The sequence below is a fragment of the Puntigrus tetrazona genome, chromosome 17, assembly GCF_018831695.1.
Source record: "Puntigrus tetrazona isolate hp1 chromosome 17, ASM1883169v1, whole genome shotgun sequence".
In the NCBI taxonomy this organism is placed as follows: domain Eukaryota; kingdom Metazoa; phylum Chordata; class Actinopteri; order Cypriniformes; family Cyprinidae; genus Puntigrus; species Puntigrus tetrazona.
The window spans coordinates 5,719,665-5,863,843 of NC_056715.1; the positions used below are offsets into that span (position 1 = coordinate 5,719,665).

At 38.2% G+C, this 144,179-nt stretch overlaps 1 protein-coding gene across 2 annotated transcripts; it reads left to right on the forward strand.

Annotated features, from left to right (window-relative positions):
• Positions 1-19,999: 19,999 nt before the first annotated feature.
• On the forward strand, positions 20,000-67,375 carry bcl11ba (BAF chromatin remodeling complex subunit BCL11B a). Of its 2 annotated transcripts, XM_043263237.1 has the most exons (4): positions 20,009-21,949; positions 33,526-33,915; positions 62,600-64,459; positions 66,443-67,375. In XM_043263237.1, the coding sequence occupies exons 1-4, from the start codon at positions 21,892-21,894 to the stop codon at positions 66,463-66,465; spliced, it is 2,331 nt and encodes a 776-aa protein (XP_043119172.1). In that variant the 5' UTR covers positions 20,009-21,891; the 3' UTR covers positions 66,466-67,375. The 2 variants fall into 2 exon arrangements, with proteins under 2 accessions (XP_043119171.1, XP_043119172.1); XM_043263236.1 differs by having other exon boundaries at positions 20,000-21,949; positions 62,600-67,375.
• The last annotated feature ends 76,804 nt before the right edge of the window (positions 67,376-144,179 follow it).

A 144,179-nucleotide genomic window follows, 5' to 3' on the forward strand; every position in this document is an offset into this window, starting at 1 on the left:
TTTGTATTTCAAGTGTTCAGGCTCCAAAGGCTGTCTACTTTTGAAGTCATTTCAGAGACTGGTGACAAGCAATTGGAAGTCAACATGGAACTGTTGGCTTGTAAAATTGGAAAAAGAACTGTCTATTGGGAATTGAAGCAACTTTTTACATTGATTAAAAAAAAGAGCAAGCTCACTAATAATAGTTCACAGTTAGAATAGAATATATTAGTCATTAAAGTAGTATTTTGAATGAAAGTGTGCAGTGTTTATTATAATGTATTATTATTAATAATAGGCTTACTTTTCCTCTCCCTGAAATGGAAAAAATAAATCCTGCCCTACATTTTATTTTCTTGTTCAACAAGCTGTTCCACTCTAATAAACATCACAATAGGAAAGAAAAGATAACAGCATCTTCTGTTTTCTGCTGACATTATTACAACAGATAGTAGGTTTTGACTGTTGACTATACAGCTGAAATATTAAATTCATTTTTATTTTACTGTCTCTGTTTTAGTGCAAGTAGAAATATTTACATAGTAAATAATTTTTTTGCATATGTAAAAAAAAAATTTAAATAATAATCTATTAATTTGAACTCCCCCTATTTTTTTTTATTCGCTTGGGTTTTATTTTGGGTCTTCGTAACGAGTTTTTGCCGTAAAGATGCTATCATGGGGATGAAAATGACTACTCTAGAGCCACTGAATGAAATGGCAAAAACAGTTATAACTGCTTTCAAACTGATTATACTAAATAATACCAATTAAACCATTTTTCTCTGTTTATTTATAGTTATCTGCACACATTGCTTGCTCGATAACTGACCTTTAACATTAGTATTTGAAAAACGGGGAGAATTCTATATAAAAACACTTGAGTCTAAGATGACTGCCAAAGTGTTTTTTTTTTTTTCTCTCTTTGAGCAAGTGTGCCCTTAAAGCAGATGTGGCGCTCGTAATGGAAGTAGCTATTCATAATTGATGAGGAAGGACTGAAGGTCTGGGGATGAGCCATCAAGACTGACCTTACATGACCATCCCACACCATTTTCGACCTCTGCTCTTTATGGAACTGACATGTGGATGAGGAGCGCTTGAGTTCTTGAAGAAAAGTGTAAAGAACATTTGGTATGGTGTGGTGTTTTTTTTTTTTTCTCTCTTTAAGCGAGGTAGTTTCAACATGCTGTAGCTTCCACATGCTCTAGCTCCGAATATGCTGTTTAAGATTTTAATGGCTGAACTGATACCAATATTAGCGTCTTTTTTCTTCTGAGTTAACATATGCAATGGTACCCTGTGGTCACACTGAAACTCGGCTATGAGTTGAGTTATGAGCCAGCGCCTGGTTCACCATCTGTTAGGGCTGCTTTAAATCAAACTTTTAAAAGCACTTGTTTGTGAGATGCTTGGGTAAATATTTGCTAGACCAAAAACAGCTAATTAAAAGTCTTTCCTTTTTGCCGTCACGCGGACAACACGCGCAGGCGGCTCGCCCAAAAACAGGCCCTTTGCTCTGCACTGGCCCCGAACGTCCTGCTTGAAAGTAGCAGAAGTTCAAGCTGATTTTATATTCCTTTTCAGCAAGCAATATTTAATTTTTAATCCTATTTAAGCCAACTGGAAATAGTATTTTGCAACAGTGAAACCGCGGCATGTATAATTGATGTCTTGTCTTAGCTAATGCAGTGGGAATGTTTAGCAGCTGAAGGAGGGAGAGAGTGATGCATTGAGGAGCCCCTGGGCACCGGTGGAGGCCGCTCTGCTATCCAGACGGAGAAAATGGGCCCCTGTTCTGCAGATCTCCTCGCAAATGCAAATGGCATGCTGATAAGAAGCCATAAATCCATTGTGTGTGACGTTACCGCGTTCCTGGAGCGCTCGTCTGTGACACAAATACGGGAACTGACCTCTCGTCGCCGGGAACAGAGCAGGGGCCCCTTTAGACACGACGGTTATATATTTGGATAGGTGGATGACATGACATGCAATTTTACTGTCCTCAATGAAAAAGACTTTTTTTTTTTTAATTCACTTAGACAGTGAATAACTTTGATTTGGTCTATAGTTATAAAATTATCTAGTAAAGTGTGCAAATGTTTAAAAAAAAAAATGCACCGCGAGTGAAGGAAATCCAGAAATGTACCGAAATGAGAAATGCGCGCCCAACAAATATCATTTAAAAATGATTTAATTGCTATAATTAGAATTAAAATTTAAAATGAATTAAAAACTACTTAATTGCTTTTAATTTACTACTCGGCTATGCAAATGACTGGTCATTAATTCACACATTCATAAAAAAAAAAGAGCTTTAGTGAGATTTAATAAGCATTAAACAAGTTTTTTTTTTTTTTCTTCTCATGTGGGGGTTGTTCATGCTGCGCAACAAGATAAAACCAAAAGTGGATGTATTTTAACTTGTAACAGCATATTAAAAACATGCCCCTTGTAATACAGGAAGCTACAAAAAAAATGGTAAGACACACAGAAAGTTTAAATAGGTCCATCTAGCGCAGTGAATTTATTTGAGTACCCTATATTTCAAACAATCCTCACCGGACCCCTGAACAAAATCTCTTTATGACTAATTCACTACTAAATGTAGCCGATTTGTTCAATATGCCGTTTTTTTTTAGTTATATTGGCTATATAAATTATGGAAACATGTCATATGTCAAAATATGCATACTTTTATGGCATATTTTATGCTGCTGCTCTGACATTACATCAAGCATCACTATAGGGGTCCAAGTCCTTTGGCTGAGAAATGCTGATCTAGCGCATGTTTACAAGTAAAAGCAATTAAACAGATGGACACCACAACACGTATTGCGTGAACAGCTCCTTAAGGTTCATGCCCACTAAGAATGATAAATATATATTTGTTCATTCCAACAGACGATAACATATACTGTATAAGAGATCGATAGTTTGTAGCATGTCATCTGCCACTTTAAATACATTTGTTAATGTTTTAATTATTAAAAAAAAACTTCTGAAAATAATTCCAATTACATTGTTCCTCTGTGACATAAGAATAAGAACAATTGTTAAACATTTGTTATAGCCTTTAGTGTGGGAGAAAAAGCTGAATTCAGAATAGTATACTATTTTACACATAAAAATGGATTTTCCACCATCGGGCAGAACGGCTCTCTTTTGAAGAACCGTTCCAGGTATAGTTTAGTTTTCCACCGCCGGGCTGATAACGGATTCAATTCGAAGGCGTCGGTCGTGTCGCAATGTTTACGTATGACATTATGTGTTAATAACACCGAGTACGATAAGAAATGCCTTTAGATTTTCTTACTAATTTGCGTTTGCTCAAAATAGCGCGCTCAGCAAGCTACGGAGAAACTAGCTGCCAGGCAACAGACAAGTGAGAGATCCTGAGTGACGACGCTTCTTTGAGGAATTTAAACTTTATTTTATTTTATTTACTATTTACTACTAATCTATAGAACCCTCTTCCAGAGCATTCTGTGTGATAGAAAAGTTTTGCCATTAAGAGTAGTATGAGTTCTGAGTTCTAAATTGTTATATAGAGTTCAAAAGTGAAAAGCTTTTTTTTAGTGAGCTACGGTTACTGTTAAATTTTCTCTTATACAGATATACAAAGTACGACCTAAAATCTTGATGGTTATTTTATTCATTTGTCTATACAGATATATCTTGACTATCTGCAACTTGCGGCCGATGGAAGGTCTCCACCTATCTTATCTGTCTCGTTTCTTCCTGCGGCTAGTGAATCTTCGCCTGCCTCCGGTAATAGGGTACTGTAGGACCGTGCCCCAGAAACGCAAAGAGGGGGTGAGGGGAGAGCCTGACCGACCGTACCACGGCTCGGCCATCCCCACAGAGTTGTTAATTCTCCTCGCCCTGCACCGGCACGAATGAGGGAAACATCATTCTCTATTCTCCCAGGTCAGAGTGGGAACAATTAAGTGTAGAGGGCGCGGGGAGTGCGCGGCGAGCCGGCCGACAGTTGATGAATGTGTGGGCAGGCTGCAAGTGACAATATGCAGACAAGCGAGATCATTTGCAAATGGATGCAGGGAGACACAGTGAGGGAGCGAGAGAGACGCAGTGGCACGGGGCAGAACAGGGGGGAGGGTTTAACCCTTTGCGGGTGTCTCTCTCAAGGAGAAAGGAGGCAAAACGGGACCAGGCCAGAAAATATCAATACTCTGGTCCGGCAATTTATCGAGGGTGTGAAATTCAATATGCACACGTAGACTTGTGATCTATCTCTTAAGGTGCAGAGAGCAAGTAAAATAAATGAGGTGGTCATGGACTGGTCAGGTTATTGGGCGCTTTTTTTTTTTTCATACCACAACGTGGGTCATGTTCAGTTTGCACCTTTTGTGATCTCTACAGTAACAGTGGTAAACTGTGTTAATATAAAACATTACTGTGTTTAAAGAATATCTATTTAAACTATTCTATTATAATCGTAATTTAAAAAAAAAAAAAAAAAAAGGTTTTTGCATTTTTGATGTAGCCTATGAGTGGTGCTCGACTCTATAAAGATCTGACCGATTTAGCATCTAGTGAGCAAATTGTGGTTTCTAGACTGTTCAGGGCGGTTGCTAGGACGTTCAGTTCACAAACTAGATTTTTACATTCACTGGGACAGGTGCTACTCACATTTTTATGGGAAAAAGTGGTACTTTGCGAGAGTAAACGTTAAGATGTTTTGATTGGTTAGCATGCTGCGATGTGGTTGTTAATTTGTTTTGGGAGGAATGCTACAGTAGGAGGTTGCTAAAATGTTCAGTAGGCCTAATCACAAACCACACTATTTACATGTTCAGCATAAAACGTGAGTCACCGCTATGATGCTAGAGCGTTATGAGCGGTAGCTAAGATGTTCTGAGTGGTTAGCATGTTGTCATGTGGTGGTTAATGTTTTTGGTGGTAACTGAGTATGCTAGATGGATGTTAGGATGTTAAGCACTCATACATTAGTTTTTCACTCATCTGAAGAATGTATTACTTGTCTGCAAAAAAATGGTGATGTGATTCTATAGTTGAGAGTCGTTCATTTTGAGTGGTTCCTAAGGTACAGTTTGCTCACATACTGGATTTTTACATTTGTACGGTCAAATGCTAGTTACATTATCTTTACAAAAAGTAATCAACATGATTCTGTAGTGCTAAATCTATTTTTTTATTTTTTGAAGATAACAAGCCTTGTCCATTTTAAATCTATTGACATGATCCTGCAATGGTCAGGGTGCTGTTATATTGTTAAAGTGTGTTTAGTACGCTATTTTTTATATTTTGAAGATAATTTAAGTACCACTTTCACATTCTTGTGATTCTGCTATATTGTTTTTAATGTGTTCAAGCGAGTACTGGAGTATACTAGTTGGCTGCTAGAATGTTACTCACCAACTGGATTTTTACATTTGCACAGGCAATTACTGCTGAAAAAGTTGTCAACGTGATTCAGCAATGTTTGATGTGATGCTGTGTTGTTGCTGATAGAGTGCTCAAGGTGTTTGCTAGTTGGGTGTTTATATATGACTTGAGTCTATCCTTATATGTAAGCTCATGAGAATGTTTATGTCTTTTCACCTGCAGGTCAAAACCGTAGGAAGATTGCTTGGAAAGGTAATGGCACTTCCACAAAACAATTGTAGCACACACAGTGGTGCATATTTTTGAGTTTTTAAAGGGCAACAAATGTCAATCTAGACCCATGGCAAGCAAGAGAAGTTTACGTAAGTTTAGTCTCAAACTTGCATATATTATTTGTACGTGCGGTCAAAGCAGTCAAGCGATGTCCCGTCTTTCTCTTAAGTGCGCCTGCTTATGTTGATGGGCAAAGGATGATTTGAATCAAATCAAAGTCCATTACTCCAACAGTGATGGAAAAAGCAGCGGCGCTATCCAGTGTAATCTCACATTAATCATGCTCTCTCCTGATATGTTAATCCGACTGCATCTATATTTAATGCCGGGAAGACGTTCCCCTTGATACATCACTGAAGAGCTGTGGTAAATAGAGTGCTGTAGGGGTGTCAGAATATCCACACGGTTGACTCCTCGTGTGCTCCGAGCTCGGCTAATGAAAAAGAAAAGCCCCGCGCGTTACAGGGAAATGAGGCAGTACTGAATGACAACAGACAGTCTTCAGCCCAGTCAAAGATGAAGCTCTACCCTTTATTCATCTATCTTTTCATCCACCACCCCCTCCTTTTGTTTCTCTGTATACCTTCATAGAAACGACACTTTGTCTGTGATGACAGAACCCTTCCCCCATGCAGTGACATTGAGCAATCAAACCAGGCTAGGTTTGTGTATGTATATTCATCGTGTTACGATCTCCATGTTAGGGTCTATGCACTGTCCTAGCGGTTTCCTCACCTCTCTGTGTCTTAATTGACCTCCAGGTGGAAAATGAGCTGTGGACAGCTGACTCCGTGCCTTCACTTACCGATCTGACATGTAGATCAATCACGGTGTTGATCCTAATACCCTTAACAAGGTGTGTCTGGGACTCAAAGGACATGTCAGCTCACTATAGTCTCTCAGTTGTACTCTTTGTGTCCTTTTACTGCAGTGCAGGTCCACGTTCACCTCATTATCTGCTTTGGATAGTGCTAATGTAAGTCAGTGTAAGTCATCCACCATGGACAAATAACCAGACCAGGTCTTGTATGCAGACACGCGAGCAATGTCAAATATTTAAAAGGAAGTAAGTCAGCTTTGAGGTTGCAAAACAGGCAAACAGAAGGAGTATTACAAGCTAAAATAAATTGTCCGTGCAAGCGTCCTCCGGTGCTTTATGCTGATCTGAAGGTGATGATTCAAACTTCATTTCATCCATACATACCTTGTGGGCACCTCTTGTTCCTGACTGCTGGTAACTAAGTTAAGAAATATTACAAATCAGCACTGAATTTATTATGTGATGTTCCCAGAAAACCAAGTATCCTTTTAAACCTTATATAGAAGTACACTGTTTAAACACTATTATACTATTTATTTATTTATTTATTTATTTATTTAGTTGTTTGGGGTCTTAAACAGTTACTCTACTACTGTTGCCACCACATAATTAAATTACTTTTTAAAATATTGAAAATTGAAAACATTTATTTTAGTATTTATTGTAGTAGTATTTCACAATGTTCATGATTTTACTGTATTCATCATCAAATATATGCATCCAAATATTTGAAAGTCAGTGTAAGTTTTATACAAGAAACAAGTAAGTGCAGGCAAATGATATCGCTAACCAAGCAACAAAGCACAAAGTGTAACTCTAAGCAAGTGCTGTAATTTTATTTATTTTTTTTGTTGATATGGCAATTGATATATATTTAATGTTAGATTTATTTGGTTCTTTGTTTGTTTGTAGCATCCTTATTAAATTAATTCAGCTGGATAACAAGAATGAAATCCAAGCTAACATTAGCAAGGCTGCTAGTTTCTGACTGAGGTAAGTAACTGAATGAGCTGAGAGTGGAGCCAAATACATCAAATATCAAAGCGTCAAATTAACTGAAACATAACATTTTCACCTAGTTGTTTCATATTCAATGAAATGTTTTGTAGCCAAGAACCACTGAAACACCTTTTTAGGAGCGTATCAATCCATTAAAATGTAGTTCATGTTTTTTTTCTATCACTTTAATCAGATGCAACAACAGACATAATCTTTGAACATCAGTGATTGGCTCCAGAGTTTTAATTACTGTCATTGTTCGGAATTCCTCGTCTGTATATTTAAACAAATGTGTCTTTATTAGAGAAAATGATGTGAGGAGAGCACCACATTTGTCCCACTGAATCCTGTCGAAGCGGAAAAAATTCATCAACGTGAAATCAAATTAGAGCGGGACAAACTAATATGACATTTCATTTTTATGAATAATTACTGCTTCAAAAAGTCCCCCGAGGCCTCCCCTGAAGGAGATCAAACTTTTAATGCTCTTAAAATTGTCTGCCATAATTTATTTATGGCATTTTATATACTTTGTTGCCTCAAGATCCCTTGAAAATACTTCATTGTATCTGGTGCAGCTTTCCCATAATAGAATTGTGGTTCGTGTCGCACCGAAAGTGATAGAGAGCGTGTTGTGTTGTTTTCGCTGGGTACATTTCTGTAATAAAAGAATTACATTTCTTTGCTGGGGAAAACGAATTTTGTCTTTTGTGAGATCAATATGTGAGTGCACGAAGAAACATAATGAGAAGAGAAAGAGAAAATGGATGTCTTGGTACTAGTATGTGTCTTTGAGGACCTTGACTTGTCTTCAAACTCAGTTTTTTTTTTCCTCTGGAGAGAATATACACTTTAAAAGTCATGCTCTCTTTCAGGTGGACACTAGAACCACTAGACCAGCATGCCCTCTGAGACCTAACAACATGCAACCTGGTGAAAGAAGACCTCAAGAGACCGGCGTCACCAATGCCAATCTCTCTGCCTCTGTAGGAACTGTTCAGACAGAGAGGTGAGATGTTGTGTTACACCATTCACACTTTGTAAAACAGTCCTGTCATCAGTGTTTATAACTTTATTTACATATTTGACCCTGAAGAATGTATCGTACGACAAAATGGGCTTAGAATGAGTGTCATGAAATACATTTTAGTCATGTTAGGATCTTTGCTGTTAGAGCTAGGATAGATTCAGCCTGAGATGAAATCCTGAGGGGCTAATCTAAATTGTTAGCATGCAAACAATTTACAGTTTCAGAGATCATACAAGGCTATTGCAAGCAGTGCTTCAGAGGAAGAAATAACATATTTTTTGAGGTACATGGCATTGATTTTTTTTGACGTTTATAGTACTTTTACTGCTTTCCGGACAACTGAGATGTCTACCTACTTAGAAATAAGCACCATAACTGCTTGAGGTCATATGACCCCTAACTCCAGGGAGAAGTGTCATGTGGTGTCAGATAAATGTTCATCCATCCTTTTTATGTGTTTTCACATTTTTTTACTTCATAAGAAATGCTGCATTACAAATATAAACCACTTTTTACTTTTTTTGTAAAAATTCTCATTTTTTTAAAAGCCATGAAAACTGTATGTATGTATACTGTTATGTTATATTGTTTAGTTTTTTGAATTTCTAATTTTGTTGTCTGACTTTTTTTCATTTCTTTCCTTTATTTTTATATTTAGCTTATTTCATTTTGGTACTTCAGCTCTTTAGTACTTGATGTTTTCGTCTTATTTTTACATTTCATTTAAATTACAGAAACGATTTTAATAGACAAAAACAATAATACGGTAAAAGTTAAGAATAACTAGTTACATTTTTATTGAACACATTTGAATTTGTAGCACATCCAATCAGGACAGTCGTTTTTTTGTTTTAAATCTAATTTTTGATTGAACCACTCCTACACTTTTACAACCAGTTTACGACGGGTTACTTTAAATGTTTAACTAGACAATTTGGGGGCTAGAATACATTTTTATGTGGACCAGGCTTTATGCTGATGGCCAAAAGTCTTGGTAGGCTACAGCTGCAGTATCAGACTCTCCTTCACCTTTCCCTGACCCCCTGTAGTCGAACACTCTGACCCTGCAGAGGAGCGCCAGTCCCTGAGGTGTGACTTCAGCTCCACTGGCCTCTCGTCATCAGGTCTGCCTTTACACTGAACTCTCTCCCCTCTACCTCTGCATTCCTCTTCCACAGACATTCGTCCCGACAGTGGGACGAGTTGGCCAGCTGGAAAGCCAGCGTGCCACAAGCCATCTCGTCTTCCTCTCCTTGGTACGTCCACCTGAGCGGCCAGCTCATGTCAGCCGGGGCCCCTCGCCCCCTTCACCGGTCAGCCGGCTCACCAGGTCCTCCGTTTCTAGGTCAGGGTGGCGGGAAAGTGGCTGTGATGCAGATATGGTCAGACACTAAAGCATCTCCTGTTTTCCGCGAGCGGACTGTGAAAAGTGCAGTTCACCGGTGCAGTGTGAAAAATCATAGTTGATCAAAGGTGAATGTGGCATCACCTCGTCTCTCTTCCTCTCTGTCTCTTCTAGCTCAAGGAGAAGAAGTGGGGCAGGACACAAGATCTTTCTTAATGGATTTTCACAGGAAGACCAGAGACTGACCGACTGGGCTGCAGAGTGTCACGCATCGAAAAGCTCTCAGTACTTTACATTTTTATTTTATGCCAGGAATTAAGGAAGAGTTCACCAAAAATGTGCACTTCTGTTTTCATTAACTTTCATTTACATTTATTTCTTCGGAGGAACATAAAAGATGGTTTGCAGAATGTCTTGGCCGTATAACAAAAGTGTGTGGTAAGTTACATTGTAGAGCCCCACAAATGACAGAAAGCAGACAAAGATATAATATTAAATATGAAACTAATGTCTAAAGCCATACGATGTATGAATCCACTACATTGTATAACAACAGGCCAGCAATGGTTTACATGTTATGCCTGATAACCTGTATTACAGATCTATACTACTATGTCCTAATGTATTAAAAATAAAACACATAAAAACTAAAAATCTAGAAACGTAATTGTTACAAGTAAGTGTGGTCATTACAACATTATAATGTATAGTGTGTAAAAAGGTTGTTCAAGATTTTATAAATATAAAAATAAGTGAAATGATAATCAATTAATTAAAAAAACAATAAAAATTATATATATATATGTATATATGTGTGTGTGTATATATATAGATATATAGATATATATAGGTGTATGTATATATATATATATATATATATATATATATATATATATATATATATATATATATATATATATATATATATATAAAATATACTATCGTTCAAAAAACCTGAAAAATGTATCACAGTTTCCACAAAAATATTAAGCAGAACAATTGATAATTAGAAATTTTTCTTAAGCACCAAATCAGCATATTAGAATGATTTCTAAAGAATTATGTGGCACAGAAGACTGCAGTAATGATGCAGAAAATTCTGATTTTTCACCATAGGAAAGTAAGTAAATTGGAAATGGTAAATAAAATGGTTATTGGTAATAATATTTCACAATATTGCTTTTACAGTATTTTGTATTACAGTATCACAGTCGGGTATTGCCAATACACAATGCATCCCTAATACAATAACTCTGTGTTGAGACAATGTTGCTTAATTAAGAAAATACCACAAGCTATTTTACATTACTAGTTTTTATGAAAAGTTACATCAACTTCTATCTGACTGAGACTCGCTCTGCAAAGCGCACTCAAGTCACAGGGACTGCTTTAATGGGAGTGCTACTTTCTTTTCTCTTTTGGGGGGGTGAAACTATTATAATACTGGGTGAAACGATAGCCGACAGGTCAATCTGCAATCAGCAATCTGCAAACACCGAAGCCTTGGAGACCAGCAGTTTGCTTGGTCTCTGAACTTGAATATAGTCGTCGCCGCAAAGTACCACACAGCAGGAACGAACCTCTAGAGAATAATCACAATAGAATTGTGCGTGTCTGCTGTTTACAGAATCAATTTCTGCGAGCGCTTGTTATAATGAGTTGAATTGTTATTAGTAAAGCATAATTACATTAAAATTGATACAGGCTCTCGGCAGCATGAGCCTTCGATGGTAATTCTCTCTATTCTTTGCTGATAGGGCACAACGCCTGTTGACATAGCAGTGCTCATTACTGCTTGATTAAAGACTTGTACTTTAACAGGAATTAGGCTCCTGAACTGTACACAGATACTCTTCATCTATTATTCAGTAGGCAATTAATATTTAATTGTGCTTTCATATTGGTGGAATGGCAACCTTTTAAATGTGACTGTGCTACCTCGACTGTTGTTAATTAAAGTGAGTGGTGCTAAGCACACACACCAGCAGGAGTTATGAACAGAACTGGCATTAGACGGGCTGGAGCAATCATACAGTGGGGTTGTTAGGGCTCTGTACAGGACTGATTGCTTGTTGCTTTTGCAAATCGCTCTATAATGCCTAAATGATACAAGGCGGGAGTGCATATTTGAGTTAAAAGATGATTATTTCTCTTCGACTTCTTATTTGTCTCTCGTGCAACAGAGCACAGTGGCCTGTCATTTTCACCATTATGAAGCATTCAACCAGAGGAGGGCAGTAGTGGGTAGTTAATGAGACAAATCCTGTAATTAATGAAGGCGTCCGGCTCAATTCTGTTCTAAAGACTGAAAAAGTTGAAAAAAGTATTCATGAATTTTGAACATGCAGAAATCAAGTCACTTACCAACTGGTTTGTAAATCCAACCGGAAACTTTAATATTTATGAATATTGTTCATGCTGTTACTGTTTATACTGTTTATGCTTATCTATCTGTCTGTCTGTCTTTTTCTTTCCTTCTTGTTTAATTTAATTTATTTATTTTCCTATTAATTTACTCCCCACCAATTTATGAAACCATTTCTTTTGCTGAAAACTGTTTTGCAGCATTTTCCACCTTTTTATTCGTTTTTATGTTTATTTTTAGGTTTTGTGGCGTATTTGCTATGGTAAATCTTCAAATAAATAAATAAATAGACAATAAAAGAGTACTCTTTACATTTAGCAAAACCAAAAAAAAAAAAAAAAAAAATAAATAAATAAATAAATAAATATATATATATATATATATATATATATATATATATATATATATATATATATATATATATATATATAGATGATGATGATGATGATGACATTTACATCAGCAATAAATAAATAAAAATTGGAAGCATAAGTGACATAACCATCAACCGGCCGGACACATTCTTGTTCTAGAAAGCGTACCCCCAGACCAACAAATCATTATTTTATTGCTCCCCACTACTTTTTAAAACAAAGTGACATCCATTTAACCGATTACATTAATATTAACAAGGAAAATCTATTTGGCATAAAAAGTGTGTGAACTGGAGTGTAAAAAGCTATCACACAGTTGTTGCTGTGAGTGCTGTGCACTGTATTGTGTATTCCACCTTTTGGACTAGTGTAGCATGTAGTGTGCTGATGAGCCATCGATTTTAATTCCAGATAGAGGCAGATTGAACTGATAATCACAATTCTGTCCAAACTAATTTATCAGTCACCTCTGCATAATTAAGGGCAAGCACTGTATTGATAAGGGATTAAAGCGTACTCGAATACAAGGCAGTACATTTCCTCTAACGAACGCATCAGACCCTCTGTGGTCACAATCAAACATTATTAGGCTAAAAAGTTCCATTTATCCATTCCCGGGAAGATCTTTTCCCGCTTTTCTGTGTTTATAGTTACAAACTTTGTGTTTGTAGCTATATGGCTGGAACATTTTATTGAACAGTCAGCATCCAGCATCCATAAATATCCATTTGCCTTTTATTCAGGATCTACTTGTATGACTCTTTTTTTTCTCGTTCTTCCCAGTGCAGTGTTTCACACTCTGGCTCTTGGCTGAAGAGGCTGACATTGAGATGGCAGATAACGCTCAATGACGGAGAGGCCGTTTGCTGCTGATCCTGGGGTGATGAATCGCACGACCGGAAAGAGATGAGCTCGGAGCACCGAGGAGAGAAATGTGAAACAAGAAGATAGTCGGCGAGAGGCCAAAATTAAGGCCCTGTCGAGACGGCGACGCAGGGCTGGCAGAGGGGGACATGGCCGGCCTGCGAGGACCCCGTGTCGAGCCTGCAGGAGGGAGCGAAGTGTGATAAGGGAAGGTAGGACTTAATCTTCTAAAGTGCTGATGGTGCTGGATGGAGAAGACTAGGGCTGGAAGTGCCGCTTTCAAAAAAGAACGCCATTATTCACCATCAGAGTGCAGGGCCTGCGAAGATTGTGCGTCTGTGTGTGCGTCTAAGAGATAGTGTGTGCGCAAAGACCTATTTGTGTAAAGTATGTATAGTGTCCCTCGAAATGCTGATTCCCGATAACAAGTCACGGTGACAAACAAATACAGCAGGTTCAGCCTGTGGGGTCACCGTGTGTGTGTGACATGTTGATTAACTCTGTCCATCGCTTACAGGCATGGTGTGAAAGAATCTGCATCGCTGTTATTAACATTATGAGCGGACCAAAAACTGATTTTTCAATAACATGATTTGCATTATAAAAGTTATATTTTGATTGGATGTGCCATGTTAAATGTGGTTTGATATACGCACATCCTGTGATGCAGATTAATCGATATATATATATATATATATAATATAAATATAAAGGGTTAAAATATATATATATATATATATATATATATATATATATATATATATATATATATATATATATATATATATATAAACGGTTTTAAAACTGGACCTTGCAAGCGGTAATTTAATTTGACAGTCAGAAAATAATTAGAGGTAAAGGAAAAAGCTTGTACATAAATATATTTTTAGGGCCGTTTAAAGTTGTATATGTTAAATATCTTTAATGTGTAAACACATCTATATTTGCTGTGATTTGGAATTATGTGATTATATGAATTTCAATTTTGTTAGTAAAATTTAATTTTATAAGTAGACAAAAAGTAATTTCTGTTTATTTATTTTTAACGCATTCACACGTATTTTAAATTAACTTTAATTATTGTAATAGTTTTTTATTTGCATATTATTTATAAATTAATATTATTTGTTAATTTCCACATAAATACATGTAATTTACTATTAATGAATGATTAAAAAATAAAATACAATTTATATATATATATATATATATATATATATATATATATATATATATATATACACACATTCTGAAATTGCTTTCAAAATTACGATTTTTTTTTTCAGAATATATTTATTTTTTTGAAAATGATTTATCAAAGTATTTATTTATTATTTTTTACATGAATACATACATATTTTATTACTCAAACAGTGTGTATACTGCCAGCATACAAAGTAAATATTCTCCAAATAATATTTTAAACATTTCAGCATAGTGACAATATAAAACAATTATTTTATTTTAGATTTTGGATTTAAATTATTATTTTTTTATTTAGTTTTGCACTAATAACACAAATTAGACATCATTGTTTTATTGAATGTTGGTATCTTTATTTATATTGCTGCTGATTTCATTTTCTGAAAGAAATTGACTAGTTACGGACAGGGTTAAGCTTTATGCTGTGCCTAACTTTGGTCAAATCATGTAATGCATGACCCCTTGTGCCCTACTGCTTTATTAATTCACCACGCAGGTATGTGGCAAAGCAGTTTCTTAGTCATTCCTGCACGCATGATAGCAGGGCGACCGGATTGCCATCGTTCTCTTGTACCCTGACACTTCAAAAATGGCAGCGTGAGCCTTGCTTATGATTGCATCATTGCAACATGCCCACAAGAAAACAATGAGAACTAATTTGTGTCATCATTTTTGTATTTTGCAGCAGTAGCGCCCGGTCTTCTTGTTGAAAGCGTGTCAGGCCTTTTGATATGGTACAGCCCCGAACCATCCCGCAAGCTCTCGGTGGGAGGACAAGCGCGTACGCAATCCCACACACACATTTGTCATCGCTTGATGTAAATGAGCCCCGTATTTACAGCCAGAGCGGCGTTATCGGTGTGAACCGGGAGTGACTTCTATGTAAGGACGGCAGGAGATGGCGACTGTACTATTCATCACTGCAAAGACGCACACCTCACGGTCACCTGACCAGCACTCGCTAGAGACGGTATAGAGACGATATGGGCCATTAAAACATAGCAGATTTGATGATGGACAGCTTTATGCCACAAATACCTCAGTGATGAAATGTGCTGCCAGGGGGGAAAGCACAGGAAAAGGGACGCTGAGCAAAACTCTGTAGTCAGCCATGAAGCTGAAGGATAAAAACGAGATCTTCTTCGCATTTCTTCCGTTTAATCCCTGTGGTCCCCTCAAACGCCAGCACTTCCTCCCTGTGGTGGTTTTAAAGGAATAGTTCACCCAAAAATGAATTTCTGTCATCATTTACTCACCCTCGAGCAGAACTGCATGAATTTCATTGTTCTGGCGAACACAGAAGAAAGTTTGTAACCGGGCTGTTTGGGGTCACCATTGACTTCCATAGTAAGTCAATGGTGACCCAAAGCAGCCCGCTTTCAAACTTTCTTCAAAATATCTCCCTTTGTGTTCGGCAGAACAAAGAAATTCAGGTTTGGAACTACTCGAGGGTGAGTAAATTGATGACAGAACGCCAGCACTTTACCACCTCTGCTGAAAGTTTTTTTTTTGGCAACTTTTCGATCGGCCTGTTTGCGAGGCTTACGAAGTTGCATTAAGAGGTCGGGTACGTCCCTGTTTATCTACTTAGACTCCTCGATGGGCCGCCACTGCAGATTTAGAGAAGCGCCAGCCGGCAACCGTAAACGATGTCAGCCCAGAGTGAAAGAGAGCCGTTCTTCTAAACAAAAGCAGGCGATTAGATAACCACCTAGGGGATGGATAACCAGGGGGCTGGGACTGAAAAGGTAGCTAATTGTTGTGAATGTGCGCCTTTGGCAACGTTCAACTTTCCGATCTGATGCCAGGATTTGCGGGCCCCGCGTTCTCTCTCGGGAGCGGTGGAATCAAGCCTTTGTCCGGCTGCCAAGCAAACCGATTTAGTCACACTCTGTTGCCATTTTTCTTTTCAAACAGTCGTGTTTTACCCCCTGGACTCACTCGCCGGGTCCCGGAAAAAGTGCAGGGGATGCGTTGTCCCAACAGGGGTTGGTGATAGGAGACGTCCTGGAAGCCCCTGGGCAGAAACAAACCTGCTTTGGATTCATTTGCAGGCCTGAGGTTAAAACCGCCCACAAGATGGCCACCAGGCTTTGAGCTGAGTGATGACAGGAGGCTGAGATGTGATTTATCAGACAGTCTTATCGCTCACATCTTTTATTGCTTGACAAAGCCATGTCTTTCCATTTTATCTCTTTTCCCCCAATGAACAGCAATTAAGGCTGACATTCCTTCAGATTCAGTAGATTAATGTTTCTCTCTTACTGGTGACATAGCAGGGGTGAGAGAGAGTTGGGGACAGATGAAATAAGATGAATCTTCATAGACTGGTCCTAATGAGCTCTATGATGAGGATATGCTAGTTGTGTTCATATCCATTGTGATTTTTAGGGAATATTTAGAAAAAATGATTCGAAAGATTTTGTCCCTCTTGTTTCTTTGTATATATTTATATATATATATATATATATATATATATATATATATATATATATATATATATATATATAATATAAAAGACAAAGCTTTGTCAAACATGTTGAGAAATTCTAATTTAATTTTTTTTTCTTTTTATGAAGGCCAATAATGCACATCATGTTGTTTTTACAGTGTACCAGTATATTTAATATAATTCATGACAACAAGCACATTTGTAAATCTGTCAGTTTTCATCAACACATTTTTGTTATAATAACTTTTCAATTTGTTACATTACTATCTGGAAGCAAACGCATCTTTCAACCACTGTTTGACAGACGACAAGTCGTAAAGCAAGACCACGAAGGTGGCTAAATGCTTATTATCATCTTAAAATAAAATACCCAACCGTGAATCTAGGGTTCAAACTAGATTGCATCATTCAACTAGCTGAAGAGACAACATATTTTTCAAATAATGAAACTAAATTGTAATTCAAGTAACTTGTCAGACCGCTCAGCTAACGGTTTTAATTATTTATTTTATATTCTACGATCTTGTAATTTAAATTCATTGTAGATGAAGGGCAAACAAGAGCTCTGTACAAATGGGGTCGTTTTGTATTTTCAGAAAAACATATGTAGATAACTAATTCCAACACGGTACATGTTAGCGATTCCAAATGAGGTTGTTTGTTTTATTTTGGCATGAATTAGGTTTTTAAAAAATTATGAAGTGTGAAATTGAAGGCGATGAGTGTTGGGGATCCACGCTTGTGAATCTTTGTGGCAGTAACTGGCCAATAGAGGGTACTGTTGCATTGCAAGTTCAGCACATAGGAGCGATGGATTGCAAATAAATATATCTTGTCAAGTGTGGTGGACACACTTACTCCTTATAACTGAAACAAAAAAAGAGAATTTAATGTCTTGGACTTTACATAACGCATGAAGATATTACTTGCAGGAGCATTGCAATATTAAAATATGGAGTATTGTTTCTAAATTCTGGAGTGAACTAAATTTAGAGTTTGTGCTTCTGGTATTTGATTTGTGATTCACCTAAGCAAGGCACTTGTGCTGAGAAAAACAATGATGTCTGGGTTTAATTCTCTCTCTCTCTCTCTGTCTCTCTCGCTCTCTCTGTTTTTTAAGAACCACATTTAATTGAGATGCTTAAAATTTAATTGAGATGCATAAAATGAGTTTTATGTCATTTCTGTGTTTCTCCTCTTCTATAGTCTCATATATGGAAGTCGGCTTTTATGGATCTTGCCGTAAATGAAGATCACTGTGTGCGCAAATGACCCATAAGCACCTGAGAGAAAAAAAATACAGGTAGCTAAATGTTTTAACATAAAATCAAAAGTATGCAAAATTGCAATCAACAGCAGAAATGGTGCATGCGTTTATTCCATGTGTTTTATATCGTTTGTAAATAATAATTTTAAAACATGTGCACACGTTTACTGAGTTTAACAAGAACAAAAGACTATTTATACACACCGAACTGTAATACATCGAGGAGAAAGTTTGCGCTCAAGAGTTTTTTTTGCCTGCAGTTTGAGCTAAAACTATTGTTATAGAGACAAATTCATCGGCGTAAGGGAAAAAATATTCAATGCAAAACAGGAACGAGCAAAGTACAGGATGTGTCCAATGAATTCATGCAATAAAATAGGATTTTGAGCTGTAGGCAACCACTGCTTTTCAGAGAACATTTCACGCTTTTTTTATAGGGAGAATAATCCAGCAGTAACAGAGCCCGTATCGGCAACAACCTCCTCCAATCTTGATTTCCAAGAAGATGATTGTGAATCATAAAATGTCATTTTTTGGCAACACCTGGTATTTCTAATGTAAATCACTCAGCTATTCTTGCCACATTTGCCATCTAGCTATCTGTTAACTAAAAGAATTGACATGAAAGTTGGGGTGTTGTTTAACAGAGTTCAGGGGCGGAGGATGTATCGGAGACAGCGGCAGGATATATGGCATTGTTGGCGAGGCTGTGCCACCCAGCGTCACATCCCATGATGGATCACGAGCAGATGGATAGACGCAGACACGCTCTCATCTGGGCGCTCCGCCTGAAATCTACCTGCCTCTGAACTGGCACAAGCCGGACCCTCTGTGCGCCTTTGGTAGCGCCGTGACTCTATTACGCACCAAGTTAATCAACAGTTGCAGGTAGATACAGTCTCCACGAATTAAATCGGTAATAACTTGTTCTGTTCCCCTCAATCTCTTACCATTAGCTTACTTTTCCACAGCATGTCTATCTAATTGGTTTCAATTTACACTAAACATGTTCACATATTACATGTTACTATAATTAAGTGCTATGGCAATAACAAAAAGAATGCCTAATTACACAGAGTTCCAGAAAATAATTACATATTTAGTACATGTAGTTCATTAGCTTTTCTCAGTGTTAACACATGTATGAACACTAAAGTGTGACCTCTAAATTTTTAATTGAAATGTCATTTCGAAAAAACTTGCTGGATGTTTACAGAGAACCTCAGTTTAACCCTAATACTACAAAGCAAGGGTGATTATGGAGCGCTTCCTACCCTCTTTGCATTTGCAAAATGGATTACCCAGAAAGCATGAATCATAGGAATTTGTTTTAATTTAAAAGTCATGTCACAGAGGAACATTTATCACCGTATTTAGTCAGTTTGACTTCAGTAAAACACGTTTTTTTTTAATAAAAATAAACATTTTAATTAGAATCAAAAAGGTTTGCAGTCTGATAAAGTAAATTAAATAAAATGATTACATTGTTTAAAACATTGTGTTAAAAAAAAATCGAGAAATGCATCCACTGACCTGAAGAAACTGTCCAAAAAATCCTATAAAGGCAAAAAAATATTTTTGAAAAGGCACAAAATAACCTTTTCTTTTAATCTGTGTATTTACTTATATCCCACATATATAGTTTTTTGTCTGTTACAGTATACGAAACTCAATAAGAAATTATCCAAAAAATCTGAGCCACATGACCAGCTTTCATATTACTGTTGTACGCTGAGTGTAAAACAGATGCAAAGGAACATCGCTTGCATTTCACCCACTAAACTCAAATCATGCAAGTATTTGCACACCACACCTTCCTATTTTCATTTCCTCTAGAATTCAGTCTTGCATTTCCACTCGTGCAACAGTTTAGCGTAGTGTTCATTCATTTGTTCAAACTGATTGGATCAAATTATTAAACCTCTGTTATATGTGGATTTAAATGGCTAAAAATATACGTTAGACTGCCTAACAAAAAGATTCAGAAACACACATTGACATTTCTTCCTTCTGATGTTCTTTTCCTCTCCAAATGTGGATTTAATTTAATAATGTCATTTCTGTAGGACATAAAACACATAAAGAAGAAATGTGATGTGTGAGTATATCAGCGCCTGTCTTGTCTCATGTAATTTATTGCTTATGAGGTAAACAGCACACTTATGTCTCACTGAAGTGTATTCTTTGTGCATCCGTCCGTGCTTTAATCTTTTCCATCAAATGAGTTGAAATTTTCTGATTTGAATATTTACTGTTAATGCGTGACTATAACTGTCGCGTTTATTTCTGTCAATTTATTTATTTGCATATATATATAAAAGATGTAAATGTAATGCGCGTTCACATACGAACGGGAAAACTATTTTACAAAAATATTTTTTTAAAGCTATTCGCAACCTTTTCCCCTTTAAATGCATCGCAAACGTTGTAGCGCAAGCAATATTGCATTGTTTTATTTGCGCTAAAGCGGATACAGACAAGCAGTGCGCCGGTCTATCAGGTGCTGTGTGTTTGTGCGCGCGCGGGTGTGTGTGTGTGCGTGCGTGTGTGTGTGTGTGTGTGTGTGTGTGTGTGTGTAAGACAGCGGCTCGCGATGTCCACGCTCTCCACCACTGTTCTGGTGATCCGATAGTTGTGAAAAGCCACCACTAGTCGCCCCCAGTGCTCTTGCAGTCTCCAATTTTCTTTCCCACTGTAGACTTAACGTCACGTCCGCACTTGAACTTGAATTTTATCCCATTGTACGGAGGCAGCCCTCGCCACAGAGACACAGAGAGCTCCCGGAGAAGCAGGACTCCGCCATCTTCATAGAGGCAGAAAAGGGAGAAAAAAAAGCTTCATTCATTTGGAAAGGAGGTGGCAAGTCCATGTCCCTGGTCTCCAGTGCGCAAAGCCGAATAGGGGAGCAAGTGCAAAGAGTTGGAGAGAGTGCAAAGTAACCGGGCATCGCATGCACTTAGAGCCCAGGAGAGAAGAAGAACTGTCCAGTGCTTGGCACACTCAAGTGCCAACTCAAGGAGAAATTGGATTCGTTTCATCCAATCTAATAAGTAATGAGCATTTTTCTTTTTTAGAATTATTTTGACTCCGAGAGAAAAAAATCGAATTGCCTTTGACAAACCCACAAGGCGCAGACCGGACGAAGAGAAAGCCACCAGAGGGTCCGACCTACCCAAACGCACCGGGCATCACGTTCTGAGACATTTCCAGTGGTTTCTTCACAACTGTCACTCGTCAAGGATATTTTCGACCTCGGACAGATCGCGCTCGGCACGCTGCTGAAGTGCATGCGTGTGTCGCTGAGGTACTGAGCGTCTGCGCGTCTCTGGTCATCTGGAGAGAGCCGGAGCGCAAAGACACTTTCGCTTCTCTCACGTTCGCGGGACACCTATCTGTATCCGCGGCCCGGAGCTGTGGCAGTTCTTTGGAAGTCCCGGGAAAAGTTAGTTACCGAGGGGAAAAACCCACGCCACGGACACGGAGGACAGAAGGCGCGAGCCGACTATTCCTTGTGCGGGTCTCTGGGCGATGCCAGTGTAAATGCCAGGGCAATGTCCCGTCGCAAGCAGGGAAACCCTCAGCATTTGTCGCAAAGAGAAATTATAACACGTAAGTGCATCTTTTATTTTACTTATTTGTGTTTAAGAAGTTGGTCGGTCATTTTCGGCCATTTTTTTAAGTAATGCGAGTAACGATCTCTGTGTGAGAGTTGATGTGGCGTTAGGAACGAACCGATTTCCTTAAAACCCGACGAATCTTTATTTTTTCGAATACAATGAAACAGGACGGTTAAACGAATTAAATGAAGATATTTATAGCGCCAGGTGTAAGCGATCAGGCAGGTTTTATGAGCTTAGTGCTCCTTAAAAGAATTAAAAAGCGATTTGGTTGAAACTGAATTCAAATCATTTAATATAGCATTTTTTTTACTTGCTTCAAATACAAATCTTTCATTTAGTCTTTACTGTTTAAGTTCTTGTTTAATTGTAATATCAGACAGTTAGATTAATGTAAGAATTGTTAGCAGGCCAGGACATCAGATTAAAAACTTTAAATTGAAGTGATTAATCATGCTCTTGCAAAGTTTCTGTTAGGTTTAGGGAAATTGAAATAAAGTGCAGGGTAAGTAAGGTGTGTTATATAGGTATTAAAGCATCATTTAATAAATTATGCTAATTTAGAGTGAATATTGAGCCTTTTTATTTGCTCTACTTTAATCCTTGTAAGATTTGGGTCTTTATTAGGCTATATACGGTTATTAAAATAATTTATGGCAGCACATATTTTTTTAGTTCCTTCATACATTACTATTTTTTGTTACTCTCAAAAAGTGGCATGCCCGACTTGTAGGCCTTTCCTCAAATCCTGATGCAGTGAAACTTTAAGTATCACGTTTCCTTTTTGCACTTTTTACGAGATATTTGTAGGTGAGCAGCTACCTGTAACCACCAAGCACAGGAACGGTTTAAGGTTGTACTTTTGTCTCGCGTGCTGCACGGATGCAGCGAGGTGGTTGTTGTTGTTGTGTTTTTTTTTTTTTTTTTTTTTTAAGACTACGATAAATTGATTGTAATTATACAACATTTGTGCTTTTAAGTCCTACTTGGATGAAAAGAGGTGTCAGAGCAAGGAAAATAATTTGAATGAAATTCATTCGACATCGTAATGTCAAACTGGGTGATACAAATGTCAAGCATGCTTAGTTTTGCTCAAGCAGTTTCACTTTACCGTAATACTAAATAAATCAAAAAATGTCCTACACAAAACTCTTTTTATACAAAAAAAGTCTTTTTATACAATGCTTTTATTTTGGTTGAGAAACATTAAGTTTGCTAAATCAGGACGAGTGTGAACAAAGCAGGCATAGGTCTAATAATGTTTCTCACACTTATCTTTGCCCCCGAGTCAAGGTTGTGACTGTGAAGTGAAGGTAATGCGAGGCAGACACTGAATTCGACTTTTCTTGACAAAGTTATATTAGAAGCCAGAAGTTATATTAACGCTTGACATAATTAACCTTTCAGATTTGTCTTTGAGGGGCTTTTACGTCATTGCGGAAAATAACTCCAGCAATTTATTTCAAATCGGTGTGTTTTTCCTAGAATGCATCTGTTGCAGTTAAAAAAAAAAATCTAATCGCTCAAAAGACGACGAAATCCGTCCTGATTTAGTTTTATATTCATGCTTTAGTGTAGTCTACAGGACCTAGGTAATTCATAGCAGAGCCTAGTGATGTAATACCACCCAAATCTGTTTTGTGTTGCAGGGTTAGGGCCATGTATGCTTTGCATATATACACTAACGCACACCATTCTTTCGCTAATGGCTTAATCTGTTACTGTACATGCACATATGTACACGGTTGCACTGTAAACATTTAGCATGCCTGTGTACTGTGTTTGAATTTACCGTTGAGTTTACAAATATGACTTACGACTTATGAATATGACTATGACTAATGACCGAATGAGAATGGAGATGTTATTTAAAGCTTAATGCACATTATCTGGCTTTGCAATGCATGTAGTTAGCTTTGCCATAGGGCATGCACGGCTCTTTTTGTATGTCATCCGCATATGCGATTATGACTCTTAATTTATATATAGTTTTCATATTTAATTGCGCGCTAGCATGCAAAGCATTTGTGATTGCTGCATAAACGGCGTCCGTTCAATATGCATGTAAAACAATCATTCTAGTTTAGTAGAAAATGGCCCTTTTTGAATTTCTGTCGCTATAGTTATCACATGTCCCATCAGTCATTGCATGTACAATGGCTGTGGTTATTAATTTGGGCTTTAAATTTCAGAATGCTCCAGTTACACCAAGGAACTTTCCCTGAGTGCTTTCTCTCTCTCTCTCTCTTTCTTTCTCTCTCTCTCTCTCTCTCCCTCTCTCTCTCACACACACACGCGCACACACACACACACTCACTCACTCACAAACGGACACAAATGCAGACGTGCACAGAGTAAAGCAGACGCCAATTTTGACATCAAGCTTTTTTTTTTTGTTTTTTGTTTTTTTTTTACATGCACATGGTGAGAGAGAAAGAGAGAGGAAGGTGGTCGACTTTCTCTTTCTTAGAAACTAGAGATTGAAAGGTGTTCATTGCATCACCGGTGAATGAATATGTAAGCTTCAGAGAGGGTCCTCAAACGTATCATGCCTTCGTGGGTTTTATGCAGAGGGCATGTAGGCCAGGTGCTAGCAGATAGTCATCTGAGCTCAGGGGTGCGTTCTTTCCTCGTAGTTCAGAATTCTCATCACATGCTGATTGTGGCTATGATTTTGATGTAGCGAGTGTTTTTCTTTGTAGTAAGCAGCATATGAACTCTTCACACACTGGGTGTGTGTGTGTGTCTGTGTGCAAGCTTAAAGACCCTTGCTCACTCTTATTCCGTTTGATATATGGCTGATTATGTAAAATAGCTTTTTGTAGAGCAGGAAAATGTGGACAGCTGATATATCTGTTTTTTCTCCGTAATAGTTAAATTGTCAAATTTTGCTTTAAATGTCAAGGTCAAAAGCAGTGTGGTCCCAACCTCAAAGTTTCATTTTTGAGGACATATTTGGAGCTGTAAACAAGGGTGTGTGTGTGTGTGTGTGTGTGTGTGTGTGTGTGCATGTCTGCTCGTCAGCATGTCTTCTGTGGTATTTAGCTTTTGTTAACCACGGTGTCTTAGCTGGATTAGCCTCGAGTTAGTGAGAGGCAATTTTTGTCTGCTCAAGAGTTCGTGTGTGTGTGTGTAGTTTATGTCCACATGTTAATTTATGTGTTTTCGGCGTGAGCGATCTGCAAACTTTGCAGCGCTGTACATCAGTAGTTTTAATGGTTTGGCAGCCTGTGGTTGTGTGCTACATTACGCCACTCAAACGCATATTCTATAAACCCAGTGGTTTATTAGTTCTGCGTGAAATGCAACCAGTTGCAGTGTTTAGCGCGTTTTCGCATTTCCTTTACATACGCTGGGATTTTCATTATATTCTATTAACTGAAGGGTATTTTACAATTTTGTATTTTTTTTTTATTTTTCAGTAAGAAGCAATTATGATTATCAAGTGCCTTCCAAACGTTCAATAAGTTACTAGAATTTGCAGACAAATTTCTAAACGTTTGCGTTCACTTGAGGGTGTCGACGCAGAAATGTCCAAATTTAAATTAGATTTTTGACACCTGTATAATTTTTCATGCCATTGCATAGAGTGTGCTTTATAATGTAGTGATTTAAAATAAACATAAAAGTGAGTTAACAGATGTCGTCTTTAAAGGAAATCAAATGACAGCGAGAAGGTAATTTTCCTCCGGTGAACTGCAAAATTATGAAGTTGTAACATAAATTTTCAGATGCATGCTTCACATTAGACCTGCCAGCACAGGAAACTGTCTTTATCGGAACTTTGCTCTGAATGCGTTAAGGACACAATTTTACCCAAGGCATCATGTCATCAAATCTGAGAGATTTTACTTTACGATAACAGCTTGTTTTAAAATGCATTCTTACTTGTTTAGATATAAACAATAACGTATTTGATTATAGTAATGAAAAAAAAAAAAAAGTCAAGATAGCACTATGAATTTGGAGACAGTCAAAGGCGTTAATGCATGAGAGGTGTGCAGTTGCAGAAATACAGGATCATTGTATTTTCTTTTTGTTTCTTTTATTTATTAATTTCTCCATTTTAAAGGGGTTTGCTCATTCATTGTCATTTGCATGTATGAAATAGCCCGGGTTTTATTTAGAATTAAGCAATTCATATTTTAAGTCAAACTAATCAGGTCTGAAAATATGTTTAAGCTTAATTTATTTATTTCTCTTACAGTTCAGGGAAGCAAATATCCTTGTTTTAATTTCATTTTCTCTGGATGCTGAATTGGGCCACCTTACATTTGCAGTGCAGAGCGTGCTGGCCATGACCTGCTAGGGGGAGCTCTAAGTCTGCCAGAGGGGGTGAAAGGCAGTTCTGAAAAGTGTAAAAACATATTTCCTAAATGTACTTAAATGGGTAAGTCGAGTGAAATAGGGGGCTGCGGCTTCCGACGACTCGGCATAGATGTTTCGAACGATACTGCCATTAACACACATGCTCAGATGCAAACTGTCAACGCCTCACAGCAGCAGCTGGTCTTACAACATGAAGGCTCTGTCATACTCTTTCTTTTTTTGACTTTGTCTTTAGCACTCAGGAACTTATTTAATTATTTACAGTGAGAGCTGGATCGCTTCTCGGTGCTCATTTAGGTGTGTAATAAGTTTTTGATAGGTGTAGCTTTAAATATAGATAGGACATCAAGCGTGACACCAGAACAAACAAATTTAGGCTGAACGTCACCTCGTTCGTTTTGCCAAGTGTGCTTAAAAAGTGAATGATGAAGTGGCTCTGGAAATTGTGGGCCCCTCTGACTGAGGACCTATTGTTCTTGCCATCTAAATAAATAAATTTGAGTCTGTGATATAAAAAATGGTAGCCTCTACAGAGCTTACACTCTCCCCATAACAATGGGCAAAATGTCTGCCTGGCACGTTTGATTAATACGCTTGCATATTCTTTCTTCCTTTCAGTTTCAGGTGGCTTTTGTTTGCGCCACGAGCGGGAGAGTGAGAGAGCAACAGAAAGCCGTCTCTGATGAAATGTACAGAAGTCTATGCCTGTCTGTCAGTATAAATGCATCAAGGCTGGCTGAGTCCTTTGGACGGCATCAAAAGTGGGCATAGTTTTTCGCGGCTTGATTTATGAGACGCAGACACTCGTAATAGTGGCTTGAGTGTTTGACGTCCCACAGCTGGCTGAGTTCTGACCGGCTCCGAGCATGGAAGCGCTCCGCTTCCCAAGCATCAGATGAGCGTGTTGTGTGGGAATGTGTTACTAGCTCTGTGATTGTGATATATACGTGCCTTTTTGGTGCCGTTTCATTAGAAAGAAAGCCTTTGCTGGGGGGAAAAAAAAGAGAGATGCTGAGCTTGAGGTGATATTTAGTCGTTTCAGCCATCCATAATTCCTTTCCTTGTGAAAATATTAGGTAATATCTCCCTGATGAGATTTGCCGATAAAGGGTTAGCGATGCTTAGACAGGCTCCCAGTGGACATCATCATGTTAATCTCTTTTTACCTGCAAGACGACTCATTTTCTATTTCCCCCTCTTTTTTAATTAAACAATGGACTAGCGCCGTCGCAGTGGCCGAGGATCACGCTTTTAAAATTCCGCCACCGCCGCCGTGCGCCACGATGATCCCTGTTCTCTTCTTGTTAACAGCTTCATTTGCACATGCACCACGCTTTACGCTCTCTCTCTCACACACACACACAGAGCAAGCATTTAGTAGCTTTTTAAAACCTTTGCATCAGCACAGAAGCAAGCACTCTAAGTGTCTAATATACCTAAAGCAGCTAAATACCCTTGTTCGTTTTTTTTTTACAAAGGCCTTCAGACTAACCGAGCTAAAACACGATGGCGTCCCTCGTGGAAGAGTGCTTCATGTCAAACATTTTGACACGTATTTAGCTCAGCAAACAGGTCGCAGAGAAGTTTTCAAGCAAGAGAAAACAGGAAAAAGTAGAGGCCTAGCGCGAGGCAGAGGTTTGCGGTTTGAGCACCAGTGTGTTTGACTGTGGGTTACAGATTAATGACAGACTAATTAATTCCTGATAGATTCTTGTAAGCGCCGTTGCTACATGTGCATGTGTTACACAGGCCTTTTGCGAACGTGAAATGACTGGAAAGGAGGCTGTTGTTGACTTGCTACCTCTTTGCCGACCTGTTTGTTTGTTTGTTTGCGTGCCGTCTGAGTGGAAGGCTCAACCCAAATCCAGCCTTTCCTTCTCCGCTAGACTGCATATCTTTGTTTTGTGCTTGGGTAACGGGTGGGTATTTCTGAACTGGAGTTTGTGGGCTGGTGTGGTCAGATTTGGGTACGTAGCAGCGCGACTAGCGCAGCCCCCACCCACTGCTTCTGCTCTTGTGCAGCTCGGGCTGATGGGAAACATAGGAAAATAATGCACAAACAGTAAAGTGGAGCTTTTATTGTTTGATTAGGCCCTTTCCCTGGCTTTCATTTTCAGCACGCTCTGCCCTCCGCGCACACAGTTCTGTGAATGGCTTTAATTGGCGCGGGGTAAATCTTTATATCTGGACAGCATTATAAAGTCTTTCAAGATTTAAATAGGAAAATTTATGGACCCAGTAAAAAACAATATGAAATCCGTTAAATGGTGTGTGTTGTCTAATTAGGCCCTAACAGTTGCAATGGCTAAAAAACCCCTCCAAAACCTGTTTGACTGTGACTTTTCATTCTGGTATCGCTGCAGAAAATCTCAACAGTTCAACTGTGAGCCAAATAGCGCTGAGCGTTAATGGTGGGGTTTGCAGGGTGACAGTCCGAGGATGAAAGGTACGTTAAAGCGGGGCTGCTAAAGCGTTGTTACGTAACTCGCAGACCTTTGTGTGTTTTGGAGGGAAAGCCAGACTGTACCCCGATCAGCCAAATACCTGTCAACAGCAATTTGGTTCCTCACAAACAAAAAGACTCCGTTAAGTATGAGTCAGAGGGCCCCTGAACAATGGTGCGTAAATCCAGAATGGAAAAGGATAAATCCAAAACTGTGTTAAGACGTGCCTTGTGATGCGTTCGTTTTTGGAAGCCATGTCTTTTTTTAGTTTTATGTTTTACTGAAATCCCATTAGTGTTCATTCTGACTCATATACATGTAGCTTTCTTAGGTTAATGTGGCTTATTTTTAAAATTACCACATTTTACTGATTTCAGGATGGCAGGGTAGCACGCGCCTGAAAATGTAGTCCGTTTCTTGTACTTTTTTTTTCATACAAAAATGAAATGGAGGTATAATTCTAAGTGTGCATTTTATCCAAAGTTCAAATTTCATTTTATATCATCCTTTTTTTAGCCACCTATGAATATTATTCAGGCTTTCTTACTTCCACTGTCCCTCACTGTCTTTCTCTCTGGCTGCCAGAGAGTGCTTGATAAAGACAAATAACATTTGACATTTCGGTGGCCCTGATAGAATTATATGGAGTATTTGTTGAGGGATCAGAGAAAATCATGAGCTGTAATGTTACCTTGGTGACAGCATTGTTATCGCTGGTGGATGAGAGTGTGTGTGTGAGAGTGTCAGTGTGTGTGTGCGACTGTGAGGAATTGCACACTCTCACCTGTTTGCCTAGAGCAGGAAACGTACACCGTCGGATCGGGCCTGCGTAGTTCAATCTCATACCTTCTACAGAGTTATTTAAAAGAAAAGATCTCCTAAAATGAAAATTCTGTCACTTATTTATCTCCTTGTCTTTCCAAACCCGTATGACTGTCTTTTTTTCTGTGGAAAGCGAAAGGAGACATTTGGAAGAATGTCCGAGCTGCTCTTTTCCACAGTTGTTTATGTATTCAGTCTTCAACTGAATTTGTGATTATTCACTGTAATTTTGTATAACAATCTCAGTTCTCCTTTATTTTCCTAAGAAAAAAGCTGATTAGACTTTCTACACAGAAAACGTCATATAGGTTTTGAATGACATGAGAGTGAATGATTGACATCTTTATGCGTTTAACTCACCTATGGATAACTCGCCAGACTCTATAGGCACATCCAAGACTTTGCCGTATGTTTACATGATTACAACACCTGGTGTGTGTGTGTATGTGTGTACGGGGGTCCCTTCTTTTGAAGTGCGTACTAGCGGCATTGCTTGCAAGCAGCGTGTTTCCTGTGGTTGGCACAGACAGAGCAAAAGAAGGGGACAGAGGGAGAGAGAAAATTTCAGCTGCACACGTTCTTTACCACTCTGGGTTTTTTCTCCAGCTGTCACTTTGATTCAGGTCTGTGCTAGACCTATGACACATTAAACTAACGCTTTCCACTAGCGCACCTCAAAATTCTCTCCCACAGTACAAAGAGGCTGCAATCTCACTCTAACCTCCTGTTACGCAGTTTGAGAGCTTATAACTGCTTATAACTTCTTTTATATTATTGTATAACTTATAGCTGAGTCTAACGCAAATGTCAAAAATATACTCTGTGGTTCATGTTGTCTTTTTGAATTTGTAAATTATTTGCAAATTACCTCTTCCTGTAGTAGTGTTTGTGAATGCATGTGTGTGCGTGCGCATCTCTGCTGGTGCAGCTTCCCAGGATGCACAAACGCGTGACACACAAACATGCACGCATATTGCTCATGTACATGCCCGCAAGCAATCTTTATTTATTGGATCGAATGCATATGCTTTTTTTGTGCATGTACTCACAGGTGCGAGTACAGTTACAGATTATATGTAAAACAGTTTTTGTTGTGAGACAGAAAAAATGATTTACAGACGAGAAAAAAAATCTTTATATAAAATTATATATTGAAAGTTTCATTTTGAAAGATTTAAATAATAAAGATTTTTAAAATTAGTTAATTTAATTTTAAAGGTTTTTATTGAATTGTGAAATTGGATATGTAACCTCCTTACAAACTTCTCACAAAAAAATAAATTAAATAAAAAAATACCGTTAATTTATTCTTAATACTTTCTTATTACTTCTGCTTATAACAAAAAGTCTATGATTCACAATAAATATTAAATATTTAAATAACAATATTATTTATTAGTAAATACAGTGTAGCCACATTTTAATGGAGTGTATTGCATAGGTTGATGAGTCTATGTGCAGGCCATTCTCTTTATTTACATGCAAACTAATTTAATGCACAGATGGCCTGATATTGCCCAAAGGGGGTCTTTGCTCCACTCCTATATATCTGAGTCGGGGGGGCTGGATTTGAGGGGGGTTCAACTATCTTAGTCATCTTCAGCTATCTCCTTCATTATAGTGCGAAATCCGAAAACAGTGCCATGTGCACGCAGATGTAAAACGTACATGTATTTTGTAATGCTTTATTAAATCAAAATGCTTTCTTAAAATGATTGCTAAGTCTTTAGATGCTGTTGTTTAACAGGATGCACATCTAAAGCCGCTCTAATGTAGTGTGTATCGTCTGAAATAAAGATAAGAGGGGGTTTAGTGGTTTCGTTTTCAAAGCTGCATTCTGAGCTTGACATTACAAATCTGTCCGCATTCATAATTTGGACCGTGGACAAATTGCAGATGGATGCGCAGGCTGCTCGTAATTTATCATCGAAAATTAGTGGTTAGCAGGTTCCTCTGGGAGATGTAAACAGGGCTACCTGTGTTGTGTGAGCAGCGTGGTCCGTTCCTCCATCTTTGTCTCTATCGCCTTCTGTCTCTCCTCGCGGCGTTTCTCAAAGAGCCTTCTAGGCCTTATATTGGTGTAAAGTGCGCAGGCCAATTGTGAACATTAAAGCAGTCTAATAAATGAATTAGAAATTCCACAGGGTTGTTGTTTCTTTAAAAACATCCCACATTTGTCCTTTAGGCTCTGACAATTTGAGAATTCCTCCCTTCATTCTCCTCCTAGATTTATGTGCACTTCAAAAATCCGCACTTGCTAGCTGTGTGGCTCTAAGTGTTGCTATGGTAGTGTTTTTCTTCTTTTTTTCCCGCTTTCACCCAAATCATGCAGCGTGTTGAGTAGAGAGAGCATGAAAGCAGTGACAGGAAGCTGAAGAGTGTAAAGTGGCAGTCAGAGAGGTGTTTGTCTAGATCTTATGATTAGTATGGCGCAAGGATAAGCTGTCAAATGTAACATCAACAGAGCTGTCTGTCAGGGGGTCCCGAGGGGGCTTTGTCAAGGGCCTCTACTGTCTTTGATAAAACTGCTCTTGCACTCGGCGTTGGGCTACAAAGGGCCGATTGTGGCCGCGTGCTGAAAGGTGAGGCTGAAATTTCAAAATGGAGGCAGAGGGACTGAGGTTGTCCGGCGTACTCTGTGGTTTGTGCGCCCGCCGCTCCGCACTGTTTATCTAGGTGACAGAATCAACCAGAAGATCTGCAGGGCCTCTTGCTCTCATGGCTGTGCAAATATCTCTCACAGCCAAAAACGGAGCCCTCCCTCCTTCCTTCTTGCTTTTTTTTTTTTCTCTTCTTTCTTCTCCCTTCAGACTTTCTGTTTCAGGTCTGGCGGTCTTATTTTCAACCTTACAAATACTGTATTGTATATTAATAACAGCGCCTTGCTGTTGGGTCTCGGCCTCACATATGGATGTTTATCAAGAGTTGGCTGGTTACAGGACAGAACACGCTGAACTGGACCGAGGCGCCTCGTGTGTGGTCGCTGGGATGATTAAATTTAAGTCGGCCTTTATTTTTTGCTCTCGAAGTTTAGTGGGCCTGTCGTGGGACGTAGGTGAACGCTTAAACGGGCCCCAAGATTCATTTCCTTCATTTTAACAAGCTGCCAAAAAACGAAATGCTAAATGACCTGACCCTGAACTCATAGGAAATGTGTGATTACGTCTCAAGTTCCACGACATTTGTATTTTATTTCAATTTCCCTCACTGATTTGCTGATGTGTTTTTATGAATTAGAGTGCGAAGACGATTAGGGATGCATGGATAGATGTAAATACAGTGGCAAATTATGAGCTAAAGATGAATCAATGTTTGTTAATGCATTAAATTGGCATAAAGTGACTAGTGCATTTCTGAGTGAAACAGAATATTAAGTAAGAAATAATTTAGAGTGAGACTTGATTTTGTTTTTGATTGAGTGGGGGTGTTTTAAGTTATGCTCATATTATTGGTTAATAATTTTATTAAGTATTTTTATTTCAATGTCCCTTTTAATTCTATGATGAAATAGACAGGATAAATAAGATAAAAAAAAAAGCATTGGTAGACACAGTGACAGCTATTTTAAATATTTATTATGTTATTAAATAATAATTTTACCAAAGAGACTAGTATTTTATTTAGAATTCCTATACTGATGTATCTGATCGAATCTAACATATTTCACAGTGAAACTGAATATTATGTGGAAAATAATCTAGGGCAGGACTTCATTGTAATTATCAGGATCTGAAATCGGGTTAAGCGCATTATTCTGTGATATTATTGGATAATATGTTTCCTCACCCACGTGGCCTTGGTTACACCAGCAGAAATAAAACTCATTTCAGTAGCAGAGTAAGTTATTAAGTTTAAATATTTTTTTAAAAATTAGTTTAGACAAAAATGCTCTGTTTATCTGTGCACAGATTAAGCATCTGTTAAGAATGTCGTATGATCTCAAAACGCTTCTTTCTCTTGTTTTTCCCTATAGCGGAAGCTGAGCATGTGGATGCGGGACTGGCCGTGGCTGATCTCCACTCTCACCCTCACCCACTGCTGGATCCCAGCATGCCTGGGCCTCTGCCTCCGGGCCTGGGTGACCACGACCTCCTCACCTGTGGCCAGTGCCAACTAACCTTTCCCCTGGGAGACATTCTGCTCTTCATCGAGCACAAGAAAAAGCAATGCCAGGGTCTGACGACCGGTCACGGCTGCTACGACAAGATGGCGGACCGCAATAGCCCCTCGCCGCCCCGCACGGAGCTGAGGAAAGTGGTGGAACCGGTCGAAATTGGAATCCAGGTGACACCTGAAGAAGAGGACGAGAGACTGTTGACGCCCCCAAAAGGAATTTGCCCCAAGCAAGAAAGTGGCCTGGCAGGTAGGTCAAACTCTCTCCAGAAAAGTTTTGACGCTAATGAACTCACACGTCCTCTCGCACCAGTGTGTTTTCTAATACTGATGTGCGCAAACGTACACTTAGAGCCTGCAGAGTTGCAGACAAAGGGAGACACGCACTCATTTACCTCGGTAGGACTCTGGGCATCCTGTAGTGATTGTGATACCGCTCATCTGCGAGCCTCAAGAGAGATTGTTTTTCCTTCAGCTGATTTCATTAGGGGAGCCTACGCCGTGCAAAGTGAAACATCACATTACTGACTCAAAGCCCTAAAACCCCCTGAAGGACTCTGGTAGTTGAAACAAATTGTGCAAGACGTGACAGAGAACTCACCCTACTTTCATGGAGAAATCCAGCCTGAGCCATCTGCTTAAAAGGTGAAAAGCTCATTAAAATTCAAATGCTCAAAAAAAAAAAGAGGGAGAGAGAGGAGAGGAGAGAAAGAAAGAAATAGAGTAGGATTAAAAGAGTGAGTTTTCTATTGAATAGGGGTAAAGAGGCAGTTTAGTTTAGTCCAGCTGTAGGGAGAGAACTCTCCCAGTTATCTTACAAAACAGCGCAGTCAAGTCCTTCACAAAGAACCCGGAGGGATCTTGGGAAATGGGTCTCATAAAATAATATTCTAGGTTGGACAAAGTTACCGGGGGAAATGCAGGGGAGCGGCTTATGACACTGCCTCGGTTTTTAATAACGTCGTTTTTTAATGCCTCACAATCCTTATTTGCGAAAGTTACCCGCGGCATCGGAGACAATTTATTCCGTGCCACCACAATGCCTCGTGTATTTAAATGTCTGTAATAATGAGGCCGCTGCTAAATTACTCAGTACCTCACATGATGCAGGCAGACTTCACTCCCAGACTGACTGACTGGCTGGCTGCTCGCACCGAGAGAGTGTTGGCGTCAGTTGCGAAATATGATGCAAGCGTCCACACAGTTACGTGCAAACTGTTCCACTACAGTTCATCATTGATGTTTCCTTTTTTTTTTTTAAAGACTGACTGGTAAGCGTGCACTTTCCTAACCATACACAATCAAAAAAAAAAAAAAAAAAACTTTAGGTCAGGGTTCAAAAACAAATGTTTTAGACACACACACACACACACACACACACACACACACACACACACACACACACACACAAATATAGTTTGAATCAATTTCTGATGGATGTTTGTGTATCTTTTTTTATCTTTTGTAAATGCATAAATTAATTTTTGTTGATGTAAACTTTAAATTACTTATTCCGAATATAATAAATTCTCGCTCTTGACAAAATGTTCTTTTTGTAAACGTTAATTACCTTGCATTAGCTTTTATTTGCGAATAAAAAAAATAAGTATTAGATTATCCAATTAATGTTATTTCAGTCAATGCCATCTAAAATTACTAAATCTCTCTTTCGTTTGTGAAAAGATCTACACTGAAAAGTAGTTTTAATCTCATTTAAACTTCAGAATTTGAAAAATGGCATATGAAAGGTGAACATTTGCCTTTGTAAATCATATTGCAGTTAGCAAGAGTAAATTTTACACCTTTCATTAATTCAGGGCTGGAGAGGGAGGCAGTTCGCAGAGAAGAATATAACGGCAGATGAAACATCCTCTGAAAGTGATTAAGACGCTTGAATGTCAGCTTGAGCATGCGGCTAAACACTCACAGGCTGCCTTGTATTCATAATTGCCTCCCAGCAGGTTAAAGTATTCTTTTATGCTAAACCTTTCCCGTTCCATTTGTTCTCGACGTGAAACAGAAAATGACACGCAAAAAAACACTCAGCCACTCCGCCTTGAAAATAGCAGTGGTACTCTTGCTCGGCAAAGCACAGATCATTTTTCATGAATTTGTTTTTTTTCTTCTATAATATATCCATCTGCCAGCTTCAAGTGGAGAAATGAGAGAAAGCATGAGAATGCGGGAGAGAGAGAGAGAGAGAGAGAGAGAGAGATGTTGATGAGGAAGACCACTTCTGAATCCATCAATAAGGTTCCAAAAGCTAACTCTGATCAGACCGGCATTATATTTGCAAGAGTTCCCTGCTCTTCCAGAACCTCACATCTTTTTTTTTTTTTTTTTTTTTTTTTTATAGGCCGGAGTGCATTTTGATCTTTTCATTAAACCATCCGAGTAACCTTGACATACGAGCAATGTTGTGACAGGTCTTAAACTCTACCGCTTCATTGCCACACGTCAGCCTCCATCACATCAGCCCTCTCTTCTTGGCCTGTGATTCACAGATAGTCCAACAGGAAGAGCATCATTTCTGGCCTTTCGTTCCTGAAGTTAACATTCCCAATATCACGGCTCATATCTTGCGTACATTACTGGCCTTTAGGAGGAAAATCATCCAAGTGATTCTTGGTTTTTGGTTGAGTGAAGGTACTAAACGGCAACTTCATTAAGTCACATATACATAACTGTTCTCTGGAGACTCCGCGGTGATAACTAAACACTGTGTGCTTTGCTCCAGAAACCCTATAATCAGTTGCAAAAAGACCTTGTGATAAAGTATTCTGATTACTGAAATTGCTTTTAGCGATAATTCTCCCAGTGGCTTTTTCTTTATTAGTGTGTATGAAAAAGTCAACGTTATCTATGACAATACGGGACAGCCATTGAAGAGGAACCACTTGAGGGTTGAATTCAATATTTCTCGCATAAATATCAGCAGGACACAGGCTCGCTCTGCACCGTATTGTATTGCCACTTAGCCGTCTTAAGTTTCAGCCGAATTTAATTATATTTAATAGCCCTAATTAAATAAAATATGACATTCTGCATACCCTCAGGCGATAGGAGCTGCTGCTGGGGGCATTGGGAGGGCTTGGTTTGCGCTCGCGAGCCACTAGAGCCCCTCTCGTGTCGCACAGCTAGGTTAAAACAGTTCAGTGGCACTGAAAAATAGGTCCCTGAGATGGCCGACAGAGCTGACTGTTGCCACTGTGCATCATTAAGCAGTCTAAATGTGAAATACATACATAAATAAACAAATAAATAAGACATTTACCACCCAGTAATGCATCTAGATGGCTTGGCCTGGTGAAGTTGGCCAGGCATTTAATGGTACTTGTTATTTAATTATAGATTTCAGATAGAGGTGCTATGAACCGCGGTGCTTTGTTCTCTGTGAGGATGCCTTAATTAAATAGCAATAATTTAATATGATCTCATAAACCAGAAACAAAAGGATTGTGAAATAATATTATGCATAAAATATAGGTGTTTTTGGTAAACTTAGGCTCTCGTCTTTTTAATGCATATTCATGTCTAAATACATGTGGAATGATCAACATTCTTCCCGGGAATATGAGCTTCCTCTCCCATCTCTTTTATTTCGCTTACTGATGTTTAATTCTCAAAATTCGCACTCACTGACTTTATGAGATATAAGTGATCAGATGCAAAATTTGTACGTTTTAAATATGCATGTGCGATGGTGGAAGGAAAGAAGATTGTGTCAAGCTCTGTTTGTCATCTGTTTGTTTGTGTTCTACAGCACCCAACAGGGATGGTTGTGTTTTAGTGTTTGGTGCTGGTTGTAATCAAGCTCTTTTTGGTGTGCATGTGTGGTGATGCAGCCGCGTACCATTCCAAACCAATGTTGCATTTGAGGTTGGCTTAAATATAAGGATGTAAATAAGAGTGACAAATAGACAGCACAAATGTCCTTAAGAGTTTTGATTTGCCCAGATACATTTGGTTACAGTACTGTGTTAACGTGATTATTTTACACATACATTTTGACTGACTTTTAAGACATGTAAAAATGTTTTAAGCACGTTTAGTTATATTTAGGTATGTTTAGGCTAATCACATTTCGGCACGCAAATAGCTATAAGAAGGACTTGTATGTAAATAGATGTAAAATCTGTCATTGCTGTTACAATTTGAATGCTCTTTCAATATTAAAAATATCAAGTAAAAATATAATGTAAAAATATCAAGCTTCCATAAAACAACAACAACCAAAATCTCAAGTGAACTAAAACAAATATTTGATCGTATCGCAAAATCATTTGTTTTTGATAATTCCAATTATTTATTAAAATAAAGTTGAAATGTTAATGCACATTAAGCAGTTTATCAGTTAATTTAATGCTTAGGGCCATCAGTATTAAGGAAGGAATAAACATAAATATATTGCTTTTGTTCTTATTAGAAAGTGACTATTAAATGCCATACAATTGCATTGGTGCTCAATCTAAAAGCTCACAGCAGGCTGCGTCAGTTAGCTCGCATTCTATCACCATAGGAACGCCACCTGGCCACGTGGTGAGATGGTGGACATGTCTTTTGCCATGATGGGCCCCTGTTTCTGTCAACGTTTCACTCTCTCTCTCTCTCAATCTCTCTCCACTCACACCATCCAAGCACACTCACACAGCTTTACACGTCTAACAAGTGCTGCGACAGGGGGAGTTATTTCTGACCCTTGGCTCACCAGATCGTCGCGGTGAATATTTCATGAGACATGCTATATTTATAAAGAAATTTACCTCAAACACTTTCCTCTCTCACCCTGCCTCTCCTTGAGAGTGATCACACCGCTGGGCCCCTGTCGCTTCTCAGCCCGCACCTGCCATTAATGCCGTCTCGAGTCTAGTGCCAGAACCGTTTGTAGGTGTTATGCAAATCGATTCATCAGGAGCCAAAACGCTTGATGTTCGGGGCCTGACATCCTCAGTATCAGCATATTTGATGGTCACAGATTCATTGTGAATGGTAATTAAATGTGCTCTCAGACTTAAAAAAAAAAAAAAAAAAACTTCATTTAAAATTTTAAAGCGTAAAGGAATGAATAGTACTTGAATTAATAGATAATACGTGCAAAACAGAACCCCGTCTTATCGGAAAGGGTGCCACCATGTTGAGATCACATGACTAGCTGAATACCATCACATTATTATATTATTTTAATAGACATTTTTGCTTGCCGAATAAATAATTTGTGGCTGACTATGCACATTTCTGCTTTGGTAAACGAAAACTTTAGCACAATGCTCTACGGTAAAAAAAGAATGTGGGAAAAAAAAACTGAGTGCATCTTTAATTATTTAAATATGCAAATTGATTATATTCTATTTATGGAGCCCACTGTAAAATATTAGCAGTGCACTGAGTGATAAAATGTGGTTATTGTATCTCAATAGTGAGATTGTGGTGTATCTCTTATCTCAGAGCTTTTAATGCTCTGAAGAACGACCCGGTCCTGGCTTTAGTGATACTGAGCCCGGCCAGCCGGTTCCTGTTACGTGCCCTCACTTCCTACCTATTTTTGAGATTTTGCCCAGAAAGATTTGTTTCAGAGTTTCACTTGCAGCGGTGTGGTGCCAGCATGGTTTGCCAGCTTTGTAACTCTGCATGATGTGCTTTGTTTTTCGAATGTTAGCATTCATTTCGATTTCATCTCTGTTTGTTTTTAGGCATTAGGTTGAACATGTAGGTTCCGTGGTTTAGTCGATCTTGCATGTGCAGTTCACATTTTTTCTTATGTAATGTCTAAATTCAATATTTACAGAGGGGAACTGAGAGAACATGCGCTGCCCATTAGATGTTAAACATTGTTGTAAAGCAGACTGAATTTTGAGTACATCAGAAGATGGTATATTTTTCTTATTTTCTGCCCAGCAGAGATGAACATGCACAGTCCAGAATAAACAGATATTTGGATCCTCCCTCGCTGCGCGGAACATCTCAATTGAGAGTACATGTCCCTCTCTCAGAATCAACATATACACTGGGAGGGCTCTTCAATAAATAATGACACAACACAGGCGCAGAGATATCGAAAACATGCTTCCATAATATGACACACATGCCATTTTTTCAATTAAGATTCACAAAGGCTTGGCAGGAGGACGATCTGCCCGGGTGCAGAGGCTATGCCTGAATCAGTGTGCACGGATAGATGTTTGATTTAATATGTTGCCTCAGATACAGCTCTCTTGCTGGTCTTCTTGTTTTATTCCCTTTCTGTTGTTTCAATAAAGCCTGAAGTCAGACCAAGTGGCCGATTTGAAGTGAAAATTGCCCATTTTTGTCTAGTTTAACCGTTTTTTTCCTCGCCTTTTTAAATGTCTGAATTAGCCACATTAGCTATTGGTTTAGATTTAAAATGCAGCATTTGTCTTTTTTTCATATGTGCATTTTGAATAGTACTTCTAATGTGCAATTAAACAAGCAGGGACTGTTTGGTTATGTTTTCCTCGACTAGATGTACATTGCACCTTTTAACTTATTAACACTTAAGATTAGCATTTAAAATTTGCATTAATAGACCTTGCATGCTACATTTGCATTTGAAATAATTAGCTTTTTTACATTACTGCAACCCATAATCAAGCCTGCAAAATCAATTCGATTTATATGTTGAGAGGTATTAGTTTCGTGGCCATCAAGTAAAGTAGATTGTCTGGTTTTAGCAATATCTCTCTTAATCGGCGGTTGATTATGTGGCCCCTTTGCGGCTCATGTCAAACCGTCCTCCATAGTTATGACACGGCCTTACATGCTGCTAAAGCCGTTCCCTTTGGTGAACCAGACTTTAATTTCTTCCCTCCTGTGTGTTTAATCCACTACTTCAAAATTCAGGAAAGTGCTACCTTTACTTAGCTTTTGAAATGCCTTCCAAATCCTTGCATTTGGGTCGTGTCCAGCAGCGGCAAGAACAGGAAAAGCCAGGAGGAGTGAGAAGCTGAAAACGAGAGAGAGAGAGAGAGAGAGAGAGAGAGAAAGAACGAGAGAAAACAGTTTTAGTCATTAATAGACCATAAAAAAGGAAAGCTGCATCCATGTTCTTCTCAGCATCTTGAAATCCTTTTCAGATTTTTGCCTCGTTGCTTTTTTCAGTTAATCACTTTGCATGCACTCATTTAAATATTAAAATTTTCTTTAATCATCAAAGGCAGTGAGCCTCATGCATATTCATATCCGCATCCCCCCCCCCACGCTTCCCCCAGAATTACAGGTTCATTACCTCGCTCCAAAGCCAAACAGTCATTACCAAGAGCCAGCTTTTTAATTGCGGATGCCTGGCCATCATCGCCTTACTGCTAAGATTTAAACTTCCATAAGAATATAAAAAAAAGATTTCCCAAGTTCGAAATAACTTAACATACTTGTTATACATTCTCTGTGCCTTGGAAAAAAGTACAGAGTCTGAGAGAGAGAGAGAGACCGAGAGCGAGAGAGAGAAAAACCTGTTCTTTGGCTGGAGCTCTGAATATTTGTCAAGAGGCTTGACGAAAGTTGCATTTGCATAATGACTTTGTAGTTCTGCATTAATAAAATTTGCATATGAAGCCGTGTTAATTACTCCTGATCAGGCTTTTTTGCATTCATGCATGGTAATTTTCTGCGACTTGCGAGAATTGATGTCCTGGCGTCAGGGCTGTGATTGGTGGCGGTGGCGCTTGTGGATGTGGGGATTTGTGTGTGTGTGTGTTTGCGTATTTGTGTTTTAGGGGGGGGTCAGGAGGAGATGGCGTCGGATGTACCGGAGAGAAAGAGGAGATGGCACATTTGTGTGTTTGTGCGGGCCTCTTTATTGCATCGCTCTCTTGCTGTTGTCTCAGATATCTCCTGTAATTGGTCTAAGAAAAAGAGCAGTCATTTAAACGGCTTTCTATGTAATGAAACGTCATAAAGCAAGCAGAAGAAAACAGCCCCTCAACCGCAGACAGGCATTTCAAATCTATTGTTTGGCCTATTTATTTCTAAACAAGAAGGCTCTGCAATAGAGGGCTTCGGTGTCTTTAACATCTGAATGGAGGACATTGGGAGAATAGAACCAAAAATAGGATCGTTTACCTTCTTAATTTTCATTTTGTTCCAGATCTTCCTGTTTTCATCCTCCTCCCCCCTTTTTATTCTCACACCTGATTGGTTTAATCCGTCTTATTGCTAGTACGCAATTAATAACATTGTTACGTTTCAATTTCTTTTTTTGGTTAACTTAGCATCACCTTGTGATCTTTTTCCTTCATTGCAAACATGATGAAATGTTCCTAAATGCGGTGTCTTTTTTCTTGCTTGTGTGTGTGTGTGTGTGTGTATTATTTTACCTTTGAAATGAGCTTCATTTATTTAGTCCTTAGGGATTTACCTTAATTTAAGCATATCAATTTGTACACTTTTCACTAATGTTACCTTTCCACTGATTTTTCTTTTCCCTTTGTCAAAGCCCTGCTGGGTTCAAGCATTTGCCTATGGAATTTTGGCCTCTCATTTGTGGTTTGGCAAAGGCATCACACGACAATGTGTGTGCGCGTGTGTCCGGTTATTTGTGTATGAGTGAATGCCCCTTGCTAGCAAGATTAAGAAGCGTATATGCGAGTTTCTTTCTCTTCTTTTTCTATTTCAGAAACCGGTGGTCTCCTTGTCATTTTGATATAGCGACAGAATTAAACACAACTTTTACCAGCATGAGGATTCTGGGGTTGGTTCCAAAACAAAGAGATGTGTTGTGAGCCAACAGACGCTCAGCATATGAGCGCTATGCTGCAATGCACAGAGTGTGTGACGGCTCTGGCATACCTGAAGCCTGGCGCTTTCTAAACACTGCCATGTGTGCCATCAGTGTTGTGATAATGGCCGAGAGAAACTTACAACTAAACCCTCAAGGGCAGCGTAATCACGGCCAGTCAATCATCCCGCTCATATTACATGCATCGTATGAGACCTTAAACATCAGAGCGAGTGATTTCTTTGAGGAGGAGGAATACTTGAAAAATAAACATTTATAAAATCATATATTATTAATTTAGTTGAGACAAAATTGTCTCTCTTTCAATTTGTGTGTTGGTCTTTGAATTAAATTGGCCACACCCCAAAGGAAAGGTAATGTACTGAACTATAATTCAAAAAATATTTTTTTTATATATAATATATATGTACTGTCCCATTGGCCCACTAATTTAATTTATATATTTTAATATATAATATCTTATTTATAATATATATTTAATATCTTAACCATTTATTTTAGTGCATTTGATTTCTAATTCCTCAAATTTTAAATTCGCATTCAGCAGTCTTTCTGCTACCCCAGTTCACCCACAAATAATTTGCAGTTTATCGTTTTTGTCACAGGCGAGGGACTGACAGACTTCCCAGCGATCTGTAAAGAAGTAAACAATTCCCTCCTACTGTAATTGTGAGAGTGTAATCTTGTGTGCTCTGGACTGCGTACAAGCTTTAAGAGGTTACTATATCCCACATGAAGACATCAAACAGTCCCTGTGCCACTTTGTGGCTGTCGTATGGCGGGATTTTAGTCTCTCTCGACCACAGGCAGGGAATAAACTTGTCACTAATTTGGACTGTAAGCACTGGCAAGGCTCTGTGCACACGCTGGTGGCTTTCGCCCTCACGCTGGCCTTTGTTTTATTTATTTTTCCGTTTCTTTTATTGTCAGCAGAGATGTACACAGCACACAGATTTCTCCTGCGTGGCTCGTGCGGAATTATTCAAGGTAACCAACAGCTTTTAAATCCTCTTAAGATTTTAGAGTTGAAGCCACTTCTCGAAACCAAATACGTATAGGGTGGTATTTTGTATTTATCTTCATTTGTTTAGCCCCGTCCTCCTCCTGCAGGTTTGAAAGCTGCAGTGCTATTCAGGAAAACTGAGCACCTTCCCGGTTTGCCTTTTGCATATCGTTACAGAGGCTCCATCAAACTGACAGTGTTTGTTTTGTGAACTAGTCTCCATGAAGATTTGAATTTGTAAAGAGGGGGAGATGCCGGGGACGAGAGCGTATTGTAAGCCCCTCAGGCTGGGTCTAAGCAGGCCTAGATGGCAGTCCCTGTATACCTCCCTCTAAAGCCGCTTTGGCAAAAGTGGATTGGCGCCGCAAACAATGGGGCGGGTGTAGAAAGCAGTGGACAGGATGGGATTACCAGGTTAGCGCAGGTTCCTCCCAGCGTTTGCACATTCTCCTGGGCCGTTCAGGCTTTTTGACACGCCGCGTCTGAGGGAATTAGTCCATCTCGCCAGTTTAAATCCGAACCGTCTAATGAAGCCTCTCAAGCCTGGAATACTTCCCACAAAAGGGTGTTGCCATTTAGCAGGAGAAATCACCACTTAACAAAAGCTAATTTTTCCCTCTGTTAGCTTGGGAGGATTAGGGGCCAGCAGTTGAATAATACAAAGTTTGTGGATCATGCGGAGAGGTGGGGGAGAAGCTTTTAAGAGTGAAATTAAAGCCTGGTGACAGTCTACGGAGGGGCTGTTTGTCACTGTTGAAGGTAGGAAGCGTGGCAGAGTGCGTTCGGAAGGACCGGAGCGCTCTATGGAGATTGCGTGTGCTGGTGTGCGCGGGCGGGCGGCACAGCTTGACGAATGCGTGTTGATCCCCTTGTTTAGGGGGTTTTAAGTCTACCCAATTTCACATGCTAACGGTCGCAGAGCAGGCCCTAGACATTCCATCCTGCCAGAGTGATGGCTCTAGCCGCTTTAAGCTGAAATGCATCCTGCAATATTGATATTTGTTCCCCGTGGACTTCTCTCTCTTTCCCCCTCTGCCTCTCTTCCCCTTTGCTTTATACTGTCCTCTGTCTTTCTTCTTCTGAAACCCCCGGCATGTAAAACAGCAAAATGCCAGGCCTGTGTGGATATGGCAGACCTATAATCATGCTTCTCTTACAGTAATTGCTCTCGTCTGTGGAGTTTAGAGAAAGCGCTCTATCAAAGCGCTGGCTGGAGCAGGGGATCACGCGCTGGCATCGTTCGATTGTCCCGTGAGGCACTCTCAGGTTAACCCTTTCCCTCGTTTTTCACCGTGACGAACCGATTGGCGTTCTATGAGTCTGCTGCCATTTCCAAACTTTCCGTCCACCCGACCCTGTTTAGGTTTGGCACACGCAGATTTCGAGAGTTTATTTTGTTCCTCTGTGGGTGAATTCTGGTGTTACTTTACTATTTACTCTACACGCGGGAGTGTCTGGGTGGCAGCGTCGTGAAACTGGAGCAAGTGTCTGCTTTCACAGAACGCAGCGTTCCCCCCGATTACTCATCAGAGGCTCAGGCTTGCGCATTTAATCCTACCTTTGTCTTTATGAAAACACAATAAGCTCGATGAGACGCATCAAATTATTCCCCTCGAAATTGCATGGAAACAGTGGCCCCTTTAATCTATTAAAACAATATGGCTGCCCATGCTAGCATTTTCCTCACTTCAAATCAATTGGATTACTTTTTTGAACTCCTGAAAAACAAAAAACAGTAAATAGCTGCGCTCGTCTGATAACTTCATATCTTTGACAAAAGCCGCTGTTGTTGCAACCTGTTGGAAGGCCAAAACCACCCATTGGCAGGCTAATTCATTTGCTAGCTCAAGGACCTTTTAGCTGTAAACAATGCTGGACCTCAGCCAACAGCAGTCACTTATTGTGCTTTAATACACGTCCTTCTGATTAGATGCAGGAAAATAAATCACTTTCTTCAGCACTCAAAGCCACCAGAGAAACCCGCCGGTTAATCCAGTGAAATTGCTTGTGGCGGTTGAGTGGAGTAGAGAAGAGAGTCTTGTTATTTTAAGATGGCACCCCTGTTGTCTGTATAGAAAGGTGTTAATGCACCTGGCATGACTTGAAGGAAAAATTGAAGATGAAAGGCATATCTTTCAGGTAATTGAGCCACTTTTGTTTAGTTACCCTCTCTAATCTTCTAATTAGGCCAGAGTTTTCTTAGGAAAGCATTATTTGCATGTGGGCAGTTGTGTTAGGCCACCCTGTTCACTCACATCTAAGTCTTTATGAAGGGTCTTTACGTGCAGAATTTTCTTGTGTCCCAGGTGGCCAAGTCTTGGTCGGGAGAGATCTGTAGACCCCCGGCTGGGAGCATCGCTCTGTCCGCAGTCTGTGGCCCCTGTTGTTGGAAGAGGATGCCATGTGGAATTTTGCCTCTGGCGGAACTTTGGCCATCTGCCTAATTTGAAAGTGAGAGGTAGCATGTGAAATTAAATTAAACGGAGGCCAGTGCATCAGCCCAGTTTAATTGGGGCTGGAGAGTCAACTTTCTCTCTCTTTTCGCCAATTCAAACATCACTTCCCTTGATGGCACTAACCGATCTTCTCTCTCTCTCTCTCTCTCTCTCTCTCTCTCTCTCTCCCTCTCTGCTCAGTTGGGCTCAGAAATCAGATAAGAATTGCAAGGCTAAATGAGCATCATTAAAGTTAATCAGCAAAGCTGAAATAAAGCGGAAGGTAATCGGCCTCGTCCGTAGATGGTAGTGATATCAATCAACCCTGTTTAAACCTGAGGTGTGAAATGAGTGGTGTGAAGTCAGTAAAACTAAGCAGCTCTTTTATTTAACATTCTGCTAGCTAACTTTTTCACAGTGATCTTACAATACATTTCTTGTTAATCAGTTTTTTTAATGTTGATTGACAGAGCTTCATCACCTTATCTCACATGACCGTGGTTTTCAGTGCCCGTGTCAAGACGGTGCTGTCTGTGCAATTACAACCTTCAACGTCTAAAATGTGCGCCTGGCCGTCCCAGCTGGCACAGCTCCCTGCCTGCCCCCTGCACATTTCTGCACACACATCACAGGGACCTTTTATAGTGCCCTGCTCTCTTTGTGAAGGGATTGCTGAATGCCCAGCTTTTTATAGTTACATTTAAAGGGAGTTGGATGCTTGGCCCAGCTGGGGCTCATTATGGTATACGCCATCCAAAAATGCACGTGTAATTAATTCGCTCACACAGGCCCCCATCTTCCCTCGTTGCTTCGGCTCCCAAGACCCGCCTGGCCTCCGCTCTGTGCTCCTTCTGCATCTCTGAAGGACTCCTCGGCGGACCGCACAAGTCTCTGCTCACGATCAATAACCCAGCAGAGCAATAACATGCATGTGGATCACCCTCTAAAATCCAAGGGTTGCACTGGCAGAAAGCGCTTGGCTTTTAGTAATTTCCGGTTGATGTGGAATAAAAGAGAATGAATCATTATCCTTTCAGTTTGCACAATGCCTTTTTTTCTCCGTCTCTTTTCTTGCAGTCCTCTTTGGGTGTTTGAGACACTTTGACATTATTTCAGGGCCATGCTCAGCCATAACAGAGCTGGAATCAAGGGAAGACGGTCCGTTTTGGCTCTTATTGTGACATCGTTCCCAGGCAGTGATGTAAATTCTCTCAAATGAAATGAATAGCTCAGCTAATGCAATTTTTTGAAGTCCATTTTTCCCTCTCTGCTAAGGCAGTGCCAGAAACCATTGCTCTCTTTGACAGTGAGCATTTTCCAGTTTTCTAGTGTCTGACTGTCTCTGTTCCAGCTCTCCTTGATGGCATGGACTGGGGCAACCTAGTTAAATGTTTTAGCGGGTTTACTTTCTCATTTGCTAAATCCATGCTGCACTTTGTACCACTAATTTGACTTGTACATAAAGTGAGGAGTTAAAACTGGTTAAAGCTAGAGAAAATGTGTCATTATATTGTTTTGGAATATGCTAGCTGATTTCTGGCTAGTGATTAGCTGGTGGACTGACTAAGAAGTTCTAAACAACAGCTTAAGATGTTAAGACCAGCTGGTTTGTTATTAGATTGTCTAGCAGCCTGTACCAACTAATGATCAGCTAAACCTACAGCACCAAAACAAGTTCCAAAACAAATATTTACCAGCTGGATTTTATTGGAGATTGTTATTTTGCAAATTCTCATATTCTCACTGATTTTCACAGTATGGACATTTTTCTAAATATCTTCTTTTGTGGTACACAGAAGATACAAAGTCATACAGGTTTGGAATGACCTGAGGGAGAGAAAATGATGACAGAATTAAGGGTGAACTATCCATTTAAGATTTACCAAATTAACTCAGTGCCTCAGGGTACTATTAGTTCACACACCTGGTCTATAAGAACGAACAATCCCTTAAATTTAGTCCCAATGTTTATAACATTCTAGAATGCCAATGGTTGACCAGTTAGAAACGAGGAGTTGATATTTAAAGTTCTTCCTTTGCTGAAGACCAGGTTTTGGGAGGAGAGATGGGGGTGTTCGAGGAGTTCTGTTTCTGGCAAATGAAAACAGATTGGACTGGTTATGGGAGAGGGCCTGGTTTCAGTTATACTGGAGACAGGCGTACTGTGTGAATGCCATACCCCCCACTACCACCACCCTTTCCTCCATTTACAGTCTCTGACATGTTTTTTCCAGCATTACTTTCTGCTGTGCTCTTTTCTTAAGCTTTTTTTTTTTAGCTTTTTTTTCCAGCCCCCTTTTTCACTTGGGAATTAAACAGAAGGAGAGCAACTCACGGCTCCTGTAATCTTGCTCACCATTTTGAGACATTTATTTTTGTTGTCAGGGAAAAAATTGGTCACAAAGAGTTAAAATCTCACTCACAAAGAGCATTTTCAAGCGTGTGGTTTGACACGCTGAGCATGCCAGGGTTCATGCCGCTGAGAGTCATGTGATTATCATCATCTCTTTGACATTGGGGCCATTTTACAACTTCGACTCACGGTTATAATCATCCCATGAGAAAATGTTTTCTTTGTGCTGACAGGGAGGGGTACTTTGTTTATGCTGACTGGAGCACCCAATTTTTCTTATTATTTTGTCTAGCTGAATGCTCTACAGACAGGGATACCAAACACTGCTTGGGTAAGGCAGACCTGGCCCCGTGCATTTTAAAAACTCCCGGCCTGTCAGTACACAAACCTCTGTGTTTTGTTTGCTAATTAAAGCTACATCATCCTCCATGTTTGGTCTGGCTCAGTGATTTAAATATTTCATGCAGTTTGCAGAAAGGCTTTAGTTACAGTCTTTTTTGTGTGTTGCTCTAAAACAACATTTACATTCAGTTGCAGTGCAGCCGAGTGCCACGGAAATGAAGTGCTTGTGCAATTAGTACGTTATTGCTAGCCGTTCCTCCCTGGTCTGAAGTGCAGAGTGGGCCGGGACACAATGGCTGGCGCGATTATTGGGTGCATTTGGTACGCCTGATTACATTTTACAGGTGCTTGTTAAAGCAAGCCTTTCACACTCCCGACTGCCTGATGATAGGAAGCACCTCTCGCACAGGTCATGTGTTTATGTACGCTTGTGTTTGAGTGTGTGTGTGTTTTTACCACTCCTGAGGTCCAACAGCCTCGGCTGCCCCTTGTCTCGGTGCAGTCCATCAGGTGCAGCTTGCGTGTGATCAGGCCCTTATAAGGGCCGTTTATGATAGAGGACACACATCCTCCCCCTTTCTCCAGCCCCTGGATTCCTACTCTAACCCATGTCTGGTCTGAATCTGCTCTTCCAGGACACAGCGCACAGGTTCTCTCTGTCTGAGCAGTGTAAACACAGAGACCTCGGCCAGAGCGCATGGACGCTGCCTCCAAAACCACATAAACACACTCACAGGTTTGTTCATGTATACTTATGAGTTGACTGCTAATGGTTTTAAAGGTGCTGTTAAGTGTTGTTAGCTATTCTGGAACTTCTTTTACTACACATTTATGATTAACAGATAGAAAGTTCCTGAAAAATTCTAAAAAGAAATCAGCTTTTTGGTTTTTCAGATGTTACTGTCAGATAATAGTGCCAACTTTCTTACAGCACCTTTTAATTTAGCTAGTTACTCCACACTGACCACAAAAGGTCTATGTGTCCTAAAACATCTGCCAGTTTTTGAACTCAAATTAGATATTATTTAGTTTATTTATGAAATTGAGAGAGAGAATTTACACTAGTAAGGCAAATGCTCACAAAAAGTCTTTTTTTTTTTTTTTTTTTTTTTTTTTTAGTAGTAAGGTATTTAGCTGTTTTGTTGCTATGATTATGCTTCATAAGATATCCTGCTTATTTTTTCGGAATGCAAGCATCACCTGGCTTCATGCACCTCTCTCGAATTTCTCCCAAGCTGGCATCTCTGCACCAAAATTGCTGGGTAAATAAAGGTGCCCAACCACAAGCCAAAACCTAATTTTTGCTCTGCCGTGGGAGACATTTTTACACCCACTACTGAGGCCGAGTGTAAACGTGTTTAGGAGTCCACAGACCGATCAGCGAGGCAGATGTTTGAGTCACCTTCCTCATACATTAGTCTGACAATTGCAGGAGTCAGTCTAGAAGAAACTCAGGTTGCTGCATTTTTTTCTGTTTCTGCCTATAACACAACAGTTTTAGTTCTAAGCGGTTAAAGCTACAGGATTTATTTTTGATATAGTTCAGAGGTTGCTCTTTCAATTAAGTATCAGTTTTTCCCATGAATTCTTTAGGAGAAATGACAATAAGAAATTATGCTGTTATTGCTGTAAATCTGATTTGATTTGCGAAGGCCAGATAATGCGGTCTTGAAAGAATTTGATGAGGAATGTTTGAGTTCATATTGCATTCTGTGATTTTAGTTTTTTCAATAATTGCAAGCACAGTTTGTAAAATTTCCGGCAGGGTACCTAATAAAAGTACTTTGTTTCTAATATCAATTTATTAAATGAATACACATTAGTGCATTTTAACAGAATATTTTGTAGATGTAATGGCAGTGCCTGTGCCCCAAAGGACTGGAGACTCATTACATCACACAGAGCCAGAGAGAGAGAGTTGAGCCAATAAGCAAGGCATATCATGTGGGGATGCTCCCTCTTGGGCCTGTACACTTTGGACCCTCTCACTCTGGCATGAGGGCAGACTGAAGAGGCTGTCCAAAAATCTGTTGGTTTGTAGTCCCGTGCAAATCAGGCTTATGGTGCGTTCACAGTGGAAGCACCAGTCATGGCATTGATGCAAAAAACACGGTTAGACAAAAACATGACATGAGTGGCAACAAAACAAACATCCTCGCTTTAAACATTTAGACAGTGATTTAACAATTAATACAACTGTTAATATTCACTAAATGGATGAGATTATCCATAATTACCTTGCCAGTCACTTGTGATGTTTTTGTTTGATTTAGTGCCCAGGGTTGAGCGGCATTTAGAACTGAATGCTATTTTTAATTCCTGAGTCTGAATTGAGGTAAGCAGAATTGCTATTTGAATAAAAGCAATAGGAATTTAACAGAAATTACAAGAACTGTATAAAGCTAAAATTCAAACATTTCAAAATTTTGTTCAAACTGGTTGGTGCCTAATCTTAGCATTAGCATTCGCTTTGACTGTATATTTCTATTGATCCTATTCTTATGTTTTAAACTCCCAACATTTGCGATTCTGAGAAGTTCTCTTTTGCATTTTGAGGCAGGTACAAGCAGGCAGGTGAGGCTGGTGCTACTTAAGACCTGTGTAGCAGGATTAGGAGGTTTGAATTGCCCCCCTTCCCCAATCTCATCTAAACGCTGCCCACTTTCTCGCTCTCCCCCTTCTTCCCAGTGCTGACCAGCCTGATGCCGATGTTAAGCCATGTCTGTCCCATTCACCTCTAATCCTTTTAATTTGTTAACATGACACAGGCTTTCATACACAGAGCTGCTGACTTAGGCCTTCCGCATTAGCTCGGGTTCCTCATCCAGAAACTACTGAAAGCATCTACCTTTTCCACACTGTCGCACACACATGGCCACACTTGCACACGGGCACACTTATGGTAATTTTAAAGCCTTATTTAAAAGCTGATGTTCTCCAGAGGGAGTAAATCCAGTGGACTGGTAATGACAGTTTGACATCCACCTTTCCCCCGTCCGCAGAGAGGATGAAGGGAGATGAGACCTTCTGTTCTCCTCTAGCTCCCTCTGCCTGACAGTGACCCAGCAAGCCACGGTTTCCTGACACGATGTTCAAAGTTCTGACCCACACGCGTGTGTTTGCACACACTCCCTGCCTATCTACCGCTGGCCTGTTTTGGAATGACATGACCTCATTGGAGAGAAATTGTTAATTCTTCTCTCCGCCCTGCCACTTTGCTGTCACTGGGTGAGTTAATGAATTTAATTCATTCTGATTTTCCTAAGCTGCTCAGCGTTCGTTTAAATTCATAAGAAATAATGCCAGTAACCCTTCAGCTCTGTACCCCCTCCCGACCTGCCTAATCCCTGCCTCCCCTAATCTCACGTGAGGAGATGGGCCGCGGCGCTGCCACATGCACCCGGATTTCGCTGCACACGGCAGAGGAGAGGAGAGCGTGTCTTTGTCAGTCAGGGGAAAAGCTTTAACACAGACAGTCATATAAATGTCAGTTCTCACGGTCACGCACTTTTCCTGTCAGAGATGAATATAAATAACATCCTTTGCGTGAAATTATGACAGGATAATGGACGTTCATGTTGGTTTATGGGAGTAGAGGTTTTGGCATTTTGCAAGGGCTCCGTGCTCCACCTTAAGCACAAGTCAAAATGGCTAATCACTTGTGGTGAACGTTTTTGAGAACTCTTAGTTTCAAACTCTGACTTGATTTGCTGTTTGCTGCGAAAGAAGATCTAGTGCTGCCAAAAAATGTCTAGGTAGCCATGCATTTTGCACCTTTAGCCATGCTACTTATGTGGAAGATATCAGATTGAAATTGCAAAAATTCTACTCTTGACAAGAATTTGTGAATTATTTTCTAGTTAAACTATCCAAACATTTACAGTATCTTTAGTACAGTATAATTTGTGCTATTTCACTGGTAGATTTTAAGTGTGAACCAGCAAACATCAAGACAAAGTACACTTTTAGTCAAAAAAAAAAATCAAGTTCTAAAAGTTGTAATATTTTATCCAGGTGAATCTATCTTGTTTTAAGGATCTTTAGGAACTCTGATTACTTCATTGTGACTCCTTTCTTCCTATCACTTTTAGTCCTGCAAATAAATAAAATTAGTGATAATGACAAAATAAAATACAGACAAGATGTGACATATATTTAGTTAACAGAATACTGGAAAAAATATAAAGGAAAAAGTGGGTGAAAAGTAGTGAGGTAGTACTGTCCAAACTGCTGAAGTGTGTTTATCCTCTTGAACTCAGCCTGTCCAGTTGGGGATTTGGCAGATAGGAGGCAGAGAATGTAAAGCAGATGTTAGCTGTGGGAAATGGCTGTGCGCTGTCCAGTCCAGGTCTGCACTAGTATGTCAAGCAGGCTGTAAAAAACAGCTGCTTCAAGATTCCTTCGCCTCATTTACACTTAGTAAATCACCCATGATTCCCTGCTCCCCTGCTGAATGCTATCTCTCCCCCTCAGATCTGCCCACTGTCTTTGTGGCAGACGGTGCTGTCCCCGCTGAGCACGCTCCGAGATGTGTAACTTTGCGGCTAAGGGCGGCGCTGCACTAGTTCACGATTATCTCCCCTTTCCGAAGCCTACAGAGCAGGTGCAGTTCTTCCTACAAGCGTACGTCAAATGCGTAAAAACCGTGAAGTGTTCCTCCATAAGAGAGGAAACTGTGGGCAGGCGCAGTTCTGGCTCTCCACAGCTTTGTTCGCAGCAGCACAATGCACCGGGACTGATTTGCATGTAATTGTTGCCTCCGATTTGCCATGATAGTCATAAACAAGACATTAGCAATTCAAGGTGAGGAATTAGAGGCCTGGGAGACTCCCAGATCACACACATGGTAATGAAGCCCCTGGCTTAATAATGCAAGAAATGTCAGGAAACTTTCCACAAGCTGGGCGGACGGGAGGGAGGCACCCTGTGCCTAGGGCTCATGTCATCTTTGTTCTAAATGCAAATCAGTTTGTCGTGACATTGACTCTATCAAATGTGGAGCGCTCCGACACCCCAGGCCCAGAAGCGGGCTGTCAGGTCTGGCTTAGTCTCCCAGGTCCACTGTAGCTCATGTGGCGGACTCTCTCGTCCTGCGCCGCCTCCTTCATGGCATTTTGAGTTATCGATCTGCAAAGCGGAGTACTTGTTTTTGTGTTTTTCCTCTCCGTTTCTTGTTTTTCAGTCCTCTTGCTGAAACACGTCAACACAGTAAAGCGCTTGAGAAAGTCAGTCTGTTAGCAAGGACTCAATCTGCCTAGTCTGCAGGTACCATGAAATACAAGGAATATAATCTCGACCTTAATAATTTAAGAACTCCAGTGTGCGAAAAAACTCCAGGCAGTTCAAAGAGAGATGACTCTGGCTCAGAAAGGGAGACTTCTAACGCTCGGGAAATTCCAAGGTTATCTGAGTAAGTCCTGGTTAACAGGATGTCCAGTTTTGAAGTGGGATTTGCAGTCCCATGTGACCAATTTTTTCTCCTTCTTCCCTTTGCTCATCTCCAGCATGAAAAGGCAGAGTCTCCCAAAATAACTCCAAAGGTTAAGATATTAATTAAACGTTAAGGGGCGAGAGGACGGATAATGAGGGGGACTCTTCACAAACAGACTGCCTAGTGCTCCAGTCAGGAAGCCCGGGATGAATGAAGGTACCAAATCAGTTGCTCTCCACTCTCGGTCTCTGCAGTCATTACACAAATTACCTCCCAGCTTCAATATCCGCCTGCACCTCTTGCAGTTGTCATAAGTAGCCCTGGTCATTAGAGTATGCTGGGTAATCAGATGGAACAAAATTCATCCCGAGCAATTAAAAAACACCTCCAAGACCCGGTGGCTGGCAATTAAACCTTTCACTGCGCATCTCGACCGTCATCGTCTTGGTCTTTTTTCTGCTAATCTAATAACTTCGAGCGAAGTATTTAAAAGCTTGACCTTAACACAATTCCTCCTTAAAAACAGATCGGATGTTTAGGCCCTTTTCTCCTAAGTTACCTTGCATCTAGTTCGTTTAAAAGCCTAATCTGCTTCAGCACATGACCCTTTTGATTTTGACATAATAAAGCATTTGCATACGTTTCTCTTATTTCACAGCACACAGGGTGTAGAGCAGGGAATGAATGCTGTAATTTGATGGCCTTGACACAGTTGACATTAATCGTAAACTGTCTAGTGATTGGCACTTCCCCAGCAATTGTCGATCTAGAGGTAAACCTGTTTCCCTCACAGACTGGTGCAGCCTTCCATAATAGCCATGATTTAATTTAGCTATTTAACCTGTAATTCCAGCAATATTTATTGAAGAGCGAGGGGAGAAAATTGGGCCATTAGGCGCTGAGGATGAATACATTGAGATGAAAATGAACACGCCTAACTGGTAGTTGACCTTCGCGTTTTGTAGCAGTTTTTATTAGCGCGGGCCACAGTAATTACTGCAAATTGAATCATAGAGAAAACTGAAATCATTCGGTAATGAGCATTTTTATTCGTTATTGCACTTTCCGACTGGGCTGTGAGGTTTGAAGTCTCCGCTCGGGGCCGGCGTGCGCTCCTGAGAGGATTCCAGAACATGGAAACCCGGCTAAATTAACACTGCCGAATATTTCTTCTCAGATCTGCGCCGTGAAACGGTGTTAACCAGCTTTTCCCGCTCACACCTCGTATGGGTATAAAGACAGTCATTATAAAAAAAAATCTAATTTTTTTTTTTAAACCAGATGATTCCACCCCCCCGGCCCCCAACCTGAGGTGATGTTTTGTTGTTTGGTTTGTTACAGACGCTGGCTGGATTTTGTTGTGTGCCATCTTTAAAACAACATCCTCTCGCATCCTCAGATGTTGTTTTTCTTAGCCGGGGAGAGATGGGGTGGGGTGGGGGGTGCCAATTTATTTGTGAGCATTGTCTTTTTTGGACGGCATATGGCACGTCCTGTAAGACGTTGCAAGATGCAAATTCAGGGGAGTCTGACTTTAAATGAAGCAGTGACAGTGACAGGAGCCCTTTTGAAGAGCACACATCACAGTACTCCAGGGAGGAACAGCAGGGGAGACCCACAATGCCGTGCGGCTCTCTCATTCTCTCTCTTTCTCCCCTCTCTGTCTGTACCACCCACCTCTTCCTTACAGTACAATGGCATTCATCATACAAGAGACCAGCGTTACTGTATGCACGCGGCCCTCATTTACAGGCTTATCCTGCACCCTGTCTTCCTCAAAGGGAGGCTAGCCATAGTGTCGAAATCCTCCAGCCATAACATCATCTTAGCTCTACCAGTGTTTACAGTCTCATTTTGTTTTTTATCTCAAGAGTCTTGCTTTGTTAGCGTATAGCGGTTATCGTGAGGTGACGTGCTGTGTCGTTTACGTATCCATGGATTATTTCCCTGTTCTCGCAAGGGACTCCAATTTGCTTCTTTTTTTCCCTTTCACTCTCTCTCCGTAGATTCAGATAGACAAGTATTTTGCCTCACAATTGCGTCTCTGTTTGATGCGCTCATCTGGTTGAATAGAGACGTGTGGCGATTCTTTACACTCAGCTGCGCAGTGCTTTGCAGCCAGACGCCGCGCTTGAATGAGGCTGCCGCCATGTTTCACGAGACCCGTCTCTGCTCCGCAAAACAGCAGCTTGAGTCCTAATTAATGGGACATGCGTCGCTCTGCATATCTATCCGAGGAGAATCTAACTTAATTTTCGAGCACGGTGTCCACACTAATAATCGTTCGACGGAATAGTCATCCCGAGGCCTGTGGAGTTTAGTCCTTCTAAATTATCATTAAGGACCAGACTACACTTAATCAATATTACGGAAAAAAAAAAAAAGTCTGCGAGAGCATGCTGGGATAGGGATGAAGGTGGAGCTTTTTAAAGACGTCTTAGAAGGCGTTTGTATGAGGCAGGGCCTCAAAAGCATCTTGCAAATGTCATAAAACTAGACTGTTAAGCTTTGGAGAATCCGTCAGATGTACTGAATTTATTTATTAATTATTCTGGAAATGTATGGAAAATGAAGAAACACTTTAGTCTGAGATGTGATTTCAGTGTTACTCTTAGAAAAATGACCCATAATTCCAAGCTGCCAAATTTAGCACATCATGGTGCTCTTAAATGCGTTTTCTACACAAGTACCCTTAACCTGTTCTTATTAACAATTACAGTAATTTTTCACTTTTCAGCAGCTTCGTTTTATTTTTGTTTCAAGCTGCAAAACGTTTCCAGACCGCCATGATGAAGCACTTATGTCTCAAAGGCGTCTCGGTCAGCGGCGTGACTCTCTCTGGATCTGTCTTTACTGTACTATGACAGTAGTTTCTGTTGGAAATTTGGATGGCGTAACTGTAAATGCCGAAAATGGGACACCGGACTCCCTCGTGGGCTCAGAAAAGCTACCGTGCACGAGTGAGCTAGTTTCTCGCTCTCCCTTTCTTTCTTGCGCGCGCTTTTCCCTCTTTCCTCTGTAAGCCATCCAAGAAGCCCCCTGCCAAAGCTGTGTGTGAACCACAGCCAAACAAAACACAGGCAGCCGTCCAGGCCAGCGCGGCACGCTTCCACTAATAGAGAGAGAAAAGCTTCCAGACCCAACACGCTACTTACAGGACGGCAAAATTCTTTACGCTAGATAATAACTTAATGACAGCCTAAATGAAGTCCCTATAGTGAAAACCACTGTCAGCAAATGAGCACCTCATTAAAAGATGCTATATCCCTTTCCTCCCCCCTTCCTGTCAATTTATAACCCGCCTTTATTGTGTCAAAAATCTCAAATTCCTGGAGATTTTTGCTCCTTTGTCCTCGCAAGACAATCTGGTTGTGTCTCGTTCACTAACACACACACAGACACACATTCGATCTATGCTTTCAAAGCAAATAATGTACCTAACAATATATGCCAAATCAAACAAAAATCTTTTTTTTTTAATGATACAATGATTTATGGTTTATTTTTAATCTCATTGAAGATGCAGCGGCCTTGCCGTTTTTTAACGACTACCTCAAAATAATCGTCACGGTAAATTTGACACTGACTGTGAACTGTAAAATAAAGCGGCGAATGCATGTTGAATAATTTTATTCCTCGTGTTTTTTTAGTTTTTTTTTTTTTTTTTTTTTTTTTTCATTTTCAGGATGAAAGCTAAAGTGGATCATTGTACCTCTCAGTGCGACGCTGAAACCTATTAACTGTCATCTTTTTATTTTTCGGTTAATGTGTCTTAAAGCCCGGCATTTGCATGCCGTTTAAGTCAGTGTGTGCGAAGAGCCACGATTGTTATTAGTGATAATTTCTCTTTAATTGAATTGGGGTCTGCATGCACGACTGATACTGCCGATGACACACACTTTCACACAATACCGTCCTCGTTCTCCTCTCCCGCCCGGCAGCTGGGCCTCGTTGGGAATATCTAATTGAAAATAGAATCAGCCAGTGCTCAGCATGAGAAACTAATCACTCCAAACTTATCAGCAGAATGGGCAGGCTGCTTTTCGGCCCTTTCATTTCCAAATCAGAGAAATCGGAATTGCCAGAATGCACTGCAACAATGCAACATAAAAAAAAAAAAAAAACTACAAAAAAAAAAAAAAAAAACAGTAAATGCCTTTGTGTGGAAATCTGTATTATAGGTCATGCCTTGTATATTTGTGGTAATTTAGCTTCATGCATTTTGTTGTATTTGCAAAGTTAAAAATGTACATATCTATACATGTATATTAAGACATAAAATCCAGATTACTTTTTTATTATAATTTCTTTAGTTTTGATAGTGGATGCAATTCTGAAGAATTTTATGGACGCTGCTCTGAAGTAAATTTTTGTTTTATAATTTTGTGTGTATCTCTGTGTGTGTGTGTGTGTGTGTGTGTGTGTGTGTGTGTATTATAGGCCATATTAAAATTCAATATTAAAAATATGAATAATATTAACAATAAAGTCAATAAAAAATAATTCACTATCCAATAAAATCACAGAACTTGGTGAAATCACATTATAATTGTTACGTGTTTTAGATTCCATTTTATATCGTCTTATACATGTATTTATGAATGTGTGTTTTAGGTGCAATCTGTAGCATTAGTAAATTCATTAGTAATAGTGCTTTTATTTATTTTTTGTAAAATATTACTTTTATAAATGTGTGTCTCCCAATTTTCATTGTAAATTATTCTTTATGGTTATTTTAGTTGTAAATGTGTGCATACGTTTGCTGATAGTGACTGAAAATCCAGGGATACATCCAGCTAAACCTGAGCAGTGTTAGTAGCAAGAGAAGTGATGCAGGTTTTCTCTCCCGCTCTCTCTCCCCCTCTCTGCCTCTCTCTTCCTTTTTTCATATGGAAATGTGAAATAATAGGGTGATTAAATAGAGCTGTATATTAAAGTACAGCTGACATTAGAATTAGCATAATGTGCTCTCGCCTCGGGCTGCATACTTTATTTGCCATCTGCGTCGGACTCCAATCCCCTCGGGAGTGCAGGCGCTGAACACTTCTCAATAAACTCACGCCCGAGTCCCTTCAGCACGGCCACAAATACCATTTCAGGCAGCGGCCATTGATTCGTCTTAATTGTGGGGCAGAAATGAACATTCGGCCCCCTGATGACTTCTGTTTGTCTGCGTGAGGATCAGCTAGTACAGTAGCCCGTGTTTTACGCCCCGGTAGTTAGCATAGAGAAAGGTTCTCTCTCTCTTTCTCTCTCTCTCTCTCACTCACTCACTCACACACACACACACACACACACACAGTGGAAAAGGACAGTGCCTGGTAAACACAGACGCTACTTGTTTTCTAGGCCTCCTTTACATGGAGCATTAGTCTTTGAAAGCATCTGCCATAAAACAACGAGAGGAGGTTGGAGGATTGTGTGTGTGTGTGTGTGTGTGTGTGTGTGTTTTATGCGTGTATGCATATATGTAGGCCTTGAGAGGCTGGGGGGGAAAAAAGATGGCCATTGTGCAGAGCTTACGCTCTGTCCACTGTAATTAAGTCAAAGGCTTTACAGGACAAGGGTAGAGGTAAACAGATGTTCTTATGAATGCACATCAGCCACATAATAACATCTAGTGGGGAATGCTTTTTTTTTTCCTCAGCAAACCTTTAAAATGCATTTAAGTGCTTATAAATGTTTCATCTCTGAAGGGTTTTTTTTGTTAGTTTTTTACATTTAAAAGGGCATTGATTGCACATTTCTGTCTAAGTGTCATACATACCAGCTAACACACATCATCTGACAGAAGCTTTTTGTTAACATTCTCCACATTACATTTTTTTTTTTTGTATATTATTATGGGATATTTAAACTTAGTAGGCAAACGTTATTGCAGATTTCACTTATCTATTGTAGTAAATATGCACCTTTCAGAATTGGGACTGATATCAAATACAGTAAATTAGTTTACGTTCAAGGTCAATTTGATCATAGCAAAAATTATTAGTATTAGTGTTTGCTCCAATCTGTAACTGATGTCAGCATGTTTTTTTTTCTAACACTACTAAAGGAATGAATGATTTTTCCTTGAGGACATTTAAAGAATTTATTACCTTTGCTTATGATCAGATTTTATATGATTAGGAAAAGTCATTAAGAATCAACCTGATATTTAAAATCGAAATAAAAGTTTCTTCAAATGCAAATGGATGCTATGATATGCTGTAAAAAAATCACTGTGATTTTAACAGAAAAAAAAAACTGAAAATGCTACAGTAAAACCTGTTAAATGGTTAACGGTAAACTGAAGTTCCCAGAATTCCTTGTATTGCATTTAAAATGGTTTTTTTTTTCTTTAAAATCAGTTTCTTATCAATTATGTTTATTAGGGTTGTATGTTATATCTAATCTTGTTAAATTAGAGTCTCACCATTATGGTGTTTAGTGTTTGTGTAAATGGCACTGTTCACCTTCTACGTATGTTTCTATTTAAAAGCTGCTTGTGAAGGGCTTTGATTCATCATGTGACTTTCTCATTACAACCCGCATTTGGTGGTTATCAGTGTACTTCAAATGTACAAAATAGATTTCAGTACTTTAATAAGTTGGTATATTAACATTACATCAGTTAATGAAATGATGGTATTTAACTGTAAATTTAATTTGTTAGCATATTTTTTTCATTATGGTAAAATTCTGGCAACCACAGCTGCCAGTTTTTCATTGTAAATTGTAAAAAAATAAAATAAAATTACAGTGTACCTGGGCAAAAAAAATTTTTTGTTTATGTTCTTAATGTGGCACTTTTGAAAATGTCATACTCATTTTTTTACTGATTTACATTTTTGTCTGCTTACCATTCAAATTCCTTGATGAAGTATTGCATCTCGGTATACCAATAAGATGAAGCTTCAGGCTATTGCTGTATATAATCCCTTGTCTCTGTTTCTTTCAGATGAAAACACACTCCCCTGTTTAGCATTGCTCTTCGGCAGCATGTAAAGGAATGCTAGAACAGATACTAACCATTCATTCTCTCTGCTCTTTTTGATCCTTCACAATGGCCATGATTGAAATAGACACCCATGAGGGCTTCCTAGTCCCAGCTCCTCTGAGCCCTGTGTGTGACTGCCGCCCCATTGTTCTCTCCGAAGTCGCTTGCTCTCGCACACATACATATACATGAAAACACTCATAAAGGTACACAAAGCACAGCCAGAAATCAAATACCCAAACAATTACGGCAGCATATGTTTTTTCTGCGTACCCTAAATTGCTGCATTAGGTCAGAACAGCAAGCTTTCATTTAATAAATAAATGAAACTCATTTCCTAGTGCACAATTACCATTTCGACTTTGTAGATCTTTTTCTTTTTTTTTACACCAGTGCCCCTGGAGTACAGGAGAGATGGTTTAGCATCCTTTTTCACTGTATACTCAGTACACTTGGCTTGTTTGTGCTGCCATGGTAATGAGTCCCCTTTGCATGGCGGAACTGTTGTAACAGTGAAGTTGTAGCATCAATTAGTCATGTATAGTTAAAGCTCCAGAGCCCCACCAAGCACAGGAGCCACTTTTTAACACATCCTCTGATCCGAGAACTGATGCTGATCACACTTTACCTGAGCTCAGAGTGTATGCAGACTTCACACGTTCACTTGCTGGTATTTAATTATATGATTAAAACTGTGGAATACGGAATAAAATTGTTATCAGTGAAACGGTGCAATTAATTCACTAGTGAGCCATTTTTTTTTCTTCTTAATCAAACTTGCTGTCAAAGTAAAGCAGTGATTTGCTGTGATGTCATTAGGGGGGAGGGGCGTTCCAGGAAGTGTAACTATAGAATAAGATAAAAACGTGAAAGGAAGTAAGAAAAACAATCTTGAGAAATTCTTAATGGAACAGTAAATAATACCCTTGAGCTGTTTTAAATGCCACAGACTTTAACACTCACACCGGTGTGCTTTTTTTCCCCTCAGCCTCTTAAATCACAGGCAGTGTTTTCACTCTTTATTTGAAACCATTTATCTTGATGTGCGCTCCCCCTTCCCCCAACCCACACCCTCCTCTCTCATTTTTTACTCGTTTCTTTGAGGGGACAACTTAAGTTTATTTGTTTGATAGTGATGAGAGTCCCCTAAATCACAGTTTAAGTTGTACTTCTCCAATTTGGTGGCATATTACTCTGGCATCCTAGGACAGTCTCAGTGCTTGGAGGGTTTCCCAGTTTAGAGTGTTCTTGCCTGGCATTATGCTTCTAAAATGAGTCAGCCGTTTGTAAAAGCGAAGATTAAAGGCAAGTTGAAATAGGGAATGCAATTTTCCCATAGCTCTAAGCCTTCGTGGAGCAGTATGGCAATGCACTTGTCACAGCTCTGTTAAGTATGAGTTGCCCTGTTCATATGACAGCCTGATAGGTGAACGAAAATGGCTATAACCCAAGTATCAGATACCTCAAAGTTGGTTCTTTCTAAGATGCAATAAAGCTTAAACATATGCCTCATTCTTCATCGAGTCAGATCTACTTTTAGTGGGTAATTTAACAAGACTAAATTTCTATCGTTATGACAGAAATGTTGTGGAAGCTCAGACATAAATAAAGATCTTTGTTGTTTTCTGCTTGGTTGCAGGTAGAGATGAACCTTCGAGTTACATATGCACGACGTGCAAACAGCCCTTTACCAACGCCTGGTTCCTTCTGCAACACGCTCAGAACACACATGGGATCCGCATCTACTTGGAGACCAACCCCTCGAATACCTCCCTGACCCCACGGATCACTATTCCTCCCCCCATTGGTGCTGAATCCATACCACAGTCCCCGTTAACCAACTTTTTAGGGGACAACAACCCCTTTCACCTCCTACGGATGACTGGGCCCCTACTCCGAGAGCCCCCACCTGGCTTTGTGGAAAACCGCCTCCCAAATACACCTCCCTTTGTCAGCCCCCCTCCTCGCCATCACTTAGATCCTCATCGCCTAGAACGCCTTAGCGCAGAGGAAATGGGTTTAATCTCCCAGCATCCCAGTGCCTTTGAGAGAGTGATGCGCATGACACCCATGGCTATGGAATCCCAGTCCATGGATTTCTCCCGCCGACTTAGAGAGCTCGCTGGAAACAACAACTCCACTCCACCGCTGTCACCAAGCCGTGCCAACCCTATGCATCGTCTCCTCAATCCCAATCCCTTCCAGCCCAGCCCGAAGTCACCCTTTCTGAGCACCCCGCCGCTACCTCCAATGCCCCCCAACAGCACCACCCCACCACAGACACAGGGCAAGTCAAAGTCCTGCGAGTTCTGTGGCAAGACCTTCAAGTTTCAGAGTAATCTGGTTGTTCATCGACGAAGCCACACGGGCGAGAAACCCTACAAGTGCCAACTGTGTGATCATGCCTGTTCTCAGGCTAGTAAACTAAAACGCCACATGAAGACCCACATGCACAAGTCTGGCTCCATGACAGGGCGTTCTGATGACGGCCTGTCCACCACCAGTTCACCCGAGCCAGGCACTAGTGACGTCACTGGGGAGGTTATGAAAAACAGAGATGGCGATTTTAGAGGTGAGGGCATGGGCGCTGATAATGAAGAGGAGGAGGAAGAGGAAGAAGAGGAGGAACTAGAAAATGAAAGTAGGCCTGAGTCAAACTTCAGCATGGACTCTGAGTTCAGTCGTAATAGGGAAAATGGCTCAAAGCCACCTTCGGATGAGAAGAACCTCTCCTTGGGCAAGATGGTGGAAAACGTAGGGCTCAGCTCCATCCAGCAGTACAATAACTTAATAGTCGACAATCGGAAAAGGCTTCCGTTCTCCAAAAGGATGTCAGAAGTGCAGAGGGATGCAGGTGATCATGATTCAGTAGCGGGGGAAATGGACCAAGTGGAGCGGGCGACTGTAAATGGAAGGAACTGTGGTTCGGGTGACTCTTTCTCAGGCCTGTTTCCCCGCAAGCCCACTCCCATCACTAGCCCCAGCCTCTCCAACTCCTCTAACAAGAGGATCAAAATCGAAAAGGATTTAGACATACCCCCAGCCCCCCTAATCCCATCTGAAAACGTCTACTCCCAGTGGCTAGTGGGCTATGCAGCATCCCGCCACTTCATCAAAGATCCCTTTCTTGGCTTCACCGATTCCAGACAATCTCCATTCGCCACCTCCTCGGAGCACTCTTCCGAGAACGGCAGCCTGCGATTCTCTACGCCGCCAGGGGACCTGCTGGACGGGGGCCTCTCTGGCCGCAGTGGTACCGCTAGTGGAGGAAGCACCCCACACTTGGGTGGGGGACCGGGACCAGGCCGGCCCAGCTCAAAAGAAAGCCGGAGGAGTGACACCTGTGAGTACTGTGGAAAGGTGTTCAAGAACTGTAGCAATCTGACAGTGCACAGACGCAGCCACACAGGCGAGAGGCCCTACAAGTGTGAGCTTTGCAACTACGCCTGCGCCCAGAGCAGCAAGCTCACCCGCCACATGAAGACACACGGCCAGCTCGGTAAGGAAGTGTACCGCTGTGACATTTGCCAAATGCCCTTCAGCGTCTACAGCACGCTCGAGAAACACATGAAAAAGTGGCATGGGGAACATTTGATGACGAATGAGGTCAAAATTGAACAAGCAGAGAGAAGCTAAGCCAGATTTCCTATTTTGCCTCACAATTCCTTGATTATAAAAGGGGTAGCTGGATACTCTGTTTTTTTTTTGTTGTTTTTTTTTCCGTTTGTTTGATGTTGTTTTTTTTTTAATCAAGTTAATGGTCTGAGTTAGTTTTGTCCTAAGAAACTGCCATCTGAGAATGATAAAGACATTAAAGAAAATCCCCCAAAAAAAAAAAAAAAAGAAAAATTAATTTGGAGCCGCTATAAACCGCCTATCTATGAGTGGATACATTAGACAATATTTTAAATGGAGCCTTTAACTGTGCAATAATTTCTGTATTTATTGGATTTTTTAAAAATGTTTTGGCATGTGCAGGTTCTTTTTTATTTCATAATTTTTTTATTCCATTGTCTTATGATTTATTTTAAATGCTGAGATATTGTTTAAACCCAAAAGACATCCTGAGATTTTTGTTTGTTTGTTTTTAGCAAAACAGAGTATCGTTTGAGAAATCCATAGGCCGCTGCTTACAATGTAGATTATTTAAGCTACACATGTAATTTCTTGAAGAGAAGCCGCATTCAATTTTCAAAATTTGAAAGCTGAATTGAGAAAGCTTTGCCTTTCTTTTTTTTTTCCTTTTTTTGTTTATTATTCACACTTACGAAATGAGCGGACAACAATCCTTAGACCTTGTAGCACGAACTGATTTTAAGCATGTCAATCTAATTGGAAATGTAGCACTGAATATCAGTTCTAACAGTAAATCTAAAGAGAACTGTGAGACTGAAGACCTCCGTCTACTCGAAATCAAGGAGAGGAGACTATAAAGACAGAGAAAAGTGAAGGCAGCTGCTTATCGGTACCTAGTACCGAACCAGACAACGCTAGTCATAGTATGGATTGTGTTACAGGTCTCAATAGTCAATTTTAATTGCCAGCACCCTTTCCATAGACACTGCACTTAATTAAACCCCTCTTGATTTAGCTAAAGAGCACAATAGTAGTAGAAGGAAGACGGCTTTAAAACAACTCAGGGTGAGCTGCATAGCTACTTCTGCCAAGTCTGTTATCTGATCTCAGCCGTCTTCTCTGATAAAGCAGTCCAGTCCTCTGGTTCAGCTCATTCACAACCCTTGTCTCGTCTCCACACTTCATATTACACTGCCAACCACCCCTAAATGTCATGAATCAACTCCATCTTTCCCATAAAAGTGGCTTGTCATACTACATCGTTGTTAAGTTAAAGGGACAGACATCTAGGCCAGAGGATGAAGCAGTTTTCGTACACTAGGAGAGTGATTTAAACACACACACACAACCATCCACACACACAGGAAGAGAAAGAGAGAGAAGAATCTTTACAGTCCAATTCGGGTTAGTAAACCTAAAAGCACATTAGTCAAAAGCAAGGCAGCACCACTGTTCTGTTTCTGTTTACTGACATTTAAATCTAAACATTGTTATTTTGTGTTCAGTTCTGTTGTTTCATTTTTGGGTATTAGGGTCTGAGGTTCTAGACGGAGTCACCACTTTAACCAGATTAGATTAGAATTAATTCAGTTATACTTTCAGCAATGTTGTCATTCTATTACGATGTTTCTTAAATCACTTGAAACAGCCCTATGCATTTTTGTACATATATATATATTTATCAATCATTTTGAGAAACAAATTTATACTGCACAGTGAATCTGATTATAGTCATAAAACGTGTATGATATTGACTTGATCTGGTTAATCTGGTCACGTCCGGTGTGTCAGAGCCATCAGCAGGTATGCAGATTAGTCAATTGCACAGTAAAGAGTGTATGTCATGACCTGTTGAGCGTGTGCTAAAACAGTAAGACAATTTTTTTCTTTCTTTCTTCTCATTCAGGACTTCCTGTGATGTGTAGTTGAACGCATTCTCAGAAGTAGCAACACGCTTACAGAATGCACAGCTGAATTTTCCCTTTTCTTTTCTCTTCTATCCAACTGATTTATTGGCAGTTAAACAGCCTTCTTTCGACAAGATGCCCTAACCAGCGCAAACGATTGAAGCGAGGGAATATCGTGGTTTTAAAAAGAGCAAAGCAAACTAATGAAATAGAAAGAGAGAGAGAGAAAGAGAAAAGTAAACATACGCAGCTCTTCGCAGTTGACCCGCACTTTATTATTTTGATTTACATATTTGAAAACAATAGCGAAAACGGCTTCTGAGCAAGAAATTATGTTAAAATACAAATTTATTGGGCCTTGCTAGAGGGAGCATCTGAGATTGAAGTGCCAGTGTTGATAGGCTTGGCTTTCACAATGCTGGCACTATAAAAATGAAATTAATTTATTTGGACAGTTTTTGTACTGCCATTCAATTTGACATGAGTGTGCCTTGAATACTGATCTTCCTATTTATTGTCTTATAAGACAAATGCAACACTTTTGTGAAGCAAAGAATTGAGAAAAATAATAATAATAATTTAAGTCCATGTGGTTTTAATTTGCTTCAAAAAAAAAAATAATGATAAAAACACATACGTAGGTCACTTAAAGAACTAAGTTGAACTAAAATGAAAAGTAGCCAGCACAATACTAACGTGTGTCTATGTGTGTATATATGTATGCATATGTACATATAACTGCACAAAAACACACACACAATAGACAAATATATAAAAATATATATATATATATGTAAAATTTTTCACTTCAGGACAAGACTGCGTCCCTTGAAAATAATGGATGATTCTTTTGCTACAAATAGTCAAGGAAGAGACTGGACAAAAATCAGGAACTACAGAAACTTAAAAAAAAAAAAAAAAAAAAAGAAAAAGAAAAAAAAGAAAAAGTAAAACGTTTAGTGCACTCTGTCTTAAAATACGTTTACAGTATTGAAACAAGTACAAGGGTAAAATGATATTTCTGTGTATGTGTGTTTTAAACAATTGAGAATTTTTTTTTTTTTTTTTTTTTTCTCAAGTTTGCTTATAAAGTTTCTCTGAATGCCATAGTGGCGTGTGTATATTGGTTTTTTTGGTGACGGGATTTTAACTATATATATATATAAATATATATATATATATAAATATATATGACATTTCTCTTGTTTACTGTAAAAGTATACCAGTATTTGTAATATTGGAGAATGCCTGGGCATTTTAAAAAAAAGAAAAAAAAAAAAAAAAAAAAAAAAAAAAAAAAAAGGAAATAAAAGAAAAAATTTTTCCCAGTTATTATTTCTTTACGTCTTTTCTTTGTTTTTCTTTCTTTGTTTTTTTTTTTTTTTTTTTTTTTTTGAAATAAATTTCATTTTACAGTCCAATTTAAATTGTGGGTCTTTAAAATGTTTTGTCACTGTAACTGTAAAAGTCTTGAGTTTTAGTAATTTTTCTGCCTTGGGTGTAAGAAAATAAAGATTAAATTGATTAAAAGAGAAATGCAATGGGGCCAGCGACATTTATGTATGGAAAGATGATCACAGGAAAAATACTGAGGTTCCTGTCATGTGTATCTTTCTGGTTTCTTCTTCGGTAATGGATTTTCTTAATGGCTGGAATGAAATACATGTGTAGGCACTATGATGTGTTTATGTGTGTGTGTGTATATATATATATATACTGTATATGTACACACATTGGCAGGATACAATTGTGAAAATTAAAATTAAAAATGTACAGATGAGTTTAAGAGGTTGTCTGACCTTTTACTGTAGCTACATATACAACAGTAAATGTTTTGTTCACTCTTATCTTGGTTGTAAATAATTTTATATGCTTGCCCAGACTTTGTTTTGTTTCTCTCTCTTTCTTGATCTTTTTCCTTTTTTATTTTTAAGTTGTGTGTTCTTACTAGCACTGCAACAGTCTGTCTTTTTTTAAACAAAGCCCCCGACTGTCCTCTGATTTGTGGGGCGTAATACCTGATTTCTGGGGCCTGTAAAGTTCAGGTCTTTTAGCATGAGAAGAATAGAGCACAAATACAAGATGTTTTACCTGTCCAAGTCATTATTGTGTCATCATTTTCTGATCAGGAAGTAAAGAAAAAGGTCTGGAAAGTTTGGAAGGTCTTTCTCTCTCTTTCTCTCTCTCTGTCTGTCTCTCTCAGTCTCCCTCATTCTGCACACACACACACACACACACACACACACACATACCAACCCACAGGAAACAGGCTCGCTCATAATATGTCTAAAATAATCGACACAGGGGACTTTCAAATGTGTAGGTAACAGGATAGCCGAGCCAAACCTCGCTGTATATGATCTTCTCTTCAATTGTGTGCAATTCACATCAAAGCTTTTTGCCTCCAACCGAAGGCTACAATTAAAGTCATCAAGAGCTACTAAAACTGACCACACTCATACAGACACGAATCAATCAACCTGACCCACCATGTATACTTTCAAAACCTTTCCCAGAATGTATTAGCTTCTGGTATCTGCATCTAAAAAAAGATGTGGCACTTTGAGGAGGTTAGAGAACTCTGTACGACTGTTTGTCCACTCATATATACAGTACGTTCTCTCAAACTGACAGTTATGTTCACGTGTGTTATACTAGTTGTTTTTGAAGGCCGCCTTTCTGTGTATATTTTAGTTTTTTGTTTTTTTTTTTCTCCCGTATTTCTTCCAAGCATTAGCCGCTGATGCCCCTTGTTTGGACTGAGGCAACTTTGGTATGCAGGTCTTGAATAAAAAAACAAGAATTTTTACTGCTGTTTACTCTTTCTTTCACATTTCACGATTCTTCATAATGTTCACGTTTGTTATTATCGAAATACAATCGAACCTTTTATATGTAACCCTACGACTGGGTGGGGCCACATAGGGAAATGTCATCATATTCAACCGCGTCGCATACAGATTAAAGCGATACACGACGCTATAACGCTACCGCGCAGTCTAAACATAATTGGCTCGCGGGCACGTTCTTGTCGCGTGGCAAATCTTAAGGGAGCGCGAGACTTTTAAGCGCGCACAAACATATTTGTTTGTGTTTAAAATTCTTATGATGTGTTTTTAGTTGCAAACAGTTTTCGGAGGCTTGACAAGTGAGACTGCGTTTAGTCGGAATGATGAAAAGAAAAACAAAAAGATGCAAACTACCTCGCGCGCGCTCGTCTGTCATTACGAGGCCATTTTGTGGAGAGTGGCAGAGCTCCAGGAGTCGGAGGGATGTGAAGCCCCTCCCGGGACCTGTCGAGGGTGGGTAAGCTGACTGATGGCAGGCTCTGCAGGTGCCCCATCCGTCGCGGGCCCTGGGCGATGAATTAGCGCTCATCCCGACTGCTACGGCGTCATTAAGCCCCCTCGTATCCAACTCTCCACGGTGTTAAATACCCCGACGTAATGCTCTCCCTCGGCCAGCCATAGAAACCTCGCGGCACATCCCGGAGAGGTTTAAAACTTCACTCGCGTAAAAAAAGGGGGTGGATTACCCCCCGTGTAAGATTTAAAACATGGAATAAGTACAGAGCCCTTTTTTTGGGCCGGCCAAGTAAAACACCCTCGATATATACACAGCCTGTGTTAGCACTGAGGTGTTATTTAGCACAAAGCAAACACTGCAATAAAAAATGACTAGGGCACTCTGAAATAGCTCCAAAATTCACATCAATCACGCAGGACCTCCAGAACTATACAAAGTACACGATGATGTGTTATGTGCCGCCCACGTATTTCTTGTTTTGATTTAATTGTGACTTTTTCCTTTAAAAAAAAAAAAAAAAACTCCCAAAATAGAATCCAAGGCCACAATTAGCCCTGCCAAGGCAGGACAGAGATGGACCAGAGCAAGTTTTGATTTGGCATCAGTTTTAAGGCAGGCGGGTAATTAAGCCTGTCCCTGCCTGGCCTGCTCTTTGAAGTCTCCTGTAGGGGGGATTATTCCCACTGAAAGAAAAGAAGAGATGGAGTAAGGGAGGGAGGAGAAAGCAGGGAAGAAAAAAAAAATACAGACGGAATAAGAGATGGAAGGGAAGGAGAATTGAAAGAGGCATGAAGAAATAAGATTCTCTGTACATGTTTTCAAAATTAATGTACACAATTAGGGGAATAAGTGAGATATTTCTCCTGATAGTTTAAAGTAAATATATACAGACATGTATACAGGTCGGACAGACACATAATGGAATTATATATATATAATTGTGTGTTCAATTATTTAATACAGATAATAATTGATGTCCATATAAATATTTAAAGAGTTTTTAAACACATTCTTATGTGAAGTAGGGGAATTATTTAATATTTCCTTTTTCTAACTGATATATAATTGATGTCCATATAAATATTTAAAGAGTTTTTAAACTGGTAAAAAAAACTCCTTTTTGTGTGAAAAATGAAATTACATCATCTATTTGAATGAAATGCCAAATGTTCTATTATAGTCACCTTGATTAGAATATGTTTAAGGGGAGAGCTGCATTGAGCCTTTCGTACGCACACCTTCATCACCTTCATATTCACAGTGTACCAGATCCAGTGTGTGTGTGTGTGTGTTGGGGGGTGTGTGTGTGCGGGCCAGAGCTCACCCTCTCATTAACCTGTTCCTGCTTATTTCCATTACATAAACAGCAGCAGGATTAAAAGACACGCTTGGGTTATTCAGAAGGTATGGAATTATTTCGGCTCAGTTTGACAGCGTGCGCAGACCTCCCCTCTCATTAAAAGGCAACTTCAAGTGACTTAAGCCACAGTCTTCGCTGCTGAGCCGGAGTGTTGACAGGTACGCTGAGACTTAAGACTTCAAGATCAACATGGCTATTCTTTCCCACAAAATCCCCCACCGGGCTTCAAGTGACGGCCCGAGATTTTACTGTCGGATGGGGAGGGGGCGAATTCAAACTGCTAAATACAACTTAGAGAGAGGTGTGGAATCTTTGTACTTTTTTCTTTCTCTCTCGCTCGCTTTTTTGGACTTGTACCTGATCCAGGGGGAATTGCAGAAAACGAAGAGGAAGAGTGGAATGGTGCTCTTAATTATTGTAACGGAGGAGTCTCTGTGGAAGATATAGCTCAATGAGGGAGTCATGGCAAATCAGGGATTCCCTAGACTTGTGTTGTAATTATTAACATTATTATTCAACCAACTTGTCCTTGTCCAATTGATTGGCATGGCTGTTTCATGGCTGTTTCCAAAAGCAGTCACTCTCTCCTCCTCTTCTCTCGCTCTGACAGACAGATCGGCATGACAAATGACAAGGAAACTAATCAAATATGTTTAAATCAATTTGAGGCTTAACAAATGTAGCATTTCAAGTCAGAGTCGTACAGACTTGCAGCAGATGCATAAACATCGGTACTTGGCAAGAAAACAGCACAATGAAGACAGGTTTTATAATATATAACTACACACACAAAAAAAATACTTTTTTTTAACTGAGCATGAAAGAAACAGTACTAGAAGGTACAGTACTGTCTAGCAATATACAGAATGCATACATACGTGCATACATGTAGCTGACAAATAGAAATTGGACTGTGTCCTATGGTGTGACAGCAAAGATGCAGGAAAAAATGTACATCGAAAATAACAAAATAAACAACATACAAACAACACAAGAAAAATGTGTTACAAATAGCATGAGAGGTTCATCTTCAGCTTTTTGATTTTTGCTGTCACACATACAGCTAACATATTAATGTCAGCTACCCATACATATATATATATATATATATATATATATATATATATATATATTTATATATACTAAATAATAAAATAAATGGCATTTAAGCAATGCATCCATGGTTCTGAATACAGCGATTAGCACACGTGCTTCAGAAATGCTTAGACATGTCACAAGTCTAACTTGTGCTCTGATTACACTGTTATCACTAGATAACTGTTTAATAAATTAAAACAAGAGCAAAAAATGTAGAAATGTTACTGAGAAATTTAGTGGTAAGCATCAAACAGGACACACAAACTGTCAGTTATCAAACTTTTCTAATCAAAGTCAAAGACAAACACTATATCTAGATGTGGATTGAGAAGGTCACACTCGACAACAAAAAAAAACACGAAAAGCATAAAAAAAGGACCAAGACATTGAGACAAAGAAATAAAATTCCTTTAACAGCACACCAAACCAGTCACTCAAATGTCACAGTACTGTTTTTTTTCCTTCTATACTTTTTGCCTTTCCTTAAGTGACAACGGGGTGAGTTCTTTAAAAAAGCGGTTCTAAAGAACTGAAGGCTCTGGCGAGGTGCGTGGTGTCTTTTTGATATTCAGATTTGCCTGCCTACACAGAGCATTATGACACATTTGGATGATCGCATTGTGGGATTAGGGGGCTGCCTTGTCATTTTCAACAACAATACTGCGATTTAGGGATGCTATTTCTCACACTGCGGCTCGCATTAACGCCGGGCCCAAAGATTTACATAAATCTTTGTCTTAAGATGAAAGAAAGGGTTTGAGACAATGAAGTTAAGCTGTAGAAATGGGAAGGAAGGTGTGTGAGTGTGTGTGTGTGTGTGTGTTTGGTGTGTGGAGGGAGGGGGGTGTTAGCAAACGGAGATGGGGAAAATCTATATATTTTTCTAATTCATCCACTGTACTGTTGATACAAAGATACATAATGCCTCTTTCTTATGCTCTCATCGTAAAAAAATAAGCTGGAAAAAATAAACATTAGCTACACACAAGACACAGAACAGAAGCAAAGTGTTACTCATTCAGAGCTGATTTACTGATTCGTCTTTCAGCGAATCGGCGCGTTCCTTAATCTTATTGCCTGTAGCAGTCATTTCCAAAACTGACCTAGATTGTTGCACCACCCCTCCATGATTGGATTCATTTCCTGTGATTGTGATTCGGTTTACATCGCAGGCAAGAGATTGGAATCAGACAGTTTTTCTCTAAGGTTACTGTCGAATGCAGATTTTCAAGAGTGGATTGAATCTCGCAGCCATAATTTTTCTTCCCAAAATTTGTTTCCTGCACATACCTGGTTCCACTTCCCTTTTATGAAACAAAAGTTGATAAGCCAAAGATAATTTTCATAATTCTTACCCTGCATACAAGATCACAGTGGTTTATGACTCCCAATTTGAAAGCAAAGCTGAGAAATTATTCTACTCGGAAATATGAACAAAAATTATGTCGTTTTTTTGTCCACGTAACAAAATAATACAAATTAAAAAACATATAATTGATATATTAAAATTAATAATAATAAAAATAATAATGATACTTAATTATCATGACAATAAATATAGATAATAATAAGAAATATATTTTATTATTATTGTCATTATTGTAATTGTTAATACTAATACTAATACTAATAATTTATATAATATTAACAAAAATAAATAATAAACTAATGAATTATGTTTTTAGCTTTATATTATAAAAACACTATATCAAAAATAAAATATATTCATTTAAAATATTAATAAAATATATATAGTAAATCCATTATATTTAGATTTCATTATAAAATAATAAAATAATTACAATAATATATTTTGAATAAAATATTATTATTACTATTGTTTGTAAATTATTATAGAAATACAACTTTTGCTCATTTAAATTTTAAATCCCAGATTTATCCAATAATACCCCACTATATACTAGTTATATATATATTAATACACATAAACACATTTGTTTCTTGTTTGTGTACTTTCCGTATACTGTTATTTTATACTGACCAAACAATGTTTTCTATCCCCCTAACCCAACCCTAAATCTACTCCTTATAGAAAACCATTTGCATTTGCAAGCGTTTGCATTCTAACACTTTCAAGCTGATAATACATCAATTACCGTAAATGTTACCCTAAACGCTCAACCAGGTGAGACACAGGGCCCAAGACTGATCTAAATGATCCAGATAGAAATCTGTTACCCATTCTCAATTGAAAAGTGCCCAAGCATCGCTGTCAAAACAAAGATTTCCCAGTGTATCATCAGCATCAGATAAACATTATTTACTACACAAACGCAAATTTGTCTTGTTATACAATACTTTGTTTTAATGTTACATATATCTGTCTTTTGACGATGGAACTGTACGTGATAAAAGACACTTTTCACAACTCACTCACACCGGACCAAAATGTGCAAGGTGTATTTTATTGGAATCTATTTCCATAAGGAGCAATTTCCAACAACGTGGCTGGGCAGGATCCATATGTCCGACATATGATTGGATGCTTCCCTGCTGCTAAGAGCAAGTGCCACAGATCTGTGCCATGGCAACACTTTGGTGATTATAATTCAGACAGAAAGGTCATTATTTATTGCTTTTCCTGCCTGCAGCAGACACTGGTGCTGTCCCTCAGTTCATAGTAATAAACTAAATAAATGACAGTGGACAGATGGCCCACCTTGAACTAGTGAAAAAGGTTATTTACATCTGTGGATACTCACAATCAGCTCACTCTAGATCACTCAGTGCTGACAGTCTCGACAAGCTGACATCAGATAACAGCGTACAGAGATCATCTGTGTGTGTGTGTGTGTGTGTAGCGCTCAGGGATTTTTGTTCTTGTTGTTGTGATCGGTTCCCAGGTTCTGGAGTCCTAAGGAACATGACATTGTAATCTGGGCTATGTTTTATTTATGGACCTTACCGAAGCAGATAACGGCTGTTTTAACAAACAAAGATGATTGCTTCAGGGGCCACTCGCTCGTCCTGAGGTAATTAAGACAAAGTAGCTCCCTTGGCCAGGAGGCGGATCCATACAACCAGCTATTATTTCCCTTAAAAAAATGTGAGAGAGAGAGAGAGAGAGAGAGAGAAAACATGTGTGAAAGAGAGAGAGGCTGTACTTAGAGTGCGTGAAAAGAGAGCATTTGATTCAAAAGGTCTTTTGTCATGTTTTATCTGTGCTTAAACCTGCTCGCCGTCCTTGTGCTATCAATGAGGCTAATGCAATACAAAACACAAGCTCGACTGTACGGTGGGATACAAAGTCTGAGGCCATATTGAAAATCTAGGATATAATAAACGGAAAGTTGTTGAAAAACTTGTAAACAACAAACACTATATGTATAAGAAATAAGTCACAAATTAATACAAATAAATGCAACTTGTAATAGATGTAATTCTTGCTTCCACCAAAGAACAAGATGCTCTTTGTATCATTTTTAATAATTGTGGAGAACATGATCAGATTTTATATAAATGAGAAGACTTTGCCGTTTCATAAAAAGCTACGTTTTGATGTTGATTGTTCTTCTTCTGTGTGAAAAACAAGCTCCAATCCTCCGGAGAAAAGCTATTCAAAAGGTAAAGTTTTCCACGCAATTATGCACTATATTTCAAGTTTTCTCAAGCTTGCGTGAAAAGCAGACTAAAATATAAATATTTAATCACTTGAAAATCACCATTCACTTTCATTAAAAAAAAAAAAAAACAGCTTGGACTGCTTAAAATAACTCTAAACTAAGAACATCAGTCAAATGAGTTTCATGAAGCATGAGGGAGAGTAAATGGTGACTGTATAATATTTGGGTCGAAATTCTGAAAGTAATATTCATTTAATATTTTAAATGCATTATTACATCTCTGGCTTTTAAGACTTAACTATGCAAGAAACCAAACTTACACACCCGAGGGAAAGAGGTGGCGGGAGAAGGTGATAAAAATGATGTGCATGCCATCTAATGTATACATACAAAGCTAAGAGGAGACGTTTTTTGGCTGAATGTGTGCGTTAAAATGGAGTGGTTTGTGGAAACAGGGGCCTGGGCTTTCCCCGCAGCTTGTCAGGCACAATGAATGGGGCTATCTGTTTGTTGTAGGCCTCATCCCTAGCCATGTTTATTTGTAAACTGAGCAGACAATATGAAAAGCTGGGCTGTACAAAGACCCGAGACTGCCAGCTGGCTGACTGAGGGTATTCATGCCTTCCCTCAACCCCTTTCACAATGGCAAAACCCTCAACAGACGCCTGAATGCATACAGACACAAATGCGCACACATACATACGCACACAACCTTTCATAACAGCCCTGAGAACGTCTTAAGGAAGTGCAGAGTCTCGCTTGTGTCCACTTAAATGAAGCGCGCGCGCACACACACACACACACACACACGCGCACACGAGTTCGGGAGCCTCGGGCTCTTGTCTACTGTAAAGCCGTCGACTTGCGATGCCAAAAATGAGGAAGACAGTTTTACCGAGCGTGTGCGAGTGCGCATGTGAGATTTACAAACTGGCCCCCAACCCCCCAGTGAGAAAACAAATTGGTCTCTCTTCCTGTTCACATCAATTGATGTTCTATTAAGACCAGATGGCCCTGATGGGCCTGAACCCATCTTGCAGAACATACATAGAAGAATGTCGATGCCTATTAATTTTCTGTCTGCTCTATGAATATTTAGCCCTTGGCTTGGTAGTGAGGAGTAAAATAGCACTTTTGACATCCATAAGGGATGTTTCAGACTCCGTCAACCTTCAGCTCACACTCTCACAGAGCCAAAGAAAGTGGTCGCCCTCGTATTGATACAAAAGAAAAGTCTGTCAATAAGAGCATGCTAAAAAAAACCAAACAGACAAGTGCTCTCAAGCAATAACGTACATTACGCCAGCGCCTTCCTGCGTGTGAGGGTGTGAGTCTCGTAACACTTGTGCACAGTTTGAGATGGCTATTTCTGAATTATCTCCGCTTCGAGCCTTGACATCTCTGTGTCACACACTTGGAGCTCTGTTGAGGACGGTGTGAATAGAAGCGCGTAACCTCTCTTCTATCACCCTGAACCACAGAGGAAAAACATCTCAGTGCATTGCCATCTGAAAGGTGTTTTATAAGGCACGGTATGATATATTGCACATGGAGGCACTGATTTAAGAATCGCTCACCTCTTGTAAACTCTAACCTTGGTTTTTTTTAAGAAACTGAACAAAACCTGCAATATCAGGTCATGATACACAGCTTACAGGCAGAGTCTGACACATGTTTGAGGCTTCTTATAGAGAGACAAGAGATTTTTCATTCATTGTTTTGACCTCACACTCATCATCCCAATTAGATTATCTTACAGTGTGGCACAGCCACATGCTCAGAGTTTGAGCGAGCCAATTCACGTCCCTGAGCAGCAATAACGCTTTTATTGACTTTTGTTCTGAATAGTCGGGTGATGACTTCTTGACTGAAACCAAATATTGTTATGGATACCATTCTCAACGCAATAAAAACCTCACTCTGAATCTGTGTGTGGCGTGGTTGTGATATACGCTCACGTTTTGTGTTTCCTCAGACGGCGGGCTGACGTGCAAAATGTAATTCCATGTTCTGTTGTTTCTGCTGCATGTCCTTGTTAATTCAGCTCTAATTTGAGGATTTATTCTTTGAAAACGAAATTATAAATCACTTGAAATGTTCTTACTTAAATCTGCTTTTATAGCTAAAGTCTTTGATTTTCTTTCTTTGTAAATTTTAGTGTTACAAAATTTTTAAGCACAAATGAGCATGCATACATCAAATTTCATATAAAACAGAATCAAATAACGCCACACTTTAAAAATGTGAATAACAAAATATAAATATGAAAACAGATATTCACCTTACTACACCGACCTCAACATTTGGAGCATAAAACAAAATAACAATGACAATCGATGTCTAATAATTCCTATACGATTTTAAGATGAATAATCCAAATAAAAAAAAAAAGTTACTTAACTATAATAAAAAAAGGCAATTTTATGCCCCAGTACGTACTGGGAACACCTGGATAATATGGTAAGTAGATTTTACTACATTTTATGCAGGTGAAAAGTAGTCTTTGCGGATCAGCTCTATCAAAAGAATCAGTACTTGGGATCACTATGAATAAAATAACCAACGTAATAATAAAAGTAACATTTTGGTAACACTTTAGACTTATTCGCCATTAACTTGACTAATATTCTAGTAAAATGCATAACAAGCAACTAGTTAATAAACACAAATAAAGTGTTAAAGTTAGCCTTTTAGAGCTTTAAACTCTACAAGCACAATTGAGTATATTCATGCTTAAACATTTCGACTGCATTGTTTTTTTTTTTTTTTTTTTGTGGTCCATGGATTTGTGGTTCCCAGCTGTTTTGGATAGGATTAGACTGTGAAAGGGAAATGTTGAAATAAGGTGTTATTTTATGCTATTTTAGGTTTGTTAGTGTTTAATGTTCTGCTTTGTTGAAGATTTACAAAAGATTCTGTTGGATATTTTTTATGGTTAAAAGAGTGGAGCTGGCGCTTCAATTACTCCCAGCTACATCGTGATTATTGTTTGTGTGTGGGACTTTATTTCAGTAAGTTGTTACTCATTTAGATAGATTTGTTTTAGTTTTGTTGTAGGATTTTAATTGTGTGGTAAAGTTTTCCCAAATTTCAGTAAGGTCACGGAACAAATCACTCTTTGCATGTTTGACCCAAATTAAAACTTTCCATGATTGTAACAGAAAAAAAAGACATGCATTGTTTTATGTATGATTTCACCATCTCGTACAAATTATTATGATTATTATGATATATAGTGTACACAGAAAATGACAGGTTTTCTCTGTGTGGCATACTGAGTGGTATCAAATTTCTCAATTTTTCTCTCCTCTGATGGAAAAGTAATGTTCATAATAACTTTTTATTATGAATATCCTTTTTATTACAATTCCAGATTGGGGTCACCGCGTTCGACTCCTAGGTATGCCATAGGTCAAAAACGCACTATTGTTGGAGGCATTTCCCCCTCAAAACGCAGACGTGAAATGTAAATTGCTTGCTGAAAATATTTTACTCGTAGTCTTTATCATCTCTGCATTAATTTTATTGTCACACAATGCAATTATTCTGACACGCCTTCAGGGGAGAGACGCTCAGACCTATCAATTGCCCTAATGTGAAACGACGATGAGCCGGAGAGCTTGAGAAAGTGTCTCCCGTTGACTCAGCTTTGCTTCAAAGCGGTCAGACGGCTTTTAACAACGAATCCACAGAAATATCTGGTTACAAATGAAGTCCTGCACGTATAAAAACCGCAGTAATCCTGTTCCACACTACAGTAGGCAGTCTCTGCACATTCTCTAAGTGTCTGTGTGTGTCTGAGACGAGTAAGCTGTATGTAGTCAAGGACAGGAAATTTCTCTCAGTAGAGATTGTCAGTGGCTCACATGCACCGAGCTGACCTAAATGACAGGCCTCGGTAAAACCAGGACCCTGTTAAACAGGGTGTTCTTTTGACGTGCGTATCCAGAGCCTAGATGTTTAAAAGCTGCTTGTGTGCGTTTGTGTGAGCTTTTTTCTCTATAGGTTTGTATCTGGGGTTTTTTTTCTGTTGAACTAACAGAGCCCGTTTGGCTCCGTTCTCAATATTGAGTTACTAAACACTGTTTTTGTGGCCAAATTCTCTGACCAGCCTATGATCAAAAGGCCACGAAATGAGAGATCTGGCAGCAGAAGCTAAAGAGCTGTGATAACTAAGCACTCGTCCAAAACAGAGAGGGAGGAGGGGAGCAAATGAAAGAGAAACAGAGAAATGAATCCAGGTACAGTTAAAGGCTGGGATAACCCACTGAAAATACCGAAGAGCACATTTTACAGAAATAATAATTGATCTATTACTTAAGAAGTAACAAATATTTTTAAATAATACAAACAAATGAAGCTTATACTCATAAGTATATGATGCTTAAATGATAATTGAGTCATTTTGCCCTTCAGTATGACCTAGTACAGTGATTCTCAACTTTTTTGACTCTGTTTGACAATATTTAAAATACAAGGCTGATATGTATCCCTGTTACTTATTACTTATATATTAATTTAACTAAAATTAACTCAGGATTTAAACTGAGTTAAAGTTTGAGCCCAAGTCCCCCGGTTGAGAAACGCAGGCCTAGTGCATTTATTCGTTGTTTGCAATTAGCTTTGTCTTCCAAAGCTCAATTCTTTGTCTTGGCTTCATACTGTGGCACTGCTTGTTACTCAGCATGCTTTACAAATCAGCTTTAAACCTCATGCTTTTTTATTATTATACTTGATTACTTGATTCGAAGCGTAGATTCAATTTTTCTCTTTTTTCATTTTCTTTTTCTGCATAAAAATTTCTGCAGAATTGTTTTTTCTTTTTGTTTCTAACAGAAAATGTAATTCAATGATGGCATTTTGCTTTTTTTTCCGAAAGCATTTTCAAGGACCATGACTTACCATCATTTTGTCTACTCAATTTTCTTCCCTGCTGACCTCAGGGTCAAATGTCAAATGAGCCCGTTTCCGCTCGGTTGCCAGTTCTTCACCTTTTAGGCTTACCAAGACCATATAAGAGTCTCAGGATGAGACAGTCAGGGGTTAAGAAACCACTCTGTGTCTGAACTGCCCTGACCTGTTCCCGTGGTTTACATACCTCTCAATAGCTGCCTGCTAGCCCTCAAGCCAGAGAAGGAGTGAAACCCTAGATCCAGCCCCTCCTCCTGTTTGAACCTTTAACAGAAAAAAGAGACCACTCTTTTTTTTTTCTTTAAATATTACAGTGGTTTATGAGGAGGAGAGACGACACAAAAGCTCTATTTCAAAACCTTGTGAGTTGGCTTACTGCCTACATAGGCATGCTAAACCTTATAAGAGAATAAACTCTACACAGGCCAATACACATATCATGTAAATATTGCTTCACAAGACTCACCTTAGTTGAGATGAAACAGAAGTGGAGATAGATCTTTTCTTCTGTAATGTAATGTACATCTAAGTGTAAATAAATAAATAAATATATAATGTAAGACTATATGCATTCATAATATACTATACTGTATTTTTCTAGTTTGACTTTCTGTTTTGCTAATAAACTCTTATAGCATACACAAATATTTTTATTTATGCACAAATCATTTAATTTTAACATATTTTCTAAAATATATTTATAATCACCATTTGCCGAACACATTCACAAATTGTTAATGGTCATGAGCTGGTTTAATCATGTCCTAAGACAAGAAACGATATGTTTGTGCAAATAACTGTGTAATAATAATAAAAAAAAAAAAAAAAAAATATATATATATATATATATATATATATATATATATATATATATATATATATATATATATATATATATATATATATATTTACCTCTGATACACCACAATGTCCCACTCATTCTCAACATCTGGCGCGTGAAGCATAGACGTATATAGACTGTTTCATATGGCGCATGCGCTTGGCGCGAATTCACTTCCGGTCTGAGTTCGTTTATCGGAGTCGTTAGTGCTACAAACGCAGCTAATGATGAGTAGTGAAGTTTCTGTGATGAAGTCTCGGGTTTTTGTGCGGTGAGATGTGTTTCCCATACATTTATTTATTTGTTGCGACGTGCCACGATATCAAAACTGACCGTTTTTCCAAAAGGCTTCGTTGAATAACATGAACACGTAATGCCCGTATAAAAATCAAACTGAGGCGTGGGTGTTTTTATATCACTGTGTTTCTTAAGGAAGACTGTCTCTAGAAAATGTCATTTTAATTTCATCCTGCGTGTAAGGAAGCGTTTGTAAGCTCAGAGCTGCTTTGTCCACAGCAGTTACGGAAACCTAAATTTGTCGTGCTTAAAGCGCCTCCTGCCGGCAAAAAATGAATTTGCATTTTTAATAAATCCGTCTGATTTATTCAGCAAACATATTTTGCTTGTTATCCAAAAAAAGAGAGAATCTACTCTAGAAAGACTTAGCTGTTGCTATTGATTATATTGAGATGTCTAGCGGAAGTTAAGTTAGGGCTACAAAAGCATGTATGCGTAGTAACGTTTGCTTATGCTGTTGTCGTTGAAACGGTCGATAGATGTATAAGTAAATCCTTATGTATCATGGCTCATAGAAAAAGTCACTAACGAGAAATCTGTTACGGATGTTCAGAATGACTCGTACATTGAGGCGTCTCTGCTGAAAAAAACTGCTACAACCAGCCTATGCTGGCTGGCTGGTTTTAGCTGGTTTAAACTGGAAGTAGCTGGATTCCCAGCTTGGCTAGGTTGGTCAGGCTGGTTTTAGCTGGTCGTTCCAGCTGGTCTCCCGGCTAAAACCAGTCTGACCACCTAAGACCAGCCTGGCAGGCTGGAAATGTGGCCAAAACTTCTCTAAAACCAGCCTGCTCACCAGCTAAGACCAGATTGGGAGACCAGCTAAAACCTAACTATTTTTCAGCAGAGGTAAAAAAAATTATATAAATACTGTCCAGTTTCTGTGTATTTTTGTGTCTTAGGATATCAGTCACGAGACGCAGGGTTCAGTTTGGATTTATCTATGCATGTTTTTTTTTTTTTTCTCAAAGATTGTGTGCCCACTGACTTGCATATGATTGACAGACTGCAACGGTTTGAGTTAAATGTTTCTTTGTCTTCTACTGAAGAAACAAAGTCATCTACATCTTGGATGCCCTGGGGGTAAGCAGATAAACATAAAATTTTACATTTTGTGTGAACTATGCCTTTAAATACTGGTCCTAAGCAGGTTGTTTAGTACCAGCTTAAACCAGCTCAAATCAGCAGCCATTCTTCAAAACATATCTAACCTTTTTTTTTTTTTTTTTTTCAACAAAGATGCTTTCATAGAATTTGGTATTTTAAAACGGAACATAGTAAAAAAAAAATTAAAAGCCTAAAATAAGACCTACATATGCAGTTCATATGCAGGTTTTAGGATCTGTAGATGGAAAAATCTCCATAAAATTTCTTTGTGCATTTGTCAACTTTTATTTTTCTACTTGTAAGAAAATGTGCATTTACTATTTATTCAAGTCTAAGGTATCCGAAGTTCTATGGTCAAAATATTTTTGTCAATTGTCAAAGTTTTTGTCAATTGAAAGTGTGTTGGCCTTCTTGCGTTATTATGCTGTTATTATATATTATATTGTAGATTATACATTCAGTAGTGTGAAATGGTCTTAAAATGACAATAATATCGCTTGTTGCAATTATTTACAATTATATATCGCACAACAAAAAGTTGTTATCATGACAGGTCTAGGGAGGTGCACAAATGTGAAAGCGTGTGTACAAGAAGTCCCCTCACTTCGTAACCTTAGCTGAGTTCACTTTAAAGTGAAGCTTTTCACCTGCATTTTTGCACCCAAATGAGATGATGAAAGCATCCCGATGCAGTAATGGAAATAAGAGGGGGGTTGGTGGGGGGGCTGTTTCGGAAGAGGGCGTCTGGCGATTGTGTCTTTCAATCTCCCGATTCCTGTTGATAAGCAAAACACTTCTCTTTCGCCCCGTCCAATCCAAAGCCTCCCCTTCCATGTATATATTTTATTTAATGATAAAATCTTTTTTGTCTCTCGTTTTCATTGTCTGAGCAGTGAATTATCATTACACATTTTTTTCACCCTCCATTGCATGCATATATGCTTCTGAAAGATAAGTTGACCTTTCCGAAATCGCGGTCCGGCATCAGATTGAGCGGTTATTGCAATATTCCAATGTAGCGAGATTAAAAGAAAAAGGGCAGTTTTTGAATGCTTTGTGGTATTTGTACGTATTGTACATGCTATTAAACACAGAGCTTCCTGTGGTTCACCCCAACCTGCCGCATACCATTTTCTCTGGTTGCGACGGCATTCCTAGTGAACAAGACCAGGCAGTGGAGCTGTGATTTAACAGTCTTGTGTTTCTTAAGGGAAAAAATATTTTGTTGACAGGCTGGAGAGATTTCACAGGACATTGCATGTGGGTGTGCGCGAGGAAGCACCTCATAACCAACGAGAAAGGTAACTTTATGCCAGCGAAACTGTTGATAATCCACACCCGCCGCACCGTTTCGGAAAGGGTGAAATTGTAAAGCTGTTTTGCCGTAAAACAAACGTTGGCCTTTTAGACCAAAAGAGAACGGGGAGTAGCGTGGAGTCCTTCCAGGAAGGGTCTTTATGAAAGGACGTGACATGCTTGGCGGTTGCAGGGTTAACTTTGAAATTGCCTCGCGTGATATTGAGTTCTGAGAGGATGACCTGACCAGATCTTGGTATTATATTCAAAGCAGGCCAGGAAGGGTCAAACAAGCTGAGATATTGCAATGAGGGTTTGCTCAAGTGGACCATTAGTCTTCGTAATAAAACGCATCCTACGTCTGCAACCGCCAGGCCTATTAATATTCACTTTAGCTGTGCGTTGCTGGTGCTTTTTCCCTTACTCAGACAGTCGCTGGGCAGCGCAGCCCCAGACCTGCCTCAGATAATTAGAATGATAAATCGACACGGGCCTCTTTTACTTGAAGGTTGAAGCCTTCCTCTGGGTCAGTACCACGGCCGTGATCAGACGCCTATTCATCCTTGTCCGGCTTTTCAGCAGTTATGTCATAAAAAACATACAATCAACACAACCAGGACTCCGCTTGTGTCAGGTGCAGACACGTTTAAACTCCCCCTCTCTCTGTTTTCCACAACCCCACTGCATCTTTGGCTGTCCTGGAGTGTGTGTACGGACAAAGTGAGGATCGATATCCCACACATATAGATCTGATATCGCTGCAAAGCACACTGCGTTACTACTGGGGTGCTGAATAATTTGCACTTACGGTCTTATGGACGAATAGGCTTAATACAAGTGTCAGCACCGCAGGAGAGACATGAAGAAATATTTCAGCTAAAAATGAAAATTCTGTCATTGTTTAATAGTCCATATTTAATTTTTTTTTTCATAGAATTTATGCATCATGAAGCTTTAAAGGAATGAACTGCCAACTTATACCAAAGTGTCCAGCCTGTGAAAAAAAAAGAAAGACACTGTACAAGCACCCCATGATTTACCTCAGGTAGTTTGAGGAAGATAAGAAGAGAAATACAACATAGTTTTGATTTATTTATCATGTTTGGTACATAATTACATATTTTAATTCATTTATATATTTACATGCATAACACACACATCTATCTATCTATCTATCTATCTATCTATCTATCTATCTATATATACACACACATAAAAATATTTATATTCATAGCATTTATATTCATTTTTTGAATTGTTTTCACATTAATGTTAGTTTTATTTTATTTATTAGTTTTAGTCATTTTACTTCAAGTTAAAAAGATGGCTAATAAATCAAAGAAATTGCAAAAAAATCAATAAATATAAATATAAAATTAAAACTTAAACTTTTTTAAGTAGCAAGAATGAAATAGTAGTTTCTTTTAAAACGCATTGCTTTATTAAAAAAGCATATTGTTTATTTAATTGTATTTAATAGTTTTAATGAGTACTATTGCTCTGCTGGTATATTTCAAAATTATAACTGCAATGTCAAAATATGATTCAGTTGTCATCTTGAGTAATAGAATATCAGAATATCATCACTACGTGACAATAATTGTTTTTTTTATATACTGTAAAAAAAAAATCTTGAATAACTTAATTGAATAGCACATGTTCTTTCAGCCTCTCATACTGTATGCTTACATAATATTGGCATTAGTTTGAACATTTATGAACTCTCTATGGACATTTAATAGTCACTTTTATGAGGTGAACACTAATATAAACAAATGTCGGTCAAAGAGAAATCCTAGAACATAAATGCTTGAAATTTGCCGCATCTAATAATAGTATCTAATTACATCTAATTGCTGAAGAGTTCTATTTAAATAGTAAACTGCCAGAGCTGTTTTTTGCGAATTTGCATTCAGATCCCGTTTGATAAGTGTAATGGCTGTAGACATTTGAATGGGCACAGGGCCAATGAAACGTTCAGACAAAAAGCAGGTCATCTGAATATCACTGATTCTGCCTGACGGCATACTGTCATGGGTTTTAATGGCTTAAGTAAATATACTGCTTGGAGAACTTGGATTAATTCAGTGCAACAACAATCATTCCCCAGACGTTCTGCCACACTGTTCACAGTCATTACAGTATTTAATGATCACGTACACTTAGCTTCAAATGAATAATCTCTTCACAACTGTACGTGGCTGCCCCCCTCATGTTCACAATTTTGTAATGCTGTTGGTCTTAATTAAGAGCATGTTAATAATGCTGGTTTTGTTGAAAAGGTGAATTATGTCTCACCTATGTGAGGTGTCTCTAAACTTCTGCCAAGTAAAAGTCATGTTGTTCAAGGTGAAGTTATTGTACCAGTATGTAAAATGAAGCAAGGAGAAATAGTTGGTGAGATAGCAACCTTTCATGCAACCTTCATTAAAGCAGACATTGAAACACTGAAGAATGGCCAATCAAAGAAGCCATCTCAATACAGACTGGATTTCTTGCATGCAATAGAAATGTACAGGATTTTTCTTCCTTCTTTATGTTATTTTCTATGTCCACTGCACATCCAGGTGTGCAAATATAATTGTTTTTATAAATAAAATGCCATTTGAAACTACAATTAGACAGAATACATGAAATTTAGAGCAAATTCCTTTATTTATATAAAGCACCATGGTCAAAACTCATAATGTGTATCTTTAACTACTCAATGGTATATGATTAATGAATCAAAAATACGTTCTCGCAAACCTTTTTGATAAGATAATACTGTATCAGGTTGTTAGAGTCAGACTCGGTTGTGAGGAATTTAATGACTTGAGGTTCAGTGAATCAGATTTTCTCATTAACGGTTTCAACTTAGTCTTAAGTGTTTGTGATTAATTAAAAAGAAACAGATCTTACATTTACATTTATTAATTTAACAGACACTTTTATCCAAAGTGACTTACAAATGAGGAATACAGCAAGTGATTCATCTGCTTGGGAATCAGAATTTAATGGTCCAAATAGTTTTTCTTCACAAAAAAAAGGATCGACCCATAAGAGTCGTTCCTTCACGAATCTTCAGTTCAGTTGAGTTCTGCCCCATGTGTGTGCAAGAACCATTATCGTGAGAAATCGTCATTTGTTCATATTTGCAACATCATTGCACTCTGAAAAATATGCTATATAATATAGGCATGTAGTAGCTTATCTAGGTGTCCAGTGCATTCTTTGTATACCCACTATATATTGTCAAAACAGCAGAAGAAAATAGTAGTACGCTATTCTGAACATTGTATGGAACATTGTATGATAAATTTTTGTAAGGCGAACATCACAATGGCGTACGGAATGAAATTTCACCGTATATGTACTCTCTGGGGGTGGCTGTCTGATGGCTGCATAGCTTGAAAGAAAGAAAAAAGCACATTGAACCATGCATGGAGAAATCCCATTTACATGTACACCATCTAACAAGATAGGTAGACCGCCTGTCTGTTGACCACGCAGCTGTCTCATTGCATTCCCAGGCAGATATTGACGCCAGTGTAAAAGGATGGGAAAAAAGAAAACAAAACAATACTATGTTTCTTGAAGGAAAGGCATTGAGAGGCTTTGCCCATAAGGATCTCCATATGGGCCTGTGAGGATAGACCTCCTTCATCATCCTTTCACCTGCGCTCTGACAGATGGACGGAGAGGGGACCACTCGGCCGTTAATTGCCCTTTTCCCTGCTTTTGTAGTGGCGTGGTCCTCAGGTTCGCTGGGCCCTCTCTAATTAAAGAGCTTTGAGAGCGGGAGCGAGGCATCTGGTCACTGCCATTTCCATTCCCACTCACCAAACAGAGCCAGCCAGACAATGATAGCCAATTATCTCGTTTATTAAAAAAGAGGAGGCCTTGGCGGGTAATGATTAGCGCAGATAGGGGTGCGTCAGCCCGGTCTCATGCACATCAAGGGCAGCTTGCTGGAATTTGGAGGCTGAGATCCAGCTGAGGCTTTTTGTGGGAAACAGCCGAGCAGTTCATTATACATTCAAGTATGTCAATCAAGGCAGGGAGTGTTGACCTCTTAAAAGATGGTTAGTAATTTGCAAAAATAAAGAGGAAAAAGGAACTTATTTCAGTAATCATTATGACAAGATAAGGGTATCTTTGGGGCCAACTGAAACTCTCGTATGTGACTCATATAATTGGCTGAAATCAACACCTTTACGAATTGTGAGACCTCACTTTTCTTTTTGCAAAACTATTTTCACTGCATACTTCTAATGGTATGTAAGTTGAGATGGATTACTTTTATACAAATTGCAGGGCAGACAATTGGTATGAAGCATTTAAAGTGAACTGCAATCAGCCACACCATGTTTACGTATCATTTACACATATAGGGCTAATAAATACAAATAAACATATTCTTTATTCTTTAAAATATTAGATGTGCATCTACATTCAGAAAACTTGACATTTAATGTTTATGGTTCTGTATTTATTCTAGACAGTGTTAAAGGGCCATGAAATATGAAGAAAGATAAGACAAGACAAGTTGTTGTGGTTAACTAAAAACTGAAACAAAACATTAAAAATGAAATAAAATAAACATTAGCTGAAATAAATAATTTTGCAATTTTTTTTTCTCTAAAATGTCACATTTTAGTTTAGTTTAACTAGATGTTCTAAAACAACTCAAAATAAAACATATAATAGTAACTCCTATTTAAGTATATAATATATAATACAAACTCTATATACAAACTTGGAAAAAAAAGCTCTTAAAAGAAGAAAAATATATATATATATATATATATATATATATATATATATATATATATATATATATATATATATATATATATATGTATGTATATGTGTATGTATGTGTATATATATATATATATATATAATATTACTATAACACTTTTTACTATAAAAACTGATTTGCAATTTTAATGAAAACTTAATCTCTCAGTGATACTAAAATACCACTGGAAAAAAAGCAATTTTCAGGACAGAGAGATAATACTTAAGACTGTGTTACTGTCCAACATCAACCTGGCAACACCAACATAAAAATGTTGTTGCTGTAGATGTAGGTTTGTATTTGTTCTGATAATCTTTAAGCTCCGTTCCCATCATGATCAAGGCCTCTGTGTACCTATGCAATATATGCAATGTTAATCTCATTTAGAGATGCCCTCTCCTCTGTCCTAGTTTGGATAACAGCATTAAAGTAGACACTGTTGTGGGTTTAGACACACCACACACATTAACATGCACGTACACACACCCACACATGTTCACACACAAAAAATGACACAGCCTTTGCTGTATAGCTCTGTGTTAGCACAGGCATAGAGGCTTAACTAGCATTAAACAAAAAGAGAGGCATTTCAAGTAGTTTACACACAATTGCTCTCATTACATACACAAGTATGCTACTTATTTCTGTGTTTACTGCCATAAATGTGTCTTAAAGGCCTTGACCTCTGACATAGTATGACTGGACACTAACTAAAGAAATATCACTGTTTACTGCTGCATTTTAATCTCCTCAGCTTCCAAAACCACTTTTCAGTAAAACTAGGAACAATAACACCTACCAGAATTCTCATTATTTTTCTTCTACTTCTGCATTTGGTGAGGAAAAAAGCACAAACGAGTGTTATACCGCTGCTTTTTGTCTATAGCCAGCATGTGGTCTTAATCTGATTACCTCCAATCTTCCTGCTCTTTTTCTCAGCTACGCATAGCCACGGCGATACTTACCGAACTATATTATTCACGTTTTACAAACACAAACAAATATGAAATGATCCCATGTGCTAGCTGCTATGCCAGCATGCCTATACAAACCCTCCCGCTGCTTTCGATTCCGATAACGGTGCATTGTTTTTTTCCTTCCCACTTCCTGCCTGCTGTCCTTAGCGACAACAGCTACGTACAAGCACTTAATCAATGAATTAGCAGTGCAAGATATGCAGAGTGGGCCCGGGGGGTCAAAAGGAGATGAGCAGGCCCTTTGAGTTATGTGATGCGCAATGCACAGAGTGCAATAACTGACCAGCCAGTAATTTGCTTAATAGCCCGTCGAATCCACACTGCAGAGCTCAGGAATCAGATGACACTTTGAAGAGATGAGAAACAGTGACCTCTCCGTGATAAATTGACAACCTGTCTGGTGAGTTAGGGAGAGAGGGGATCTTGGCCATGCCAAGTCGCTGGCTAGCAATCGGACTAATGGACCTGAGCGGCTAGACAGGTTTCTGCGTTTTGACCCTTCCACAAGTCAGCTGGGCACAAGGCCAAGGTCATCGAGTGAGGAGGTGTGGTGTGTGTGGACTTCATATGCTGGCACGGTGTCTGCTTCTCATTTGATACATTTTTGTGATCTGGTAAATACTCCATGGATGACGTTTTCATCCAAATGTCGACATTTGCATTACGAAGGTTATTGATTGCTAAATAGATACATTTTTGTCAAATTATCTTATAGAGGTGGTTCATGCATAAGACTTCACGTATGACTTTTTTCCTTCTGTGGAACACGAAATACAATTAATGTGAGGTGAAAAAAGTGATGGTACAGGAATGAATATAATTCGTTTTCTTGCATTCTCCCCAAAAACCTTTACAGTTGCATGCGAGACTTTACAACATGAAGTGTGAGGATAATTATATTTCATATATATATTTCAAAATATATATTTCTTTTGTGAAAAAAAAAGTTTCTCTGAACGCAATCGTTTTGCAAATGAAAATGCAAATGTTTTAAGAGAGAATGTGCTTTTCTGTGAATGCGAAGATTTTTTGAGAGAACACAAAAATATTGTAATGCAACAACTCATCTCATATTTTTCAACCACTGTGTCCACTGATTTTCATTGCACAGAATTTATTTTTATTTTAAATACATTGAAATTCTTGCAAACTTCTCTAAATATACCGCAGAATATATGAAACTGTATGTAAGTAGGACATGATTTTTTTGGATATTAAGAATCTAGTTTTAATGAACTTCCAGGATAGTCAGTGGGTTATGGTTTAGCTACAATTTCATGCAGGCTTTATCTGTTTGCCAGTACGTAGGTGACCCACTGGATGTTCTTTTATGCAGGATGAAAAAGAAATCAGCCTGGATTTAAAGTATGCAACATTTAAATTGGATTGCATGCTGTTTTAAATGAAGGCAAATAATTTCATGGTTCCTTAATTTGAGATAATAATAATTTCCCACAGTTGATCTTTTCATATAATTTACTTTGTATACAATCTATGCAGGGGTTACAAGTCAATCAAGGGGCTTTTCTTTGGCGTAACATAAAATTAGTAACATAAAATTAGAAGCTATGCATTTTATACCGGACGATATATCCCACTTCTTTAATGCTGTAACCATATGAAGAGCTTTTTTTTTTTCTTTTTAGGAAGATTTTTGAAATTTTCTAATTTTTAAAAATAAAAATAACTGCACTTACTGTATAAAAAAACAAAAAAAAAACAACTCTGTTGTTGTGAAATTAGACAACCTGCACACGAGCAATTTGTTGTTCCAGGATTGTTTGATTAGGCAAGGGCATAGTCAAAGAGCAGAATGCAATTGTTTAGAATGAATAAACAGATAAATAGTTAAATTATAAAATTATGAATAAATAACACCACAAAAAGCTGATTGATGTCCGTACATACAGGACTCCCTAATGGAATGGAACTGACAGTGATTGCAAAGGCCCATTTAGCAGTTGATGTGTTATTATGATTGGACACGTCAGTCTTTCTCCGCTGATTAAAAAGAAGCAAATACCCCCAAAAATGTACCCAGTGTTCACAGTTCCTTTTTTGCGTCTGCAAAATGATGAGTGCATATTATTCTGTCAATCCTGAGAAACCGGTGACATTCAAAGTGAAGCCAAAGATGAGAAAGAAAGGCGTTCTCATGAAGAACTTTACCCCCCAACCCCAAAGAAATAAAAATAAAGCAACAAGAAAAGAGAAAAGAATATTTACAGAGATGACAGTCAAAAAGTCAAAGAAGTGACCACATTTTTCTAGGGCTTGAGTATAGAAATGCATACTTGAAGTATATTTCTGTGACATTCTCAAGGGTCGACTGACAGCTGATCAGACCCTGCCCACACCTCTGGGTGTCCGCTTGTTTGTTAAGAAATACAGACACATGTCTTTGCAGCAGACATGCATTGTCTCGGAACTGAGCTGACGGCAGGAGTCCACTTGTCCTTGTTATCTGGTGTTTTTCGCTCTGACTGCTGAAGTTTCCTGTTATGTTAGTGTGCGTATGCGTTTGTACTGTGCACAGATGCAGTTTTTGGACCCCTCACTGGGCACACTGTTGACAGTAGAGATAAAATTTAACAGTTCCGGTTCCAATTCCCATCCTTCTTAATGATTCTGGTTTCTTAATGGCTCAATTAATAATTTATTTATTTATTTATTTTGATGAAGAAATATTTGGATAAAGCTGGTTCATATTGCATATATTGCCCTCCTGCCAACTCACGAGCTCATTTCAAATGTCTAAAAAAACAGATCATATCAGCAAATCAGAAGGAATTTGAATACAATTCTTACAAAAGTATTGCATTTTTAGAAAGAAATTGCAGTCCAATGACCTGAACAATAGATGAAAAGTAAAACAACTAAAATAATAGTCTATGGTGTTTCAATGAATAATTAATACAAAGCATTGCAAAAAAACTCACTCTTTTCATTTGAACAAGCAGTCCGTACACTCAATATAATTTTCTGGTTAGAATGTTTCATTTAGGAACCAGAATCGTTTAGGGAAAAAAGAACCGACCCATAATGCTGATGATACACTGGGCAAATGTTTAGGCAATTTTGCTAGGCAACTTTTTTTTTTTTTTTTAACAATGATGCTTGGACACTTTTCAACTGAGGAGGAGTAACAGATTACATTGTATGTTTCCCTAAAAAGAACAAATTAAATTGATTAACTCTTTCAAAGAATAAAGGCACTACAGGTCAATCTTAAAAGGTCAATCCATTTTATCCATATTATCTTTTTCTTATTATTAAATAGGAAACAGCTAGTAAGAGCCGTTCGTTGGCGAATCAGATTACGCAGGTCACGCTGCAAATTCAGTAGTGATGTTAGCAAATCGCTTCCGGTATTATATTGTTCAGGCCTGCAACATTTGTCGGGTTGTTCTCCAAATAAAGAAAGCGAAGCACAATCTCCAGACACTGTGTGCAATAATACACTATATTATACGCAAGGGAAATGTTGTTTATCTCGTCTTGACACCACTGATGGAGAGTCGTCCAGGTTACGAGTTATCACGCGCCCGCCACTTAAGATCCAAACGACAGCGAGCATCAGGACCGAGCACGTAAGTGCCAAGTTACAAACTACTTTGAATATGACCAGATTTATATGAAGACGATATAAATCACGCACATTCTCTTTAAATGTGACCGTGAATATGCCCAAACACACTTAGCTGTTGCACTTTGAAAGTGAGATCATTTAAACTGTCTGTCAAGCTGAAGCAATCATCGTATACATACAGAAATGAAAATGGCTAATGTAACCCGGTCAATACAGGCCACGGTAATAAATAACGCAGACTTTGGTTCAGGAGCTGAGGGCAAGAATGCGTTTCCACCACCCATGTCATTTTAATATAGTGTTTTAATCATGGCAGGGGTTGTTAAAGGCTTTGGCTCGCGCACTCGCCCTACGTACCGTTTCTGGGCCTGTAAGCTGGCCGTGGAAGAACTCTAAACCCCTCATCTATATTTTCATCATTCGCATCATGCCGAACAACCACGGCACGTTCACGGCAGTCAACACAGACTGCATGATATTTTCTTTTTTAAATTAAAAAGACAAATGCCACATGTCTGGCAATAAAAGGGCTTTGGTGGGAAATGATTCCAGGGGCGCCAGTTTTTACACCATTTATCCAGATACAAAAGCCTTTGTGAGGCATTGGGAAGCGGCGTGTGCTGAGGCTGGGATGGGGGCATGAAGGCAGATCGAGTAGAAGTTGGGTGTTAATACGGAGATTGGCCGAAGATTATCGCGGGTTCAGGGAGATTCAGTCACAAGGTTTAAGTCGCTGCTTTTCTTCACTGGTAACCATGCCAACTGTGCCAGGAAACTATTAAACAGCTCCGCATCAAAAAACAGGGACCTTCAAAAAGCCACAATGCACGTCTATCGCGCCCAAAACAGGATAAGCCTCTCATCATTTGGGAAAGTTCCTCTGCGTTACAGGACAATTTTTTTTAGAGAGAGGTAGCTAGGATCCAAAACTCATTTTCATACATATTGTCTTTCTCACATTCTGGTGGGTTTTAAATGAAAATGTGAGAAACAGTGGTATTCAAAGCGACTCATTTGTTTAACATCTGAATATGCGGCATTTAATGTAAAAAGACATTCAAATGCATTTTAACAGTTTCAAACTATTTTAATGTTTGAAACAGTTTGATGTCTTGTAAAACTCATACGGTTATGTATTTGAAAGTACTATGACCTGTTAAAAATGCAAAGGGCAAACACAGGACTGAGGAAAATGCTTAAAGCCTGATCTATCTATTTATCTATCTCTCTGTCTATGTGGACTGTCTCTTACTCGCAACAAAGTTGTCTTGTCTAAGAAACAACTTTGAAATTAGTTTGAAATGCATATATACAGTAGATGTCACATCAGGCTTTTATGGCCCATAGTGTAATAAAGTAAGAATATAAATATTACACCTAAAGAAAGAAAAAACAACACCGTTTTAACTGCGTAGTTGGTGTAATTTTTTGCCCAAAAAAGGTAAAACAGCCCTAAGGTAAACGATTCTGATAGAGATGTTATCTTGGAGCAGACTACTTACTAATTAGTTGTCACTCTATATATTACAATAACATGTCTTAGTAAGATGATGTTTAAATGCTTAGTTTTATGATCAAGTTTTTGTAATTTTACTTATGGGAGGACAATTGTATAGTGCAATCTTTTTAATAACAAAAAAGTGTAAAGGCTTGTAGTGGATTGTGTAGAACATTTTTCAGCAAAGTTTTGAAGGATGTTAATATTTTAGAAGCATTAGAAATTAACAGATCAAATATGATACAGTAGGCTTTATAGGGTTAAGGCCATCGTGACAGAAGCCCTCCCTGGATAAGCTCTATGGACACCATTGTCCCGTAAAACAAAGAGCAGACCCTTTCCCAGCAAAACTCAACCCATCCTACTTTCAATTCTCTTTTCATTGGTCTAAACAAAAACAAAACAAAAGAAAATAAACAACAAAACCCCTTAATTATGGCCTAGGTGGCTTGCAGGGATATTATTTCACGTAGGACAAGTGTTGAGCTGACAAGCGGTCTGAGCTTTTCTTTCTCTGCACGATCAAAAAGCCAGGCAACAGATGTCAAGCTTTTGAATTTGCGCACGGAACATGACCTCAGGGGTCAGGGCCTATACATCCTGCCCAGGCCCCAAGCTGTGTAAGGCGAGGGCTGAGCGGAGAGTCTCCCAGGGCAGGTGGGTCTGGGTACGCAACCATCCCAGCATTCCCTTGCACTGGGTCCTACCATAATGATGCCCTATTTATGCCCCTTGTACATCTCTGTGGCGTGATGCGGGGCTTGACAATGGGCTGTTTCTGGCAGGAAGCTGGGGTGGGGTGTAGGGGTTAACCTGGCCCACTCTATGGGAAAGAAAACATCAATAGAACTGGGTATTAGCAAAACTGAAGCATAGGTTACTCAGGAATTAATGAACTTTCAGGCGGACTCCTTATCCCCGTATTGACAAGATGAAGTTGAAAAGCTGCTCAGGTCTCGAGTGGAGAACCACACAGAGGAGGGGCTGTGAGTGATTGCCTCCAGAGGAAAAAGAGCTCCCTGAAAGGGGAAAAACTGAAGAAAGAGACAGAGAGAGTGAAGTGCGCTGTATCTTCTGACACTGTTGAGTGGTAGTGTTCCATTCAAATAACTTATTTTTTTCCCCACTTATCCTAACAAATCTCAAATATTATAGATTTGATAAAATATATCAATGTGCCTTTTTTGTAATGCCTTGATGTTTTTCTTGTTGAACAGGAAGTTTGGACGTTTTGAAGATTTGTCCCTTTTTTACAGCCAGTATGAATGTATTGTTTCTATTTCTGTAGATATAATTAATGAGTCTATATATATATATATATATATATATATATATATATATATATATATATATATATATATATATATATATATATTTATTTATTTATTAGTGCTGTCAAAAGATTAAACACGATCAATTGGGTACAAAATTTGTAATGTGTTTTACTTCGTAGTTGATTGGCTTTGTACATAGCTTATAAGCCCTTTTGTTTTTAGAATCCCTATAGGGGAAAAAAAATACAAACACCACTGAAAAAGTGGGTGGGAACTAATGCGCTCTGTAAAGATTTTAGTTTTTTTTGTTGCTTAGTCACTTTTTGTTGTTTAGTAACTTGTGTTGCTATTACAAGGGCATTATTAAACTAGAGAGCAGCGTAGTGCAGGGTGAGTCATGAAGTATTTTTATTCACTTACCCAGAAAAAAAAAAAATACAAAAAAAAATTGTCAATTACTTAAAAGGGATTTAGATGTACACTAACATATAGATGGCCATGACATTGACACGCATAGACTGAAAGATTCATTTGTTTTCTGACTAGCCAGTAAAGTCTATAAATATACATTTATGCATGTTTAAACATGCATGTATTTATTTTTATTGGTTATTTGATCATCCAAAGGAATACGTTGCATAATCTGTGTTTGCCTTTGTTTTTGTTTTTCAATACTGTATGTTTTCTCTTCAGGCTATTGAGATGGCACTCAATACATGAACTTATTTTTTTACCTTATTTTTAACCTCATTGACGAATATTAAGCAGTTTTAAGTGAATAATTACTGCATTCTAGATGAAAGTTATGGCATCCTGTGGCACGATGAAGTATTTTAAATCAGGTTTGTGAGGCAAAGAGCTGATATTATTTTCCTCCGAATCACCTTCCGCCAGTCACACACTCATTAGGTCTCATTAATCATTTTCTTAACCAAGAGACCGTACTAGGATTCGAACATGAACATTTTATTGTTTTACATCACGTCTTAAGCAGGCATGACGTAACCGTATTCTAGTGACAAGCAATTTGGCTGTCCACATTGAAAATGCTTCATGACGCAACAAACGGCAGACAATCAGAAAACTGTGGCTGAGGTTTTTTTTTTTTGACACTTTTCTAGGGCTTAAACTTTTTGTCATATAGGGATTTGTTCCAGATTTTAATTTACCTTTATCAGTTGTGTATACATTTTGATTGCATGTCGGTATATAAAAAAACATTATTTAACAATTTTAAAAATGATTTAAAAACAATGTAGTCAAAAATGGAAAACAATTTTCTCTTGCACGTTATAAAATTTACAAAAACAAAAATTTACAAAACGATTTATGTTTACACATATCCACAAAAATGCACTTTATGTATGGCGCTGTACCTTGTTAGTAAACAGTACCTGTAGGGAAGCATAAACTGTAAAAAAGATAGCATTTTAGTCACCAAAATGGCGTTATCAAATAAATAAACAGTCAAAACAATAAAAAGTTTTGTGCTTTTGGCTGAAAATGTAGTGTAAACGGCCACATAATGACAGATGACGGGAAATAAACTGAGAAATTATTGTGCAAGACTCCAAAACAGCAGTTCAAATCTGCAGTATTTGTCACCTACTATACTACATTTTCAACTTTCTAGAGTTGTTGTTTTTGGTGAATGAGATCATTTTTGATGATTTTTATACTTGCTGTGTTCACAGTTCACTCTGTTCAGCGAGGCACTGAGTCAGAGAGAGAATATGTGGTGTGAGGGATCTGAGTACCTGTCCTGGTGGTACGGCAGCTGTGTGTGACTCCTGTGGTGTCAGTGGCCTCCTGCCTGGACAGCACGGGCTGATCGGGGACGTCAGCAGAGTTAGGTGGTGTCATTCAGCTGCTGCCCCTGCTGAGGAGTTTGGCCCATTTTGCATTAACACCCTGCTGAGTTAACGCCTCTGATCGCGCACACCACTCCTGCCTCCACATCGCAGTACTGCCGCGCTCTGTCTTCATAATTGAGTCATTTATTCTATTTCAAATGTGTCGTTGTTTCTCTGGTGTACGCCTGGAGCACAGAAGTGAGGTGGATGGGCAGAGAGACCGGTAGATTACTGTTTGGGCACGCCAGAAGTTAATTAGTCAGTTGTTTGTGAGGTGTATATAGATTTGTTATTAAAAATACTTTCATTTGTGCGGTAAGTACATGCCACACTTGCAATTTTACAATTTCAACTAGAAATGCAAACATAGTGTTACCAAATAATCGGTATAAAACCATTAAACAATCGACCAATGATCGGGGCCGATTATATTCTGTAAAGGGGGTTGGAAAAATGCGTAAGAGTAACGTGTATAACAATGTGTTTTTGTACAATTTAGGGCTGTTGAAGTTAACGGGATAATAATGTTTAATGTTAACCATAAAAAAATCTGTTAAATTTTACATCTAGCGACATTTTTCTTTTTTTACTTGTAGTGTTTAAAACTTGATTTTTATCAAATATTATCAATTAATGGGTGATTAGCCTGAACATTAGCTTATCAATATTGGCCATAATTTTGATATCTGTGCATCCATAACTGTTATCAGTCATGATATGAAGAAATGTATATTACATATACGCTAGTATCTATATTTAGAGCTTCTCTCACAGAGACGGCATCAATTACTGTGCTACTTTTGCAGTCATACTGCAGGAATGTTGACAAAGATTTCGGACACTTTTACAATTTTTCAGAGGCCGAGATCTATTGGTTGTCACATGCACGATTTTAACAGAAAAACGATGCAAAAAAATAGTTTGTGATATTCAGATTGACTTTTTAAATCGTGGCACAATGTGCATCAGGCTTAAGGGACAGTACAGTAGAGTGCGTGTGGAGGAAGACTTTTGGTTGGCCTGACGGGGACGTGGGTGGGGGTGGAGGGGATTGTACATGCCTCAGGGGACATAAGCCTCACACTCCACTATCAGTGCAGCAAGGTGAAAGAGATGTCCAGCTAATTATACAAGCAGCGCTGAGGCATTCTGCTTGAGTGGCTTTACCCTGATGAGCTGACAGGGAAAAGCCGAGGATGCCGTTTGAACAAAAGGAGGGAAAAAAGGAAAGGAGAAATGAAGAAAAAGGAGAGATGAATGTCTTTGGTCATGAAGTGTAATCCCACGCTTGCTTTTATCAGCCTTTCTCTGCTGCACCTGAAATGTTGCCCGCTGCTTGTGCGCTAAGCCTTAGCATAGCAAAGAGGAGAAGCCTGCGAAATTTCAGCTTCCATAGTTTTTTTTCCCTTTCGCCTGCCTACCTTTGTTGTGTGACTACGATGCAGAATTATTCAAATCCCTGCATCGTTTTTTTTTTTTTTTTTTTTTTTGTGTGGTGGTGGGTGCAAATGAAAGCAGCCTTGGCGCGGATGCCCTGGGGACCAGCGGGGCGTGAGGAGAGCGCTGATTCAGACTACACAGTGCCACCTTGAAGCCGTACTGTTTGTCCTACCCGGGCACTAGGCTGTTCGCTCGGCTTTGGGCGGGAAGCCCTGAAGACTGGGCGGAAAGCAAAAGCTTAGCCCTTTAATATGACCCCGCCACTATGCTACTCTTTCTGAATATGAAATATTCCCACATACACGTGTCTTACTTTTACTCTGGTGGCTGAGCAATGCTTAATGTTTGACAGGTTACGCTAAGGAGAGGTATTGTAATATGGCCATGTTTCATTTCACACTCTGTCTGGTTGCCTTAAGCATTGAGTGTAGCAGGAGAAGTACCTTAATTTTTGCTCTGTTTACACTTGGTGTTGAAGAAAACGTTCACAGAAATATTTTACTTCTGTTATCATTTACTCACCTTCATGTTGTTCCAAATCTGTTTGATCTTTTTGAGGGACATAAAAGATATTTTGAAGAAATGTAACTGTATTTGTCCAAAGTTTTTAAAATAACAATTGGAGCAAAAATCTACATTTCTGGAATAAATAGAAGAAACTGAATGACTGTTTTAATGTTTTTGTGCAGTGTTTATTTTTTTTTTATGTTTTTGAAAGAAGTTATTATTCTTAATAACTAAGAAGCTGTTATTATTATTGCTGTCAAATTATTAATTTGGATTAATCACATCCATAATAAATGTTTTTGTAATTTGTATATTTATTATGTGTATATATAAATACTCACACCTGCGTATATGTATGTGTGTGTGTGTGTATATATATATATATATAACATGAATAAAAGATATATAATATATAGATACATGTAAATATTTTTTGTATGCATTGTGTGTCTAACATGTCATATAATAAATATACACATTAATTATACACAGCACACACACACACATTATGTAAACAAAAACTTATTTCGGATGTGATTAATCACTATTGTTCTACAGCACTAGTTATTACAATTTAAAATATTATTTGTTTTAATATATTATGAAATGTGTTCATCTCTATGATAGGAAAGCTGATTTTCAGCCTCATTAGTGACACACAATCCTTTAGAAATTATTCATTAACATGCTTATTTGGTGCTCAAGAAACATTTCTTTTTATTACAGTGTTGAAAACAGTTCATTTGCTCAATTTGTTGTGAAAATTGTAAAGCAGTTTTGTTTTCAGGTATTCCTGATAGTACAGAATATTCTGCAAAAGAATTTATTATATATAGAAAACATTATAAAGGTCTTTACTTTCAGCTGAATGCGCCATTGTGGAATAAAAGTATTCATTTATTTTTCCTCCTTTAATTTTTTCTGGATTCCATTTTTTTTTCCATTTTAATGTTCATACATTCCATTAATCAAAAAGCATGTCTAACTAATTTAAAACATGCATCTTACAATAATAAACAGCAATTTTTTAAAGGTTTAATTCTGTTTTTCTGCTAAATAAATTCTGATAAATATTTTTTCTGTCACAGTTTCTTCAAGTTAAACCAAACTTTTATTTTAATTGCTTTGAGGACCTTTAGACCTTTGCTGTTTGTTCATAGGACAATATGTGTTTGTGTTTGGTTCATGTACTCACTCGTTGAGCTGGCAGAGGCTGAAAACTTGAATGCCATGTGTACTTAAAAACTTGCCAAAGTCCTTCCTACATTTTTTTTTTTAAGTTAAACCTTTATGCTCCATCTCTAGTGATTCAGTCACAAGTGATTAATAAAGATCTGATCACAAACATTTTGGACCCCATTGAGGTCTGTATTTGGCACTGTCCACTTGCGATCAGATCACCCGAAACGGATCTTGATACCAGGTGTAAATGGGGTGTTTGCGGTGCTCTGGGAGCTTGATAATCACTTGGGCTTGCTCAGCACGCACTAGCAGTCAGATTGTATCTTGGCCCCTTTGTCTCGCCGTATCAGGAAACAGAGCGTGAACGTGCTTGGACAGCCAGGACCAGATGATCAGGTCAAAAGGGCCCCGGATCACCAGATTGGAAGCTTCTGGGCCAATGTGAACCCTTCGTTCTACGAACACCTTGAACTTCTCCAACCCCGCTGTCATGACAATGAATACTACATCCCACCAGCACCATACTACCTCAGTCCAGGCTGAGAAACAATAGGGCTGCCCATTGCCGGAGGCTGGGGGGGTTCAATATCTCTAAGGTTATCTCTCAGTCTCTTCGGCCCTTCAGTGTAATTATGCATAATTGCCCTGCCACATGGAGTGCAAATGTAGCATATGTGAAAATGCCCAATGAAAAGATACACAGTTTTTACGGTAAAAGTCTGTCTCTTCTTAAAAAAAAAAAGTCGCCTTTGACTTTGACTTGAGTATGCCCTGTGCAGTCATTAAAGGCCAATGACGTTTGAGGAGGCCGGCCATGGCGATGGGTCATTAAATGCAAGAGAGTTCTCTCTTGTCAGCCCTCTAGCTACTGGCTGGGTTGCATATGGCCATGTCAGAGACCTTTCTCTGAAGATCTGGCCTGGACAGGGGCCAGTCTTAATGGCCGGGTAAAGGAGCAGCAAATAGCAGGAGTTGACAGTGGAAAGCCTTGGGAGGGGGAATGAAACGGAAGAAAGAGTGTGAGAAGTGGCCTGGAGTAGGACGTGCATAATGGCACAAGACTGTCCTTTCGGCCAGACATAGTGCTCTCCAGTAATTAGACAGGAAGCCAATGTCACCCGCCACCTCTTGTGTGGTGGAGACGAAAGAAGGGGGCCACGGTGGCTGCTCTTTTCCCTTGTATCAACGAAGAGGACAAAAGCGACGGCTACCTCATTTACATTTGAGGGCACTGAATACTTCATAAGGCACAGTGTTTCTCCTACAAGACTTGCTTGTAAGTCAGTTAGTGGCACATGCTGTATTACCTGATGACTTTGTTCATCCATTAATTCATTAAGTATGAACATGCATACATATATATATATATATATATATATATATATATATATATATATATATATATATATATATATATATATATATATATACAATAACAACTGATGTCTTAAAATGGAATTTGTTCATCTGACAGCAAAACCAATTTTCTTTCCAGCAGCCATTATTCCAATAACAATGTTACATGATCTTTATAAAAAAAAAATCTAATATGCCGATTTGGGGCCCAAAAAACATTTCTTATCAGTATAAAAACAGTTAAAAACAGTTGTGCTGATTATTTTTTTATTATTGTTATTATAATTTTTTTTTGTGCCATGATGCATTATTTCAGGTTTCTTTAATTAACAGTTGTGCTGATTATTTTTTTATTATTGTTATTATAATTTTTTTTTTTGTGCCATGATGCATTATTTCAGGTTTCTTTAATTAATAGAACATTTAAAAGAACACCATTTATTTGAAATAGAAGTCTTTTGCAAATACTTTACCATCATTTTTTGAATGAATCCTTGCTGAATAAAATAAAACAATTTCATTCAAACCAAAAAGAAACACTGACCCCAGCATTTTGAAATGGTAGTATGTGTACAGTACCAATTCATATGTCAATGATGTTAACCTAAGCTTTTTTAGATGTTTTTCTTTTCTTTTTTTTAAGAGGCAAATCTTTATATGTCTTTGCATCCACACTTAAAAGGCAAACTGCACTTCACAAGAAATGCCGCCTTGGTCTTTAAATGTTCAAGATGTCAGTGTTATTAGTCATCATTCCAGTTCTCCCACCTGTCCAGTTCACCTGATGGCTCTCGATGTTCTGAATGTACCAGAGCCACCACACCTCTGCATCGCTAAAGAGCACTTATGGAAAAGAAAAATGACCTCACTTTTAATTTCCAAGTATAGAGGTCAACAGCAATTCCGCCCACTTTTCCGTAGCTGGCGTGCCAGACAGGGTCCCTCCACTGGCCTCGTAGGGCTTTTCCTAGCCCTGCAAGTTACTGGTCCTCACTGTCACTCTCCCTACATGTCAGGGGCTTATATCCATTCTCCACTCATGCACTTACTCTCTCCTCCAGGCCTCTCCGAGCCACGACTGCCAGAATTAGGGAGCAATTAATGTCAGCGCTGATGGCAGTGGTTATGTTAAACTGACTTCTGTCTTCAGAATTTAAGCACATTCACTCCATTATTCATTAACTGTAAGGGTTGAAATTACTGTCAGATGAAGAAATCAGTGTCAGGTAGAAATGGTGGGGCTGTCCGGATAGCAACTCAGTCAGGGCTGCGTTTCCCAGACTGCCCTGTTCTCACAGTGGCCGTTAATGGCCCTTGTGACTCCTACAGCAGAAATCGTGGATATTTGAATAAATAAACTGGGAATTACAATACAGTGCATGCTAAATTTTTTTTTTTTTAACCCTACTTTTTTGAAATGGTTAGCTCTCTCTCTCTCTCTCTCTCTTTCTCTCTCTTTATATATATATATATATATATATATATATATATATATATATATATATATATATATATATATATATATAATGAGGAGGTTGGGTTGTTCTTCAATTATAATGCAATTAATGTCAGAATTCTGTACTAAATTTATGTGCGGTGTCATATTCTAAGCTTTAAGATTATTTGGGTGTAATGGAATGGACACTGCGTGGTTCGGGAAAGATTACAAGGCTGGGACATGCTCTCAGATATGCATTCTTTGTTAGCATCGCCGTACCCGGCTCAGAGCTCATTCCGAAACATTCCATTACAAAATGGTTTGGATGTCAGCAGCTCAAAGTCCTATGGGTATAGTTTGGCTGCAGTTGCGTCTACCATGCAGACAATTATGTGGCCAAATTTTACAAGTGTTGGTTTTACAGAAAAATGGAAGAAAGGAAAGAGGAAAATGGATTTAATTACTCGCAGATAAAACAAAGCACCAAAACCATTTTGGTTTTCCATTTTATTCTCTTATTTCAATACCTCTTTTTTTTTTTCCCCTCCCCTCCCCGCCTTTCTTTTCTGTGGCACGACTGGGGAGAATGTTGGTCTCACGCGTTTTTGAGGCTGACCAAGGCCAAGCCGGTAACACAGAGAGCGTGAGGCACGAGCCAACAGTTTCAGGCAAATCATAAAAGCAATCCATTAGAAAAAAAAACCGAGAAGACTATTGAGTGGAGCGGAGCTGGAAGCCACTCATTAAGGTGAAATGTGCCAAGGTCTGCACTCACAAAGGACTCTAATGCGCCCATCGCCAGATCCTTTTTGTGTGAGCGTGATGTCATTCATTGTGATGCAGAACCCAGAGAGAGCGCCACACACAAGTGACAAGCCCTATATGAGTTTTATATCCTTATAAAAATCGTTCGCTCTCTCTCCCGCTTTCTCGCTTTGTCTCTTTGCCTGTCTCTTTGTCTCTCTCTCACTCACACAAACGCTACACACACTTTCACACACTCTTTTCACTCCTCTTGATGTAATTCTTCCAGATTACTACAGCAGGGGGCAGTCTGGCATCCGCACGGATCCCTGGCACTGGCATTGGCTCATTGGCTTCCTGAGATGTCTGTTAATGTTCCGTGTGTGTGTGAGTTTCTCTGTGTTTCTGAGTGAAGGGCAGTAAGAGGCCACTCTAGCCATACTTGTAGAATCTATACTTTCACATACTTCACCTGTGCACCTTTCCAAGAAAACCCTGAGAGGAGCATTGGAAAAAGGATGAGAGATACTTACTGCTGTGAGAGAGACATAGTGACCAAATGAATGTGTTGGTACTGTAGGTTATTATTATTTTAAAATCTTATAATCACAGTCAATTTAATATATTAAATTAAATAAATAAGAGAATGTCATTATTTTCTATCTGTGCAAAATTATCATGTACAGTAAAAGATTAAACTTGAAGTACCTTTTCAGGGTTAATATATACATATATATTCTACAATTTATTAAGTTATTTATATTACTTTTTATTTAGTTATTTATGTTTTCTATGTATATTTTTTCATATAAAGTCGTTTTTGTAATGTGAAATATTATTAATCATCTTTAGTAATCATTTAGAGATGCACTTATTGGATTAACTTAAGTCTTTTATATATATTGCATATATAATGTGTAAATAATATAATAATAATAATATAAGATTAATATATATGTATATATATCTAAAAGCTTTCTAAGTAATATTTTTCTATCACAATATTTAGATGCAGTTATTGGGATAGCCTGTCTATATCTGATAGTCTGTCTATGTCTGTATATATGAATATATGAATATGTGTGTGTGTGTGTGTGTGTGTGTGTGTGTGTGTTATTGTGTGTGTATAATAATACTACCAATATTATTATAACATTAATGCAAATATATTTGGAAAAGCTTTCTAAGTAATATTTTGTCTGTCACAATAATTAAAGATAATTAAATTATCTTATTTAGATGCAGTTCATTGTGATTAATTAATTGCCATATAATTAAATTAATTCTGTTATTTTTTTAAATTAATTAAAAGTTCTGTTCAAAGTGTTCTGAAAAAAAAATGCATTTCAAAAAATAACACTACCAGGAGTTCAGATTTCAAAAGCAAAACTTAAATTCAGCTGGTTAGGTTCCAAGTTTTCTAATTCATTCTTTAAATCTCAGTGGATAAGAAAGGGTTATAAGTTACCAGTCTCATCTTCTGCTAAAACGTCACTTGCTGAAGTCATTTTAAACTGTGGGCGTATCTTGCATCCTCTCACCTGTAATAACCTCTTCAACAAAGCTTTTTTTTTATTTTCTTGTACTATGACTCATATTATGAGAAGCAATAGATGATGTTAATATACTAATCAGCCCTATTTCACCTGTCGTGGGTTATGTTCAGTGCTGACAGGAGTTTAATGCAGGCATCTCACACACACACACACACACACACACACACACACACACACGTGGATCTGGTGGGAGGCAGTAGCACCGTGTGCTCTTAGTAACTGTGTCAGTGGAGCTCTCAGCAGTCAAAGGCCAGATAAAATACTGTAACCTCATCATTACAAACCATATTCTCTTTAAAAGTCCTCCTTTTTTATATCACATCATGAATATTTCATGCTGTGATATCTGGGCCAATTAGGTGTCATATCCTCTGTCTGAGAGTTCTTTATCTTTTTCTATTTTCTTCTCATCTCTGCCTGCCGGTAGCTGTATTTAAGAGGCAAGTGTCTCACTCAGTATGTAAAAACACAAAATGAGCACAAAATAACACAAAATGTTCAGCTCTGTATAGAGGTGTGATTTTTGGGGTGTCATTATAGTAGAAAAATATGAACTGGGGGAAAAAAGGGCTCCCACCTGGAAAATTCAAGCTGCTAAAGTGGCGTCACATTGTGGTAGTTGGATATCAGGTCACAAAAACACAATTATTAATGTTGCACAGTAGCATTACGCAGTCTTCCTTCATCCCAGTTCCTTGCTTCTACACTCCTTTTCTTCCCTTTGCACTTCCTTCCTTCCTTCCTTCATTTACTTCTGCATAAAATGCATTAGCAATTGCGTGCTAACATTTTTCATATTATATAATAGCAAGGCTGGCTTTGGACATATAGAGTTCCTTTTTTTGTATTTTCTAGATTCAGTTTTAAGTGCTCATTTTATCAAACCAATTCAAACAAGGTCTAATTTGAGACAAAAAGGTGTTGTTGCTATGTGAATTATGCTCTGAATTAAAAAATTTTGATCACTTTGGTCAAGTTCGATATTTCCTACTGTTTGATTTAAGGTTGTGAAGTCAATGTTGTGCATGCATTTTGTTGTAGTGGTCCTGCATTTAAATATGTTAGGTGCCCTGTGAGAAACATATACTTTTTAAGAATAACACCTGATATATATATATATAGTCTTGTCGTGTTTTAAGGAAGTGCAGACAATTTAACCGCTGTGGTGTTAATCAGCTTCCTGTACATGCTGTAACAGTAGCTCATTAAGCTGGTAGCATTGATATGTATTAACAGATCAAAACAAATTATTCAAAGTGTTGCGTCTATGGAAGTTCTTTCCTCTGGTGGGAAATTTAATCCAGGGAGCCGCTTGACATTATTTAGAAGCAATTATTTTAGAAAGCTGCATAAATACCTCTAATTTACTGCTGAAGGAGGTGTGTTTTTATTGTAAACACACTCCTAAATGATCTCTTTTAGATTGTGCAAAGACAGCCTTTAAACATTCACAAAGACCAAAACAGCCTTATATGACTCAAGGTAAAAGGGTCATAGCTTTCAAATATAGTCAAATACCCAAGTGCTGTTTACAACTGAATGATTCAATGTGATTTCTGAAAGTCTGTGGTCAGACAAAGCCCTGGGAGACCATATAATACATAGCGTAATTTTTTTTTCGCCATGATTGGAATATAATAAAGTATCATGCAAATGTAAACAATTTAAAATACGACTGTAGTGGGTAAAATATTTGGTCATATGTATTGTTTGTTTATTTTACAAATGCACAGACAGATAGATGGATAGATAGATAGATAGATAGATAGATAGATAGATAGATAGATAGATAGATAGATAGATAAAAAGGTTTAAATACTTGCATATGCATTTATATTCTAACAACTGAGCACACACACATATATATGTGGCTTTCCGGATGTTAACAGTCAGTGACAGAGGTGGCAGATCTGGGTACTAGACTCAATGCACGGCTCCACAGCGAACGCCCCACCGCCCAGGCCCGCTCTGGAAACTGGATCAGGGGAAAGTGTCGCGTTTAATTATGCTCCTTGCTTCAGCTCAGCGTGGAACCATCTGCCACTGCGAAATATGACTTTAATAAAGAGAGAATTTTCCAGTGCATAATTTAGTGGTAATGGCCGGACAGTTATGTTACAGTCATACATTAAGGCGTGTGAAATGCACGCTGAGTCGGAGGCAGAGAGGTTTGGAAGGGGTTTCGGTGATGTACTGTGACATCTCACAAACACGGAGATTTCATTGACTACATCCTTTTGTTGGTGATTAGGCTCCTTACTTTAAATACAAAGATGCACGTTTATATTTTGCACGTTTGTTTGTTTTTTACTGACTATAATTGAAATTTTAAATTAAGAATTTTCAATAACATTTTTTTTTTGTCAAGCTCCAAAGATCACTAAAGATAACTGTCATTTTTAAATGGGAATATTAAATGAAACATTTCTGTTTGTCAAGCTCCAAAGATCACCATAACACCATAAAAGTGTTCTATATGATTTCTGGTGGTGTATTTTACATCTTCTAAAGCCAAAATGTTATTTTTGTGCAAGATTGACTGTTTCAGACCAATTTTGGTTGTTATTAAAGTTTGATCACAAAAATACTTCATTTGTAGGACATTTGTAGCCACCATATTTAATTTATTTTAATGAGTTTGATACACAAAGACATTGTACAGCTTTAGAGGACTTGGAATATAATGCACAAATCATGGACTACTTTTATGGTGTTTTTGTGTGGAGATGTGGCCACAATTGTTACATAAATATTCTTCCCGAAATTCTCCTTTTACATTTCTCAACAAGGTAAGTTTGGCAAATAATGGCCAAATGAAAATTTTCTGTGTGAGCTATTCCCCAAACTATGCTTTAGAAATGGTTATACCTGGTTTTTAAAAAACAAAAGTCTTAACAATCTGTCTGATTAGAGCTCGTACCTTGGACAATCTGAAGAGACGAATAAATTCAGTTTCTTCAATCATGTTTTTCATTTATTACAGACAGTTCCTGGGCCAGATTTAGTTTATTTAAACCTCACGTGAATAGCACTGATTCCTCAATCAGAACCCCTGCTCTCGACGACTTTCTCAATGCCGAACTAAAAAAAAAACAAAAAAACCCCGAAAGCCACCCCTGTCTCCGAGCTCCTGTGCCACACCAATGCCTTTACATATTTCACATATTCCTTTTATTGCAAATTATTGAGGTTTTTTATTGCTATTCATAAAAAAAAGCATATTTCCCTTTATCTGCAATTTACGGTGAAGCTTTTGGCGCAATTTCCGATACTCGAGTTTTATTTCCTGACATTAGCGTGCTATTTTGTGGGAATGAAGGAATTTTTTTCGCCTGCTATTCACTTGACTGCAAGGACCTTTCAGCTGATGTCGGGGGCGGAGGGACACGTACACAAAGACCAACAGCTGCAGCCACTCCGCGCTCCCGGTACCCCCTGTCAGATTCGGGGCCTCGGAGCATCGGTAGCCCGGCTCGCTGAAGAGTACGTTTCCAGGCAGTGCAGTCATTCACGGACGAACAATGCTCCTTATTAGTGCCTCTCCGTCACAGTTTTGTCACCACCGTGTTGATGTAGGATGTCTATTGATTAGGCACAAGCACTGAAAATTGTGTTGTTTGTCAGGATTGCGGTAGTGTTTGTCTTGCTGTGTGTTTTCGTTGTGAATTAGCATATAAATGAAGCCATATACTAATGTATGCATGTATACATGATCTATGTATAAAAGCACGCTAGCACGTACAAACGCACGCGATCAGGATGTGTCACGAACAGGAGGACAACACATTGTCATTGAAGGTGTAAAAACATGTGAGAAACAATGTGTCATGCGATCCCATTTTCAGACTTAACAACGTCTCCTTTTGTTTGGGAACACACTTTAGTTGGTTCACACATCAAGTTTTAACGACAAAAAACCTTCTTGTAAGGTTTTTAGCGACAAAATCAACCTTGTAAGATTTCCCAATGCAAAATGATTTTCACCCCTTCTCAAAAAAATGCTGCCAGTCACACGCAAGTGTAACGCTAATGACATTGCAAAATCATACAGTTCTCATATAGTTTGTTTCGCGCTTCTCGCAAAGCTTCTTGATACATTGTCTCAAAGAAGCTTCATGCCCCCCGTGAGCAAGCCAAAGGCAACACATGCAATACGATTATATTAATTACTGCAGTCTAAAATAAACTTATTGTAAGTGAACTACTCTAAAGTACATTTATTATACTTATATATATTTTTAGGGGAAATGTTGCTACTTTTGCTTACAGAGAGTCCATAGAGGAAATACAGAGAGAGAAGAGATTGCTGAGTATGTTTTACCTTTAGGTTTTTAGATTTAGTATTTTTATTTTAAGTAGAATCTATTACTAGTAATTCATGAAATTAAATAATGGAATAATGGCTATGAGATATTTGATATGATATACAGCACATACTGAAAGTTAAATAGTTGGTTATTTTGTAAGATATTCTGCCTGACTGTGGTGGCAAATCAATAGAAAAAGCTGAAAAGCAGATAGAAACCATCTTTTATTGTTAATCATTCATTCAATATATTGAATGATAGATTTGTCAGTATTTATGATGAATGTTCGACACATTATTTTGCAGACTTTGTTGACCCACATTGATTAAACAACCCATATAAACCCAAACACATGTGAATACTTCTGTATTTGTTGAGCAGATTAATCTATTACTGTTATTGCTTACAATTTAGCAGTTTTTATAGCCTATTTTGTTCCTTCACTCAGGAAATGGTGTCATACTAGGTTGGGCTCACAGTGGTTTCGAAATATTATAGATGATCGAAGATAAGAGACTTTTTATCTTTAGGTCTTGCAGTCTCTGTGGGGTGGCAATTAAGTTTATTGTAAAATCAAAGTATTGCCATCAAGACCCGAATGTGACACTACCGGTCAGATCACTTCGAGATTGATCCGAATCCACCTGATGTTGGTCTTGGTGTAATTATTAACGCAGGTAAATGGCACCTCACTTGATGATAAAAACGGATACAGATATGCCGCCGGCTTTTCTTATGATTCACTTTAAGTCCCTGATCTACTCCAGCCTGTCCTGTGGGCATGTTCAAACAGGCGTTCTCAAATCTCTATCCCTGTGGGGTCGGCTCTCTCTCTCCTTGCCCCTCTGCCCCTTAGCCAGCAGCCCCGTAGCACCAGGGAAAATATCGCTTTAGCTTAACTGATGAAAGCAGTGCCCCCATCTCATAGCATTAACTTGTTTATCTTTAGCAGAAGCCAAAAAAAAAAAAAAAAACTTTCAAGCTCCATTGCTCATTCTGTGCGAGAGAGATAGACGAAGAGACATGCGAAAACAAAAGGCAGCCACTGAAATTTGCATGGTGCTCAATTATACATTAGCGAACATCACTTGGCAATCTGTTCATATCAATTTAATTGGATTTTAATACTGCCTCTGATCTTGTTTTCTAATTAACAGCAGCGGCTGGCAATAAAGCAGAACCATGCACCCAGCAACACCTTTGATCCTGGCCATATGGAGTTCCTTAGAGCTCATTGGAGAAAAAAAAAAATCAGTCACCTAAATATGAGCCCGTGACAAGCCCAGTGGAAAGCGGGTGGGGGCGGATCAGGGCAGGAGCTGGTGCCCGGGAGTGAGGCGGCGTGTCGGGCTGAAGGCGAGATAAGTGTGACCCCCAGATGGCCGGATATCACTCCTGCTAACGCTTTCATTGATTAATTTCTCTCCTGATTGGTTGCGATTACTGATAAATAAAACATGATCTCGGAATCGGATGCAAATCAGCTCCTGAGCTTTAGGGAAATGTTGATTGCTTTTTCAAATCTGTTTATTTCCACCCTTGTTGCCCTTAACTTTGTATTTGACGTGGGACTTTGAGAGTGTGTTTTCATCTCTCGCTTTCATGCTGGAAGAGCGGGGATTTAAACCCTCAAAGACGGCTCGGATAGCGACGGAAAAGTTCAATGTTTTGACCATCGGTTCTGGGGGAAATCAAACATTTTGGCCACTGGAGGAATGTCTGCTGCATTGTAAACACGGCTGGCTAATGCTTGATGTTTGATAATGTGCAACAACATGTGCAAGAGTTTTCCGATCGTTTCTGTTGTAACATAATTAATTTTTTTAATTTTAGTATGTTTGTGTCGTTATTTATTATTTGGTTACTTATTTATGTTCGCCCGTCTAATCACGACCTCGCTCGACAGCCCTGAAAACTTTTAAATAATGCACAAACGATATAAATTAAAAACATTTGAAGTCTCTAAAACCGATTTCCTGCTAAAGTATAATTTACGCTGCCAGATAGAGTCTTATTCTGTCTTCATTATAAGCCGCACAGCAAATCCGACGATCCCGCAGTCTAATGATACAATGCTTCATATTAACATGCTATCAGAATTCATTTACCGCATTGCATCCAAAACATTTTGACAGGCCTCATCTAGATATTCTGTCGTATTCCAAGCAGCGCCACCTAACGATCCTCAAGCGCTGCCAATATTCCCTGATGAAGAGAGACAGGGGGAAACGGTTAGGCCCCACCTCACCATTTAGATTCCTAATTGTTATTAATGCTCCTGATCAAAACACACTGATCCAGCAGTGTATGTGTGTGTGTGTGATGGGAAAAAAAGGGATGCCAATGCTGCAGTCTTGTTTTTTTTCCCTTCTTTCCCCCTCCACCCTCCTCTCTGAAGCAGACAATTGAGGGGAAAATGACAGAAGAAGAAGAAGGAGAAGAAGGAGGTGGAGAGAGAAATCTGCTGTGCGTCAGACAGTCCATGGAGGAATTAGAGAGCATGGCTGATTCACCGTCCCCTAGAAGCGGGGGTGTTAATTTGGAAATCTAGGACTGGTATGTGGAGAATGCTAATTTGTAATTAGGAAGATTAACTAAATCTGGGGAATAGAGAAGATTATTGACTTATATAATAAAATCAACAATGCTGCCCTGGTTAAATAATCATCGCCTAAAATCACACGTTTCAAATTCGCTGGGCAGGTTACGCAGTGTGCCAGCATGGGAGCTTTGATCCACGCTATCCAAAAATAACAGCGTGAGATAACCGGGGATAATATCTCCATCAGACCAGGCCTGCTAATATCGCTAAGTAGATAGCTTGTGATTGGAATGTTATTGTAATTATGGGCGTCAAAATCCACTCCTTAGTGTACGACTTGAGATTTCGATCATTACATTGAGATGATGGGTGTCCAACTGTTTAGGCAAATTAACACACTTGTGCGTGTAAAGTAGAAATCCCGAAAATGATCGGAAATTGCATGAACAAAAAAGGGGAGGAAAAGTGTTTTTATAGGTGTGATGTAGGATATTGTCTGCTTTCCGTTTCATTAACCCTTCCATTGTCGTCTGTTAATTTTTATTATATTTGCCACATCGTTTTTGGTGTTGGAACCATTTGATTGAGAATCCAACCAAACCTGTGTTTTAACAGCCCCTTACAGCCTTTTACATTTGACTTTTCAGAATATAATGAAAATATAAAGTAGCATAAAATGCTTATTTAATATTTTACGTATTATTATTATTACTGCTAAATTTAAAATTGTACATTTTAATTAGTATTCACTTCAGTAGCCGCAGAATAATACATAAGAATGTATGTGGAAATGTAAGTGAATTAACTTTTTTTTTCCAGTTGTATCCAACATCCAGATAGCGTAACTTCATAAATATTCAGTTCATTTTATTTTGATTCATTACTTGATTTTGACTCGATTGTATTGCATGTGATTATAATAGACAGTTTGACTTGTAATACCTGTTTTTGAAAAACCATTTTACGGCCTTTCCCCTTTAAGCTTTCAGAATATTATGCAGCTTTACAACGAATGCTGATTTAATACTTCAAACAAAACATTAAACTCTCAGTTTACAACCCTTGCGAAAAAATCCTTTGGTTAAGTTTTGACAGGGGAAAGTTTTGTTTAATGAAAGTTTGTTTACACTCTCTCGGTTGCTTCCCTCCAGTGTTCTGTTTTCATCATTTTGTAGTTAAAAATGTTACAGACATTGTTTAAAATCAAAATTCCTCCTGAAATAACCTTTATGCAAAAGTGTCTGGCAAATACTGCCGTAGGACAACATGATACATACAGTGAGATCACGATCAGCGCAAACAACTGTGCTGCATCTGGCAGCTCATTTTTAAGTCAATGCATAAATCTGCATTCAAATCTCAAATTCCTCCTCAAATTATTGGACACACAGGTATTGGCGACATTAGAAGTGAGAAATTGAGTATTTTACACGAGATGAAGAATAAAAAAACCCCTTTCTTTCAAAACAAACATTTGGCAACTGGGAAGATGATCTCTTAATATAAGATCTCAACATGCGCAGTAGAAAATACATTCCAATATATGTTTTTTAAAATGTATGATATAGTGTTAAACTTTAAATTTAGAAAGCGATGACTTGTTTGTCATGCACTTTTACCCTTTATTAATCTGTGATTTATTCATAATGAGACTTCACAACACACTGCCAATGTAAAATCATATGCATACATTTGGATTGTCTCGCAACTTGTCATACACTAAAAACACGACAATTAGAGCCTGAATATATGAAATGAAAGCCAGTTCAATTACAGTCTCTGCTGTATCTGTTTAGCATGTTATTAAAAGCATCTGTTTTCATTTATTTATAATCAAAGGACATTTTTTTTTTTTTTTTTCATATTTCACAAAACTTTTGTGGAATATTATGTAAATATAATTAAAAAATCAAATTGAATACAGTGGCGTCATAAACTTTTGAATAGTTCAGGCTTGGAAAGAAAGTGATAATAAGCAATATTACAGAAATGCAAGGTTTTGTGTGATAAATAATAATTCATACTGCATGTTTCAAAAGTGTTTGATAAAGAAGGACATATGTCTATAGCCACATACTTGCTCATGGTATGGATGAATTAATTAGTCCTGCTCCAGATAAGGCTACAGATATCTCAAATCGTGTGTCAATGTAATTGTGATTGTTTCCTTGCAGACCATTAAATGAACCTAAACCATATGATGGGACCAAAATATGATATGTTATATGTCATAAGAGTAAATTTTTTAGAATAGAATTTATGAATAAATAAGCTTCCCATTGATGTAGGGTTTGTTAGAATAGATCAATATTTGACCTGGGTTACTTCCATTTGAATATCTGGAATTTTAGTGTGCAAAAAATCTAAATATAAAATTTAAATTGATCCAAATTAAGTTTTTAGCAATGCATATTACTAATCAAAAATCAAGTTTTAATATATTTATGGAAGGAAATTTACTAAATATCTTCATGGAACATGATCTTTACGTAATATCCTAATGATTTTTGGCATAAAAGAAATATCAACCCTTTTTTTTTTTTTTTTTTTTTTAACAATGCATTTTCGGCTATTTCTACAAATATCCCTGTGCTACTTAAGACTAGTTATGCTGTCCAGGGTCACATGTAGACATGTAGAGGATGGACTCTTAATGATTCTCAAACCTTACCAAAGAAACACTTGTATTTGGTTGATAAATAGCTTCCCTACATGTTCCTATGCACATTTGTTTATGTAAAACGGCTTTTGTGGATTTGATTGACTAGCTGTTGGATCCGAGGGTCAGCGTTGATTGGTGTCGAGATTTGAGCTCACAACCCGACGGGTCGAATGGCGGCCAGCCGGCGTCAGCTCTAGGAGCAGGTTCGGGGTCTCTCGCCCCGCTCCCCAGCCCATCGCAGTACGCTGTCTGACAGCTCAGTCAGCTGACTCCCGATGTGTTTCTCATTAAGCTCTCATCCCCTAATCCTCCAGGCCCGTTTGAAAAGCCATCCACACCTCTTCCGTCCAAGACACAGCAAGCCTGTTTGTTAGAAGATGCAGCTGCCTCCCTTTCTCCTTCACTCGCTCTTTTTCTCTTTCTCTCGCTTTTCATAAATGAATATGCCACTCTTGACACTAAAGACTTAACATCAAATGAGCTTGGGAATCTACTTCCACAGTTTAACTGCCCATTCCAGAAGCTTTGTTTTCAAAGGCAAGGAAGTGGAATTCACAGGCATAAAGTTCCCTTTGTTCTTCTGCCCTCTGGCCCTCCGAGCCCGTGCGGACGCTACCACGGGGAGAAGCCCAGATCAAAAAATCACCCTGCAAAAGAGCTATTACCTGGCCCCCGATGATGCCCCCTGGCATTCACAATTAAATCAGTCGGGCTGGAGATTTCCTTGTAACGTCAATCAAAATTATTTTCTCTGGCATGGTCGCTTTCTTAAAGGCACACTGCTGTTAGTCTAAGGGGGGCTGTCCACTTAATTCAAAGCTCTTTATTCGAATCAGGCTAAAGAGGAAGAGTTGGCAGAGAGGGTCGTGTCCTCCAGCATGCAGTTGTCTCCAAAAATAATGTGGCTCGAAATAAAAAAAAATACAAAAAACAAAAACGCATCAAAAGAGCGACTATTTAAATAATAAGCCGGACATATTCTAGTTCGCAAAACATTAGAGGATTGGTTTAATACCAGGAAAGACAGCTAGCTGCCCTTGGTGGCCTGTTCTGTTCTTGGAACGCCACTTAATAAGACGGTTGAAGCTAGGATATATTGACCAGGAGTGTGAGTGGCTGCATCAAAAGATATTCTGCGCACACAACTAATGAGATACCGGGGTCTTGATTATTTAGCCAGGAATAAAATAAGGGAACATTAATGACAGGTGAATGAAGGAAAGAATGAATGAATGGCAGATCAGTGATATAAAATATCTTTTTGTCTTCTGTTTTAACGAGCTGCGCTGACCATTGGAATGGAAAGTGCGATATTAAGCAGAAAAATTCAGCGTGACAACCTGCCTTAAAGCTTAAAAAACCTCAACAATCCCCTTTGTGTACTTACTGGAGGGCCACCGCTATTGTTCTGTTATCTTTGCTTCTGGAGGTATAAATCATGGCTTGTCATTCTCCAGTTTTCATTTTCTACTTCAGCTGAATCTTAGGAGCGAGAAACACGGTTTTCCTAATGCTTTGTGTTTTAGAAGGCTCTGCATTGTTACCTGATGTAGACAAAGGTGGTTTGTCATGTTTTCAGATAGTTACTGTACATTTTTTTTCTTTGTGTACTGTTACCATTAAAAGCGTGCGTGTGACTGATTGTGCATGTGCGTTCGAGTGCTGGTGTGTGGGTATGTGCATGTTTGTGTGTGCAGATGAGTGTGCGGAGTTAGAAATGTGTGAGAGAATATGTGTGTTTGTGATTTTTTTTATTTTTTTTTTAAACGATCGTTCCATCTTTAAAATACGATGGTTTTGCTTGAAAACAAAGACCTCAGAGAACATATCTTGATTTTAATATTTTCCCTCATGAATTTAAGCATAACAATAAGAATAAGAAGTCTTTTTTTTTTTCACAGATCCAAAAAAATGTCTGGATGGTATATCTAGAAAAGTAAGGTCTACCTAAAAAAAAAGAATTATTTAAAATAACAGTTTCTCAAGGTTAGTAAAAATCTATCTATCTATCTATCTATCTATCTATCTATCTATCTATCTATCTATCTATCTATCTATCTATCTATGTCTGTCTGTCTAAATGGTATAACATTTTGTTAGGATGGATGAAACCCACATACATTCAAGAATATCGAAACTTTTCATTTTTGTTTTTCTTTCCCCTCACTATTTGTTGTGACCCCAATTAAGAATAAAGCACATACAGTGCAGTATACCCAGTTACAGCGGGCATCAAACCAGTTGTGGACTTAATTCTGAAATAAACAAGTAAGAAACACTCCCTTTTTATATATAATTCAGAAGTGATTCATCACTGACATATAACACAATGAATCTTTGCCTGTATTGAATCTACTTTTATGTAGCACATGCTTAAATGTATAACTGACCCAGGCAGTTTAACAAAAAACATGGCTAGTGACTACAATGAAGCATTTGTGGCCTGATTTGGACATGTCTTTGTGAAAGCAAACTGGTTTCCATCATTTATCATAGCGGAATTTCAACTTAGACGTCAAATGTAAACTAGGCCTTTGAAAGTGTTTTGTGTTCAAAAGCCCTCTTGCTCTTTCCAGAAGATGTTTTTTATCATAAACTCATTTTCCATTGGCCCATCAGTTTGTTTGGTGTATTCAAATGTAAAGTTAACAAGATGCTTCCAAGTGAAAAATTAAAAACATGCCCGAAATTACTTTGGTAACTTTTTAATTTAAGTCACCAAGTCATTAAATGCTGTCATATTTATATATATATATATAATGACAAAGAAAGTTGCCGAGTGACCTTCTTTTGCAAAGTAATAATCTGTGAAGTTTTGGTGGAAAGTCGAATTGTGCACACATGCATTAACTTTGCACCAAGCAGAATGATCAAAAAGCATCTAAAAAGCGTTACTTCATTGCCAAGCGTCCCTCACTTCAGCAGGAGACTTCCCGAATTGGCAGTGTGAATGTTAGGGAAGAGGGGAGCATCGCTTTGTGGGAGCCCTTCGGTCAGAATTTGAGGCGAGAGCATCCGATAGGCAGATCGTGACCCTCCCTAGATGATTAGTACGCAGATCTCAGAGGACTATGGGAATGTTGGTCCCCAGTCTGGCGAATGATTTCTATATAAATGCAATCCAACAATCCTTCACCGATGAGAGAGTGTTAATTAGATGTCACTTTATTGTGCATTGTTCTGTGTTTCTGATCCAAGACAAAATCTTGGCATGAGAGTGGTCTGGGTGAGGTCAAAAACTCTTTCATGAATTTTTATGTGGCTCGAGAAGATAAAAGTTCACGCCAAGTACATTTACTAAAGCATTTATATTCTCTGAACGTTGTTTATTTAAACGATCAAAATATCAGTTTATTTTTCAAATTAAGTTGTGGAATCTACTTCAAAACTGTAATTTTCTAAAAATTAATTTAAAAAGTGATTTTTAGTTAATTTACTAGTGAAACAACATTAATGTTTTTTATTACAAATGCATTTAACTGCATTGAATTCGCTTACATTTGAGAAATTGAATTAAAAAAATCATTATCTAAAACGAAACAGTGGATTTCTTGTTTCCATTTTTGTCTCATTTCTTTACATTTATTTCAATTTAGTAGTTTTAGTAAACCTTAAATTTAAATTAAATTTCAATTAGTCAAGACATTTTTCCATAATTTCCATTTTAAATCCATCTAATAAATATATTTTAAGCATTTTTTGTAAATAAATCAATATTATTTTTAGTAGTTTTAGATTTAGTAACAACACTAGTTCCTATGTGCTTTGCAAAGGACTAGATGAACTGTTCAGAAGGACAGATTCAACAAAATAAAATAAATCTGAAATCCTGATTCATATGAAGGTTCGCATGAGATGGAACTTTTAGTCCACTACAGCAAAGCGTCTTTAAGGTTGGTAAAGGACTTCTAGTTTTTTTTTTTCATTGATGCATATGTTGTATCTAAAGGAAATTCTGTTTGTGTGCACACATTTTTATTTTGCGCATAAATAATAAATAATGTACATATATTTTACATCTCCCTACAGGACAGAAATCAAAAGCATTTAAGGCTCCACGTTGCGTGAATCACACATCCAACTGTAGGCCATTTTCTTAGTTCTGCGGGCATCACATTACCAGTAATAACATTTCTGGTGTAATCATGCATATATAGTTTTTCTTCCCTCAGACGGGATGGAGTTGTTGGAGCTAATATATTCAGAGTCAGACCAACTGCCGTTCGCAAAGGGAAAAAAAGAGACTTGGTTGAGTAACCGTAATAATTGGAAAATTATTTTGATAGCCTGAAACAATCTAATATATTACTGAATTTTATTAAAATAATATCAAATCAAATTAACTGCTATTCCATAATGAATTAGGTAACAAGGTAGGCAGATATTAATCGTCCTTCCCTCCCCGGGGCCAAGAGAGGAACGAGGAAGAGGGGGTGGGGTTACCGAGCCAGCTTTTGCGGCTTGTTGGAAGTCTGCAGAAAGCAGTTGGGAAACTCCTTCACGAGATACACGTTTAAAATACACGCTTTCTTCGTCAGGAACCTGTTTTTTTTTTTTTTTTTTTTTTGGAGAGTCTGTTGTGAAGCTCAGCACATCAATGCCTGACTGTAGCTCCACCCACATTCACTCAGTCTCGTGAACGATTGGCTGATGTAGTAAGGCCCATTCATAGAGCTAAACTCCGTAATAAACTTAGCTTCATCCCATGGCGCTGCTTTAGCCTGTTTAGCGTTGCCACATAGGGGGCTTCAGACTATACATCTGGACTCTTGATTTTAATCAGCGCCAGGTCTGTGCTTTGAAATTGTAATCAGATGCTTTACTTGGCTATGCCAGACACATTTAATGTATCAGCCCCATGCCAGGTCCGTTCGTAACCTTGCAAGGCTCCTGTAATTTCAGCATGCCAATCAATTATAGCACATGTATGGTGCTCTTCCAGCAGGAAAACAAGCTGCTGCACATAGCATTCCAAACCATGGCACTATAATCTGGTTTTGCAGAACCTCTTATGGGGTTTAACAGACCTGATTGATTGGGGTGGGGGACTCCAGAGCCTCTGCGTAAGAAACCCCGGCCATGATGTCAAGCTATTTTAATGGAAGCGAATAATAAGACAGGAGAGCCAATAAGTGCCGTTTGCTTGTAATCCCTCATACTCAATAGTCATGAGTAGGCATGTGTTCTGTTCCAAAACCTAGCCAGCCGCCTTCAGAGGCAGCATTTTAAAGTATCCTGACCCAAAGGCTGTTCCAAAATTATGCTGCCTGCTGTGATACTCATTTTGCTTAAATTCTGTCCTTTTCAAAGAAGGAAATCCCAGGATGCATTGCTGCACATCTTGCAGATTGACAATGAATTGAAGTGAATATAGTTACATCATTGATTACTAAGAAAAGTATGCAGTGTATTTAAAAATAGACTATTTTGCCCTGGTATTTGTGTGCTCTATGTACTTTTATAGAATTTCCTCAGTCTTACTGTAGTTTAAACAGTAGAGCATGAGACTAGCAACACCAAGGTCATGGGTTCTTTTCACAGGCGAAGCAGGAACTTGTGTACCTTTAATGCAAGTCTCTTTGGGGTCAGTTCATTTTATTTATTTATTTCTTTTGATGAAATTAATACTTTTATTCAGCAAGAGAGAATTAAAATCATCTAAAGTGAAAAATGTCATTTATACATTTTTATTTCAAATAAATGGCACCTATTTGAACATTCTATTTTTAAAATTCATAAAAAAGTATCATGGTTTAGACAATAAATATATAAGACTGATAATAATAAAAGTACTAATGCACTAAATCATATCAGAATGAATTCTGAGGATCATGTGTTTTTGCTTAACTTGTAGACAAATAAATGCAGCCTTGGCAAGCACAATAGATATTTAAAAACCTTACTAACTGTAACCTTTTGAACCATAAATTCTGCATAAATTGTATAAATCCTAAATATTACAATATTTTCCAAAAAACGACTGGCCTATTTATATTTCCAAGGGAGTCCTAAACCAGACAAGGAACTGTGACTGAGATGATTGGGAATGCTAACGGACAGCTAGGTATTTCAGTTCATAAAATTGGCATAAAATGTGCCTGCGTCATAGTTTAAAAGTGAACTAAGCACTTATTCGCAGTGTGAAAGTGTGCTTTAGATATAAGAGAGCACTACTGTAGAAAGATTACTCACTAACCTGATGAGACCAAAGCACTTCCTGACTGTGTCAGTTTGACACATCTGCGCATTCCAGCACTGTGCTAAAAAATTTCATGCTAAACACCTAGTGGAAGACTTCTCGAAACTGCATGCACGGTCCATGATTGATACGTCTTCACCGTGGGCACATGTATCTTCGTGTGAAAGAAGACGTGAATCGAAAAGAAAATGTTCTCTTTCTGGCACAGGAATCGGCACCCTTGACACCTATGCTGCTCTCCCTACCTGACTTGGAAATGAAAGAGAAAAACATTTTTTATTTTTAATTACTAATTATTTCGAGGGTTTTATGGCTTTATTTTGGCTGTCACAGTCAGTGGGGAGAGAGGGATTAGGGTCCTTAGGGGGGAAGAGGAAGGAGATGAGAAGCAGGCAGAGGAGGACAGCTAATTTTTGATCCAAGGGGTGCTTTGCAGGCCAGGGGGGTGACAGCTGCACTGTCTTTAGCCCGGATTTGAATTTGAATTCTATCTAACGATGCAGCGACGCACGGACTTGGCAGGGCAGTCTGGTAATCTTCTTGACACAAATGCCTGGGCTTTTCTTGTGTGCCCTCACAGAGATTTGAGTAATTAAAGTTAAATTGAAGGAATAAAAAATATCCTTCTTGTACTGAGGCTGTCTTGCTAATGCCAAGTGTGAATAGTCAGGGTTGTCCTTAGAACTATAATCCCAAATGCTATTTCTCCTGTAACGTGGAACTGCCATATTTTTTTTTTTTTTTTTGGTGAGCTCCAAAAGACAGCGATAAGGGACGGCCGCCGCGCTTTCATCTTACAGGCATCTTTTGGAGAGGTGGGAAAGCTTGAAGAAAAATGAAAGTTGAAAACGTTAGTGGTTGTGAAATACTGCTCATACCTGGTGAGACTCCTTAACCAGGAGACAACAACTCCGGTGATGAAGCTTTAATGTTTTCTTGGATTTCTAGATGCTTGTAGACTTTACGTGTGATTTATGTCTGACTGATATTCATCAGCTGGGAATTCAACAGTTGTTGTACAGCATAAATTGCTGTTTTAAATGAACGAGGCCCACTTTCTTAAACATAAATAAATTCTAAACCAACACTAAATAGAAAATCAACATTAGCAGACGAAGTCTAGATTTTAGGCTCTGTTTGATTGATGCAGATTTCATGCAAAGCTGCACAGATCAATTAAACTTTATTAACTGCATATTTTGCTAGAATAATATTTGCACAATGTGTGGAGGCAGGGCCTGTGAGACAGGAAGTGCTGAAGCATTCAAAGGCAAGAGAGAGAGTATTTTAACACACCCACATCACATGTAGTATTTTAATGCATGCTCCACACTCTCTCTGAACGCTTTTACACACACTTCATATTCCGAGAACGCTTTAACCATTTGCCTCAAATGCACTGTAAAAATACTATAAAACGTGTTTCTTGCACACATAAAATGCTGTAACACATGCTTCTGAAAAACAAAAAAAAAAAACACACAGTCGTATATCACACGCTGGGGATGTTTTAATAACTGCTCAACATAGCCTAAAAACCTTTAATCCTCACCGCACACCGGGAATACTTTAACACACACCTTACTTATTTAAACCAGGGCTAGTTCCCATTCGACTACTATATATCTTGTGGTTTCAAATCTGTATTTATTAGTTTTGCAGGATTTTTAGTCAGTAGTAGTTAATTTTATTATTATTTTTATGTTATATTATGAAGTTTACATATGTTTTATTATTGTAATTTATTACATTTAATGATAATAATTTATTTATTTAATATTGTGGCCACTTGTGCTCAAACAGAAATAGCCTAGTGTTCACTAGAGTTGTCACATGTTTGGACTGTTTGTTGTTGTTTTTTCATGTCCCATGTGCTCTGTGTGACCTACTTTCCGTCTTCAGTTAATTGTACGATTGTGTTCAGGTGTGTTCTTGTTAATTAAGTCATTTCCTTTGTACTATTTAAATTCCATGCTCAATGTTAAATTGTCTGGTCCGGTCTCGTCTATGTATGCGTATGGTGTCTGTCTGTCTGTCTGTCCGTCCGTCCGTCCATCCTTCTGTTGCATACTAATATTAATAGTATGCAAATGTGAATAAATAAATTAATATTAATGAATAAATGATGGTTTAAAAAGCTTTGGTTGCCAGAAATTTACTGTAAATAATTTGGAAGCAACAAGGTTTTACGGTTTTTATCTTAAATTTACATTAAAATACCATAATTATAATCAGCTAATATAATATTAATATACCAACCTACTGGAGTACTGAAATCTATTTTGCACCTTTATAATGTACCACTAAAAGCAGGTTATGATGATGGTCATGTAATGAACCAAAGCCCATCACAAGAAGCTTTTAAATAGTAACACATATAGGAGGGACACAGTGTCAAAATGCTAAACAGCAACATGGTAACGCGCATGAAATAATGCAATAAACATTAATCTAGCAACATTACACACCGGAATTGAATAAAATACAACCCCAATGTACAAAAACAAACATCAAATTTGAAATGTAACACAGGGAATTCTATTAACTGTAAATTATATGTTTCAGTATACTACTGTAAAATTACATATAATGCCAAATGCAGTTTTTCACCATATATAGTAGCTGAACATTTTTACTATTACTATTCACTGTCATTTTTTTACTGTGCACCTTATTATTCAGTTATGCAAAGGTTGTAGTACAGTCTGTGAGAAAATCCTTTATTTGCCACCGTGCTTGTAGTAAATGCTGATTTGTGAATTAATTATGAACTTATATAAGCCTAATGGATAAAGACCTGGTTTGCAAATGCAGAGGTCGCACTCTCAATTGCATATGTGGCCCGGTAAGTATGTGCTTTCACAATTATTTTAATCACAGGTTAAAACAAGCCTTTAACCACAGGTTGATTTGATGTGCTGTATTTGCAATAAACATACACATATGAGTCAATGAGAGAGTTGTGTTGAGCCAAATCTGAAGAACCTGGGGAGAACTTTTAATTGGAAATCTGGCATTAGGTGAATCACTTTTAGAAGCATTTACTCACAAGGGCTCAGGTATTGTAGTTAAATACACTTGACTTTGCAATAGAGAGTTCTAGCAATCAAATAGCAAAGAATGTTGTTGAATGCATGTCCAAGTCCCAAGTAAAGGGTTTCTAGAAATGTTTCACTATTGTTAACCAAAAGGTGACAAAGGTTACAAGCAGTTAAACTCTGAATCGGGGTGTGTGTGTGTTTGTGAAAAGGGTATATTTGTGGCTTGCGAATTTCTAAAAGGTGTGAGGTCAGTCCCATGTTTCCAGTGCGCAGATGTAAAGGTTAGTTACTTGATGGGAAATGATCACTTTTACAATGAGAATGCCAAAGTGCACATGTTCAACCCCTGGGAAGAGGATAACAATGTAAAATGTAAGGTACTGTGATTAGAAGTATGGGTATGTTGAAAACAGTCCTACTCCATATCTTTGCCTTGTGGTTTTTTACATGTTAATAGTTTGTTTTATAGCAAAATTTTATGTTTTTGAGTAAAAAAAAACCCCACTCATTTAATCTTTGTAATTTCCTCAAATGACAATGTAGATGCCTGACAAAGGCTGTTGTGATCATAGACTGTATAGATGTTATTACACGCAATACACAGAGCTCTTTCCTCACCATTGTAATGCGCTGCTTTTGCATGGTTCAGTGAAAATGTGCCATTTTCCTTTCACATCCTGAAGAAGATATCATAGGTTCATCAAGTTAAAAAAAATTACCCATCCTCAATCACTTTTAGTCAACTTTGATGAAACTCCTCTCAGCGCATTTAAAAAAAAATTAAAGTAGCCTTATCACCTGACAAGAATATAGCTTGCTGATATCTTGTCGGCTACTGAGCAATAACAACAATGGTGCTAGGTGCCTTCTGCAGTAATACGTCAACTCACGGTGACTTGAAAGTGTACGATACCAATTTTTTGTTTAGGGTTTAGATCACACTACATGCAAAGTACAATGCAGGGCAATGAGCTGTTTATATATATATATATATATATATATATATATATATATATATATATATATATATATATATATATATATTTCCAAATGATTTAAATGGATGGATGACCCTACCACAACACATTTCTGTCATATTCCTATTTTCAGAATTTTAAGTTACTACAAGAATGTGTGTGTGTGTGTGTGTGTGTGTGTGTTAGTGTGTTCACTACTCATGCACATTCCAGGCCGCCCACAGCATATGCTGCACATGCACACCGCAATCGCAGTCTCTCATGCATGATGTTTCTGAGCAATGTGGTGCAAACGGACACCCCAACTTCAGAGCGTGTGGGTTTTCATAACAGATCTGCTCATACTTGGTAAATATAAGAGGAATTAAGTTCTCCAGCTGCCATCTGGGTTATCATAATAGAATAAAGACCAGCAAAGAAATTAACCTGCGTCTAAAATGCGGACATGTTGACGTGCCTCAAGTGGAGTGGCTGCACTTCGATTTGAGGGAGTGAGACGCAAAGAATAATATGTCATAATGGAAATCACGCAGCCTTCAACCTGATTCTTACCTGAGACACCTTTTTCCCTTTAAGTTTACAGGGGCCTATTGCCTGGGGCATAATACCTCTGAAATTACTGCATAGCTGTCTTCTCAGTAACCACAGAATGGAGAAATGTGGGAGGCTGGGCAACAAGACATGCATTGTAACCCCTTCAATAGCTCAGCACCTCCTGTGTCACAGCTTACAAAAAAGGACAGTGCTATGAATATGTGTGTGTGTGTGTGTGAGTGTGGAAAGAGGCCCAAGGTTTACCTGGTCTGCGGCTGTAGACACCACGGCAGCCAAGAAGCATCAGGAGGCAACGGAGCATGACAGGCCCCACATCAAAGCGCATGCACCACACCTTGATCCAGACCCCCCACCCCACACCCCACGCCTCCTCCCGTCAGGACACACCTGACAGAGGGGCCACCCCGCGCCTTCAAAGAGAGACTGAGAGACACGAGACACAAATAAACGTCTAGACACTTTCTCTTACAGTGACCTAATGGTGTGGAATTTTTGCTCTCTTTGCACCTTATCTCTGTCGAGAGGGTAGAAACAACGTGATTGATTTGGGAAGTGTCAGAAGACTCTGGGATTTTTCCCCCCCGCCCTCCGAGAAGAACAATTGAATTGCTAATGTGCTAGAGGGGTGAAATCTCTGTGTGCGGGGTGATTTGAGTAAGACGCATAGGTTCAAATATATATGTATATGTACAGTGCATACACAAATGTTTGGTTTAGCCAAAACAAAAACTTATAAAAATGTGTTTAGTGCTGGTTGAGTTCCATCAGCAGTATTTGTGGTAGCAATCATCAAAGAAAAAAGGCTAACAAATGCGCAAAACCTTTCAACTTCAACGTGACCATGTGCATTTTTGTAAGAAACGTGCAAGGAATTCGACATAATTGATCAACTTTTTAAATCAAGAAAACAGGAATCCCATTTGTAACACATAACTAGATACAGCTGAGACAGCTGTACAGCTCAAATGATTAACTTTTAATTCACTCTTATGGTTTGAAAACCTCTGGAACATTGGCTCTATTTTACGCGTAAGTGCATAACTGTAACCACATTTTTGCTTTTTAAACAAACAAAAAAGAAACATCGAGGGACAAATCAAAATGATTTTCTGTGGTACTCAACATTATGCCACAGATGCTGATAGAGCTTAACCCTACGAAACTTAAGAGTAGTTTTACGAAACCTCAACCCATATCCATCAGTCATGTAAAAGTGGTTTAAAACATCCTTAGACAAAACATGAAAATAGTTTTCTTTCCTCCTACAAAAACTTCTGAGAACCATTTGGCTTAATTTCCTGTGTCTTTTCTGTAGCTTATTTGAATATATCCACTGATCTAAATGGCTCACAGGCTTGGATCAGAATGTTTTCAATACATACCTGTCTGGAGTAATTAATTATGTTTGTTAAAGCCTTCAGCCAAAAGCGTTTTTTTTTTTTTTTTTTTTTTTTTTTTTTCATTCAGACGTTTGCTTGTCTTAGCACCTCCCGCCACCCAGTGTTAGGAGACAGATTTAATTGCCACATGAAAGCCACAAAAAAGAGAGCTCAGTCTCCTCATAAACAGAAGCCACACCTAACAGGGGAATAGTTTCACCTTTGAAAAAAAGCTGTCCACACTGTAATTAAAGAGAAAGGGTTCCACAGAGTAATCTGACTTTATACTGCTGACTGCTGATGGAATGATGTTCAACCAAGAATGCTAATAAGTCATTCTTGGCCAAAATAATGAGGACATGGTTATTTGCTAGATCCTCCATAATTAAATATGAAAACCCTTCATTCCTCTTCATACACCAAAACACTGGGTCATTAGAGAGTTGTTGTGGGTGATGTGGACAATCATAGTCATTTATTTATTATTCGATTTAGTTTCTGCAGAGACTGGTAGAGCATTGTGCTACACTGGGAAAAAAAACTTTCTGAATGATTGGTTTTGTCTTCTTTTTTTAATTATAGTCAAAATATCTAAAGATCTGTAAAGATACAAGAGACATTTACCTGAGAAGCAACAGAAGGCTTTTGTCTTGTGGAAATGTGCTTTCATTAGGAGTATATTTTGTTTTACTGTAATAAGTTAATTGTAACAAAACATCTATCAAGAAGACAAAATACAGTTCAGTAAAAGTCTTCATTTAAAATGCAGTATCAAGAAAAAAAATCTTAACTAGAAAAACCAGTGATAGGTTAGATTCCACACAAAATGGAGGTTTATTCACTGAACGCCCTTGAAGTTGCTTCGAATAAAACCATCAAGTGAATGCTGAAGTGTAATTGTCAAGTCTGATCATACGTCTCAAAGTTAAATGTTTCACAATGGGTAGGACAGATGTTAAGAATGTTAAAACCCACCAAAGTGCTGTGATAAAGGGTAAATATTGCCGGATTAACTGCTAAAGTTCTGATAACCCAGCTTTATCACCTTTTGTGCAGGACTCTTCATAAGACTGATTGATGATGACTACCTTGCTCTTATCAAACCATTTTTTTTTACTTAAGACTTCTCTTTGGAAGTAACCCTAGATGCTCTGTATTACAATAGAGATTTCCTTCTCTCTTTGTCCAGGAGATTGTGCTATGCCAGCGGAGGGCACGGTGTGAACGGAGAGGGCAGGGGAACATGAATAGGTCTGCTCTGCTGGGACTGGTCCTCTCCGGCTCTGCGGTGGAATAAAAGCGACGGTGAGGATTAAAGGAGAGTTCTTCAGCTTGCGGGATAAGCTGATCTTCCACACTTCAGGTAACAGTTTTTTTTAAATGGGCAGGATTTGGAGAAATAATGTGAAACATAGCTAAAGAGACAATGTGGTCTTCTGAAAAAGAGAACGTTTAAGTTTAGGCTTAGAACACAATGCTTCTGAACACTGAGCTTTGGTCAACGGCTGCAGACATTAGAACTAAACTGTGACTGGGACCTTAAAATGTCAGGAAGCACCTAAGGATGACAGGCAGAATTTAATGCAAATGTTTCTGAGGCTTCATTCAACAGATTATATAAGTGACACAGGATCACCTAATCTTTAAGAGGATGAGTACATTTATACGGAGGAGACAAGCTTCTAGAATGTTCCCTCATGAAAGATTTCCAAAGCCAGTCCTGTTTAAAAAGGCCTGTTGTTGCACCTAGACCCAACCTTAGAGTTTTGATTGCTATCTGATCGAGTAGGCATGCTCTATTTACTCTTGGTATAAATGTGTCTTTACAATGATGAAATGAATGACAGAATTTTCTGTCCCCTAGAATTTTCCATTGCCACTCTTTAGGCCCCATATGACAATGTTTTGCGCTTGTTTGTCCCAAAACCATTGTTAGCAATTGTTGCAACCATAGTCGCTTTTTGAAAATTCACCCCTGATTGACTGGCTTTTCAGCAGTTTCCATGTGTCAGAGAGTTTTTTTATAGTCTGCTATGTATGAAATTCAGGTTATTACATTGAACACTATTAAATTGCTTGATTTGCTTAAGTTTTAAAAATTACCGCAATATAATCTTATAAAGATATTCACGTGAGACATAGTAGGATGTGAACAAAATATCCAGTACATGAGACAAGTCAGAATCAAGAGACCAAAGAGATTTGAATTGGAGTCAATGCTGATTCCAAAAAACCCCCAAGTCAAGACTGAATTTACATGCTTCAGAGATTTGTTAGTGGTCTTGTCCAGTTCCGTGATAATTTTTTTAGGGTCTTTTTCTTGATATTAGCTGAATGTGAATTCAATCTTGAATCCTTTCTGAAAAGTAGTAAGGACATTGTTAAAAAAAAGTCTGTTACATCAGTGGTTCAACCTTAATTTTAATGAAGCTACTATAATTCTTTATGTGTGCATAAAAAAGAAAGATCAATGAAGGTCTTACAGATTTGGATCTATATAAGGGTGAGTAATTAATGAGTTTTTAATTTTTGGTGAAGTTGTGACTTTTTTTTTTTGGTCTTGGACTTGAATAAGCTGGTCTCATTTACCTGTATATTTCACTTCATTCCACTTTAGATTTAACCGTCCCTAAATGGTGACTTCACACAACAATAAAACAGCCTTTTCTTGTCTACGTGCCTGGTTCTTAACCAAAGTAAGCCCAGAATAAGTTGCGCCAAGCTATATAGAATAGAAAATCCTGTAGGAAGGAAGTGCATTCTGCAAATCTGTTTGCATGCGAACAGCGTGCGTGTGTTTGACTAGGTATAAATCAACGCATCTCCAGCAGAAGTTTGTCTGGGTGTGTGTGTGCGAGAGTGTGGAAATCTGGTGGGCTGAGGTAGTCTTGGCTCATCTGCATGGCGCGACAAGTTATCAGAGGGAGCCATGAGTGTCCTGTTCACTCCAGGGACTAAGCAGAACAACAGCCTCAGTGTGACGCATGACTACACTCTGGCACAGCGCAACCGCACAGGGCCTAATCTCGCTGTACCTCCTGATCCACCTCTTCACCCTCTCTCTGGTCATTATCACTCAACAGTTTAATACGTATCGCTGTGGGGACGGCAGCGTGCGGGTCTCTGCGATTTACTCTGCCCTCGGATGCCCTACGCAGTTTAGTGTGGATATGAATCCTGTTGGTTCGATGAGATAGTGCCAACTTGTTTGCACAACATGCAGAACGGTAACGGGATATTTCCTGTTACTGTTGCTTAACCGTTGAATTAGACTTGGTTTCTTTTGATCTAGGTACATTTTATCTGTCCTTAAGATGGAAGAATCTTGTTTGGTTAAAAAAATACTTCAAAGTAGATTCACTTACATATTGGTGCCATAGCCCATCCCATGAATTAATATGTGACAGCTGCATAAGGCTGATTTTGAGATTTTCTAAAGTTCCTCAGGATATTTTGAGGATTTTAAATGCGTCTTAGAGCGGGAAGCCATCATATGTAACACTTTCAATTAATCAGCGTGCGTTTTGTTGGTAAATTAGTGAAGTTTTACTAAATATGCAGCCGCTACACTTGAATCTTTGAATGTTTTTATGAGCAGCAGGAAACTCTCTGTCAGAGTTTATGTGAAATTTAGGGGAACAAATAAGCATTGTTTCTGACTGAAAATATATTATAGTAGGGAACACGAGGTCTAGGGGTCTGAAATTTTAATCAGCTGTGAACATATTCAAATTAACTCTGTATTGTTTTGGAATCAAAGGTGGCCTTAAACTAACCCTACATTAAGCCAGTCTAACTTAAGTTGACAATGAAAGTTATTTGTATTTTTAAGAGGAAGGATTTTTCTTTCAATTTAACATGCAACTTTTCTTTGTGATTAAAGGGATAGTTCGCATTTTGTTTATGTAATATATGTACTGTGTAAATTTGCACTAATATATGCATGTTCTGATTTTGTTTCCTATTTTATTGTCAATTCGAAAACAACAATAAAAAACTTGAATACAAATATTTATACATTTATATTGAATTACATTAATATTTCTATTAAATCATTATTCAATGAAAACTCTCAAATATAGCATCACTTATGTCAATAAAACACAAAAACCAGTGGCACTTGCTGACAAAGTTGTGCCCATTTTTGCATTCCCCGAAAAAATTAGCATGAAGTAGTTAAACAGGTTTCATCCTCAAATAAAGCTATTGTATGTCTTCAAAAAAATTTGATTACATTGCACAGGTCATACGAACAACTTCAATTATGCATTTATAGTGGTTTTTAGTCATTTTGTAGCTTAACAGAACAGTCTTGTCACCAAAATCCACCTTTCTAAAAAAGGAAGAAAGTCATACGGATTTGGAACGACTTGAGGGTGCGTAAACGATGTCAGATATATATTTTTGGGTGAACTATTGCTTTAATACCTGTTTATGGAATAAATATACTCCCTGGTGAGAGACACATGCTGTTTAGTTCGACCTAGTTGTTAAATTACAGAAATGAGTCAGCAAATGTTCATTCCTCAGTATACGCTCCCTCCCTTTAACAGCATGCTTCTGTTTTGACTGCTGTTCGTATTTGGAAGGTCTGTGTTCACGACAGGAACCTGTTCCAGGTATTTACACACCACCCTGCTGGAGTAAATCCAGTGTGATAGTTCGCTCCTCAGGGATGGATTTGATCTCAGACCTGTCATTTCTGGACAGCCCCTGTTTCCATGATCTCTCTATAGCTCCAGGAAGGTTTTAGCGGTACGCTATAGGAGCAGTGTCTTGCGATGTGCTCTGTAAAGTAGTAATCTCCATGCGATACGTTTCTCTTGCAAGACACTTAGCAGGTTTTTGAGGTTACACAGTGTAATGTGATTTCCTTCACAATATCAGATGTATAAATATGCAAGGATATATTAATCTGGTACAGGAATGGGGCATTTTACATAACTTAATTTCCATCGGCGTAATCTTCCATATTGATTAATGTTATTCCAAGTAGAGGGACATGGCCATTTTAACATTAACCGGATTTATTTTGGATTAGGGCTTAGCTGTCTCTCTGAAAATGTACTAAATAAAAATAAAATATTCAAATAAAACAAGTGTCCCTGAGAATATTAATACCATAAACGTGTGTAGCGTTACATTAATTCCCTTAAACGGCAAACAGGCTGAAATGTCACATTTCTGTGAAAGAAAGTCTATTACGTGTAAATGCAATAAAGATTTTCATTAAATAATTTCAATTTAAAATGCAAGCTAACAGTTGTTACTTTGCAAGTGACAGGAAATAGTATTGCTGGGATATAAATTAGCGCAGGAAATCCATGGGCATGAGTTCCTTAAAGGCGATTATTTATCTACTCTTTTGTCATTCCAAATATAATATAATTATTATTTACACTGACTGTCAGAACACTTGAAATATGCACAAACTAAGTCATTCACTAATACTTTAAAGCTGGGTCATTGAGTCATTGGGTTGAACCGGAGTAGATGAATCAATCTAGTATGTGAATGGATCAACTGATTCAACGAAAAGAACCGGCTAATATTTTCACTTTTGAACAAATTATATGGAATTTGTTTTTGCTTTAGAGGACTAATACATTTTATTTATTTATTCATGCATTGATGTATTTTGTGTATAAATACGAGTACTATTAAATATATAAATAGTACTACATTATAATTATTTCTTTAAACTTAACTGTGGATGTAAACATCCCATCAAATCCTCAGACCTGTCTGATTGACCCTGTGTGGCGAGTCTTTAAATTAAGTAAACAGCATCCTGGGTTCATAAATTTGGTGTTGGAATTCCCAACCTCCCCCCTTTCTGTCTTTTTCTCTCTCTCTCTCTCTCTGTCTCCTTCTCTCTTTCTTCTCTACTGGCCACAGATTTACTGCAGCAGTAATAACTGTCATGGCAAATGCCTGGTAAAGTGCCGGACAAGGGACCAACAGAAGGAGAGTATTTATCACGGTATTGACTTTCTGACTGTGGTGTCGTGAACTCTTTTGTCATAAACTGGAGCACTCAGAGCGAGCGTGGCGATCGATAAGGGGGAAAACTGCTGTCAGGTTCTCTCCCAGGGAGCATTGCTTTTGTTACAGCCACTTAGGGGGCTGATAAATGCTCTGCTGTGGATAGGTCTCAGCTTCTGTCCACTTGCTAAAGGGACTTCTCATACTAGTTTTTATATCTTGAAAAAAAAAATCCATCTTGTACAGGAATATTCTGCATTACGAAAGGTTTAGAGAACTAGAAAAACAGTCATAGAATAGAATTGTGTGCTTTTAATAGCCTTAGATATGAATAGCCGAGCCATTATTTCTAGCGCTTTTCATTTAATTGAGGATTAACTAATCTCTCAGTCTAAAGCTGCTTTTTTAAAACAGAATGTACGGTTTTGGATTAAATTACGCTTTAAATAATACAAGCTTTATTTTTACAGCTTTATCAAATAATTTAAGACGTCCCTGACGGTCCAAATACTTTGGCATAATGTCTATGATTAATGTGAGGTGTGCGGTGGACGTGGCGCTCTCTGAATGGTAAATCAGTGGTGTGGTTATTGATGGCAGCGCTGATTAGGGGGCCGGGAAAAATGGCTGTGTCTGATTGATGATGACGGAGGGGGTGTTAAACCGCTGACGATAAGCAGACAGACTGCTCTGCCGTGATCTCCAGAGCCAACCCGCATTGTGGAGGTCAGAGGTGAGTCAAGTTTACTTCCCAGAGGGGGACGGCAGCCCTGATGATATTCCCAAAGTTAGCATAACCTTTGACCTCTGCAGACAAGAGAGACTCCGTATTGAGTTTGTAGATAAGCCTCTCCTTGCAGACAAGTAATGCTTGTGTTTGTTTGTTTCTCTGTTCTAAAAGAGATCAGTGTCACATTTGTAAGATCGTTTGAAAAGCGTTTCCTAAATTAGGTCAAATAAGCTGTTTTATGCCGTAGTGATGGTTCGTCTAACAAAATATGCGGTCTGGACAGCTGGATGGATGACAAGAAAATGACGCGAATCGCTGACAGATCTGTGGCGACCTCTGACCTCAGAAGTAAGAGAGGTGAGCTGGGTATCAAGTTGACTAACTGGTGAATGTTAGACGGCAAGCCCAAAGCTAGCACAGCTGTGTGTGACTTTTAGAAATGTCAAATTCTGATGATAACAATGGTTGTCCAAAGCAACGGTTTCAAGATGTGAAGATTATTTGTTTGGAAATGCATGAATGCACATAAAACGTACACAGGTTTGTATACAAAGACAACGGTTGTCCCAAGCAACAGTTTCCGTGTCAAGATGTGAATTTTGATTTGTGTGGAAATGCATAAATGCAGATAAAACATGTTTGTATAATTAGTGTGCTTGTGTATGTTTATATACATATGTATACACACGCACACACACAAAATCATGAGTTTCTTTTTTTACGTTTTAAAATATTTACTCATAAAATATACATTAATTCATTAGTATTATTATTAGTATTATTATTATTATATTCGGTTAATGAATAATTTAAAAGCAAAGCAAATAAACATGTTTACATATACAGTATATTAGAATTCATATAAGAGTTTTCTAGAAAAATATTTGTATAGCACACTTTATCATCCGCACAACAATGTTTTACTTTTTTTTTTCTGAGCAAATAATTATAATTAATTAGAATGTATTGAATTATTATTTATCTGTCATAAATGAAAAATATTTGTGCATCCAGGTTTAAAATAAAGCAAAACAAATAAATGTAGCAGCGTTGTTACTTTTACGAACGAGTGTGGAGACTTGAGTCTGTGCAAGGTGTTTTTTTTTTTTTTTTTTTTCTTCTGCAGCTATGCTGAATTGCCATGCATTTCAATGCCAGAATCTAGGAGGAGTTTACTTTTAATTAGGAGTTAGAGAGGATGTGAAAGTCACATTCTGGGTGAAATGTTATCTGGTTACATTGGTGGCAGAGGTTTCATTTTAAGGTTTAAAGAGAAAATTAACCTCTCCCCAATTAAAGCCCCAATTGTTGAAGAGTGTCATGCCATTTATTCAAGCAGACTGAGCATATTGACAGTTTTGGATGTGTAAATGTCAGGATTAATACGAGGAATACAGGAATAATTAATTTCAGGTGAAAACTCACAACGGAGACCATTAAAGTACATTCAAATTCTGAGCTCTCTGTTACAGTGAAGACTCTTTATATGAAGTTCCTTTTATATTGTTTTCTCAGTTTACTTTACATTTTAGAGGGAAATCATCTTGTTTTTTCATACTACCACTCACAAGCGTATGTATTTTTATAATACATTATAAAATTGATTCGACTAGATGACGTTATCTGAAATATCTCACAAACCAAACAATCCTTTCTTAGACACGGAAAAGCCTTAAGTGGTGTTTGTGTGGAAGAAGTACAACGAGACGCGCTGGTGTAAATGCGTCTGGCTCTGTGTGCTCTACACCAGCCCTTAAGCTGTGGAAGAATGTTAGAAGTTCCTTCAAAAGCCAGTTCCTAGCTCTCAAGTGGGCCCAGCCTGTGACCTGGGATTATTGTTCAAGTTCATCGGTGTCCAGACAGGTGTGTAATGGCTTGTAATTCTGTCTGAGAGAGGAACGGGGGATGTGGTGGGGGAAGGGTTGAGACCAGACAGAGTCTTCTTGAGCTGTTGAACAGGGCTGAAAATGTGGTGCGGTTCAGTCTGGGCACGCTTCACACATGTGGACTGATTCCACGCTGGCCTGGAGCCTGTGAGGTGATCTCTGAAGCTTGGCGAGTTTTTTTTAAATAATCTACTTTTTTACTTTAATCGTCTTTAGCTTTAAACAACATTTTGCAACACTTCTAATGAAGGTGTTCCAGGTGAAGCAATAATTTCATTGAGGAAAAAATGCAGGGTGAATTAATTTTACTGTTAAAAGTCAGCTTTACTTATTAAAAATAATAGTTATTTTACGGCATTTATTATTCTTGGTTAATGTAATTTTTATTTATACCAATACATGCTAAGCTTTTCAAGTTGTATAAAACAACTTATTTTATATTTTAAGATATTATTAAACTCTGCTTTATGGTTTTTAAAAGTCTGTATTAAAACTACACTAAAATGATCAAAAGTGACAGCAGAATTAATTAATAATTTTTTTACTTTCCTTTTAACAAAGAATTTAAAAACAAAAAATGAATCAACAACTGATTTAAACCATTGATGTTTCTTGAACACCAAATAAGCTTATTAAAATTATTTCCGAAAGATCATGTGACACTTAAGGCTCATAGTTCAACTTTGTATTTACAGGAATAAAATAGAAAGCAGTCATTTTAAATTGTAATATTTTTTTTTCTAAACATTCAAAATTCTCACTTTTCCTGAGCTACCAACTGTTTTTAAATAATTAATGTATTTTTGAATATTTCGTAAATCATTTACAAGACCATTTATTAAGATTGTAAACAGGGTTACATAAGGTGAAATATCTTTGATTAAGTATTTTTATATTTTTTAAGTTTAGTACTATATTTGTGCTTCTGCTTTGGAGAAAACGTTTATATTAGATTATTCCAATGTTACTGTTGACATATCACAGACAATTAAACATTTTTTTCTTTCCAATGTCCTTTAGCAAGTTAGTGAATTGCGACGGACACTGGTGTGCTGCAAAATATAAATATATATATATATATATATATATATATATATATATATATATATATATATATATATATATATATATATATATATATAATCTAAATCTCCCAGGTGATTTTGAAAGGCACATTGTGGTGCTAAGTGTTCCAGGACATTGTTTGTTCAGTCACAGTCTTTCCTTTATCTGGGGGTCAAGGTGCTAGAAATTCTGGGAAGGATGCTGTTTATTGTCTGCCCATTGTTTTAGTGACTACAGGTAGAATGATAAATCATTGATGAATAGTTGACAGATACATTCATCGGATGCAAAACTCATTTGTGACAGAGAAAAGAGAGAGAGAGAGAGAGAGAGAGAGAGAGAGAGAGAGAGAGAGAGAGAGAGAGCATGCATATACCGATATACAAGTAGTTTTTGTTTTGTGTACACTTCCCTTGAAAGAGTGTCATCATGGTAACACAAACATGTACACATTTATCCTTGGAAAAACAAAGCATGCTCCTTCTGGTGAGTTTTGACATTCCTCTTCAAGGTAATGGCCCTTATGAATATGCATAAGGGGCTCACCTTGAATTATAGGAATGTCTTTTAGCTTTAGTGAGCATGTCAGAAGAGAGAATGAAATGACTGTTGATGTTGATTTTTGTTTTTCTGGCATCGTGTGATTGAAGGGCAAACATACTCTTACCTCCACGATCGCAGCTTTGAAATGTCCCCCGTCTGCAGCCTGATTTTCACACAATCGTTTTTTTCCTCAGTTCATTAAAAAAGGGCACAAAACAAACAACAAACATCAAGACATATGCAAAGATTATAAGACACGTGCACATTTGCATGACTGTGCATGTTATAAATGATTTTGCGGTAATAATACTAATAAAACAGGCGTGGAATGTCCTGTGTCTGCTCTGATTGTACTCATAAATGACAGAAATCAGCTATAGGTGCATTTTCTTTATTTTTTTCTCACAGGAATTAGTCAATGCCGTGTGCGAGTCTTTTTAAACCAATTGGGCAGCAAATGAGGTAGCTGGGGTTAATAGCCATCATTTTGCCACTGTTTATTTAGAAGCACAGCAAGCCCTTGATCAGAGCTCCTTGACAATGTTTGTGAACTGAAGTGTTCTCACAACTGACTACGCCTGCAGTTATTGGCTGCAATCTTGTAGATGTTTTTCCCTCCTATTGTGTTGGATGTGATTAATTCTTGTAACTGTTTTTTTTTTTTTAAAGTCCCTTTCGTTCACCAAGGCTGCATTTATTTAATCAAAAATACAGTAAAAATTATTTATTCCTTTGATGACGAAGCTAAGTTTTCAGCAGCCATTACTCCAGTCTTTAGTGTCGCATGATCCTCCAGAAAAAAAAAAATTATTTGGTGCTCAAGAAGCTTTTCTTGGTCACACTTTGTTGCGGTGCAATTCTCCCTATTATCAAACAATTAACTATGACTTTTACCTCACTAAACTCTTATTGCTTATTGCTCTTATTTAGTAAAATATGGTCATGCAGAATTTGTTCTTTATAAGTACTAATAAATAGCTAATATGTAAATAATAAACATGCTAATAAACAATTAATACTGAGAGTATCAATTCTAATATGAGTGTTGAAAAAGTTATGCTGCTAAATGTTTTGGTGCAAACTGTGATACGCTGATTAATTACTGATTAATCGTGATTAATCGCATATCATATACACAAAGAAATCTAAGGGTGTGCACATCAACCAGTCAAAATAAAAGTTCAGTTTAGATATTATGCCAGAAATATATTACTATTATTTTGAATAATAAATGCGATAGGCTACTACTACTGCTACTGTTTAAAAATGAATAAAACCTTATTTTCACAAAATAACCACATGATATTTCTCTTTAAGTTAAATAGTAAATTTAGCAAAAATAAAATGTTTTTCAAAAGTATTTAATTAAATGAAAAATTAAATTTGGGTGAAACTTGTTTTTCATACTTTCATTACTTGTGGAAAAACGTGTATTTGACAGAGAATTTCACCCAAAGCCAAATTTTTATCATTACTTGTCTTCCCCGAGAATCAAACCCACATCCCTGGCATTCTACTCGAAAACATAGCGAATGGCATGAGGTTGGGACAGTTTGTTCAAAGAGTGGCAGACGGGGGAGGGTTTGAAACTTGTTTGACAACAGCCGTTATTTTTGCAATTCTGTTTGGTGCCGCTAACGGTGCAGAAACAACACGCTTCGTCTTTAACGGCATTAAACACATTTAATTAATCTCCAAAGTTAAGCAACTGGTCCTTGTAAAGAAAGGATCCTCTGTTCGTCAAGAAGCCGGTGATGAGGATGAAGAGAAAAAGTGAACAGAAGAGGTTTCCAGAAGAAGTGGCAGCATATGTGAGAGGATGTCTGAAGACAGATAATGAATGAGAGTGGAGATGCTTCCTGTCCTCTCGTTTGGGTTTAGGCGGTGTGGAAATTCATTAGGAATGCAGTCACACTCTCAAGTGAATGACCATATCAGCTTACCAAATGCAAATACCACAAAATCTGCAGAGAAGGGAAAGGATTATGTGGTTGGTCTATTAACCTCCCAAAGAGATAACTGACATCTTATCTCCCCAAAATGGCAGGAAGAGCTTGACTACCATCAACCTGAGTTTGACACACACTTTTCACAATAATTAATAGGATCAGATGAAATTTTAAATAGGCCTGTGGGTTTCTATTATGGGTCCCTAGGGCTGAGAGAAACGCATGAAGTGTTTGCTGTTGTAGAAGGATGGAGATCTCTCTCGCTCTCTCTCTGTCCTCGCTGAGGAATATCTGTGTCAGAACTACCAGTCAGATGGAAAAAGTTGAATGCCTTTTCACACACTCTCTATTGTACGGACTTATGTGAGGGCAAGGTCAAAGGGGGTATGATGTCATAGTAACCCAGAGGACATTTCAGTTGTCATAGCAATGGCCAACTGACACCAATCGATGAGAGCAGGGCTGAGTAGCTTGGGCCTCAGGGTCAGAAATAGAGATGGACAATGCTGAAACACTATCTTGGAATTGTCTTCATGCAGTTGCATTACCAGTTATTCACATGGACGTTTGAGCAGTTTCCATTCTGTGAACAGACTCGTTTATTTTTATTTTCTGTAATACTGTATAAATTAAAAGTTCTGTTGCACTGGTTTAGGGTGTTGTTTTATTTAAGGTTTTAAGTATGCAAAAGTTTATTTCCAGTGGACAGAATAAATATTAAATGTGTATTCCTAACACAATTTATTTATTTTTTATTTTTGCTATGATATTTCTGTCATAGAATGGTTGTTAAACTTCAATGCTTGAGTCTTTCAGGTCTTTAGACTTTTATATGGTTTTATATTGTCTTTTGAATAAAATAATAATTATAATATATAAATATTATGAATAATTGTCATAATATAATCATGTTTATCATTATTATTCTTCATTAATTAATAATTGATTAAAACTAAATATTGATTATCGCTGTTGTAATTTAATAAGTAATAAAACTGCATTGTTGAATATTATTAATAGTTTTTAAGCATAATTATATATTAGAATTTTATTATTCAGTATTATAAATTCTAGGTAATAATAATTAATTATTTTATTACATGTAATATTGATATAATTATTATTATTTAAATTAACATTCTTTGATTAATAATTATATTTTAGATTTGTAGTAATTATTAATAATGATCATAACATAAATATTCATTTTATAAATAATAAATACAATTTATAATTGCATTTATTATTAATATGTATTATTGACTATAACATGTAGTTATTATATTTAATAATTATATTTAATATTATTTACATTTGATCATTATTATAATGCATAATACATTTTATAACAAATGTTTTTTATTCATAATAAATACCTATTATGAATAATTATTATAGCCTGATTGGATTATTACAATTATTTTACAACACGTTAAACACATTGCTTCTGCCTTTATTTTATAAAATTGCAACCGACCATACATTCGAGTCATTTTACCACAGTAGTGTTTTAAGGACAAAATTGTCCACAACTGAAAGGCTGAGGCATCACTACTATTCCCTTAAAAAGTGTGGGTGGAAATAACTTACTTTTCACAGCAAAATAAAGAAGGTCTGTGTGCATTCTAAACCCCACGGGACTGGCCGTGTAAATGACTGTCCCTTGCCGAAAATATAGAGCATCTATCTGTCTTGTATGAGAGATGACAAGTCACCCTTTTATCCACTTAATCAATGGGCTTGACCTTTGTAGCTTGCACCATGCTGAGTGATTAAAACCAAGCCTCGATGTGAATGTGGCGCAGGAGCGGAAACCCGCTGGACAAGATGGAGCGCCTTCTGTTGCGGTTAGTGACTATTGTCATTGAAAATGCATCGACAACAGCAACTCCAGTGAACTGTGCCAACCCGTTACCTTTTGCTCATCATTTGTATCAGCATATCGCATGAGATTTTTCACCACGTACGTAGAGGATAACCAATCATGAGCGGTCAGTTACAAAAAGAATTAAAAAAAAAAATTAAGGGCCAGAGAAAATTGAGAAAGGGCATGGTTTTATAAAACGATATTCTGACTTTTCCCTCTTTATTTTTAATATGGTGTATTTTGTTTTTAAAATCTGGCTATAAAGGAAAGAAAGCAGAAAAAGAGAAGTGTGAGCAGGGGAGATTAAAGCCCCAGTCTGATATGTCTACTCAAGCCGGAATTCACTCATCACTCCTGCTAAACCTTAAGATAATCCTGAAGTGACTTTTCCTGGCCTACGTCCAAAACGCTCTTAACAAATATGTCATAGGTGGATGAATGCCGGGGTAGGGGTGTCCTGAGGGTGACAGATTTATAATGGCCATGTTAAAAACCTCAATGTAAATCAATGCAAATGCTTTCAAGCAGCAAGTTTGACATTTATGCAAAACAAAACCAAGCGTGATATGAAGGAAAGGACAAGCCGGGAAGTTTGTGAGAGGATTTCATATAGGTGCAAATACCCTACTTGAGCTATTTTTATGAAACGTTTTAATGCAGCTCTTTTAACGCAGCCTGTATGGAGGAAGTAAATACTAACAAGTTTACAGAACACGGACATTTCGAGGCAAAGTCGCTGAAAGGTAACTTTGAAAAGAGTGTTATCACGAACACAAAAGCGCCGTCTGATAACACCCTCATAGGATGTTGTGTGTCAAAGGGTCACTTTAAACTTGTCTGTTGCCAAATCTGGGTCAAACACTCAAGGTACGGTTTCAGCGCAAATGGCTCTTCCAGTGTAGACTGTCAAGGATTTTACTTCATCCTGTGCTGTAAAATATCCAGTTTCTCATGTGAATGGGCATGTAGGGCTAAACACCAGATTGTGTGTTCTTGTTGCTCTACCTCGAGGCCCGTATATATGTTTCACAGTGATATTCTACAAAGAATGACACCTACTGCAGCTGAAACGGCTCTTTATAGCTCATGCATTGCAGTTTTGGAACGGGAAAAAATATATTGTTTTATGTCATCCTTGTTTCAGATGTGTCCAAATATTAGCGTGCGATAAAGCATGACCCCCTCATTATACCCTGGAACGTGATTATTTAACTGACCCCACACTGAACGAGTCGGAATAAAGCATTCTGTTCTTTTTCGCATGCGGATATAGAAGTACTCTAGAATTATGCAAATGTGTGAGAATGTCATGTGACTCAACCCACTCAGCACAAAGAGAGCCCCTAATTACATTAGTTTAAATGAAGGCTGCCGACCGCTTGAGGTGTGCGGCGGTGACAGAGAGCCACAGACAATGTGCGTTAATGTCGTGACACTGTGTCCCGACAGGTTAACGGCACCCATCTGTGGCCGGCGCAGACACATCTAATTTGTCGGCCGAGTCGAAATTTTTTTAGTCGCTTTACACCCATTTAGCGGCAGTCGCTGTCAACCCTCTAGAGAGGAAATTCAGAACTTTTCACAGGCTTGTGGTCCTGAAGTGCAGCTTAAAAGCCTGTAATTAAGGACTGCTGTGTGCAAATGACAAACCCCAGTTATGACATGCAGGCAGAACAAGAAAGGGGCTTTATGACACTCGGGAGACAGGTACTGGTCGAGGTTTTGCAGGGTTGGCCTTAAATGAGTGGCGTTATTATCTCCGGTGATTCCCCTGGAAAGTACAAACACCGTCTCCCAGGCCTGTATGGGTATAATTTGAAGATACATTGTCTTGTGTACCAGAAATGTGCTTTTCAGGAATGCGTCGATGATTGTCAGTTAAAGGCTAATATGAAGTTTAATGAACTCCGAAGAGAAATTCAGATGAGGGAACTTCTGTTTTGGACCTTATTTGCATCGAATTACGCATAATGTGTTTGCAACTGTTCCTTGGAATATGGTTTGTCAAATCCGTCTAGGTTGAAATATATTGTGTTGGTTTTCCATGATCCTTTT

Bases quoted from the DNA above. Each gene is read 5' to 3' on its own strand.
- bcl11ba (XM_043263236.1), top strand. From the start codon at position 21,892: ATGTCCCGTCGCAAGCAGGGAAACCCTCAGCATTTGTCGCAAAGAGAA. The intron at 21,950-33,525 runs GTAAGTGCATCT...TTTTCCCTATAG, and splicing joins GCAAAGAGAAATTATAACAC to CGGAAGCTGAGCATGTGGAT. The intron at 33,916-62,599 runs GTAGGTCAAACT...GCTTGGTTGCAG, and splicing joins GCAAGAAAGTGGCCTGGCAG to GTAGAGATGAACCTTCGAGT.